Source organism: Eretmochelys imbricata, chromosome 1 (assembly GCF_965152235.1).
Source record: "Eretmochelys imbricata isolate rEreImb1 chromosome 1, rEreImb1.hap1, whole genome shotgun sequence".
In the NCBI taxonomy this organism is placed as follows: Eukaryota; Metazoa; Chordata; order Testudines; family Cheloniidae; genus Eretmochelys; species Eretmochelys imbricata.
The window spans coordinates 146,209,792-146,353,970 of record NC_135572.1 but is presented as its reverse complement, the minus strand read 5'-3'; positions in this window follow the sequence as shown (position 1 = coordinate 146,353,970).

Genomic DNA, 144,179 nt, shown 5'->3' with positions numbered 1-144,179 from the left:
ACAACAAAATTTACCCTGTTTTCCTGCTTCTCACTCCTTTACCTAGGAAGTAGACCCACAGGCTATTTAACCATTCACTTCAGAAGTACATCATGGGCTAAACTACATCACCAGTTGGGAAAGTTCTTGATGAGAATAGCCACAGAGGAAAAATAGCTGCTAAATAAAGGTGACAACTCTATTATTGCTTCTTGAATAGTGATGGAGAAAGTAGGTTGGGAGAAACAATCACTGAATGTGGAATTGCAAAAGACCTATTAGGGTCATATTATCCATCTTCTGATCTTGCAGGTTTGTTGCCTACAACATGCTCTTAAGTGTATTGTCCTAGTAAGCTGATAAGCGGTGGCTCTGAAGTTCTGCTTGCTTTTGCTAATTTGTTCTTCTCTGTTCCCAGGAAGAAAACAGTTAGAATTTAATGTCTCTTACAGTCTCTATTTATTTGGCAGTTGATCTCAGGGACTACATGTTGGTTAATTTGTTCTTTCCAAATGCTCTCTCTAGCTGCAAGCAGTAGAGTTCCCACTCTATTTCATCTTAATAGCCCCATTGTTTCCTACACCCTTTATACTGCTGAAGTTGACTGGAGCACAGCTCACTCATTCCCAGCAGTTGTCCCAATGTTTAGTGCTTTAGATTTGGTTTCCTGTAGTTTTTCACTATTGCTTCACAGTTTATATCACTTGATCTAAGTCAGGATGATCAAAACTTGCTGGGACTGTTCTACTCTCCACAGTTATCAGCAGACTGCTGGGCAACAGACCAAGGTACAGGTCAACTTGGTGTATGCTCTGGGTCTACTTCACTCTTGTTTTCATGGCTATACTGAGTAAGAACATGACCTTGCTGTCAAGCTGCTGCTGCTTACACACTTTTGAGATGTAATGTCATGGAACCAACTGCTCTCTTCCCATTAATTTTTGTCATATTTAATTGGATCCATTTGTGTTAGGCGTGGACTGGATCCAGCAGCTTCCTAATTTATTACCAGTCTAAGGTCTCTCACATATATATGCAAATAGAAACTTAAAATTAAGTAGACCAAAAATTAGAAACTAGGGATTTCAATAAAAATTGAAACTAAGAAACCAATAGCCCTTATTCATGTGACTAGTTCTTATTTATGTTAGGAGTCCAATTGACAATATTTATTACAGTTATACCCCTCCAATGTCAGAACTGAAATGCTACCATGTGGCTAAACTGACTGATTACACAATGAAAGCAAGAAACAGTACATAGTAAATATACACAGGGCCCACTTCCAACTCCCATTGAAGTCAATGGAAAAATTCAATTCTGCATTTTCAACAAGAGCTGAATTGGAGAACATAAATTGCAAGATATCCATAGGCTCACACTTGTTTACATTCATCAGATAGATTCAAATAGTGGATCAAGTTTCAAACTCAGGATCTGTTCATATACAACTTGTGAATATATATAAGTGAAAATCATTAAATAAGCTGTTTGTCATAAGTAGTCACACCCCGCTCGATTATTCAACAAACATATTAAGCCTATGGGAGACTGCAATTACATGGACTGCAGGACCAGGAGTATAGACATGATACCCAGCTCCATTTTTCCCTCATGAAATGTAGAAAGCATCCTTGCTTGATTTTCACAGTGTCAAAGCAAGATTAATGCCCGAATGAAGAGCAGAAACTGAATCCATGCAAGATAGAGGCAACATTGGATAGAGACAGAAATATCTGAAGAACCAGCCAATACAACACAAAAGCATTTGCCCTCTTTTAGTCAGTGGTATGGAGTCTCAGGTTCCTTCTGGACTCTTCTCTGATCCTGAATACCTAATGGTTTCAGTAGCCAGAAATGCCTGCTTCTGCAGCTTTGTCTAACATACCCTTATTGATTGCTTGTCCTGATTAAACTCTGCCCTTCTCCCCACTTGGAGTATAAATTACACTGTTTACGCCACCTGATGTTGATTTACTGACATGTCAATATCACCACAGTTTATGTCATTTCTACATTTGGCCGCATACTTCAGCATTCCCATGTCACAAATATGAAAAAGGCCTGGACAGTTATATAGATAACAGGATTGTGCTGATTTACAACAGTAAGGCTTAAAAAAAACCCCACACATACACACACCTCCAGAGTTTTGGAAGAGATTGTAAATATAACTATGCAGAGAAGGGTAATTCCAATTTGTAGAGGATTTCAGGATTTTGAAATTTGGTTGCATTCCAGTTTGGAACAAAATCTGAAAGTTTTGTAATTCTCCTTGAAGGGAAAACTCTGAGGTCTGGAGCCCCAGAATGACTGCCTGGCTGCAGCCCTGGATCCGCAGATCCTGGCTGGCAGGGAGATGGGAACCTGAAAGATCTGGGATCCTCAGAGCATGGGATCCAGTGCTTTCAAGTGCTTGGCTCCCCATCAGCCCACCAGACAGGCTGCCAAGGAGCCGGGTGGGTAAGTGGGAAGGCAATCAGCCAGGTTCCCAATGGAAACTTATGGAACTCTGCCTGATTTCCATCAGCCCTTTGTCAAAATCAAACCATCTCCACAAAATATTTTGATTTTGATGAATTGGCATTCCCCAAGGGAAAAACCTTCTGTCAGAGAATTTCCAACCAGGGCTAGATCTAAACATTTATGATTCAGAGCATATGCTAACCTAACAAAAGGTCTAGGAAGAAATTTTCTTGAGGGTAGGTTATTCCAGAAGTATCTACTGCACGGTTGCTGGCACCTTTCTTTGAAGCATCTGGTACTGATCACTGTCAGAGACTAGATGGACCTCTGTATTAAAATCCTGGCCTTACTGAAGTCAGTGACAAAACTCCCACTGATTTCAATGAACCATTGTTTCACCCTGGTCTGATTTAGTTGGCAATTCCTTTTGTGTTGTGTTCCTGTGATGTAATTCCGCAGTTTAATTTACCATACTTTCCAGAGTCAAACAAAAAAAGGGAACAATAATATGGCAAAGTAGTATACAGAATACTACTCAAATCTGCTAGGCAATTTCCGGGAAGTTCTGTGAAATTAATGATTTACCACTAGCAGATTTCATATAATAAACAAGCTGCTGGAAGATTCTCAAAGTGTTTTGTTTTGTTTCTTTACAGTACAACCAAGCACAAAATGTTAAAGTAACTTTCTCCCAAGCATGTTGAGTCTTTTAATACTTGATTTAATCGTTTGGTCCTTAGTGCATCATACCTTGTCTAATAAACTTATTTGAACTTGTATGTCAGTTTCCTGCTATGCATATTGTAATCTAAGCAAAATTTGACTCTCGTATATAAAAAGGGGGCTAGGGGGAAGTGAAATTTTCAACTTTGTGCCTTATCACAGAAGAAAAAAATCTCCCACCATTCTAAACAAATTAACTGAGTTCAAGCTGGAGCCAAGAGTTGATTAGTTTGAAAAAAAATGTGAACTTTGACTTGCAAACTTTTTACCTGCATAAAAAAACTGAAAATGGGATGTTTTCCCCCCAATATTACAGATACTATCTATGATAAATTTCTGTGGTTGTATCTATCTTAAGATACAGGATAATATTTCTCTGTAATTTTTATATAGTGGATCATATTCTGATCTCAGTTACATCAGTGTAAATCTATGGACCTCACTGGAGTTCCTCTAGATTTACATGAGCATAACAGAGAGAAGAATTTGGCCCAATATCTTCTAAGAGCAATGTGGATATCTAAAGTTAGACATATAGGTCCATACCTAAGCAGAAAAAGTAGTAGCTTGATATTCAAAGGTGCTTTTTACCCACAGCTCCTGTGAAATCAGAAAGAGTGCTCTGGGCCACTGAAAACAGAACTACTTATTTTAGATGCCTAAATATGGATTTAGTTGTCTAACTTCAAACAATCAACTTGGAATATTTTTGCCACAGTGTCCAATTATCTAAAGCTCCTGCAGTGGACTATAATGAAATTTCAACCAAGTCAAATGAAAACAACATTTCAATGAAAATATCATCTGATTGTCCAGGACCTCTTTCTCTCTGTCTGCTGCATGTTGCCCTTTGTCATAAATATAAAAGGAAGGGTAACCATCTTTCTGTATACAGAACTATAAAATCCCTCCTGGCCAGAGGCAAAACCCTTTCACCTGTAAAGGGTTAAGAAGCTAAGATAACCTCGCTGGCACCTGAATAATATGACCAATGAGGAGACAAGATATTTTCAAAGCTGGAGGCAGGGGGGAAACAAAGGGTCTGTTTGTCTGGGTGATGCTTTTGCCGGGAACAGATCAGGAATGCTCTTCATAACTCCTTAAATTAGTAAGTAATCTAGCTAGAAAATGCATTAGATTTCCCTTTGTTTAATGGCTTGTATAATAGGCTGTGCTGGAGGGAATGTGTATTCCGGATTTTGTGTCTTTTTGTAACTTAAGGTTTTGCCTAGAGGGATTCTCTATGTTTTGAATCTGATGACCCTGTAAGGTATTTACCATCCTGATTTTACAGAGGTGATTCTTTTACTTTTTCTTTAATTAAAATTCTTCTTTTAAGAACCTGATTGCTTTTTCAGTGTTCTTAAGATCCAAGGTTTGGGTCTGTGTTCACCTATGCAAATTGGTGCGGATTTTTATCAAGCTTTCTCCAGGAAAGGGGGTGTAGGGCTTGGGGGGGATATTCTGGGGGGAAGACGTCTCCAGGTGGGCTCTTTCCCTGTTCTTTGTTTAACACACTTGGTGGTGGCAGCATAGGGTTCAAGGACAAGGCAAAGTTTGTACCTTGAGGAAGTTTTTAACCTAAGCTGGTAAGAAGAAGGTCCTTTCATGCAGGACCCTACATCTGTACCCTAGAGTTCAGAGTGGGGAAGGAACCTTGACACCCTTTATTTACAATTCTCTCCTGTCTTGACCCAGCTGACCTATAGGTAAATAGAACACTTCCCAGACACTCATATTTTGTAGAAGTGTTTCAAGACATGAATATGCACCCAAAAGCTGGCTATGACTCTAATGCTGTGGTTGTTTGCTGATTTAAACTGAGTCTCCTCCTCCCTCATTTCCCCTTTTGAAAAGAATTGCACAATCTCCAAACTGAAATCCTTCCCCCCCATGCCCCATTTTCTTTAGCAATTTCTGAACCTTCTGATAAGAATATATCAGCAGTCATACTATGCTTCCTTGTCAATTACTGAAGTTGAGACTGCACCCCAGGTGTAGGCCTTGGGTGGCAACTGCTGGCTGAATGCCTAATGCTCCATTCCATTATTCTGACGAGGTGAAGTAAAAAGCTTGTACAGGTTAATTTTGCCATATGTTTCTTAAGGGATTGTGAAAGAGGATCAACAGCTTAAAAATAGCCAATAAAACAGTTCTATATTTTTGAGGGTAACATAAGGAAGGTCATGCTTTGCATTTTCTGAAATTCTGTTTAAAATATGCCTGAATCCAATCCAAACAAATCCAGACTTATTGATCCCAGAAGTAAGCTTGTATTAATAATTAGAAAGACTACTGTATAAGACATGCATTACATTAAAAAAAAATCCCCTGATTTTTACTGTGGGGAGACTCTTTAGGAACACAAGAGAGTTAAATTTCATTTAGCAAAACCAAACCCAGAGGAGATTAAGCTTTCTTTGGTTTCAGCTATAAATGTGTGTGGCACTACAATTGAAAATACTAATAATACCACAAGTTATCTAACAGAATTATGCTAATGTTTAATATTAAAGGTTTAGATTTTAGATGTACTATTACTAGTCCTCCCACTACTCTATTCTAATCGTCCTAAAACCGGGCAGACAAGCTCTCAGCCTCGCACTCGCTTTTCTTGCTAAAAATTGGCTTTAAATTATCATTGTATACTGTTTCTGCATTGAAACGAAAGTTCTCATTTGCATGTGTTACTGGATTGAAGCCTGAATGTTCAGTGCTTTACAGGCTCACAAAAAAAGGAAGGATGATCTAGTGTTTGGGGTGCTAGCCTGGGTTGCAAGAGACCTGGGTTCTCCACTCTGCCACAGATTTCCTATATGACTTTAGGCAAGACACTTAGGGTATAGCTACACTGAAATCAAAAGTGTGACTGCAGCATGTGTAGTCATAGCCAAACTAGCTTTGACCTAGCTAGCTTGAATAACAGTAGCTGTTAATATGCAGCCGCATGGGCTAACCACTCAAATACACACCCAGGGTTGCAGCTGGGGTTGTATAACCCACGGTGCCACGGCTACACTACTATAGTTATTGAGCTAGCCGCATCATAGCTATCTTGGGTATGTCTAAACAGGCTGCAGTCACACCTCTGATTGCAGTGTAGACATTATCTTAGACCTTGTCTACCCTACAGGGGAAATTTGATCTAAGCAACACAATTTGAGTTATGTGAATAGCTTAACTCAAATTGAAGTAGCTTAGATCTACTTACCATGGGGTCCACACTACACAATGTTGAAGGGAGACATTCTCCTGTTGACTCCCCCTACTCTTCTTGATCTGGTGGAGTACAGGAGTCAATGGGAGAGCAATCTGTGATCAATTTAGCTGGTCTCCACTGGATCTGCTAAATCAACCACCGATACATTGATCACTGCTCATCAATACCCCGATAGACAAGCCCACAGTCTCCCTGTGCTTCAATTACCCAACTCTAAACTGGAAATAATACTACTTCCCTACTCTCAGGGGTGAATGGCTCCATGTCTAGTTGGCAGCCAATATCTAGCGGAGTGGCCCAAGATATTTGTTCAATATCTTCATTAATGATCTGGAGGATGGTGTGGATTGCACCCTCAGCAAGTTTGCGGATGACACTAAACTGGGAGGAGTGGTAGATACTCTGGAGGGTAGGGATAGGATACAGAGGGACCTAGACAAATTGGAGGATTGGGCCAAAAGAAATCTGATGAGTTTCAACAAGGACAAGTGCAGAGTCCTGCACTTAGGATGGAAGAATCCAATGCACCGCTATAGACTAGGGACCGAATGGCTAGGCAGCAGTTCTGCAGAGAAGGACCTAGGGGTGACAGTGGACGAGAAGCTGGATATGAGTCAACAGTGTGCCCTTGTTGCCAAGAAGGCCAATGGCATTTTGGGATGTATAAGTAGGGGCATTGCCAGCAGATGGAGGGACGTGATTGTTCCCCTCTATTCGACATTCGTGAGGCCTCACCTGGAGTACTGTGTCCAGTTTTGGGCCCCACACTAAAAGAAGGATGTGGAAAAATTGGAGAGAGTCCAGCGAAGGGCAACAAAAATGATTAGGGGTCTGGAACGCATGACTTATGAGGAGAGGCTGAGGGAACTGGGATTGTTTAGTCTACGGAAGAGAAGAATGAGGGGGGATTTGATAGCTGCTTTCAACTCCCTGAAAGGTGGATCCAAAGAGGATGGATCTAGACTATTCTCAGTGATAGCAGATGACAGGACAAGGAGTAATGGTCTCAAGTTGCAGTGGGGGAGATTTAGGTTGGATATTAGGAAAAACTTTCTCACTAGGAGGGTGGTGAAACACTGGAATGCGTTACCTAGGGAGGTGGTGGAATCCCCTTCCTTAGAAGTTTTTAGGCTTGACAAAGGCTTGACAAAGCTGTGGCTGGGATGATTTAATTGGGGATTGGTCCTGCTCTGGGCAGGGGGTTGGACTAGATGACCTCCAGAGGTCCCTTCCAACTCTGATATTCTATGATTCTACCATGGTAAAGGAGGCTTGTAGTGGGGCGGTCAGCCTGCTCTGGCTCGGAAAGGGTTAAAGCCAGCCCTTTGAGAGGGCTGGGGCTGAGAGAAAAGGCTAGGCTGATTGGAAAGGCAGCCACAGCTGGGGCCATGCCCCAATCAGGTCACAGATGGCCCTATGAAAGGGCTGTGAGCTAGGAGCTCAAAAACAGTCTCTCTCTAGTTGTAGAGAGAGAAGGACCTGGCTGCCTGGGAGCTGAGCGGGTACTTAGAGTGGAGCAGGGCTGGGGGAAGGCCAGAGGAGTTGGAGAGCTCCCGCCTGGAAAAGCCCCAGGCTGCAGGCCTTGCTAAAGGCCAGGAAAGGTACTGGGGCTACAGAGGTGCAGCCTGGGAAGAGGCAGAGGCAGCTGGTCCAACCCCCCTTGCCGATGATGAGTATTTTACAGACTGCAGTCTGCCCCAGTGAGTGGGGGCTAGATGGTAACTGGCAGTGGCCACTGAGGCAAGGTGGATTTAAAGGATTGGGTGTTCCCCTGGGAGGTGAGACCCAGAGTGTGGGAGTACTGCTGGGGCAGAACCCCAGGGTAAAGGGCACTGGGGTCCAGGAGGGACACAGGGCCAGCGGTAGGTGAGACACTGGCCTGCAGAGGGTGCTCCAGGCTGGAAGAGCTAATTCCCAGGACAATGAACAGAAGGCTCCCCACCGGTGAGTCATCACCTCACTACAAGGCCAGATAAGCACCTAAAATAGACAAGCAGTATTCAGCCTTAAGAGCTTGATCCAAAAGCCCTTTAAAGTCAATGAAAAGACTCTCAATGATTGTAATGGGGTTTGGATCAAACCCAATATTCATAAAGGGATAAAAGTGTCTATGTAAATAATGGCTTTGGATTGATTTATCAAAGAGTAGGAATTGAGTTTAGTACCTCCCCCTCACCACAGTTCTGATAGTGTTTTCTTCCAGTTTTGAATACATTTTATGTTGTTGCTCTTTATCTAGAAAAAGGAGATTGCTTTTTAAGAGTAAAGTTTGTATTCATGTATATTACTTCTTGCTCAGATTTAAAGAGGCTAAACCATATGGTACCAAGTCCTGAGGTCCTGACAGTTTTTGTTCTATTCTTATCTGGGCAAACTTCCCACTAAATAGGATTCTGCCAGAGTAGAAACTGAATAAAAATGGAGACAAATATTTTAGATGGAACTATTGATTTCAATTGGGGATTTCTAATTAAACATTGATGGTACAATATACCCTTTATAGGGCCTCAGGATTTGGCACATGAATAGTAGCTATTTTGACAGCAATAATTTCAAAAGAGAAGGTGATCATATATGTATACACACACCCCTTCATGTCCGTTAGGAAGGCAAAGATGAAGTTTTTAGCACCAGCAAAATATGATTTACACTATGACAATTAGAAGGTCAGATCCTCACCTCAGTCATTCTGCAGTTAAACTGGTGGAAATGAGATCAAAATCTGACCCTAACTCAACTACGAGACTCCTAAAGAAGTATTTTACATTTTAAAAAATCAGCATTTAAATAAACTTTTGATCAAAGCTGCACTCCTGAAAATAACACAAGCAGCCTAACCTATGAAAACATTGAAACTCGTGCTTATGTTTTAATATTGTTAATATTCTTACTTCCATTTCTTTTTAGCATATTTAAATACAGACATTAGCCATCAGATACCCAGAAACCTGTAGCAGTTTTCCTATTCATACCATACCAGAAAGGTTTAGCTTCTCCAGCTTTCCATCTGGTAAATGAGTGCCTTTTAAACTGACCCAGCAGCTGTACTCTCAAGAAGAGAGAGAAACTGTCAATACACACTAGTTACTGTGAATTAGTAGGCATCGACTCCATTTAGTAAATAATTCTTTCTTTTAAAAAAGGAATTTTTGTATTTTTAAGAGTTTCCATTGTTTGTATTACACTTCTGGACGCTTATAAAAATGCTGGTCCAGATGCCCGGCATTACATTTCTGAGCAATTATTTTTAGCTTTCTGCAAAGTTTAATTGCTTTTACTGTGTTTGGACCGAAAATAATATTCTCTGCATATTAGGTCCAACCTTGGAAACTACCCAGTGCACAAGTACATGCTAGATCTGTCCTTGAGTGTGGCCACAAAGATAAAAGGATTGGGGTGAAGATGTTCGAGCCTGTTGGGTGCTCACAATAGGGCTGTGATGTCCTCCCTTCAGGGAAAGTCCAAGTAATGTACTGCACTAAAGCTCTTACTACGTAAACTGCAACAGCAGGGGAATATGGAATGGATTCTATCCACTCTAATCTAGTCTAATCTGTGATCCATTCTCCCCCACAAAACCTACAGGGAAGCTATGCTACAGGCTATCTGCTCAGGAGCCTTTGAGGGATGATATGAAACAGCACTTAGAAGTCACTAGAAATGGGACATATTATTTACACATGTATGCCTTCGACTTGGCAAATGCTCTCATCTACACTTTCCCATGGTCAGATTATCCCTTTTCCTTCAGTAGGAGAAATAATCTATACAGGAGACGGAGTGTGCATGGAGCTGCTGCTGGCTGCTGCTTGCCGGAATGTGGGTGCATATTAATGCTGCTATTGTTGTTCACTGCGTGCATGAACCCATTTAGAAATGACAAAGGTCTGGTCTTACATAGAGTACATAATCACATTGCTGATGCTCATAATAGAGCACTGTTATTCTCCATAAATCATAGGATAGGTTTATAAATCATGTATGTTTAGGAGTCAGTTAACTGACTTACAAATTGCATATCTGAATTATGGGCTGTTACTGATTTATAAATTGTTTGATGGTTTCCCTAAATCACATTACTCATTTGTGTGAGTTAGTGGACATGATTAGTAATGCCACTACATAAACTGTATGTCTATTAGAAATGATGTAAGTAACTTTGCACTCATGTAATAGATAATATAATATTGTTATAAGTCTTGTTATGAAATAATGTTTCATTTTCTCAAAACTATGGCACTATTGTGTTTTAACCCTAGGTTTTATAGTACACAGTCTGATTTATAGTCCAGTTTGTCAAGTCCAGTTCTTCTCTATTGTATATCCTGATCTGGAATGAGTCTGCATGTTTTGCACACTCCATGACATTCTAATAGTGTGAGAAAGAGACAATGTGTAAACAACCATTAACCAAGATGAATTAAGAAACCTGAACATTCGATGAAATTGTTTCTGCCTGAAGTTAGTGTCATATCTTATCACCTCTTGCCACTTCAACTACTGCCCATATGACACCTTACACTGTACTTATGCATTAATTTTATTTCCCATTCCTTTTGTAGTCTTCCTTCCTTATATTGGCTATATGGCTATTTATCTGCAGGCATCTTTTAAAGGCAAATGGAAGCCTCTTTACATTTTTCTTGCCTATAGGGTTTCTCTATAATCACCTAAATGTTGAACAGCCTGCTATTGGAATAGAGTGTGAATGTGAACAGTCTAGATGAATTTAAGAACCACATTGTGAGCTATATTTACCCTGGGCTGCATTGTTATGATTCCATCATCTTTAAATTCTGCCCTTAGTTATATATTTGTGCCACATCAGGGGCCCACAACGGGAGATACAAAACAAAATATTCCTGCATTGACACTGGGCATCACAGCCACCTGCATCACAAGCTGCAGGAGATCAGTTTCTAACTACATGGCAGTGGCATAAGTCTGTGCTCTGTTTTCCCCCTGAGAAACAGAGGTTCTGGTGCATTTCCCTGTCCTCAGTGCGGAATGAGAGCTGTCCAGCTGTGGCTGTATTATGGTATGTTATAACCTTGCTTGTGGTCAGGGAACTCACCCAGGATGTGCCCTGACCAAACTATAGGGCAATCTGATGTGGGTCTCTGTCTTCCATTGTATATAAATAAATATGCATTGGGCTCGAGAAAGACAGAATGACTCTATAGTCCAATGGTTAGGGCACTCATCTGAGAGGTGGAAAACCCATATTCAGATCCCTGTTTCCTACCAGGCAGCAGGGGGGAACTGATCCAGTGTCTCCGAAATCCCAGGTGAGTGCCTAACCATTGTGTTAGATTATACCAGCTGCTGCTTGCTATCTCTCCCAGCCATTTTGAGGATTTAGGTATGCACTGATGCTATTCTTCCAAGAGACAGCTTAGGTGGCTGATTCCAGGAGAAGCTTCCGGGCTGTGAATCTGAAACAGTGATAAGCACCTAACTCCCTTGAGAGGCAGGACTGATCAGACACCCCCTTCCCCAACACCTGCTGTTGGCTAGCTTAGGCAGCTCCCTCCTAACATGATATCTTTTGTGGATCCCATTCTTAGTCTATTATTCACTACAAGCTAGGCATGTGATTTCCCCTGCTCATGTACACATATTCACACCAGCTCTCAGCAAATTAGTGCTATTATAAATAGCAGCATAGCCACAATAGCACTTTAGCAGTAACAGAGGCATGGCTGAGCTGTGCCAAGTACAGTGCCTTTCATGTTCTAAACATTATACATACTTTTCAGATTCCCCCGTAACAGGTTAAGTAATATTCTCCCCATTTTATAGGTGTAGAAAACTAAAGCAACAAGGGTACTAACTCACTTAAAGCCACTGAATGATTCATTCTAAAACTCATTATTCAGTGAGTCACTATGTCAAGTTTGGTTAATTCCAAGCTTGTAAGTTGCATCATACTTTAGGATACTAGCAAGTTGCTGTGATTATATTAGCCTCTACTCAGACATGCTACAGTGCACATTTTGCTATGTTTGCTCTCTGTCATGAATCTGAATGAACCTTGCTGAAGACCACCAATACCGTTGTTTCACTGAGTCAGTGAGAAATCCTGCCTACTAAAAGGACAGGGGAACTGCTGAATTGCAAGGTAGCATTCTGAATTAGATTAATGTATGATAATATTTTTGTGCACAGTCTGAGTGTGAGAGAGGAGACTTCGGCAATGCTGGAGAGAAACAAGGAACATGCAGTGAGCCCAAAAATACTGAAAACAGAATTTTTAAGTCTGACTTTTAAAAAATAATTTCTAAGAGTGTCAGACTCAGGGTATGTCTACACTATGAAATTACGTCAATTTTATAGAAGTTGATTTTTAGAAATCGATTTTATACAGTCAATTGTGTATGTCCACACTAAGTGTATTAAGTCAGCGGAGTGCATCCTCACTACCGTGGCTAGCATTGACTTATGGAGCTGTTCACTGTGGGTAGCTATCCCACAGTTCCCGCAGTCTCCGCTGCCCATTGGAATTCTGGGTTAAGCTCCCAATGCCTGATGGGGCAAAAACATTGTTGCGGGTGGTTTTGGGTACATGTCATCAGTCACCTCTCCCTCCATGAAAGCAATAGCAGACAATCGTTTTGTGCCTTTTTTCCATGTGGACGCCATACCATGGTAATCATTGAGCCTGCTCAGCTCAGCTCACTGTCACCGCTGCTGTGTCCTGCGTGCTGCTGTCATCAGACTTGCAGTAGGTCTGCTAACTGTTGTCATCCAGCACTTCTGCTGCAACTCTGCTCTCCTGCAGATGCCATACCACGGCAAGCATGGAGCCCACTCAGATCACCGTCACCGCTGCTGTTGTGAGCATTGTAAATACCTCGTGCATTATCCTGGAGTATATATGCAGAACTGGGCTAAGAGACACCAGCACAAGGAGGATTTTGATGAGAACTTGGACACAGACTTTCCTGAAAGCATGGGCTGTGGCAATTGGGACATCATGGTGGCAGTGGGGCTGGTTCATACAGTGGAACGCCAATTCTGGGCCAGGCAAACAAGCACAGATGGGTGGGACTGCATAGTGTTGCAGGTATGATTCACAGTGGCTGCAAAACTTTTGCATGCATAAGGCCACTTTCCTGGAACTCTCTGAGTTGCTTTCCCCCACTCTGAAGCGCAAGAATACCAAGATGAGAACTGCCCTGACAGTTGAGAAGTGAGAGGTGATAGCCCTGTGGAAGCTCGCAATGCCTGCAACTGCTACCTGACTGCTACCGGTCAGTCGGGAATCAATTTGGAGTTGGCAAGTCTACTGTGGGGGCTGCTGTGATCCAAGTAGCCAATGCAATCACTGACATTTTGCTATCAAGGGTAGGGACTCTGGGAAATATGCAGGTCATAGTGGATGGCTTTGCTGCAATGGGATTCCCTAACTGTGGTGGGGCAATAGACAGAATGCATATCCCCATCTTGGCACCGGACCGCCTTGCGAACCAGTGCATAAACCACAAGGATTACTTCTCAATGGTGCTGCCAGCACTGGTGGATCACAAGGGACATTTAACCGACATCAGTATGGGATGGCCGGGAAAAGTGCATGGCCTTTGCATATTTAGGAACTCCGGGCTGTTCGAGCAGCTGCAAGAAGGGACTTACTTCCCAGACAACAAAATTACTGTTGGGGATGTTGAAATGCCAATAGTTAACCTTGGGGACCCAGCCCACCCCTTTCTCCCATGGCTCATGAAGCCTTACACAGGTAGCCTGGACAGTAGTAGGGAGCAGTTCAACTATAGGCTGAGCAAGTACGCAATGGTGGTAGAATGTGCCTTTGGACGTTTTAAAAGCTTGCTGGTGCAGTTTGCTGACTAGGTCAGACCTCAGCACAACCAACATTCCCATTGTTATTGTTGCTTGCTGTGTTCTGCATAATATCTGTGAGAGTAAGGGGAAGACATTTATGGCTGGGTGGAAGGTTGAGGCAAATCACCTGGTGTCTGATTTTGAGCAGCCAGACACCAGGGCAATTAGAAGAGGACAGCTAGGCATGCTGTGCATCAGGAAGGCTTTGAAAACCAGTTGCATGACTGGCCAGGCTACGGTGTGATTATTGTGTGTGTGTTTCTCCTTGATGCAAACCCGCTCCCCTTGGTTGATTTGAATTCCCTGTAACCAAACCACCCTCTCTCCCCCCTTTGAAATAAAATAACTATTGTTTTGAAACCATGCATTCTTTCTTTATTAATTTAAAAAAAAAAGTGAGAACTGACAAGGTAGCCCGGGTGGGGTCGGGGAGGAGGGAAGGACAAGGCTACATTGCTGTTTGTAGCCACACTATAAATCGAACTGTTTGAATGACAGCCTTCTGTTGCTTGGGCCATCCTCTGGAATACAGTGGCTGGGTGCCCAGAGCCTTCTCCCCCCCCCCGCCCCCCCGGCATTCTTGGGTATCTGGGTGAGAAGGATATGGAACTTAGGGAGGTCAGGCAGTTATACAATGGATGCAGCGAGGGTCTCTACTCCTGTTGGCTTTCCTGCATCTCCACCAGATGCTTCATCATGTCTGTTTGCTCCCCCATTAGCCTCTGCTCTTCACACTCACTTAATGCTTTCCTGGCCTTGTCATAAATATAAAGGGAAGGGTAAACCCCTTTAAAATCCCTCCTGGCCAGAGGAAAAATCCTCTCACCTGTAAAGGGTTAAGAAGCTAAAGGTAACCTCGCTGGCACCTGACCAAAATGACCAATGAGGAGACAAGATACTTTCAAAAGATGGGAGGAGGGAGAGAAACAAAGGGTCTCTGTCTATATGCTGCTTTTGTCGGGGATAGACCAGGAATGGAGTCTTAGAACTTTTAGTAAGTAATCTAGCTAGGTATGTGTTAGATTATGATTTCTTTAAATGGCTGAGAAAAGAATTGTGCTGAATAGAATAACTATTTCTGTCTGTGTATCTTTTTTGTAACTTAAGGTTTTGCCTAGAGGGATTCTCTGTGTTTTGAATCTAATTACCCTGTAAGGTATCTACAATCCTGATTTTACAGAGGGGATTTCTTTACTTCTATTTACTCCTATTTCTATTAAAAATCTTCTTGTAAGAAAACTGAATGCTTTTTCATTGTTCTCAGATCCAAGGGTTTGGGTCTGTGGTCACCTAGGTAAATTGGTGAGTCTTTGTACCAAACCTTGTCCAGGAAGTGGGGTGCAAGGTTTTGGGAAGTATTTTGTGGGGAAAGACATTTCCAAACAGCTCTTCCCCAGTAACCAGTATTTGTTTGTTGGTGGTAACGGCCAATCCAAGGACAAAGGGTGGAATATTTTGTACCTTGGGGAAGTTTTGACCTAAGCTGCTAAAGATAAGCTTAGGAGGTTTTCATGCAGGTCCCCACATCTGTACCCTAGCGTTCAGAGTGGGGGAGGAACCTTGACAGGCCTCTAACACTGAATACCTTCATGCATATTCTGTGCCCTATCAGTGCGGGAGGACTGCATGAGCTCGGAAAACATGTCATTGCGAGTGTGGTTTTTTTTGCCTTCTAATCTGTGATAACCTCAGGGACGGAGATGATAGGGGTAGTGTAGAAACATTTGCACCGGGGGAGGAGGGGGAGATAAAAAGGGAGAGTAAAATTTGAGAGGATACATTTCTGAGAACAAAAGGGAGACTCTTTCACAGTGAATCAAGCAATTCACAGCAGACAGCACATGTGGTTTAGGTACAAGGTCACATTTTGCCTTTTATATTGAGCGCCTGCCGATATGGTGACACATCTCACACAGCTGGGCAACAGAATTTGGTTTCCAGGCAGCCATGGTAAGGCATAGGGTACACGGGGTTGGCTTCTTATGCATAACATGTGGGAATAGTTTCAAACTGCAGCGCCATCCTTTCCCATAGGAAGCAATGGTTTGGGTTTCACATTTAAAAGGAGGGGCTGTGGTTTTCGGGTGGATGTGCAGCACATACTTCCCCACTGCGTGGCTATTCTCTGGGATGATCCCTTTTAGCCAAGCACAAACAGCCCAGCATGAACGGGGTCCTTCTACTGTTCTCTTACAAAAATTCCCCTATTTCAACCAGGTGACCATGAATGATATTATTCTCCTGAGGCTAACACAGAAAGATATAGACCAAATGTTGCTTGAATGAGACCAAAACCCAGGGCAATTCACTGCCATGTTTTGTGCTGCAATAATTCGAGAATACTTGCTACTGACTTGCCGTGGTAAAATGTACTATCGTGGAGGACGAAATAAGGCAGCCCTACCCAGAAACCTTCCAAAAAGGCTTGCAGAGTACCTCCAGGAGAGCTTCATGGAGATATCCCTGGAGGATTCCTGCTCCATCCCCAGACATGTGAACAAACTTTTCCAGTAGCTGTACTGGCCGTGAATGCATCCCAATTCTTCAGGGCAAATCAGACATTAAATACTATTGCTTTTAAACTCTGTAGTGTAGTTACAAATGCGCACTCACCAGAGCTGCTTTCTCTGACTTCAGGGTCAGGGATCCTGCCTTCAGAGGGTATTGGGTCCAGGGTGATGAAAACGTCCTGCCTGCCGGGGAGAACGGATTCAGCGCTTGCCTGCTGTGCATTCTCTTCCTCCTCCTCCTCATCCACAAAATCCTCCTCCCAGTTGCCTGAGACTCCCCCCTTGCAGGTGTCCATGGACAGTGGTGGGGTAGTGGTAGGGTCCCCACCTAGAATGCCATGCAGCTGATCATAGACGCGGCATGTATGGGGGTCTGACCCAGAGCACCCATTTGCCTCCTTTTTCTTTTGATAGGCTTCCTTAACTTTGATAGGCTTGCTTAACTCCTTAACTTTCATGTGGCACTGCTGTGTGTCCCTGTTGTAGCCGCTCTCCATCATGCCCTGTGAGATTTTGGCAAATATATTTGCATTTCTTCTTTTTGATCAGAGATCGGCCTGCACAGATGCTTCTCCCCATTCAGCAATCAGATCCAGTGTCTCCCTTTCGGTCTATGCTGGAGCTCGTTTGCGATTCTGGGGGGACTGCATGGTCACCTGTGCTGCTGAGCTCTCCATGCTGACTAAACAGGAAATGAAATTCAAAAGTTCCCAGGGCTTTTCCTGAGTACCTGGCTAGTGCATCGGAGTTCTAAGTGCTGTCCAGAGCAGTCACATTGGAGCACTCTGGGATAGCTCCCGGAGGCCAATACTGTTGATTTGCATTTGCACTACCCCAAATTCGACCCAGCAAGGTTGATTTTTAGAGCTACTCCCCTCACTGGGGAGGAGTATAGAAGTTGATTTTAAGAGCCCTTTAAGTAGACAGAACGGGATTAGTTGTGTGGATGCATCCATTTTAAAATCAACCGAACGCAGCTAAATTTGATCTAACCCCGTAGTGTAGACGGGGGCTCAGAGAGCAAGAGTATGGATTAAGCAGTAAAACACTCGGCAGCATAATCTGAAGAGTTCAGAGCATATTGCTTACTTACTATTTTGAATTTCAGTATCAGAAGAGACCCATACTCACCCAAATGGAAAAGACCTATTAAATGTTATAGGTATTAAACCAATAAGGTTGCACAGACATTACTGTAAAATGTATGCAATTTAATAGATAACATTGATTCCTTTTCTTTAGCTTTAAAAACACCCCCCATTTATGATAAAAATTATTAGTAGTAATAAATATTTATATTATGTTAGCATTCAGGGGCCCCAATGAAGATTGGGGCCCCATTGTGCTAGGTATTTTCCAAACATAGAAAAGAGACAATCCCTGCACTCAAGTATTTACAGTCTAAAGACAGAAAGAGATAAAAGGATGGAGAGTACACTATAGAAGCCAATTAATCTGGTGAAAAATTGTCCCAGCTTTTTATATGTATTAGAACATAAGAAGGGCCATACTGGGTCAGACCAAAGGCCCATCTAGCCCAGTATCCTGTCTTCTGACAGTGACCAGTGCCAGGTGTCCCAGAGGGAATGAACAGAAGACGTAATCATCAAGTGTTCCATCCCCTGTCTCTCATTCCCAGCTGATGGTAAACAGAGGCTAGGGACACCATCCCTGCCCATCCTGGCTAATAGCCATTGATGGACCTATCCTCCATGAATTTATCTAGTTCTTTTTTGAACCCTGTTATAGCCTTGGCCTTCACAACAGCCTCTGGCAAGGAGTTCCACAGGTTGACTGTGCATTGTGTGAAGAAATACTTCCTTTTGTTCGTTTTAAACCTGCTGCCTATTAATTTCATTTGGTGCCCCCTAGCTCTTGTGTTATGAGAAGGAGTAAATAACACTTCCTTATTTACTTTCTCCACACCAGTCATGATTTTATAGACCTCAATCATATCCTGCCTTAGTCATCTCTTTTCCAAGCTGCAAAATCCCAGCCTTATTAATCTCTCCTCAGATGGAAGCCATTCCAAACCTCTAATCGTTGTTGTGCTTTTCTAAACCTTTTCCAATTCCAATATATCTTTTTTGAGATGGAGCAACCACATCTGCATGCAATATTCAAGATGTGGGCGTACCATGGATTTATATAGCGCAATATGATATTTTTGTCTTATTATCTATCCCTTTCTTAATGATTCACAACATTCTGTTTGCTTTTTTGACTGCCACAGCACATTTAGTGGATGTTTTCAGAGAACTATCCACAATGACTCCAAGATTTCTTTCTTGAGTAGTAACAGCTAATTCAGACCCCATCATTTTATAGGTATAGTTGGGATGTTTTCTAGTGTGCATTACTTTGCATTTATCAACATTATTTCATCTGCCATTTTGTTGCCCAGTCACTCAGTTTTGTGGGAGCCTTTTGTAGCTCTTCGCAGTCTGCCTGGAACTTAACTATCTTCAGTAGCTTTGTATCATCTGCAAATTTTGCCACCTCACTGTTTACCCCTTTTTCCAGATCATTTATGAATATGTTGAATATGATTGGTCCCAGTACAGACCCCTGGGGGACACCACTATTTACCTCTCTCCATTCTGAAAACTGACCATTTATTCCAACCCTTTGTTTCCTATCTTTTAACCAGTTACCAATCCATGAGCGAACCTTCCCTCTTATCCCATGACAGCTTATTGTGGATGTATTTTTGCTTATGTTGTGAGAAATACCTGGGGGTGGAGGTAGGGATCAGGAAAGGAAAGAAGGGACATAATTTTCTATTAAATTCTGTAGAATGACCCCAACTCTTATTGAAAATCATTTTCAATGGATACTGAGACACTTTTTTTCCCTAAATCTAAATGGGAGCTTTGCCTGAAAGGGAGTTCAGGATTGGGATCTCAGACATAAAGCATGCACACACTTGCACAAGTTCTTAGCGTTGTGCACGTGAATAGTCCCCCTGGCTTCAGAGAGACTACTCATTTGTAGAGCCAAGCACATGCAGTTTGCAGGATCAGGGCCAAAATCCATACATTTTTTTTTTCTTCACGCTGGTAGCAATTACAGTTTCTCTTGCTTGAGTCTGAAGAATCTGCAACCTTTAAAAACAAAAACAAACAAAAAAGCCATGAAAATGTCACTAAGTAGATTTCCCCAACTCCTATCCACTCTAGAGCATATTGTTGCAACAATCTTAACAGGGCTCCTTATCAATCACTGTTTGTTTGTTTTTCTAGACAATAAGTTAATTGCTTGTTGGTTAGCTATTCTTGCGAATAATTTAAAAAGGCAAAATACTAGGTGATTGCCAGTGCAAAAAAGCTTCCAAACAGAAAAACCGTGGCTTGGTCATTCATGCCAGCTTGGGAAGCAGTGCTGTGAGGCCCATTAGAACTAGGTCACAGCTGCGCATAACGAAATACAGTTATAAAATGGTTGCTTTTAAACCCTCAAGGTGAAGTAAATGCTAACTTGTAACCTGAAGTGCAGCGTAATGAATTGCATTGGTCTTTAAGGGCAATAGGGACTTAGCTACCCTGATTTGTCTTCATTTAAGTTCCTCATTACATTAGCATTTCCACTGATCTGAAATTCATTATTAAAAAGCATATATTATAGGCTTTATCCTTTTCCCATTGAAGCGAATGACAAAATTTCCATTGGTTATTTCAGTGAGAGAAGGATAAACCCTGTAAGTCTGGTTGGTAAGGGGAAAGTTTCTTTCATGAAAAGGAGGGCTTAGGGAATTTCTTCCAAAATAATTACCTCAATTTTCAAGAGTGACTAGTGGTTCTGAGTGCCTCAGTTTATTGGCATCCAACTTGAAACACCTCTTTTTCTGAAAGTGCCGAAAAGCTACCGTCTGAAATCACATCCCTTAAGGAGTCTCCAGTTGGGCACCCACAAATGGAGGGTTCCAAAGAGGAGCCAGCTAGAGGTAGAGCTAGAGGCTGCTGGGAGGTACAGAAGCAGCCAAAGCAGGGAATGCTGCATAGGAGAAGGGGGTAAAATGATCCCAGCCAGGGCCATCTCTCCCTCAAGCAGTCCCCTGGACCCAGAAATGTGCAGGGGAGACTTTTCCACTCTGGGGGCATTTGGACCAGGCGATGCTTCCCCCATTATTCAACCCTGGGTAAGCCTGCAGAGGGGAACTAGCCAGAGACTACAAATAGTCAGAGGAGAAGCAGCGAAAGCAGAGACCTCTGGACATTCAGAGAACTTTCTACACATTTGACTGGACTTTCTTTGTCCTGTGCTGATTGGCTGTTTGCTCCAACCCTCTACCTCACAAACCCTTCACTTCACACCTGCCCGTCTTACCCTCTTCACTGGTCTTTCCCTCTCATTCCCTTTTCTTTTCATTCTTACTTCCATTGTTTATTTATTATTGGGGATGGTACTTAACATAACATTTGCTGCCATCACATTGTTCATTTGGCTTTTATGTCATGTCCCTGTCTCTGTCTAGTCTAATTAGATTGTAAACTCTTCCAGGTACAGATCCTTTGCTATTCTGTGTTTGTACAGTGTACCTGTTTACACAATGGGATCCCCACTCTTGGTTGGCCCTGAGGCACTATTGTAAAAAAGATGATAAATTTTCAAAGGTGACATTATTAATCTCAAGTTTAGTGATTCACATAACTGATGCATACTTCTGGGAGAGCACTATACTGATCACTTATTTTGACAGATGAGACTTTTTGGATTAAAACTTCACAGATGTATGCACTTTTATCCATATGGCTGACTTTGAAGGTGATAAAACCTTTTGGCCCTGATCCTGAAAACACTTATGCACATGCATACATTTATGCCTGTCAGTAGTCCCAATGAATTCAATACGGCCACTCATGTGAGCAAAGTTATGCATGTAAGTTGTTTGTAGGTCTGGAGTCATATATTGGTGGGGATTTCTTTAAAAGGTATGCACATATAACAGTGGACAGCTTTGAAATACACAATTTGAGTTAGAGGTTGTAGGATTGCAGTTTACCATACTGTTTTATGCAGTGTGAATGCAAATGAAAGCTAAAGAAATCCAGGGCAATAAAATATCCCAGGGAACATTATCAAGACAGAGGAACACTTAATCAGAATCCAGGCCATTTAGTCAGGCAAGCATAGATATATATATATAGTCACATCAATGAAAAAAAAAAGGGAACAAAATTGTGTGTGGTATTAAATTTAATGCAGGGAAAAAAATGATGACGCTGAAGAGAGTATCTTCCATTCTCCCAAATATTTAGTGCAATTAGGCTTACGGGCTATAAACTACATATGACCTTTAAAAGCTGGGGGTGGGGAGAGAAATGAAATCAATCTAAATTTTGTTTCTGTTCAATGAATCTTTAAATAGTGGATTGTATTTCTCAGCATGGAATTTTTAAGACTGAACTTTCATTTAGTTGGCAGTTGCAATAAATACAGGTGGGTACATAATGATATGACATTGTTAAATCAAAATATATTGCTTTAATTGCTACCTCTCAGAGCATTCATCACAAAAATGAATGGAGAAATAATGGATTTAAATCAATGGCCTAGCAATCAGGTTTACTAACTAGTTACTGAGTGTACCAGGAGCCAGGCATCTAACAGAAGAAATACTACAAATAGAATAGGATAAGGATTTTCGAATGGTTATTTAAATATATAGCATTAGATTAGATTTAAAAAAAAAAAACAGGTTTTGATAGATTTATATAGTAACTTTAGCACTGCTAACTTTGGAAATCTTTACATTGAGATACTTGTAAATTAAATCACACATATGTAAAAACACCTTCATTAGTGTGTAAAATTCATGTAACTAGATAAAAGTTAATTACCATGTAATTACTAGAGCAGTGTGATAACCAATTTTTGGGTTCCTTGGCCAATCTGGAAACAATTTTTTTTAAAAAAGGTTTGTTTGGGGTCAAACAAATCATTTCATTTTCGGGGTTGGAGGGTTGTTTGTATTTTTACATTTTTAAATTTTGTTTTAAAAATCAAATAGAGGAAAATTCCAAAATGAAATGTGTTTCCAAAACTAAAAATCTTTATTTTTTTCAACTGAAACAATTTGCCACAATTGACCCAAATTAGCAAATTGTTTTGGTTGACCCCAATCTGCATTTTTTTCAGTGTAAAAAGGTTTCACACATAAAAATTTACCAAAAGCTAGTAATTATATTACTTATTATTGTTACATAGAAGCAACTAACACTACCTGGCTCCAGGCTGTGGAGCTCCTTTGAGTGGCGCGAATGATGATATTATTTACAAGAGGGCCATACCACTCCTGTGCAGCTCTGCATTTCATTCCTACAAGGTAGGGCAATTTGTGTGTTCCTGTCCCCCATACTAGGCTAACAGCACTCAAGATCAGCCACTCCACTACATACCCAGAGACTCAGGGTCAGATTATTCTACCCTTACTCACCTTGAGTAGTACTATTCCAGGAACAAAGTACTATTGAAATAAATGAGTCTCTCTTATAGTAAACACTCAGCCGTGAGCCAGCTTATTCACTGGCACAGGGAAGTTAGGGGTGTAAAGACATCCCCTCTCTCTCCGCATATGGGCTATTCATATTGTGAGTCACAAGGCCAGAAGAAGAGAAGCCTGTTGCTGCTATCCCTCCTATCATGCAGTAGAGTCTGCATTCCTCAAAGTGCTGGCCAGTGTAGCTGAGCTGACATGAAGAGGGAAATCAAGCTATGTCTGGAAAATGAGTTTATGTATCTTCTTTCCTCCACAGAGCAACTGAGAAGAAGCCTTGAATTGACTCCATTGCTTTGCTCCTGGGGCATCACAGCTATGCACTACTTCTTAATGAAGGCAGACTGGAAACTTGCAATCAAGACCAAGATGAGTAAGGCTGGTAGAATTACGCTCTGATTCACTTAAGGTTTTTATGCTCATAAGGGACTATAAACAAAGCACAGTGTTTGACCCATAGTTACAGCATTCTATTTGTACACAAATACCAAGGAGTCTCTTTATATTATATTGTTTTTTCTTGTTGTTTCTCATAATATTAAAAGGCTCACAGGTGCCAAAAATGGACCATTCACTCCCAGTATCTGTTCTCTGTACAGGCTAAAAATGCTTTTGGGTTTGGCCTTTGGGCCTGCTAATAAGAAGTCAGAAATCCTCAAAATACTTCCTCTCAATATGTTTCAAAAATTTTCAAGGAATTCCCTCCTTGATTAATTTAGAAATGCCTTTGGAGGAATCTCAGAACTTGCATAATCCCTCTGATGGCAGTGTAATTTTTGGGTGAACAGATAAAAATCAAGTTCCTCATAAGAGAGTATGTTCTCAGAGGACTTACTATGTACAAGGAATTTTCATTCCATTCATGTTATTATTTCTATTAGATGTGCAAATGTGTATCCCGGTAATTAGCAATGAAAGTGATGTACAGTAAAAAAATAAAGATTGAAATAAACCACAGCTTTAAATCAAAACTGAATTAAATTAAATTGCATACTGTTTGAGCTTGAAGGTATTCTGAAACAAAACTGATCTGAAGAATATGAAGCACATATCAGCGAAGAAAAGTTTGTTCTCTCTTGCCAGAGAGGGCAGGACAAGAGGCAATGGGTTTAAACTACAACACAGCAGATTTAGATTAAATCTCAGGAAAAACTTCCTAGCTATCAGAACAGTAGGACAATGGAACAGACTGCTTAGGAAGGTTGTGGAATCCCCTTCACTGGAGGTTTTCAAAAGGAAGCTGGATAGCCACCTGTCTTGGATGGTTTAGACACAACAAATTCTGCATCATGGCAGGAGGTTAGGATCATCTAGTCTTTCAGTGCCTTGTAATCCTATGATAACTGGGCAGAACATACACTGATTGTATATGCTTATTCATAGGAAGAATTTGGAAAAATGAGGATATAAGTGTGGGGGCTTGAAACAAAGCTCTGAATCTACATCTATCTTATAATCATAGGTTTTTCCAAAATTATTAGACTTCTAGGTACAGTATCTTACCACATTATTAAACATGATCTATACATGGTATAAAAAGGCTGTGAGTTGAACTTTTATCCCATCCTGAACCAACTAAAATGCACATGGAGGAAGAATGCAGAAGGAGCAAAGCCTCTACCTGTTCCCTGCCTACTACCTAGCTGCTATTCCTGGATACCTGAACCCAAGCTCCAGATAGCTCATGCAGTGGCTTAAGGGACAAGCAATACTTTCTGTTGCACCTGCACCCTGAGAACCATGGGACGATTATGCCCCAAATTTGGATCCAAGGTGGAGGGTTGACCTCGAGTAGCTATGTCAAGTTGAAAGCTATCTGTACCTCCTCTTCACTATGATTTTACAGTGAGATAGCTAACTCAAGTTAGCTACCTTTGTAAGAAAAACAAACACACACATATACACACACACACTTTTTGGTGTGAAGACAGATCAGAATTAGGATTCCAAACTTGACCAAATCTTTCAGCTGTTCAGATTTGGGGGTTTGATTTGTTCTCGTCTCTAGTGTTGATATTTTCGTGCAAAGATTTTTACCTCTCTCTTTCCAAGGTAATGATTTGTAAATCAACTTTTCTTCTACCTACTTACATTAAATTACTTCATCTGGAAAAAACAAAAACAAAATTAAATATTAACACCCCCCCCCAACCTCCTAAACATTCTCTCTCCTTTTAAGGATTGGTAGTTGCTTTCCTCTGACGTTGTTTTAAAATGGGAAACCACTTTAATGTGGGACTCTGCCAATTTCTGCAATTGCATTAATATCAGCTGCTCAAAACGGCTGCCTATTGGCCCAGCCAGCCAAGTGTTAGCTTGGCACTGTTTCACTGGAGAGGAATGGAACCAGGTACAGCTTCAGCAAAGTTCTATCCTAAGTCATGATAACGTAAGCCAATTATTCAGGTAGAGTTTTGTCTGATGTGATCAAAAAACAAGAAGAGAAGAAAACCTTGACATAGACCTTGGAGAATTAGTTACAAGAAGAACTATTAAACCCAGGGATCCAATTCCTGAGGGCTGGACAGACCTATTATTCCTGCCACGGGGAACTCTGTACCAGTCTGGCCAATCCTATAGATGGTTATGACAGCATGATAGGGGATAACAACAAGGACTAAGATTCAGCTGTATGATTTTTCTGTGACTCCAACACTTCTCTGTGTGGGGGCTACAGAAGCTACTGCAACCCTGGGCTCCAAGCCCATACCTAGAAAGATAGTCAGTATTTGATACATAATACTTTTCCACAGCAACAATTGTTTTAATAAAGTACACCTAGTTTTCTAGACCATGTGATGCTCAGGTTCCCAGGCTAAAGTGAAGAAACACCACCTGCTGGCTGTCGACATCTTAAATCCTCGTGTGTTAAGTAAAGTGTGTCTCTCCACTTTATAGCTGGGAAAAATTAGTCAGAGGGGGACAGGTTCTAATATCCATACCATGTTAATTAGCGCTTTCCACCACAAGTAATCCCCCAAAAAGTTAATGGGATATTTCATAGAATAAAGTACTGTTCCAAGTGAGGAAGGATACCAGAATCAGTCCCAGAGAAATCTTTAAGCACAATAATGAACAAGGGCTGTAAACTGCCTTGTCACAGGAATAGCACCAGCAGGTGTTTTGATTCAGAGGTATGTATCTCAGGCACAATTCCTCTCCTGCACCCCTCCTGATTTGGGAAGGGGTGTGTCAAGTTTCATTCCCCACTCTGAACTCTAGGGTACAGGTGTGGGGACCTACATGAAAGACCCCCAAGCTTTTTCTTACCAGTTTAGGTTAAAAACTTCCCCAAGGTACAAACTTTGCCTTGTCCTTGAACCGTATGCTGCCACCACCAAGCATTTTAAACAAAGAACAGGTAAAGAGACCACTTGGAGACGTCTTCCCCCAAAATATCCCCCCAAGCCCTACTACTCCTTTCGGAGAGAAGGCTTGATAAGAATCCTCACCAATTTGCATAGGTGAAAAGCATCACACAAACAGACTAACCCTTTGTCCCCCACCCTCCAGCTTTGAAAGTATCTTGTCCTCTCATTGGTCATTTTGGGTCAGGTACCAGCTAGGTTACCTTAGCTTCTTAACCCTTTACAGGTGAAAGGGTTTTTCTTCTGGCCAGGAGGGATTTTATAGCACCGTATACAGAAAGGTAGTTACCCTTCCCTTTATATTTATGACAGGGTGGAACCAAGTTACTTTCACAGAATGCAATTTACTTCTCTCCTCCATGCTGGCTAGCTGTTAGTCAATTCACCCACTCTCCACCTGTCTCTGCTCCCTTCTCACACCTTTCCTTGCAGTCTGGAGCATAGGGGCTGCATTCTGCCCCAGCCTCTAACCACATGTACCTCTGAATTTACTTATATAGGGATATGAACTATGACTTGAATTATGCCCCACACAGGTGAATAAGGAGTTGGGCAGAACGGTATGGGGAGAATAACTCCTGTATTCATGCTGCCTAAACCTGGTGAATACAAATATTGGCTTTTAGAGAAGGTAGGTGGGGTGTAGACAAGGAATAGAAGGATCCATGGCTTCATCCCCAGCTTGCTGGCCACACTGCATAATTATTGCATCAAGTGTTGTAGGCAGAGCGGGTCTAAACCCAGAATTTCCATGTCATTGGAAAACTCATGTTCATTTTAGGCGCTGTCTATGCTAGCACTTTTGTCAGTCAGGGGTGTGAAAAAACACTCCCCCCCGACCAACATAAGTTTGACCAACAAAAGTGCCAGTGTGGACAGTGCTATTTCAGCAGGAGATGCTCTCCCACCCTTTGTTGGGGGTGATTTAATTATTTTGACAGGAGAGCTCCCTCCTGCAGGCATAGAGCTGTTACACAGGAGACCTTACAGCTATGATGCCATAAAGTCTATAGTGTGAACGTAGCCTTAGTTAAAAATCAGAATGAAAAATATTTTCAATCTTTCCTGGAAACATGGAAATTACAAAAAAAGTTTTGTTTGGAAATTTTCATTTAGAAATTTATTAAACATTTTTTATATTATTTCATGACATCTCAGTAGTGGGAGTGCATAATATGTTATGTTTTGTCAATTTACAACATAATAGTCATATAGTCTTGTCATAAATATAAAGGCATGGAAGGTTGTTATGCTGTGGTGTGTTGCAATGCATTACTACTGCTGAGATGTCATGAAATAACCTAAACAATATAAAAGTGAACCAATAAACATCAAAGCAAATTTCATTTCTAAATTAAATGAACCTCCCCCCAATTCTGAAAAAAAAAAGTCTAAAACATTTCAGTGTTGGGAAAATTAGTTTTCCTGAGAATTTTCATTGAAATTGATACAATCGGGGTGGGTGGGGGGGAGTTGAATTGAGATGGCAGTTGGTAAAAGAAGAAAAAAACCTGTTTCAGCCACAGTTTTCCAACCAATTCATTATAAGTTGTTACTGACATATACCATCAGTAAATTAGTATCCCACTCTCCTTCTACCCCAGAGAAAAAGGGAGGAAGGAATTTTGACTCAAAGGTATCTGAAAGATACATTAGCAGCTAGTACTACTCATGGTGGTACAGCTTATTCACCAATCCTTTTATAGCCCATTCCTAAAATTAAAATCTAGGTCTTACATTTATTAGCGTTTCTATGGAGCTCATCATCATAGTATCTGTGTCAGACCTGAAGAAGAGCTGTGTATAAGCTCTAAAGCTTCTCTCTCTGACCAACAGAAGATGGTCTAACGAAAGATTACCTTACCCATCTTGTCTCTCTAATATCCTGGGACCAACACAGATAAAACACCACTGAATACACTTTCCTTCTGACATTTAGCTGTTTAGCTATTTCAAAGGGAAGAATAACACTAATTCAGCTCTAGGATATTTGCTGCCTTAGGCAAAATAAATAACCTCTCCTCAAAGGCTGTAGTCATTCACACAGTGAATAAATATTTTGCTGGCCTCGAAGACCAAGATGCTCTGGTTACAAGAAGCCTGAGGTGATGAATATCTCAGTAAGTCAAAATGTAACCCCTAGTATTCAAACATAATGCTTAGTCTAAGAAAGAGAAGACATACCACCATTCAGTCACTCATTCTCCAATATATAATCATCATCATAACCAAAATCATACTTGTATTTATCTGTCTTTATTTTGTGGAGCACAAAAATGAGATTCAAATGGCCTATAACAAAGATAGAAAACAATTAAGAGACCAGGGTATACCCAAAAGCAACAAAGCTGTGTAATTAAGATTCCCTTGATTTTCTGTGAGCCTAATTTTCAAGCAGAAAGTACGTGGACATTCTGATGCCTTAATAGGTGCACAGCCCTACCTTTCCATATAAACATAGGATTGCTATACATATCTAGCTGCCTAGTTGGGGTGTGTGTGTGTGTAAAAAGGATTTGCATATAATTTTATAGTTGTAAATGTCAGTAGGCACAAAATCATGTCTGCTTCTAGCTGAAAATGAGGTTCAAGACCCTATAAGGAAATTGTCCATTCTCAGAATCTCGTTTAACGCACACTTTTACACTACCGCTATGAAACAAATTATGTAAATAAAAATCCATTAAAGCCTTAAGATAGAATGTAAAAAATGTTATCAAACTAATGATGCAGAGTTTTTAAAGCATCTCTCTACACTGCCTTCTCCTCTTCCCCGAAATTAAAGACATTTTTATTGCTGTTAATTTATTCTAAATTCTCAGATTCCTATTGATCAATAGACTAGAGTTTGTTGGGAAAGCAACAGAAAAGACTTCTTCCTGCTTTAGTAACTGAATTTTGCGATGAATAATTCTCCAGGGGAAATCTAAGAACCAATAACAGGAGCAGTTTCTGTGAACACATACCTAGTGACTTCCCCTGCTGACAGCTATATTAAAAGTCCTCGCAGAGTCAGGAGATAGATTGGATTCCTAGTGCAATAGCAAGAAGAATTAGTTTTGACGCTTTTATGTACTAAAGCTGCTGAAATACTGCATGGGCACGTGCAAATCCTAATGTGTTAAATTGAAAAACCTAAGGATCTTGGCAGATGATGGGAAGCTTTTAGATGCTCATTACAATTTTTAACAAAAATAAACATGCAAAAAGGTTCATGTTCTATTACTGTATATTCTGACCTTCATGCATGCTTTTGACTTTTTGTTTAGTGACTAGTAAGCATAGTAAATCTGTGAGTTCATATACCAAATAGCACTTAACACTAGAGTAATAAGAAAATGCAAGTGGAAAATATTTAAACCACTGTGGGTCCAGTGGGTATTTTGAGATTTTTGCTAGCAAACATGGATTTCTCACTTCAGAATATTTTTTTTCCTGTGAATTAAGTTATGTGCTATTAAACAAGTGTTATTTTACCGATGCTAAAATCCTACTTTTACTGGTAAAATATGTTTATAACTCCTAAATGCAAGCACCAATCCCTCTGACACATCACCTACACAAACTAAACCATTCTGGACTTTACAAATCCTTTTTGTGAGTTCTCTTATACCGCAAGCCATGTTGGTTCCCATTCCCCTTCCCTCTGCGTTTTCAATTCCTGCAATATATTTTCTTAAAATGTGATGGCCAAAACTGGAATGGTGCCTTTGACCACAGATGACTAAAAACAAAGTCCTAATAAAGTCGCATTGGGCCAGGTTAGCAGCTGGTGTGAATTGGTAGTTTCATTTAAGTCAATACAGGATGCAAATTGGCCCAGCTTCACTGATTTCAATTATGTTATGTCAGCTGAGAATTTAGCCCACTGACAATACAGTATTGTCATTGTTCTTTTTATATCCCTTCTCATTCATGTTATTTGTTTTAACAAGTGACATTGCTGTTACCTTATTCATCTATCCTGATTGATTCCTGTCTTTTTCTTCAGAAGGCCCCCAAAGCTCAGAGCCCATTGTCATGGAGTGAAGAGTTTTGATTATGTTCGCCAGCATGCAGCATCTTACAGAGAATATGTTCCTATGGTTAATACACATGCATTTAGATTCACAACACATTTCATGCAGTTACCTTTTTTGACCCAAGCGGCTAGCCAAAATTTCAGGATCTTGGAGGATGAGCCAGTTAGGAGGAGAAAGTGATATCAGTATTTCTTTGATGCAATTTAGTTCTTTATAAAGAATGCTTAAAAGTCCTATTTCCTTAAACACACCAGAAATCAAACAGCAGGAGATACTTCCTTTGTTCATTGTTCCAAATCTGCCTTTCCAGCCTTCACTCAGTATCCAAAAAGCTTTTTCTCTTAGCTTCTCTCAGGGCCACATTACTAGCCTTCTGTTACTGTCTGCTTGGTATTCTCTCACTGCTTCAGCTTGTGCTCTTCCTTGGTTTCACACAAGAGAGATCCATCAATCAAAACTCTAGCCCCTATATTTGACCCCCCCCCCACGGGGCCATGGGATTCAGGTTTTCCACATGTCTGTCTTTTGGGTGCTACTTCTGTTGTTTCAGGCTTCTTTACATTTATCCTCAGTATAAGGGACTGGCCACAATTGACCCAAAACATGGTTTAAAACAACCAATAACAATACAATCCCATTTATCTGAAACCCTATTATCTGAAACTGCATTACCCAAATCCCTTCCTCATCCCCCAGCATGAGATACATGTTGCAGACCATACGTATGTCAGTCTGGGGATACACTGGATGGCGCTGGGGAAGTGAAAATGCGAGGCACAGCGAAGGTATTCACATGCATGTATGCCCTCCTAGAGTCTCCCTCATAAAGCAAAAATAAGCTGGGGTCTCCTGTACCCTTCAGCTCTCTATGACGCAGGTGCTCTATGATATGTGACCTTTTGGAAGGAGAGTACCTTTTCTTCTGTGTGGCAGAGCATTGTCAGGGGGTGAAATCACACACACACAGCATCAATACCTCAGGTCTGCATCCCCATGCACTCACCCCCAGATGTAGGTATGCCAGTGGATGCAGCCCAGCATGTGTCTGAGCACTGGCAGCCAATAAACATGTCCCTCCTTAACTAGCATGGTCAACTTCGTGCTGTTTGAGGCACTTCATAACAGTGATTTGGAGTCAAGGCACCAGCTAGTTTTGCCAGATGAAGAACTAACTGGTCAAAACCTGGGACTTGTCAAGTGACAAGGAAATGCAGCACTCATTTTCACAAAAGCCAGTTGTAGATAATGGGTTATCAGTGGAACATGAGTTTCCTGAGGTAACCCACCGAGCTCTTAAAGTCCTCATTCCTTTTTCATCAACACACTCATGTGAGTCAGGCTTCCCAGCACTGGCCACAATCAAAATTAAGTGTTGCTCCCATCTTTCAGAGGAAGTTGCAAGTGTACAACCCTCCTGAACTCCCCCATCCTTCTGCAGTGGTCAACTAGTTGTGTAGCCCCCTCTAATTTCCTGGGGAAAACACTGGTGGAAGATGACATACAAACAAGCCCTAATTTGTGATTGGTTTCTGCACTGTTGCATATCTTGACATTGTGCTTCCCTCTAACACACTCTCCCTTCCTTCTCTTGGTGTCTCCCAAACTTTCACTCTTAGTTACATCAGACATTGCATTCATTAGTAAAACTACTAAGAGACAGAGGATTACTGTACATAGCATTAATAGCTACTTTGAGGGACGTGGGTAGAGCTGGTCCAAATTTTTTTGTTAAAACTTTTTTCAACAGAACATGTCTTTTCCTCCCCTCAAAATCAAAAGATTTCAAAAAGTGTGATTTTGAAAAAAAGCCCATGGAAAACTATTGTCATATTACAATATTTTATTTTTTATTTCAGAATTTCAACTTTTCCATTTTGAGAGAGAGAAGGTAGGTGAGGAAATATCTGTAATAAAAGATATTACCTCACCTTTCTTGTCTCTCTCATATCCTGGGACCAACCCAGCTCCAAAAATAAATTCACTTTGTTGTTTCTTTCATTTATATATTATTTTTACATTATTTCAGTACTTACGTGAACTACTACTACTGACATGTCATGATATGACAGTGAAATAGTGGTAATTTTATTTACTTTATAACACAATTTATCTTCTGTTTAGATCAAAGTATCTCTGGTTTGTGTTGTAATAAAACAGTTTGACATTTAGTGCACATTATGTATTATAATTACTGATGACAGGTGTTGAAATAATGTAAAAATATAAAAATGGAGAAACCTAAAAAATAAAATTTGAAATGAAAAATTGAAATTCCAAAACAAAAATTTGAAATTACAAAATAATGAAAGTTGGAAATTTGTAATAGAATTCTTCAATGAAAGTTTAAATGAAACTGAAGTATCTCAGAATTTTCAGTTTGTGGGAACTTTTGAAAATATTTGGTTCTGTTTCACTAATTTGCCACATCTCCAGAAATAACTAACTGACAGAAATATATAAATAATTCAATGTTATGCCTTTGGAAAGGTCCAGAAGATATAGTAAAGAACAGAGTCAGGAAAACTGGATTTTATTCCTGGTTCAGCATTTGATGAGCTGTGTGACTTGTGGTAAATTATGGACCTTACACCCTTTGTGTCTCATGTTCCCCATCTGTAAAATGGGAATAATAATGCTCACTCACCTGTGTAAAGTAATTTGAGATCTGTGGATGAGAAGTTATATAAATGCTAAATATTATTACTGCCATCTAAACTAGGCAAATGTGCAAAGTTTGTTGCCAGATATATATTATATGCCATCTAACTTTGGTATTTTGCTCACAGACACAAACATGGGCAAAGAAAAATGAAAGCCTATATGAAGAATGAAATAATCCATGCATCTTGCTGGAAGTAATTTTAGGATGATAGGTAAGAGAAAATTATTTCCCCCGCTTTCAGCAAAATACGCCATACTTGACATCTATGACAGTTGCCTCATAAGCTTTGAAAGAAGTTGTGCTACTGTTAATGTTGGCTGGATGTTATGCTGTAAATCTGACACCATCACAAACTGAGTTACTAACAACATTAGACCCGTGGTAGCACATTGCTCAGTTTCCATAATAGGCAATGCTGATCTCATCTTAAGTATTCCCTTAGGAAACAGTACAAAATTCATGCAAATTTCAGGTACTGCATTTTGTTCTTGTCATAAATTTATATGCAAGAAACTATACAATACAAAAGATTAAGCAAGGCATTGCAATAATGAGTAACTATTTGTCTATTAAACATTATGTTTACATTTTCATCATTTTTATTTAAGCTGTTGAATCTATAGTTAGCTCTTAAAATAAGCAACTGTCTGAAATGTAATTTGAATCTGAACAAACAGCTGGCATTTTCCATTTTTTTTCCCCAAGGAAAGGATGCACTGCTGTCTTTCACTGACTTGGATGTACTGCCTCTGTCTGGTCTGAAGTCCACTCTCAAGATCCATTGAGAGCAATGGGAGATTTATTTAAGTAAGCACTGCAGGCTCATGTCCTTATTTTCTTGATGGATATTAGTTCTATGGGAAGCCAAAATAACGTAGCTGAAGTCGACTTACTTAGATCTACTTACCACGGTGTCTTCACTGTGGTAGGTTGACTGCTGATGCTCCCTCATTGAATCCGCCTATACTTCTCACTCTGGTGGAGTACTGGAGTCAACGGGAGAGCGCTCTTCACTAGACGCGATAAATTGACCCCCGCTGGATTGATCGCTCCGGAGGTAAGTGTAGACATGCCCAAAGACAACCTCTAGGCTATTATCTTATAAAACTTCTGTACAAAATAACATAGTCTTATAGGTTCAGCTTCTGAGGCTTATCCCACCTGTGGCAGTCACAAGTCATTTACCTGGCAGACAAAGTTCTTGCCTCCTAGGATCCAGTGTGGTTAAAAACAGCCCTGTTTCCTTCCACTACATAGCTTTTATCAAAAAGAAAATTGCCATATGACTGTTCTGACCGCAGAGCTCACAGGTGCAAAAGATGATCAGACATCTGTTGGGAAAACAACATAGCAGGACACAGATTATCCAACAAGTTCTTGGAATGTACTGGAGACAATTTATTATTTCAGAAGGTGGAGAAAGCTACTGGGGAATACCTGTTCTATATTTGATTTTGACAAATAGGGAGGAACTGGTTGAGAATTTGAAAGTGGAAGGCAACTTGGGTGAAAGTGATCATTAAATGGTAGATTTCAGAGTAGCAGCCATGTTAGTCTGTATTCACAAAAAGAAAAGGAGTACTTGTGGCACCTTAGAGACTAACAAATTTATTTGAGCATAAGCTTTCGTGAGCTACAGTTCACTTCATTGGATGCATTCAGTGCAAAATACAGTGGGGAGATTTGTATACACAGAGAACATGAAACAATGGGTGTTACCATACATGCTGTAAGGAGAGTGATCACTTAAGATGAGCTATTACCAGCAGGAGAGCGGGGAGGTGGGGGGGGGGGGGCAGGAGGATGGACATCTGATTTGTGTCCATTTATTCTTTTACGTAGAGACTGTCCAGTTTGACCAATGTACATGGCAGAGGGGCATTGCTGGCACATGATGGCATATATCACATTGGTAGATGTGCAGGTGAATGAGCCTCTGATAGTGTGGTTGATGTGATTAGGCCCTATGATGGTATCCCCTGTATAGATATGTGGACACAGTTGGCAACGGGCTTTGTTGCAAGGATAGGTTCCTGGGTTAGTGGTTATGTAGTGTGGTGTGTGGTTGCTGGTGAGTATTTGCTTCAGGCTGGGAAGCTGTCTGTAAGCAAGGACTGGCCCGTCTCCCAAGATGTGTGAGAGTGATGGGTCATCCTTCAGGATAGGTTGTAATTCCTTGATGATGCGTTGGAGAGATTTTAGTTGGGGGCTGAAGGTGATGGCTAGGGGCGTTCTGTTATTCTCTTTGTTGGGACTGTCCTGTAGTAGGTGACTTCTGGGTACTCTTCGGCTCTGTCAATCTGTTTCTTCACTTCAGCAGTGAAGTGGTAAAACTGGACAGTCTCTACGTAAAAGAATAAATGGACACAAATCAGACGTCAAGAATTATAACATTCAAAAAACAATTGGAGAACACTTCAATCTCCCTGGTCACTCCATTACAGACCTAAAAGTGGCAATTCTTCAACAAAAAAACTTCAAAAACAGACTCCAAGGAGAGACTGCTGAATTGGAATTAATTTGCAAACTGGATATAATTAACTTAGGCTTGAATAGAGACTGGTAGTGGATGGGTCATTACACAAAGTAAAACTATTTCCCCATGTTTATTCCCCCCCCACCCCACACTGTTCCTCAGTCGTCCTTGTCAACTGTGGAAATGGCCCACCTTGATTATCACTACAAAAGGTTTTCTCTCCCCTTCCCCCGCTCTCCTGCTGGTAATAGCGCATCTTAAGTGATCACTCTCCTTACAGTGTGTATGGTAACACCCATTGTTTCATGTTCTCTGAGTATATAAATCCCCACAGTATTTTCCACTGAATGCATCCAATGAAGTGAGCTGTAGCTCACGAAAGCTTATGCTCAAATAAATTTGTTAGTCATTAAATGGTAGAGTTCATGATTCTAAGGAATGGTAGGAGGGACAACAGCAAAATAAAGACAATGGAGTTCAAGAAGGCAGACTTTAGCAAACAGAGTTGGTAGGTAAGATCCCATGGGAAGCAAGTCTAAGGGGAAAAGCAGTTGAAGACAGATGGCAGTTTTTCAAAGAGACATTATTGAGGGCACAAGAACAAACTATACCACTGCGTAGGAAAGATAGGAAGTTTGGCAAGAGACCACGCTGGCTTAACTAGGAGATCTTCAATGATCTAAAACTCAAAAAAATAGTCCTACAAAAAGTGGAAACTCGATCAAAATTACAAAGAATGAATATAAACAAATAACACAAGTAAGTAGGGACAAAATTAGAAAGGCCAAGGCACAAAATGAGATCAAACTAGCTAGAGACATAAAGGGTAACAAGAAAACATTCTACAAATACATTAGAAGCAAGAAGACAACCAAAGACAGGGCAGGCCCGTTAATTAACGATGGGGGGAAAACAATTACAAAAAAATGTGGAAATTGCAGAGGTGCTTCATGACTTCTTTGTTTTGGTAGTGAATGGATGTCTAACATAGTGACTGCCAGTGAAAATGAGGTAGGATCAGAGGCTAAAATAGGGAAAGAACAAATTAAAAATTACTTAGACGAATTAGATGTCTTCAAGTCACCAGGGTCTGATGAAATCCATCCTAGAATACCAAGGAACTGACTCTTTGAAAAGTCATGGAAGATGGGAGAGATTCCAAAATACTGGAAAAGGGCAAATATAGCACCAATCTATAAAAAGGGAAATAAGGACAACCCAGGGAAGTACAGACTAGTCAGTGAAATCATCCTGCATTACTCATCTCTGGGTGGGAGTTTCCCCTTCTCCCTTGTCCTGTAAACTGGTTTCTATCGACTGTATTGAGAATTGAAGCGTTTTCTCTGGACATATTGCTTTTTAATGGGTATGAAATGACCATTCTCTCCCTAAAAGTGTAGCCATTTTTATGGACGAATCTCAACAATGATCAGGAGTTCCGTCCCAATCACGTGAGAGAGTTATGTAACACACATGTACAGATCTTAGTCTTAACATGAGAAATAAAATGTTTAGCATATGAGTATTGCAGTCATCTGGTTACCAGCATTTAGGAAAGTCCAAACACTACATATTTTACTGCAAATTTTAACAACTTAATTTTCATAACATTCCACCAGCATTAAGCCTGACAGACTTTCAGTTGATACGTAGGCTAAGATTTGGCCTAAGTCTCCAGCTTCACACAAAGTACCTTTGAAAAGCAGTCAACTCCTGGGGTGTGAGATTATGCATTAAATAGCTCTATGTAAAATAAATTTTAGAGTATAATTTGGTTATATCCTGTGTCATAGTCATGGAGGCATTGGTTTATAATTGATGAAACAGTCTAATTCCACTTTCAAAGTAGGGATTTTGGGGCATTGCACTATGTGGGAGTACAAGAGACATTTTTCCAGTATATCAGTGTTCTAGTGTTGTATTTTTTTAATTATATAGGTGTATGAGAGACTGGAGGAAACTTAAAGAGCCAGAATTCTTCAACAGTGTAACTCCATGAGCAGAGTTAGAGCAGCTATTCATTGAATATCTTGAACAAACATGTCAGCTAAGAAGACCTGTTCTGCCTCTTCTCATTAAAATAAGCTGAGGTAAAGATTATTTTATCCAAAGCAATACCAGTTCTTTGCTGCTTCCCATACAGGTTTTTAATCTGGAAATCTGTGGGACCAGAAGGGAGGGTGATATGCTGTGATATGCTCTATTCACTCTTGCCCCTAGCTTTCCATTCTTCACTTCTTCTCCCCACAGCACAGCCTCCTTCCAGGGTCCATCAGGGAGGACTGATGCTGTGAAGGAAATTTGAGCATAAGCTTTCATGAGCTGTGCTTTGGAGGGTCCTGTCCCTGAGTGGGACAGTTCAACCATATGAAAGGTAAAGGGCATTTGGCAGGTTCCAGTGAGGACTCCCTTGCCACATTCTAAGCACAATAACTGGGTTTCATGAGCTTCTTTCTGTAAAGGTTTGTGTTGCAGAATTTATTTATTAGTAGTACAGAAACAATATTTAATAAGGAAATTTAATTACTAGAATATTGCTTTGCTTTTTTGTGGAAAAAGAGACAGACTGTTCCTTGCTTTCAAATGTGTTGAAAATGCTGCTTTTAAATCTTTCTCTCTCTTGAAGCCTTTACAGCAAGTGTCTTCTCAGAGACAGTTTTACTGTTCTGTGAGAAAGGTGGCACACGTTTCCAGAATAGATACGTGCTTTATGGCAGGTTTGTAGAACTAATCACTGCACCAAACAGGATGTGCAACAGCACCAGAATGTGCTTTAAAACTTCCAGAAGCTCACACGTAAGCCATGTCTGCATTTTAGGTGCTACAGCAATACAGCACAGCACTGAAGCTGAGTCACTGTAGTGCCATACTGTAGACACTTCCTACAGCAGCAGAAAGGATTTTTCCAGCACTCTAATTAATCCACCTTTCTGAGCAGCGGTAACTTAGGTCAGTGGAAGAATTCTTCTGTCATCCTAGCCTCTTCTATTCTTCCTTATTACCATTTTAGTCTCTGTTTGTGTTAATAAACTTATTTTATTACAAAATCATCTCAGCTCTGTGTGCTAAAGGGTAAAATCCTCAGCCAAAACGTCAGGCTGATGTGTGTATTCTGTGAGTTTGGAGGCAGAGAACTTGATAGCTTCTGTGAGGGCCTGGTCTGAGGGACACTCCAGGGAGACAGTTTTGGAGAGACTCAGGACTGGAAGGACGGTTGATGTCACCCTGCAAGAAGTAATCAGTCTGGTGGAAGCCAGAGTGAAGCTACTGTGTGTTGCAAAAAGCTGGTGTCAGGGCTCTGGGATTTGTCTCCCCTTAAAACACTACAGTGGCACAGCTGGGCTGCTGCAACTGCGGTGCTGTAGCGTTTCACTTTTTCATTTGCTTTAAATAGTGCTTGTTTAGCTGTGTGTGTGATTTTTTTGCAAAATTCACATCACAAAATATTTAAAAATGGAAGATATTTATTGTTAGACAACCCATTAGCCCTTAGTGTCACACATTTAGATTTGGGATTATAGACTCAATATTAATCTATAATAAATAGAGCTGGAGAAGAAATGCGTGTCTCATCCCAGGTGTGCCCCCTAAGGCTATTCTGGGGGGCTTTCCCCCAATTCATAGTCCTAATCATGGGAGCAGAAACTTGATCCTGAGTCTCCCACATACTGGCTAAGTATCCTAACCGCTGGTCGATAGAGTCAGTCTCTCTTGTTCTCTGGCCCAATACTTAAATTATTTATACAAAGAGGAGTGGCTCCAACAATAGGAATTAAAAGAGACCCATCCTCAACCTGAGAAACCTTTCCTGATTAAAGTTTTGTTAACCCTGGTACAAGCCTGTGAGTTATTTGGTTTCTCCAAATCAACATTTTCTGACAAAATACATTGTTGTCAAAAAATTGCCAACCAGCTCTAATGAAAAGTACAATTTTGGCTTCAACCAGTTTTGTCAAGAGGAAGAGGATGGGAGGATTATAACAGAAGCCAAAAGAATTTGTCAAAGAGCGAAATAGCAATGAGAGTTTTCAATTATAGCAGTAGAAATGAGGGCACACAAACAGAAGGCAATAAAACAGCAAGAAATATGTTGATTTGGTACAAGGATGCTTCCATTATGCATATGAGTGATGTAGAAGGGGTAATTTGTCTTAATTGTAAAGTAGCACAATTGATAATAGTTATTTTAAATACAGTAGGCCAGCTGAGCAATAATGACTACAAAAGTAGAATAAAAGAGGGGTAAGTTAGATTGTGTGATCTCAGCAAAGCAATTTCTGGCAGCATGTGTGACACAGGTTAACAATGAAAGCAATGGAGAGAAATGACAGGGAAAAGAGAAAGTGTTCAAAGAAACAAAGTCTGTCTCAATCCAGCAAGTGAAAGCATCCATATGGTAAAAGCGAAGATGTAAAAGTTGATTGAAACAGCTGCACGATGATTAATTGTATAAAAGTAAAGAAATATTAGGGGGAAAAAAATCACAAACAGCAACAATTCAGAGTCTCTTATTAAGGCCCCCAATTCTGATGGGTGCTGATCACCAAGTGCAAGCACCTCAGTGTTTTCTTCTTTCACTGTAGGACCAGGCGCAAACAGAAGCAGTGGTGAAAGGGAAATCCTGAGTGATCTCCCCGCCGCACACATACACCATTGCTACTTTGGTTGACCTGTTCCGTGGTCTCAGTCCCAGAGTATCTGCTTGTCACACTGGTTAGAGCCATTTGGGAATTTTTCCCATTGAAAAATGTTGATTCGTCAGAACAAAAACATTTTATGGGAAAGGGTCAGTTTCAGTTCATTTCTCAACTTGAAAAAAAAGTTATGAAATCGTCAATGTCCCATTTTGACACTTTTTAAACAAAAACAAACTCCACTTTCCTGGTTCAAAATTACATTTTACCCCCAAAAATGTGGATTAATGATCATTTCAAAAAGTTTTAAAAGTTGAAATAAAAAAAAAAAAAAGGTTTAGACTGATAAAAGCCCAAATTCTTTTTGATTTGTCAGCTATTGAAGATTTTCTAGACTGATTTTTCATCTTAACTCAAAGGATTTTTTTTCCCAAAATCTCAAATACTTCCTACGTGGGAAAACTGTTTCCCACCAGCTCTAATACTGGGCTCCAGGCCAGCACATTACTTAAGCTGTGGCCTTCTCCCTCAATATTGCTCTAACACTTGGTGTAATAAGCAGTGCCTCAGGAAACAAGGCTTGTCCAGTGAGGGTTTTTGTGATGATAGCATGTGGCAAGTGCCATTCTTCCTGAAGTTCTGCCATGAGAGACACAGGAGGACCACACACTTACTAGAATCCTGCATATGGATGCAAGCCTTTGACAAGTATTAAAATATTACTTTCTTTGAAAATAATAGGCCACATGCTCAGCTGTTGTAAATTGGTATCTCTCCTCTAACTTCAGTGGAGCTATTCTCATTTGCACCAGCTGAGGATCTGGCTCATATCAATTCAGTAACACAAGAATACTTTAACAATCATATTCCCCAATATGTTAATGCTTAGGACTAAATACTAGCTTGTAGCAAGTGGGTGAAACTCCCTCAAGGTCAATGGAGTTTCACCCATTTACTCATAGTTTAATTTGTCCACTTAAGTTTGCATTCCATGGTATAGAAATGAAAGTTTTGAACTAAAGGTGATAAATTGTTTGTTTTAATTAAGATTAAATTATGACATTTTCTTACAAAACAATTAATAAAGCAAACAAAAGAAATCATGATAATGACAGTGATTCTAATTATTTGTTTCATATTGTGGCACAATCAGTGAAAAGCATATACATAAAGACAGCATTCAGTAAAATGTTCATTAATGTATGAGTATCTGTCTCTGCATGTTGATATCCCAGTACTTAGGCCTGTCTCTAGCTCGGTTAGTGAGAATAACTCCAGCAAATCTCATTTGCATCTAAGTCTATTTTTTTCTCATATGTATCTAGGGAAATATTCTTAAAACAAACTTCAGTATCTTTTTAATGAGTTACTGAAAAGGGAATCTGCATTTTTGCTTCAACTTTCAGCATATCTTCAGAGCTCACTTGTTCATTTAGCTTTATAGAACCTAGCAGCACAACTTTTGAAACTCTTAAAAGTTAAGAATAATTGCCAGATGCTCCTGATGGCTAATTATCACCACCTTAAACATTCCAGTCCTCATCTCACCTTTCTCCCGCTGTGAAAAATTTCCCAAGACAGTTTCATTGAGTAGAACGTGGGCTGCTGCTTGAATAAGCTAAGTGGAGAGTATGTTACAGTGATGATTTCAATATACTCTTGACTTAGAAGGATTATCTTAATTCTGGTTTGCTTATAAAGATGCTGTCAAGGTTCTTTCCCCACTCTGAACTCTAGGGTACAGATGTGGGGACCTGCATGAAAGATTCCCTAAGCTTTTTCTTACCAGTTTAGGTTAAAAACTTCCTCAAGGTACAAAGTTTGCCTTGGCCTTGAACCCTATGCTGCCACCACCAAGCGTGTTAAACAAAGAACAGGGAAAGAGCCCACTTAGAGATGTCTTCCCCCAAAATATCTCCCCAAGCCCTACACCCCGTCTCCTGGGGAAGGCTTGATAAGAATCCTCACTAATTTGCATAGGTGAACACAGACCCAAACCCTTCGATCTTAAGAACAATGAAAAATCAATCAGGTTCTTCAAAGAAGAATTTTAATTAAAGAAAAAGTAAAAGAATCACCTCTGTAAAATCAGGATGGTAAATACCTTACAGGGTAATCAGATTCAAAACATAGAAAATCCCTCTAGGCAGAACCTTAAGTTACAAAAAGACACAAAAACAGGAATGTACATTCCATCCAGCACAGCTTATTTTACCAGCCATTAAACAAAAGGAAATCAATGCATTTCTAGCTAGATTATTTACTAAACAGGAGTTGTAAGTCTGCATTCCTGATCTGTTCCCGGCAAAAGCACCACATAGACAGACAAAATCCTTTGTCCCCCCTCCAAATTTGAAAGAATCTTATCCCCTCATTGGCCCTTTTGGGTCAGGTGCCAGCGAGGTTATCTTAGCTTCTTAACCCTTTACAGGTGAAAGGGGTTTTCCTCTTGCCAGGCGGGATTTTATAGCACTGTATACAGAAAGGTGGTTACCCTTCCCTTTATATTTATGACAAATGTCCAAAATATTTACCTCAGTCACTTAAAAACAAATAAATCACAAACAAAAAGGTAATGTGCTAAAATTAAGGGATGTATATGGATTCTTTTCTCATGTTCTTGGGTAACTGTGCATCATTTTGATAGCTCAAAAATGTTCAACTCTACAAAATAATGTACTGCGTGTGTCCTACAACTTCCAATATTGTTTTAGGCTGCTAGCAATAACAGCTCTTAAACAATAGCTCTTGCCATTGAAAGACCAAACAAACATTCTCAAGTGATGAGGGACAGGAGTAACTAAAAATCACAGTTCCAGCAGTTAATAAAAGAGCTGGGGAACATGATGATGATTAAAATGGCTGTGCAAGAAACCAAAGGTAGTGTTTAAATTTATTTGTTCTCTGAACTCTTTTGGCAGAGTGAGTGGGTGGGCCTTGTAATGGAAAGGAAAGGTGAGTTAAATACCACAGAGAAGAAGCATAAACAGTGAAGCGCATCAGTGATTCTGCAGCAGAACAAACACATTTACCTAGCAGCATAGAATATTACATATAGTTCACATTTGGCTAAATAACAAAAAGTGTTCAATATCACAACCACTGATTGAAATCAATCAATCTCTGGTTGCCATATTAACAGCTTTTCCATATAACTATGGCAGTCTGAAATGTAACTGCAAACACTACAAGAAAGCATGGAGACTCACGGATAGGTTCAGATTGCTGCAATTTAAAGGAAATTCCAAACCGCTGTTATTAGTATGCAGTTACTAAAAGTAAACATTCTGAGAACAATGACAATCACAGTACTAATGTCCTGCAATGGTTACTCAGGAAAGGCCACCAATTAATCCCAGAGGAAGGATCCAAACTACTGACCTTACTTTAAAATTGCAAGGAGCATAGCAGGAGGGGATGATGACACACTTAGGAAAAGAGTGACTACTCAGCTGGTGCAGCAATTGTTGTTCATTAATGACCTCTCCCTCCTTAACATTCTAAGCAGTTGTGAGTGACTAATGCTCTTTTTAAGCTACAGGCCAATGTCAGCAAAGCAATTCATGCTGAACAAAAGGAAAAGGTTGTTGTTAGTCCTTTGAAACTTCACTCCAGGGCCGAAAGAGCAGCTGAAAAAGGCACTGTGCTAAGACCCTACCTGGGGGTTGATTTCACTCTACTTTCAGGATTTAGGGATCTACATGTAGATCCAGCATAGGGGAACTTGTTTTCTTAGTCATATGAAATTTGCTGCTGGTTACAGTACTTTATGTGTTTGGTACAGATATCTGTTCCTGAGAAGATGTTCTCCAAGCCTGCTTTTCTTCTGCTGCATACTCAGGACTAGACCTGCAAAGGGGACTAAGAGTCAGTTTTGCAATGCCTAACTTGAAGCACCTTAGCATCTAATGGAATTCACAGCCCCAAGTTAGGTGCATAGGCTCGCTGTACAGTGCATGAGGAGAGTTAGGTGCCAAAGAATGAGATTGTCAAAAGCCAGCATGCTGAATAGAGAGCTGCCTAAACTGACAAAGAGAAGAGGGGTGTGGCCAAGTCTCACTCCACTTGAGATTTGCAGCTATGAACCCTCTCCTGGAGCTAGGTACTTAAGCAGATCAGCCCTTTTCCCCATATGCACAAATGAGGAGAGAGGAGACACCTTTATAAGCCCTGGTCTACACTAGGACTTTAGGTCGAATTTAGCAGCATTAAATCGATGTAAACCTGCACCCGTCCACACGATAAAGCCCTTTATTTCGACTTAAAGGGCTCTTAAAATCGATTTCCTTACTCCACCCCTGACAAGTGGATTAGCTCTTAAATCGGCCTTGCCGGCTCGAATTTGGGGTACTGTAGACACAATTCGACGGTATTGGCCTCCGGGAGCTATCCCAGAGTGCTCCATTGTGACCGCTCTGGACAGCACTCTCAACTCAGATGCACTGGCCAGGTAGACAGGAAAAGAACCGCGAACTTTTGAATCTCATTTCCTGTTTGGCCAGCATGGCAAGCTGCAGGTGACCATGATGGAGTCCCAGAATCGCAAAAGAGCTCCAGCATGGACCGAACGGGAGGTACGGGATCTGATCGCTGTTTGGGGAGAGGAATCCGTGCTATCAGAACTCCGTTCCAGTTTTCAAAATGCCAAAACCTTTGTCAAAATCTCCCAGGGCATGAAGGACAGAGGCCATAACAGGGACCCGAAACAGTGCCGCGTGAAACTGAAGGAGCTGAGGCAAGCCTACCAGAAAACCAGAGAGGTGAACGGCCGCTCCAGGTCAGAGCCCCAAACATGCCGCTTCTATGATGAGCTGCACGCCATTTTAGGGGGTTCAGCCACCACTACCCCAGCCGTGTTGTTTGACTCCTTCAATGGAGATGGAGGCAATAAGAAAGCAGGTTTTGGGGATGAAGAAGATGATGATGATGAGGTTGTAGATAGCTCACAGCAAGCAAGCAGAGAAACCGGTTTTCCCGACAGCCAGGAACTGTTTCTCACCCTGGACCTGGAGCCAGTACCCCCCAAACCCACCCAAGGCTGCCTCCTGGACCCAGCAGGCGGAGAAGGGACCTCCGGTGAGTGTACCTTTTAAAATACTATACATGGTTTAAAAGCAAGCATGTGAAAGGATTACTTTGCCCTGGCATTCGCGGCTCTCCTGGATGTACTCCCAAAGCCTTTACAAAAGGTTTCTGGGGAGGGCAGCCTTATTGCATCCTTCATGGTAGGACACTTTACCACTCCAGGCCAGTAACACGTACTCGGGAATCATTGTACAACAAAGCATCGCCGTGTACGTTTGCTGGCGTTCAAACAACATCCGTTATCTCTCTGTGTTATCCTCAGGAGAGTGAGATATAATTCATGGTCACCTGGTTGAAATAGAGTGCTTTTCTTCAGGGGACACTCAGAGGAGCCCATTCCTGCTGGGCTGTTTGCCTGTGGCTAAACAGAAATGTTCCCTGCTGTTAGCCATTAGGAGGGGGAAGGTTTGAGGGGGTAGCCATGCGGTGCGGGGAGGCAAAATGCGACCTTGTAACGAAAGCACATGTGCTATGTATGTAATGTTAACAGCAAGAAAGAGTGTAGCCACTGTTTTATAAAATGTGACTTTTTAAATACTGCTGTCCCTTTTTTTTTCTCCACCAGCTGCATGTGTTTCAATGATCACAGGATCTTCTCCTTCCCAGAAGCTAGTGAAGCTTAGAAAGAAAAAAAAACGCACTCGAGATGAAATGTTCTCTGAGCTCATGCTGTCCTCCCACACTGACAGAGCACAGACGAATGCGTGGAGGCAAAAAATAATGTCAGAGTGCAGGAAAGCACAAAATGACCGGGAGGAGAGGTGGCGGGCTGAAGAGAGTAAGTGGCGGGCTGAAGAGAGGGCTGAAGCTCAAATGTGGCAGCAGCGTGATGAGAGGAGGCAGGATTCAATGCTGAGGCTGCTGGAGGACCAAACCAGTATGCTCCAGTGCATGGTTGAACTGCAGAAAAGGCAGCTGGAGCACAGACTGCCACTACAGCCCCTGTGTAACCAACCGCCCTCCTCCCCAAGTTCCATAGCCTCCACACCCAGACGCCCAAGAACGCAGTGGGCGGGCCACCGGCCAACCAGCCACTCCGCCACAGAGGATTGCCCCAAAAAAAAAGAAGGCTGGCATTCAATAAATTTTAAAGTTGTAAACTGTTAAAGTGCTGTGTGGTATTTTCCTTCCCTCCTCCACCACCCCTCCTGGGCTAAATTGGTAGTCATCCCCCTATTTGTGTGATGAATGAATAAAGAATGCATGAATGTGAAGCAACAATGACTTTACTGCCTCTGCAAGCGGTGATTGAAGGGAGGAGAGGAGGGTGTTTAGCTTACAGGGAAGTAGAGTGAACCAAGGGGCGGGGGGGTTCATCAAGGAGAAACAAACAGAACTTTCACACCATAGCCTGGCCAGTCATGAAACTGGTTTTCAAAGCTTCTCTGATGTGTACCCCGCCCTCCTGTGCTCTTCTAACCGCCCTGGTGTCTGGCTGCGCGTAACCAGCAGCCAGGCGATTTGCCTCAACCTCCCACCCCACCATAAATGTCTCCCCCTTACTCTCACAGATATTGTGGAGCACACAGCAAGCAGTAATAACAGTGGAAATATTGGTTTTGCTGAGGTCTAAGCGAGTCAGTAAACTGCGCCAGGGCGCCTTTAAACGTCCAAATGCACATTCTACCACCATTCTGCACGTGCTCAGCCTGTAGTTGAACAGCTCCTGACTACTGTCCACGCTGCCTGTGTATGGCTTCATGAGCCATGGCATTAAGGGGTAGGCTGGGTCCCCAAGGATACATATAGGCATTTCAACATCCCCAACAGTTATTTTCTGGTCTGGGAATAAAGTCCCTTCCTGCAGCTTTTGAAACAGACCGGAGTTCCTGAAGATGCGAGTGTCATGTACCTTTCCCAGCCATCCCACGCTGATGTTGGTGAAACGTCCCTTGTGATCCACCAGAGCTTGCAGCACTATCGAAAAGTACCCCTTGCGGTTTATGTAATCGGCGGCTTGGTGCTCCGGTGCCAAGATAGGGATATGGGTTCCGTCTATGGCCCCACCACAGTTAGGGAATCCCATTGCAGCAAAGCCATCCACTATGACCTGCACATTTCCCGGTGTCACTACCCTTGATATCAGCAGATCTTTGATTGCGTGGGCTACTTGCATCACAGCAGCCCCCACAGTAGATTTGCCCACTCCAAATTGATTCCCAACTGACCGGTAGCTGTCTGGCGTTGCAAGCTTCCACAAGGCTATCGCCACTCGCTTCTCAACTGTGAGGGCTGCTCTCATCTTGGTATTCATGCGCTTCAGGGCAGGGGAAAGCAAGTCACAAAGTTCCATGAAAGTGCCCTTACGCATGCGAAAGTTTCGCAGCCACTGGGAATCGTCCCAGACCTGCAACACTATGCGGTCCCACCAGTCTGTGCTTGTTTCCCGAGCCCAGAATCGGCGTTCCACAGCATGAACCTGCCCCATTAGCACCATGATGCATGCACTGGCAGGGCCCATGCTTTCAGAAAAATCTGTGTCCATGTCCTGATCACTCACGTGACCGCGCTGACGTCGCCTCCTCGCCCGGTATTGCTTTGCCAGGTTCTGGTGCTGCATATACTGCTGGATAATGTGTGTGGTGTTTAATGTGCTCCTAATTGCCAAAGTGAGCCGAGCGGCCTCCATGCTTGGCTTGGTATGGCGTCCGCACAGCAAAAAGGCATGGAACGATTGTCTGCCGTTGCTCTGACGGAGGGAGGGGCGACTGACGACATGGCTTACAGGGTTGGCTTCAAGGAGCTAAAATCAACAAAGGGGGTGTCTTTACATCAAGGAGTATTTCAGGCAGGACTTCACGGAGGGTTCCAATAAGAAATGGTGCACCTAAGGTATTGTTCTTATTGGAACAAGGAGGTTAGTCTGGCCTCTGATTGATGCATGGCTAGATTTACCTCGCTGCATCTTCTCTGTGAGTGACTGCAGTGTGACCTAGAGGAATGAGTCCCCTAGACGGGGGAAGAGGGAGAAGCAAATGAGTACAAAACAAATCTGGTCTATTTCTTGTTTTGATCCACTCCATCTATCTTTTACATCTTTGGCTGGCAGCAGACGGTGCAGAAGGACTGCATGCCATCCACATCTCATGGCTGCTTGGCAGAAAATGGTACAGTATAACTGCTAGCAATCCGTATCGCCTGCCTGCTCACCATAAGACGGTTCAATAGGACTGACTGCAGGACTAGAGAGAATGACCTGGTCAAGTCACTCCAAATTTAGTCCCTGAGCCCATGTCTGCCCAGGCGCTCCCAGCCGACGTGGCCAGGAGCACCTCGGACACGACGAGAATGGCTACCAGTCGTACTGCACTGTCTGCTGCCAGAAGGCAATGGGTTGCTGCTACTGTGTAGCAATGCCGTACCACGTCTGCCAGTACCCAGGAGACATACGGTGTCGGTTACCTGAGCGGGCTCCATGCTTGCCATGGTATGGCGTCTGCACAGGTAACTCAGGAAAAAAGGTGCGAAATGATTGTCTGCCCTTGCTTTCACGGAGGGAGGGAGGGAACGGGGGCCTGATGATATGTACCCAGAACCACCCGCGACAATGTTTTAGCCCCATCAGGCATTGGGATCTCAACCCAGAATTCCATTGGGCAGCGGAGAGTGCGGGAACTGTGGGATAGCTATCCACAGTGCAATGCTCCAGAAGTCGACTCTAGCCTCGGTACTGTGGAAGCACTCCGCCGAGTTAATGCACTTAATGCACTTAGAGCATTTTCTCTGGGGACACACACACTCGAATATATAAAACCGATTTCTAAAAAAACGACTTCTATAAATTCAACCTTATTCCGTAGTGTAGACATACCCTAACTTGTAGCTTAATAGTTACAGCACTGGCCCAGAATGTGGGAGGTGTGGGGTGAAATCCTCACTCTGCCTGAGAGAAGCTAGTATTTAAACCCAGGTGACTGCTGTAACCACTGGACTACAGGGTATGCTTGGATGGGTCTCTCACACTCCCTCATGTTGAAACTGTTCCACTTTGTATAACGACTTAAATATTCACTGGGCCAGAGAGGAACTGAGGAAGACTCTATAGCCAGGTTGTTAGCACACCCTGGGACTATCAGGTTCAAGTCCCTGCTCCAATTAGTATCTATATCCTAAATGAGTGCTCTAACCACTGGGCTGCGGGGGAACCACTGTAGCCTGATCTAGGGTGTGTTAGTACTATTGATTTAATTTATTAATTTAATTTTAATTATTTTTAATCAATTATATTAATAATAATAATTAAGCATTAACATTAATTAGTGTGGGTTTAGGCTCGCCAATCTGTTTGATCAGAAGATAAAAATTCTTGTCCCGAATCAGGCTCCACAGAATTTACAAAAAGGACCCTCGGGGGGTGCGTGACAGGAAGCTTACACTGAGACAGATATAGTCATAAAGACTTTATTAAAATCAATGAAATAGTAAGTAAATGGTAAAATAATTAGAGTTACAAAGTTACAATTACATTACTGCTATTCAAAAGATCCATATGATAATATAGTATTATATGCAACAAAGCTTTGGTTAATGTACTCACACCATTCCTTGATAACCTGGTGGTAAGAGACACAGGACCAGCCTTGTGGTTCAGGTTTCTCAATTCTTGAGTGAGGGTTGGAGAGCTTAGAAAAAGCTAATGCTACTTAAACTTAAAATCAAAACCTAATAAACAATACTAAGAATATAACTTAGGGAAACCAAGCTTAACCTAGTTCCCTTGAAACTTAAAGTTTAAGATGAACAAGTATAGCCTACTAATAGTAGCAGCCATCGTAGAGAGATAGAATAGATAGAGTCGAAATAGAATAAATAAGAATAGAAATGGAGTCTGGAGTACTCTATCGAGGTAGGTCACCTCTTTTATAGGGCAAAGTGACGGAAATCCTTCCTCCTATGCCCAAATTTCATTCCTCACCCACAAAATGTTAGGGTATGCTTACCCCATAGGCTAATATGTATGTGTATTGATGACAGGTATGTACACACATAAGTCTTGTGTGGTGTACTTGTTAAGTCTGTGGATACAACATTGAAAAAAAAAAAACCTATGTCATTCTCCATTGTCTATTGTTCTAGATAAAAGGTCATAGACTTAGGTGTGGGTACTTATCTATTTAGGTGACAAGATATAGGTCAACTTTACTTTTCTGGGTAAAAAGGTCTTAATATAGAAATGCTAACTTTGCCTTAGCTTAACATACAGGATATGGCCTGTAGGTCTCTTGCTTTACAGCCAAACTTATTTTTAATATAAATCTATAAACCTATACATCAAATACTAAAACTATAAGAAAAGATATATATATATATATATATATATATGCGCGCGAGTAAGCAAGTTAGTCCTATAGGCTACACCACCTGGCCATTTTTCATGAGGACTATTCCAGTAGGCATGCTCTAAAGCAACTGCACAGATCAGCCCTGTAGGCAACACAGGCAGGGGAGCACCTGGTTTGTGAATCCTGCTGGAGCACAGGTGTGAACTAGGGTCCAGGCATCAAGTTTTAAGTGAGCTTGTACATGACCAGCAGTAGTAATTTAGGCACCTTCTGGGTTAGGCAGCAGCTAAACAGGGGGGTTTAGTATCTAAATTTTGGCACCTGAAATGTCAGTTAGGCACCTACATGAATCCCTTCATGGATCTAGTTTCTGCATTCTCCCTCATTATCCTAATGTATCCTTACACACACCTGTTTTACCATTCCAGGCACTGATCTATTCTCCTTTTTGCCTCCATAAACTCACCCTGCATACCACCAATCATTCCTCAGACACTGCAGAAATTCACTCCCATTTCTTGTGCTAACAATCCTAGATGGCAAGTATAGCTATAGAGTGGTACTTACAAACACCGCAGGAGCACTAGCCTCAGCTCTTGCAAGGGAGCATCTATCACTATACATTTACCATCTATTACCAAGAGGACAGTCAGAGGGCTAGAAAGACAGTAAAGTCAGTTGAAAAATCTATTGCTTTTGCAATTACATTAGATACAGCTTTAATATAAAATTCCTTTGTGATAAATCACCATGCTTAACAAGTGTTCAAAATACATAGTGAATGAAAGCATTTTAAAATCCTACCAAGAATTATGATAATCAGACAGAAAATCCAGTGCAGTTAGCACAAATATTTATAGTAAAAGTGGGCATTTTGAAGACATCAGGAATAATAGACTAGTCTGATAACTCACCATCAAATGAGCCATTATAAGGCAAACACAAATGATATCTGAGGAGGAGGGATAGCTCAGTGCTTTGAGCATTGGCCTGCTTAAACCCAGGGTTGTTAGTCCAATCCTCAAGGGGGCCATTTAGGGATCTGGGGCAAAAATTGGGAATTGGTCCTGCTCTGAGCAGGGGGTTGGACTAGATGACCTCCTGAGGTCCCTTCCAACCCTGATATTATATGATTCTATGAATGGCATCCTGGATTTTTTTTAAGACTTCTGATTTTGCCACTCTCCTGCTGACATTTGAAAAGCCTTAAGCTGCTCAGTGGTGACTGGAAGAATTCTTTCTTAAGACAGGTGTTTATTCTTCAATTGTTGTTTATTTCAGAGTCATATGATTAAAAAGTTCATCTGCAAGCCCGGGGCTTTATTTCAGCCTCGCTTATATCCCCTGGGAAACCATTTAGAAATGAATAGATCTAGAGTAGGCTTTCACCATTAAAAATTCAGAAAAACCTGCAAGATGAAATAATCTACTTTGCACACTATGGTATTTCAGGAATCATTGTTGTAGCTGTATTGTTTGTAAATATGAAAAACAGACTGAATTCCTGCAGCTCAGTCAACACCTTTCAACATCTACAGATTTAATCATTTTGGTCCAACCAGGAAAGGGCTCTATTTTCAGATATATGCTCGCAGCATAATGAAATCCCATGCTCCAACTCTCTCTAGAGTTCTCTTGGTCCGCAGGACTTCTACCTTGGCTCCTGTCAGACCTTGCAACACCTGCAATAATATTGGCTGAGGCTCTGTTGAACCTTACAAATCTGAGGAAGCATTGCCTCAGGCCTTGCATGACTTTCCAATGGTAGAGGTTTACTTCCTTTCTGTACTGCAACCTTAACTAGAAACAATCATTAATCCTGTTTCCAGGAAAAGGTGTACTTCATTAGATTCAAATGACTGTTCCCCACTCACTGTTGCTACATGCAGTGATTTCTAATAGCTTAAATTGCAAAGCAAAGAGGCAGGTGCATTAACCAGTGAAGGCGATCATGAATTAGTAGAAAAATAGTTATATGGCCTAGGAAAGTGCAATGTGATACCTCTTCTGTGCAGAAATAGAAAACTGTATAACTCAGAAAAATGCATAGATTAGACCAATGATGCTGTTTATTTAGTTCTTACTATGTATTAAACTCTGACCAGATACAGGATTGATTTTTTAAAGTGATGTGTACCTCAGAGTCCATTAATTTCTACATGCTTTCACAGATGATAAAGTGATGGAGAACACTTAAATCAGCACCCAGGTGAACTAAAAGTGTGAAGGAAATATGCTTTTCAGTGGGTTTCTCCTCCAGATGCGTATACATATTTCAGTTTGTGTTATCTTGCAGAAAAAAATATGGTTGATCCTTATCATACAGAATACAAGGCAATACATCTGTTGGTAACTATATTGGCATTAATGGCAGAAAGGCATTAAATTCCCAATCCAATGCCCATTGTGGTCCTAGTCCTAAACCTGTTAGGAATACTGTGTACTCACTGGAATTAGAGCATGATTTCTACCCCTCTTTGTTTTTTGGTTTCCAGTGAGATTCCAAAATGAACATCATGGAAAATGCTTGAACATTTGTGATCAGCATACATGTGTCTAATCTGCCTGATGTGATTTCCAGCTTCCTGAAATCTCTGGTTATCACAATGGTTACCTTTATTACTACATAAGCATTATCTCCCAAGTCCAAAAACCTACTGGCAACAACAAGTCACACAAACAAAGTCACAAAATATCTGGGGGCACTGAGCCTTTTTCTAAGTTTGGTGACTACCCCTACCCAGCTATTGAACTATTGTATATTTATTGTCACCTTTCTGCTGCAAATATGGCTTCCTCTGGGTAGCATTAATTTATACCAACAGCTTACACTTGTACAGTTTTCCTGACTTCAGTATATGCAGACATTTCTCAGACTGTACCCATTTTTGCAAACATACCCCTTCCTCCTTTCAGTCACTTTTCAGTAGTTTCTACTCCCTGACACTATAAAGCTACTTAACATGGACTTTGCATTGCTTCAGACTTTCCTCTATATACACTTTTAGGTGCCATACAGACATAGTGGGTCTTATTCCTACTGCTCTGTGTGGGTATTTACATCTGTGGAAAGTTAATGCAAAATTAGAATGCTTTACTTACACTACTGCTTTATATCCACTTCCCAACAATTCACAAGACTACACAAAGGGCACGGCAGGGAAAAATTAGGCCCTATGAGCAGTTATCTTGCTAATATATCTCCACCAGTTATCTTGCTAATATATCTCCTTCCTGCTCCTTGCAGTGTGGTGGAGAATCAAGCCCATTGACTAGAAAGACCAGCCAATGAGCAGTTTTGGAGCAGGTGTTCTAGTATCAGTTTATAATTGGCAATTAGAACTAATTGAAAACCAGCAACACACAAAACAAAGCGATTTTTTTCCAGAACTAAAAAATAAATAAATAACCATTTCTACTGGCAATCTTGATTAGGGTGTGCTCCCCTCCCTGAGAATCTGGATAAACCTACTAAACACCAAGTGACATTTCATCCCTTGGTGCTAATGCTAGACAACTCTTCAAAAGCTGAATTGGTTGTCAGTCTTGTCATTGCCCTTTCTCCCCACATGTACAGTTAGATAAATGGCTTATTCTGCACAAAAAAAGTAATAAATACAGGACAGGATAGTTGAGGTACTGAGTATTTTGGTACATGTCTGATTGGTAAAAGCCTATGAGGCAACATGGCAATTTAGAGAGAAAACTGAGGTTAATTAGATGAAGATTAAGGATATGTGCTCAATGTCTGGAGAAAAGTATGCTGACATAAAAAAGTAAAGAGTATGGAAAGAAAAGAGACACCACTGATTTTTGAGAAAAGCTGCTGAAAGAATAAAAATAGAGATGTCACGTAAGAAAGGTAGAAATGAAGGAGAGTTGACCCATGCATTGCTTATGGTAATGCAAAGAAACCATGTAACTTGTGACAAAAAGGTATGTATAATGTTCCTATAATACTGTTGTGCCAAAAGTTACATCATTAAAGATAACAACATCAGCAGTGCAGTCATTGTGTCTGCTCCCTTGAACACAGAGAATTATATCTATAGAGTAATTTGTATCTTTGTACTCACTGGAGCATATGGTACTGTAACTCTTAAGCTATTTAAATATGCTGCTACTGAGTGTCAGCTGACAGATTCATTGTTGGTGATTTTAAAGAACCACCACTGCACTGCAGCAAATGTTTAAAATTTAGATGTTTGTAAAAAATCTATAATCTCTACTACACTGATATTTCTGCATATTTCCCCCATTCTTCCTGCCACCATATCCCAAAATATTTTTTGTAAAAAATATTTTTCTATATACAAACCGATGATTCCTCCTGGCTGATTCATTTAGTGATGTCAGACGTCGCTATTTGGAGTATCACAGTTATTTCCATAGTGATGAACTATGGTGCCACAAACATAATGAATCAGGCATAAAGGGGAGAATGACTAAAAAGATTTGATATGGATGCATCATAGGGGATAACTGATTATCGCTGTAGCAGATGGTCAGTTCTAAGGAGTGGATGGAAAAGTTTCACTTACTACATCAAAGGTGGGATTAAAAAAAGTAAAAATCAGTGCTCATCTAACTCTGCCCCAGCTGCAATCAATTTACATTGATTTCAGAAGGAGCACATATAAGCCATTGCTGAACAATATTGAAAATCCCACCCAAAGTCATCACTGTGATATCTTTGCATGGGCTTCTAGAAATATTTCTACCATTACTATAGTATGAGAGCACCACCCAGTCCTTAGTGCATTTATGCTCACAACACCCCTGTGTAGTACTATTATCTGCATTTTATTAATGCAGAATTGAGGCAAAGATGCATGATGGCCCAGATCCTCAAAGGTATTTAGGTGCCTCATTCCCAGTGGGAGTTAGGTACTTAAAGGTCTTTTGAATCTGGTTCAAGTCCCTATGCTAATGATTAGTTAATTATTTATACAAAATGAAACAGCTCCAATAGGAGAGACTAAGGCCACCCTACCCCAGAATACCCAATAATCCCATGATTATGGCACTGAGATGGGGTCCTAGGTTCAATTCCCTGTTAAAATTAGGCTGAGAAGGAATTTTAATCTCAGTTTCCCTCCATTCTAGATGAGTGCCCTAATCTCTCTCACACACACAAAATTCCTCACCTGCTCATTCTCAGCTATCCTTTGTGTGGTATAGGCATCCTCTGAGTTTTCCTGCCAGATTGGATTGTGCTAGTGAGATACATGGAGAGTGCCTGGTTCCAGAATCCTGCTACAAATTTCCCCGTATTGTGAGAATTGGAAAAGTAGAGAAAGACACATGACATATGCCAATTATACAGTTTGATGCATTTCTGGAAGGTGCTAAGAGGTCATCCTCCCCTTGAAGTGAGTGTAGCATAAGAGTCTTACTGGAATGGAACCAGATAGAATAGAATACAAGAGAACTCTCTGAATGTGTCACAAACTTACCACCACCCCTGATACAGAGGATTTTTCAGCTGCTCTCTGTGTGCTGAAAACACTGTTCAGCACTGGGCACTGTCCAGCATCTATGGTGCTGATCTATCACCTATCAGCTATGGAGCTGGTCTATCACCACTAGCTGAAGCAGGGAAAGATCAAGATTTGGGTTTATGTAAATTAGTGAAATTGCAGTGGTGACAGTGAAACACAATGCTAAATTGTATATAAATATGTAATTTGTTTGGCTTTAAATAGTTACTAAAGATAGTTTTAAATGGTCATAGTGAGGGAAAACAAAATGGCGGATGCAAGGAATCAGAGCTGTGAAAACCAAACTGGTGGCTTTAGGATGATCTAGCCAATGGCAAGCAGGCAAACTAGGATGAAACAAAGATCACTTCAACACCTGAAGGGAGTGGTCAGTCAGGTAGAACACCAGTCTTCAGACAGGTCCATCTCTACAGGCACAGGTCTTCAAATAGGTTCACATTCTAGAGGACTTGAAATTGATTGGTGGATGCAAATCATATGATGTGAAACAGCCAACCAGAATAGGTCAAGATCTACATATAAGATGGAGAGCTGACAGGCTTTAGTCCGTCCATCAGCATGAGTAGATGGTGCCTGTGTGTGTGAAAGAAGCGGCAGAAGAAAGAAAATCAAGACTGAGGAAAATCATCTAAAAGAGCTGAAAAATCAAAAAAATCAGAAGAAGGCAGAGTATTGAGGGTGGAGAGGCAACATCAGGACAGAGCAGAAGGACCATAACAGAGGAAGTGAAGACATCAGAGAAAGTAAGGATGATGATTTTCCAACTGAAGCATTATGTGTTTGACTAAGTTAATAAAGCTGGATGTCTGTGTATTGTGCATTCATTGTTTATTATTGTGACCGGGTGGGGAGACCCATCCAGTGTGGGGTGAGTTCACCCCATCCTCAAGATGCCCTCTGTCTCCAGGCCATGAGACCTAAGGGCAAGAGTCCATAGAGAGGCCCTGATCCACAGGGCTTTAAGGCCCAATTGCCAGTGTCTATGGAATCGCCTTGTGCCACAGGGCAGTAGGGTCATGGAACTCACATCTGGGGGGTAGTCCTTCTCTACTGGGCAGTAAGGCCTAGCAGCCAGAGTCCATAGGGGTACCCTGGGGTTTGCAAGGCAGTAAGGCCCGATGGCCAAACTCAATAGAGATACCCTGGGTCTACAGGGCATTAAGGTCTAGTAGCCAGAGTCATTAATGATACTCTGGGTTTTCTGGCAGCCAGATCTAGTGGCCAGAGTCAATGGAGATACCCCTCCAGGCATGGCTGTATGGCCTAGCAGCTGGAGCCAATAGTGTCACCTTCCAGGAGGGACTCTATGGCCTGGTGGCCAGAGTTAATAGAGTAGCCCTCTGGGCAGGGCTGTATGGCATAGCGGCCAGAGTCACTAAAGTTGCCCTCCAGTCAGGACTGGATGGTCAAGCGGCCACTTGGCAGGGGAGATGTGGGCTGCCACCCATTGGTGAGCGTGGTAGCCAGATAGGGGGATCCAGGCCCTCCCTGCTCCACTGGGTCCCAGCCCAGGGCCCTTGCAGTGGCAAGTGTTTTCACCACCTGGTTTGCGGGGATCCATCTGCAATACACTAACCGGCTGTGGGACAATGATTTGTCCCCCTTGGGCTACTTCCGACTTTGTCACTCCAGTCAGTGATCTGTGACTCTTCAGGGTCTCCGGGTTCTTTGTCTGCTGCAACTCCCTGAAGCTACGACCTCCCTGGGGTGTCCAGAGGTAGCTGGGCATCTGTTTGGGTCTCGGCACTTCTGGCTTCCAGGGCTCCAGTGGTTCCTGGGCAGGAGCCAGGAAGGAGCATTCTTCCTCTCCAGTGGTCAGCCCAGACTGAGCCAGGCTGCTCCCTCTTATATTGTTGCTACACCTGGAGTATACCTGGTAGGGACATGCGGGCATGTTTTCCTCTGCCCACAGTGAGGAATTAACCCTTCCTCATCCAGTGCGGGGTGAATTCACCCCATCACAATTATGTTTTAAGGTTTTAAAAAGCCTTGCTGTCAGCATTCTGCATCTGACTGCATGTGGCATGTAACCACTTAAAACTGTTTAATTGTATAATATCATATGCACTACTAGATTTTGTTTGTATTCTAATATATCCCTGTTATGTTAAAAGGTTTATGGGTTGTTGGTTTTTTTTGGTATTGTATTAAGGAATATTTTGTGTTAAATAAAAGTTATTTTGTTTTGAAGAAATTACTGCCTGAGTGTTAATCTTTGAGCGGAAGGCTGTATCTGTGTCCTCCCAAGGGTTAACAGAACTAGTCTGTTCTAGGGAGTCCTCTGATGGTCAGAAACAAACTCCCTGGTAAAACCTGGGCAATTCCTCTCGGGTGGGCCACCTCCTGTTATGTCCTGAAATGACCAAACTGATAAATGGGGTGTTAGGATAGGAAGGCCATTGTGGGTTGCCTTAGGTCTGAATTTTGGGGTAACACCCCAGAAGGGTGGTTTCAGAGCAACACCTGGTAATGGTGTAATGTCCCAGGTCTTGAACGCAGGCCTAGGAGTCCCCAGCCAGCTCCCTGCAGCCAGCTACTGCATCCTATCCTGTACCCAGAACCTACTGAAACCTGCTGGGCCAAGGAGCTAGTAGGACTATAGCCTCTGCCAAGGCACCACCCATGTGAGTCCTGTTTGGAGGATCACTCAGCTCCACTGATTGGTCCAACCACGCTTTTTAAGCCAGAAGAAGGCACAGGAAGTTTGTGTGAGCAGCAAGGTGATTTCCTGTTGTGGCTACATTGGATCCTGCTTGTTCTTGCACCCAACTCTTTTCCTGTTCCATTCCTGCCTCTCCCCCCCGCCTTTGCTCCTGTTCCCACTGTGCTCCTGCTCTGTGCTTGATCCTTGTTTCTCCTACAGTTCATGCCCTTATACATCATCTCCAATCAGCAATTACCAGTCCCGGCTCTGGCCTTGAACATCTGACCCTGACTATGGCTTGACACTGGCATTTGGTATCTGACCTCAGCTTTGAATCCTGGTTCTGACTCGGGCTTGACCCCCTAGCTCTGGAAATTGGCAGCTGACTCTGGTCCTGACCATTGGCTTCTTTCCCCAACCTGGGGGCCTGCTCTGCTCAGTAGACCTGATGTCTTTGCTCTGACAACTAGGCCAGACTGCCTACATCCCAGAAGCTGGAAGAAGTGGGCTTAATTTTTTTATCAAAGTGAAAATTCAACAAAAAAGAGGGGGAAGGAAACATCTCATCACACTTCCATTTTCTGACTGATGTGGTGTAATTGTTTGCATGAACTCCCCCCAACCCCCACTTCCCAAGCCCTTTCATAAGCCGGCACACTAACTAGAAATGGTTGTGGATTTCCCATGGAATGTTTTTCTAACAGAAAAATGGAGTTTCCACAGAATCAAAACTTTCTATGGAAAAAATTTAAATTTGCCAAAATATTTTAATTTTACCTTGGGGGAAAATCAAATTAAAATATTTTGGTTTAGGTCAGTTCAACACAAATCAGAACATTTCATTGTAATGAATTGACCTAAAATGTTTTGTTCTGAATCAATTAAACAACAACCCTGAACTATACTTCCCGAACACATTGCTTTATGGCCCCATTGTCTCCTGTGGGCTGAATTCCCTAGAGGACTGCATCTCCACAATGCAGGGCAGCAGACGCAGCTGACTGAGCTGCATGGATTACAATGATCAGTCAGCTGAGCAGATTGCACTGTAGGAAATATTGTCCTCCAGAGAGCCGGCCCCATAGGAGACAATGGAGGCCCAAAGAACAACTCCCATAAGGCAAGATAAATACAGTTTAATGTTGGTCTTACTTGAAAGGGAGCCTTTCAGGTCAATTCAACAAACAAAATTAAATATTTCAATTTCACGAATGTCCAAGTGTTTCATTTTGATCAAAAATGTCAATACGAAATTTTCAGCATTTCCAAATTGAATATTTTTTTGAATGTTTGTTGAATGAAAAATGTTAACTTATCTAATTTTGCGTAAAAACGAATGTAATATCCTGAAGGATGGAAATTCCAAATTGTATTTTCCTCTAATATTAATGCATATATTTATAGGGGGGATTCAGGTATTATGAAGATCCACAGCTCCTGAGCCCAGGCCCACCAGCTGCTGCTGCAACACCACTTGACAACTCTACTAGTGACTAGAGAATAGGGATCCCAAAGGCCTTAGACTCCACTCAAAGTACTGCCCACAAGGACCTGAATGGGTGAGCTGTATAGTGCCTGATTGGGCTAGGTACGCTATTTAAGTCAGAAAGAGACACAATGATGTTTGTGCAATATGATGGATTTTGGCTTGTTGCTGTTACATACCTCGCCATCTGACTTCTGGCCTTGTCCCCCATTCCTGTATTTGACCTGGATCTGTTCACAGATCCTGGCTTCAGCCTTGTTCTGGTCCCTGAACTCTGCCACTCTCATTTCTGGCTGCTTCAGCTCCATAGAATTCATCTCTGATCATTAAAATACAGGATTAGGCTTTTAGAGCATAAACGAGGCCCTGCATTGTGTATAGAAACACTAACTTCTTAAAATTTAGTCTAAATCAAAATAAATTAGAAATAATTCTAGATATTATGCTTGCCCTAAGTCTGCTTGTCACTTTCTGTGGATCCATAATCACTTTCTTATTTTAAAAATATTCTGCTTCTCTGTTGCTGTGCAAAAATACATATAAACAACAGGTTTGAAACAGGCTGTACAGGATAAAGTGAAATTGACTATTCACAAAGTGCTGTCAAATGTACTAGGCAGACAACCTGAACAAAAAGTATATATATACTCTCTCTCTCTCTCTCTCTCTCCATATATCTATAGAGAGAGAGAGAGAGAGAAAGAGTATATATACCCTAATCTCATTTTCAGTTATAGTAATCTTAGGTTTTACTTATAACAATAGTAGGTTAAACTTTTTTGGAGAGAAATGCAAATTGTAAGATCACTGTGTCTCTTTAAATAGACAAGTGAGTAGGTGGACAAGATATTGTGTAGGGAGAGAAGCAGAATGAAGTAATCATTTTCAATCAGCTCAAGCTCAGTGAAATTCTGTATTCACTTTCACCAGTGAAAATCTATTTGATTACAGGGATATAAATGAGGGCAAAATAAAACCAGATGAGTTGAAAGTAGTTTTATGATGGAATTTTCAAAGGGCTCAAGGTTTGCATGTTTAACTTTGTTCCCAGAAAAAATCAGTGGGAACAGAGCTGGGCCAGCTTTTGGCACTTCTGAAAGTTGCAACCTGAGACTGAATGTATTTCAGTACTGCTTTATCCTTTTGATATTGGAGAGCACTCACAGTGGAAAACTTCTAAAAACTAAAAAAGTCAAAATCCACTGGTTTCCTACATAAAGACAGCTACTTGAACATATTACCATAAAATCCAAGATTACACTAAAGGTAAACTATTAAAACAATATTTTCTACCCACTCAGTTGGGCTCAAATCTATGCAGAATCACCTGCTAAGCTAGTTACATATTTTGATAACTGGAGAGAGTGGAAATATAATTTCACTCCTATGATTTTCACTCTTACTGCTCTTTACCAAGTCCTATAGATTATTATTCCACAAAGACAGTAGAGACTGCAGTATAGAGCACTGTATTCATCCCAGCAGCCTTACTAATCCTTGAAGCTCTTCTTATTCCACTAACATTAGGTGTAACAACTTCTTCGTCTGTCACCTTGATTGTATGTAATTCCTTTTCTAACATCTTTGAAATAAGATGTTGTCATAGTCCAGTGAGCTCCTCCTCCTTTACTATAAAAGTACATCTTGCCTTATGCCAGTCCATAGGATGACCCTGGTACTCCTCCTGATCCTGAGGGATAACTGACACTTTAGTAGCAACATCTATGACTTTCTCCTCTTCTCTCAGAAGAAGAAAAACAATGACATGGTTCATCCATAGATGAACCATCCTCTTCTCCAGGAACGAACCCTTAACATCCTCATTGATGCTTGCCCAAGGCCATTCACCACATCCTCCCTATCCAGAAAGGCCCTCCTTGGTCCCTGACATTCTGCTTTTCATGGTCAAATTGTGCAAACTAGACTGATAATTCTGTGGATTGTTCACTGTGGTCTGCCACTGATAGAAATATCATATGGGGAAAACAAAATTAGTTTAGCAGTGCTTATACTGGGTCTGTATCCTTCCTTTTTCCAAAGGGTTGTTTTTGGAAGGCATAGACCCCTTTTTTACTTTCTTTTCTGTTGATTACCCAGTTTAAAACCTGATCCACTCTGGGATCAGACTGCCATTGACTTCAATGAGAACCGGCCCGGCCCTTATTACATATGCATATAGTAATAGGACATTGCTTCATGTTACCGACATAGCAGGAACACAGAGGTATTCCACAGTCTCCTAAAACACAAGTTATTTCAGTGATCTGACTACACCTTTTTACAAGTAGGGCCAAGTGAGCATGTGTGTGTGTGACAACAAATCAGTGCTGTATATAATTACTTCAGGGATAAAATAAAACTAGTACTGTATATTAAAAAAATAGATTGGATGAATATAACTGTTTGAGGTAGGACAGTTATTATAGAAAGTGTCCCCCAAAACTCTGGCCAGAGCTCTAACACTCAGGCAGTTGACAGAGACAAAAAGCACTGGTCTGCTACACATGATTAATAGCAGGCTGATTGATTAGTGATAAATAAACATAAAATGGAAACCAATATATTCAATCCATATGCTTGAGATATATATATATATATATATATATATATATATGTAGGTGTGTGCTCTACTGCCATACATAAGGTGGGAGACCAGCAGTAGCTCCTGAAGTTCCCTGACCAAATCCTGCCACAGAGACAATTAAATAATTCAGTCAAGTAATCTTCCCACAACATTTGCAACTAGGTCAATTAGTATATACACCCATGCACTTACTTGCTGTGAATGGGACAAGAGAAAATAGAATGCAGTATCTGTTAGGCTTATAACTTTCTGACAAGCTTTTTTTTTTTTTTTTTTAATCTGGGCCTTTGTATGTAGCTATAAATACAAAAACTTTCTTTCCTTATGCAAAAGACAACCAGGAAAAGATATAAAGTGTCCTAGGAATGCCTGGGGAATCTTATCTTTTGTTATGCATCTCCTCAAAATGTTCCCTTATACTCTCCCTTATACTCTCCCATTTATACCCAGGATTTCCTGAGGAAATCAAGGTCAGCTTGTCCAATCAGTGAACAGAAACCATGTGATGCAATTTTAGGTGACCAATCATATTGTCTGACATTGACCCCAAGCAGAAGGCCAGCACAAGAGCTATTCACAACTTTAATACAACTTAAGCACTGATAATAGTCGTTAAGCAGGATCTAAGTGATGCAACTGCCTGGCATAGTCCCCCCTGCATAGAGATGAATTTTTCCATTGTATGAATAGTTTATAACCAATACTTACACCAAACAGTTCGTGAGCAATTCTTGGCTGTAAAATATTTGTACAAAAAAATGAACAAAGATGAATAACAAAAAAATTCATAAAGATCATGACCTGTTCATGGATAATTCACAAATAGCAAAAGGTCTAAGTGCACTGAATACATTATTCATTGTAAATTGTTCACCCAAATCTACACGCAGGCCTTTTTACATATTGTACTATCAGCATCTTTAATTCCAGTGTTATTTGAGCTGTGTACTTTCCTTTCAACTCTATTAATCATACAATGTTTTTTTTAAGTTCATCTTTAAACCAATGGCAACTTAAATTATACAGCATTAAACTGTACTACATATTACCCACATCACAACACTGCTTCTCTGGGGCTCTGGTGAAGTAGTTGAAATAATATAAAAATGTTGACTTTAATGAGTATTACATTCTATACTAGTGGATAGTCAAGTGCAGTGAATTTCCATCAGGAGTGTTATAACATCACTACAAGGATTCTTTTTAAATGACCAATGCAAATCATAAACAGAAATAAAGAATGCATCCAAAATGGCATTTCTATAAGACTCCATAAAGTTCCAATGACCAATCTGAATTATATCTATCAATATTAACATTATATTCAAGTCTGAAACATCCTTTAATCATACAATTCTTCAGTGTACCAGTTCTGGAAGAGGGAAGGGTTTTCAATGAAGGATTATAAATAAATTAAATAGAGAAAAATACTTGATGGCTTTTCCTAGTCTTACACTCCTAGCAGTCAATAGTTTAAACAGTTTAAATAGTTAAATATTCAGCAATACTACATAAAGCAAATTAGTCTTCTGTTTATTAATCCAAAATTTTAATCCATCCTTCCATGTCGAGAAAAGTTTAAAGAGAGTGGCATATTTAATCAGTTGTTCAATAGCTGGATAAGTTCAAAGAAGATAAAGCTTGTAGAGGCTTTTCTGAGAACTCAGAAACAAAATGGAGATATTTCTAAAATGAATGCATTATTGTAGATCAGATGAAGGAATTGCTCTCACTTAAATACCATTTTTCTGATCTTTTGCAGAGACAAATTTGAAAGGATTCCCCACCAGAAAATAAAAAGGCTTTGGATGTTCATGGGATAGCTGGGTTTTGGCATTCAGTATATGGCTGGGTAACTGTGTTAGCTACGTAATAGTCTAGTGATAAGTTTCCAAAATTATTAGGATCAAATTTCATGTTAGGCAATATGGCCCCTTTTGTGCAATCAAATCTATAACTTACTTTAAGGTCTGTGCTGTAATCACAGACCATCACAGCGCAACTTGATTGGCTTATATACAGCAGCCAAGCACCTGGAGAGAAGGGGGAGAACTATGTACTCTATTCACAATAGCATCATGTAGCATTCCCTATACAGAAAGAACTTCAATGTAAAAAGTGCAAAGAATAACAATAAGTGCAAGGAGACATTTTAGAAATAACAATTTTATCCTATCTTGTTATTTGATATTTAGAATGTGAAACTATCAGGTGTAAGTAGAACTGCACATAACAGAAATATGTACAGCCCTTCCATTGATCTCTAGAAGCTGTTCTGTCCTCACAATACAGTGACAGGAAACTATATTTATTTCTAGCTTATGTTAAGAAGAATAAGCTCTCACAAATATACAACATTACATTTGTATAGGAAGACATTGACAGCTTTTACTGTCATTGTCAATCAGAAACCTGCTCCCTTCCTTACTTTAACTTGCCTAGCAATATTGACACTACAAATCTGAATAATCTGTTTTTTTTAACAAGTTATAATCATTTCATGTATTTTATACAAAAACAAAACAAAACAAAACAAAATCTTGTGGTCCACCACATGCAATTGCATGGTGCATTTGGCCTATTGAGTGGTTTTATATAACCCATATCTTTGTTTTTTCCACCTGCTGCCATTGTAAAGAGCAGTAACAGTTTTGGAAATGTGGGTTGAATAGAATTATGTACTGAGACAGTAATTGCAACATTGGACCAGAACCTTGGCCCCTATTTACACTGTTTGAGTGGTGCTAGGGGGCTATTGAAGCTCAGGATTCTCCTGGCATGGGGAAATCTCAAATGGCAAAATTCTCTACTTACCTTTTACATACAGGTCCTGAGTACACTTTGGCCAGACCTAAGAATCAGGCCCATTGTGTCCGCTCAAAACTGCAACCTGGTAATTATTCAAAGGCATGCAAGAAAGTGTAACAAAGTGTGAGTGTGGGGAAAAAGGTGCTTTGTTCCACCTCTCAGTATGCAAATTATGCAAATTTATGCTGTCATAAATATAAAGGGAAGGGTAAACCCCTTTGAAATGCCTCCTGGACAGGGGAAAGCTCCTCTCACCTGTAAAGGGTTAAGAAGCTAAGGGTAACCTCGCTGGCACCTGACCAAAATGACCAATGAGGAGACAAGATACTTTCAAAAGCTGGGAGGAGGGAGAGAAACAAAGGGTCTGTGTGTCGGTCTATATTCTGTCTTGGCCGGGGATAGACCAGGAATGGAGTCTTAGAACTTTTAGTAAGTAATCTAGCTAGGTATGTGTTAGATTATGATTTCTTTACATGGCTGAGAAAAGAATTGTGCTGAATAGAATAACTATTTCTGTCTGTGTATCTTTTTTGTAACTTAAGGTTTTGCCTAGAGGGGTTCTCTATGTTTTTGAATCTAATTACCCTGTAAGGTATCTACCATCCTGATTTTACAGGGGGGATTTCTTTATTTCTATTTACTTCTATTTTTATTAAACGTCTTCTTGTAAGAAAACTGAATGCTTTTTCATTGTTCTCAGATCCAAGGGTTTGGGTCTGTGGTCACCTATGCAAATTGGTGAGGCTTTTTATCCAACATTTCCCAGGAAAGGGGGGGTGCAAGTGTTGGGAGGATTTTTCATTGTTCTTAAGATCCAAGGGTCTGGGTCTGTAGTCACCTGGCAAATTGGTGAGGCTTTTTACCAAACCTTGTCCAGGAAGTGGGGTGCAAGGTTTTGGGAAGTATTTTGGGGGGAAAGACGCGTCCAAACAGCTCTTCCCCAGTAACCAGTATTAGTTTGGTGGTGGTAGCGGCCAATCCAAGGACGACGGGTGGAATATTTTGTACCTTGGGGAAGTTTTGACCTAAGCTGGTAAAGATAAGCTTAGGAGGTTTTTCATGCAGGTCCCTGTACCCTAGAGTTCAGAGTGGGGGAGGAACCTTGACATATGCTCACACTGATTTACCAATGTGCATCTTGCTGTGGTTACTGCTTATCACACTAATTATAATTGTCTCTCTGCTGCCTTATGTTCCCTTAATTAGTTATTGTATCCGTCTATTGTCTCTAATTTTATGCTTAGACTGTAAAGGTCAGATTTGCAAAGGTAATCTGAAAATCCCACTAGGTGCCTATTTGACTCTTTAGGCACCTAAATATATTTGAAAATCTGTCCCTACATTCTTGGGGGAAGAGATTGCCTTTTTGTCATGTATGTATACAGCCCCTAGCACGACAGAGTCTTGAACCCTGGCTGGGGCTTGTAGGTGCTACCGCAACACAAATAATCCACAGAGAATATAATTAATAATAAACAACATCATTTTTTTTATGTTACCTCTGACTATGTGCCTAGATTTCCATTCTGATTTTAGAATTGTATAACATGGTGTTCAATAAGGACTTGTAACTGTGTGTCACTACCTAGTTCCTGATGATCAAGGGGTTAAACCTTAGTTTTACCCTCACCTTGCCCAGACAGTCAGGCATGGATATGAGAGTGGCTGGCTACCTTTGGGATTGGTAAGCTCCATTTTGGGGAACTTGGGTGAACCTTAAGTTGTGTGTATGTGTGTGTGGGGGGGTCATATTTGCTCTCTGATTATTACATTATATTTTCCTGTAGAAGCCATGTGCCCTGGAAGAAGAAACTTTGTTCATTACAACTCTTTTCTCCTTTAAAATCATTCCACCACTTTGTAACTCCTCACTAATTAAATTTGAATGAAATCATTAAAAATCTAGTTAAAAGAGATGGGAAAAGTGAACCAGGAAAAAGAGACTTATGAAAGGGGGAAGAGAGAATAAAGGAAGAGTGAAAGAAAATGTCATGAAAGTAGGAATGTATTAGAAGCACAGAAGAGGGCAAGAAAAAAAACACAGTTTTGTACAACTCAATTGAGCCTATTGCTCAGGATTCTGGCAAGTTTCCAAAATGCCTGTGCTGGAAAGGTTGTGCATCAGTGAAATATGAGGTTCGCTAACTAGGCAAAGCAAGAGTTTATCAGCTATTCTGTTTAAAGAACTAATACCCCACAATAGTTGCCTGAAATAAGTGTTGAATATTTTCATTCATTAAATACAGCAAAAAAAAAAATGGAACACTTAAAAAGAAACAGCCGGTGTCCTGTGAAAATTAGGCATTTGAACATTTACATTTTTAGGATCCAGTCCTTTCATTCCAGAACAAGACATTTGTCCTTGATCTCTACAGATTTAGCAGACATTTGGAAGTCCCTGTTGTATCATTTTTTATTTTTTTTTTTTGGAGTCTGCTCGTCTGTTTGATTACTCTTATAGCCAGGTGTGAGGCAGTGAAGCATGGAAAGCTGCCTTCTACTTCACCTTCTGGGCCTTTTGTTTTGTGCCTGAAAGGTTTTAAATGAGATTTGTATTCCTCTTAGTCACATGGTTTATTTTCCAAACCATTCTGTGCATTTAAAAGGGTAACGAGTAAGCTGCCAAAAGGATCATGTTAAATGAAATTCCGCGCTGAAGGCGCGCTGGTGATGCCAGCTGGCTACTGAGGTCTACTGCTGTGCAAGCCATTTACAAGGCTTCTCGGCATCTCACAATTGCTAATTCCTGAAAATGTTTGTTGCCCTAGGGTTTTTTTTCATCTACACATTCCACATCCTTTAGTTATACACATGTAGAAAAACAGACAGATTCAGTGGGAAGTAGGTTTAGAAATATATTTACCAAAAAATGAACCGGCTGGCTTGCTAAAAATAATGCTTTGTTCATCCTTACTTTTTTATCCATATATTGTAACAAAAGAAAAATTGTTGATGGTTGTTTGGGATTTTTGTCCTTTTTTTCCCTTCTTTATTCTAGGATGTATTTTTCTCTTTTCTTTCATTGTTTTAGGCCCTGAATTCTCTCTGAATTCTTTTGCACCATTTCCCAGAATGACATTTCTGTATGGGGATGGCCTGTGGAAGTGTTCTGGTGTTTTTTAACTGTGGCTCTTCTTACAGTGTAGCTCTGGCCCCTGGCACTTCTCATAATTACATGTAGTGTCAAAAGAAGGTCCCGTGGTTAGGACACTATCCTAGAACTTGGAGACTTGGGTTCAAGTGACTGTTCTGCCACAGATTCCCTGTAGGACCTTAAGGAATTCACTCAGGACCAGATTTCCAAAGACATTTAGATGTACATATGTGCCTAGTAGCATTTTCAAGGGTGCCTATTCAGGTGAGGTGTCTAACTCCCCTTGTTAGCTAAAGTGCTTTTGAAAATCTCATAAAGCACTTAATTGTATCTATAGGTACCTCAATACCTTTGAAAACATGGCCCTTAGGCTCTCTGTGCCTCAGCTCTCCATTAGCACTCCCCTACATGACAAGGGTGTTATGAAATTAATCACATTAAAGATTGTGAGGCACTCAGATACTAGAATAATAGGGACAGATGCCCAGTTTGAGACACTGTATGCACAATACAGCTCATGTGATATTTGCCAAAGTAGGGTGGATAGGTGGGGGGGGGGGAACCAGAAATATTTGCCTATTGATAAATATGTAATTCTCTGTAGGTGAAAGGAATATATTTTTGGCATTCATAGAGTTTAGTCTTGCCCTCTGATGTACAGTGCAAATCACATAAGCATAGTACATTTTACTCCTCCTATTGTAAAAGCTTAAGAGTGGGATTTTCAAAAGTGCCTAAACGATTTAAGGCCAAAGACTCACAAAAAGTTAATGGGATTTGTGTTTCTATGCCACTTAGGCACCCTTGAAAATCCCACCTCAAAACGTTTCTCCTTCTCTCTTTACTGAAGGGGCCAGTGTTCTCTGGTGCGAGGAGATAAACAAGGAAAATTATTCACCAGGAGCCACATTTTTTTTAAAGATATGTGCCCACATTTGTCAAGGCAGATTGATTAACCGAGCAAGTGAGTAATTGCCTATGAATCTTTCACATGTAGACTTCAGCTTCTATGTTTTAAAAATTCAGCCCCAAAGCCATTAACACTCAAAGTAGCACAAAAATGGTGAAACAAATGTTTCAATGCTCTGTTTTAAATCCAAAGATAAATGTGTAGGGACAGACGGTACCTGGATCTTGTGCAGAAGCATTTGTCTGGGCCACATACTCAATATCATAGGCGCCGACTCCGTGGCTGCTCCAGGGCTGGAGGCACATGGAAAAAAAAATAGTGAGTGTACAGCTCCCACCAGTGGGGCCCTCCTCCTGCCCGCCACGATCAGCTGTTTAGCGGCATGCAGGAGGTGCTGGGAGGAGGGGGTGGAACAGGGTGGGAAGAAACGGGGAGGGACAGGAGTAGGGAGAGGTGGGGTGGGGCAGGGCGACGTGTCAGAGGGGACTTTCCCAGATGCCGTGGAGTGGAAGCGGTGAGACCAGCCCCGTCCAGCCACTGGGATGCTGCTCTGCAGCATGGCAGGCTGGTGGCTGCCTGAGAGACCATGGCTAGGGAGGTGGCTTCTGCTCCCTTCCCTGGCTTGGGTGCTAGAGGGCGAGCAAGCTGGAGCCCCTCCCGGCACATTTCCGGCTTGCTCAGCTGGAGTCCCCAGCAGCTGAGCCCGGGCAGGGAGCAGAAGCCACCTCACAAGCCAGGCTTTCTCAGGCAGCTGCTGGGCTGCAGAGCAATGACCAGGAGGGGCCGATGTTAGAAGCGGCTCCCTCCCACTCCCTGCCTGGGCTCCCTCCCACCAGGGAGAATGGCAAAACGTGCAGGGGGGCAGGCACAGCGGGAGGACAGAGCTCCCCCCCCCTGCAGGTAACATGCAGCAGGAGACTGCAGTGGCCTGGGCTGGATGCGGGGGGAGGTGGGGGGTGGGTTGGCCGGGTGGAGACACACGACGTCTCCTTTAGATTGTGTCCCTCCTCCACAGTATGGGGAGGCACCAGTTGTCTCAGCACCCTCAGAGGCTGACATTCAGGGAAAAACATGAGGCACCACCCCCTACATTCCCTTTGAGCTCTAGAAGGCATGATGGCTTCTTCAGCCACAATGCATCTGGCAGCTCGCTGTGAAGTGGTACAACCAACACTGTCACAAACACGTTTCTGTATAAATTACTCAGTCTGCCACATACTCTAGGGGTGAAAATCATTGATGCACAGAGTGCCGGCAGAAAGCTAATGCACCACAGATGTTCTAGGTGAATTTCTCCTTATGTGAAAAAGTGTCCAAGTGAAATGAATGATATTTTGGCTCTAATCCTAAAGTTAGTTCTACTGTCCTCTGTGATTTGGATAGACTTGAATGGTAATTGATCTTCTAAGATAAATTGGGATAAATTGGGATGCAGAAGGAAAACTGGCTTTGTTTGAATGTCTATATTATATTTAATAAATATGAGTTGTTATAAACTATACTGGAAAATCTTTCAAAAACAACCAGCACTTAATAGTTAACAGATATCCTTTGTAACTTCATTTTGTTTTAGAAAGTTTGTAAATGATTTTTTATAGTGTTACATCCTATATTAAATCATATTGGCCTTAAAATCTTTAAAGCACAAAACAGATTCTGAGTGAAATTTCAAAGAAATTGTTCCCGGGTTCAATATACCTGACAAGTCAACCTACTGAAAAGCTGTAACCTATTGAAGTCTGGATTCCAATTCTGAGTCGCTTTTGATAGTTCTGTCCAAACAAAATGCTAGTAGTGTAGGATGGCCCTTCCAACCGTGGTGAAAGTCATTAAACTTAAATAGCAGGTTAATTTCTGGAGTGGGGGAGTGGGAAGGGGGGAAGGGGAGAGGGAGTTTTATCTTACCCAAAATCCTCCTCAGCATTTTCAATCAAGGTTGGTGGAGATCCCATTTTCATGAATGTAAAAACTCTACCTTTTTATTTCCAATGTGCAGCATGAAAGGGTGGTTCCTACAAATAACCTCTCCGCCCCCACCCCCCCAAAAAAAAAAAGTTCACTGTCTTTGCTCATAGGATAATCTCCCCATGGCTTTTTTTCTCCTGTGTGTTCCTTTCCTGTTGACTGTGTGTATAAATGGGCTATTATAACTACCCGCGGCTGTAATTGTTTGGTCGCTTGACTGGCAGTACCCAGTACCGGGAACAGTCATGCCCCTTTATTCTTGTCAGTAATAATGTTTTGTGCCATTTCTAAATTGAAACAGAAAACTCTTTCAAAGAAATGTGTAATTATACCAATCATTTTTGCATTGAATTTCTTATTTTTACCTAGTCTCTACTTACTCAGCATTTTCCCAAATGCCACCAGATTATTGTTCAACTTGTCTCACAAGAAACTTTTTGCCTTTTTCTTTGCTCTAAAACGGTATTTAATTGTATAAGATAGTATTTCAATATAAAAGATAACAGTTTATACATGGTCTTGAGTGAGCTAAATAGTACTTAATCAGTGTGTCAATTGTTGCACTTATTTCAGTGCTGTTGTGTACCATGAGGCATAAAAAAAAGTGAAAAACTCTGGCACAGGTAGAGGCAAAACAATTTTTGAAAGGTTAAGAAAAACTAAAACCTTCATGTCTTAAAGAGCTTTAAACAAAACTACCAGTTGAAGATTAAAAATCTTTTTTTTCTAGGCCATGAGAGTCCTAATCTCTGAATCCAACTATTCATTTCCATTTTGAAAGCTGGCATAAAATCTACACTTTAAAAATGAATCTTTAGATAAACACACATACTTTTTTCCCCCTATAATGACATTTCTCATGTCTGGGAGACTTTCATAGTGCACCATAGTTGATTGAATAATAAGCAAATGACATTCCCAATCAGGACTTGTTGACAGTCATAAGTAAGACTCAGTAAACAGCAAGCTTCTCCCCTACCTTTTGTTACAATGCTATTTCTAATTTCATTGATAAGCAATATTTTTGTCTTTTAGCACAAACATAAAGATGAAAGGAGCAAGATTATTATAACATTTTAATACCCAGATCATGTAAATTCCAAGTGAAAACCTTTCAGTTTATTATCTTCCATTTTAGATAAGGATTTATTTATAAATAGTTTCTTAAGAGGAACATAACATGGCACTGAAATATTAATTAGGGAGATGGTTACTGCATGCCTAACCTTTCTTTTCCAGGTGACTGGCTCATATCTGGCCCCACTTAGAAAGACATATTAAATACTGAAGGCTGTTTGGGAGCTTTCTGAACATGAAATGCCAGCTCTACTTGCCTGGGTAGTGGGGATTGAGTTGGCTAGGAGGAGATGTTGCTTTTCCTCCTGGCCACTCACTCCACTTATTTCTGTGGGTGCAGCTCTGGTGTGTGAGGCGCGTGGGAGGCAAAGAGAGGCCAGGGTCCTTGTACCGGAGCAGGGCCATAGGCAAGTTGTCCTTGGGGATCCATCTCCACAAGCCTCTGACTGGCAACTGGGGATGTTGAGAATCCCTATTAGGAGGTATTTCTTCATTCCTCTGCTTTGACGGCCACTAACACCAGAACGTCACACTCCCCCCAGTGTCCATGGTTTTGTGGCTTCCGCTGAACACTCTTTGATATCTTGCTGAGAGTTGAAGGGCACAGGCTTGAGACTCTACAGTAGAACATATTGAAGGAAGGTCCCTTTTATTTTTTTCTATAACACTCATATGAGGAAGGGGCAGGCAGGGGAATTAGTCTGCTGTGGCTATTTCCTTATTGTTATGTTACTCACTGTCTGTACAATACAGACTCACCAGCATGTGATTAATTGAGGCCTCCTACATAATGAAGGTCTAGTACTAGATTACTTCTGAGGAGTATCTGGGAGGGTGATTTAGCTATTTTAATTATATTTGGTTTATTGAGTTAATAAAATTGTGGCCTTAGTTTAACCACACATTGTCCTATGTCTCATTCCTGTGTGTAAGAAGGTCAACAGGATGGAAATAACTGGTACTTTTTGACAGCTTAATGGAGGTATAATAATGAAATGGATATAGAAGTTTAACCACCTCGTTAACCTTTGAGGTAAGCAGGGTTTAGCACTTGTGGTAGGACAGTGTGGGGAAATTTGAACTGTCCCTTCTGTGGAGATACAGTAGAGAAGGAATCATTCTCTGGGCCTGTCAGTCCAGCACATTTCATAAACATTAAAGGCCTGATCCACAGTGCATTGGTCTTTCTAGTGAGGGCTTTGGATCAGGGCCTAAATTCATTTAATATTTATTATTTGCACTAGTACTGCTAATAGTTGCTTCATATTTCCAATAAATTCTTGCACATTTTATGGCAATTTTGACTACAAATTTACAAAATTCAGTCTTACTTTTCATAGAAATAATACTTTAAAACCTGTGAAGGAGTGAAGCTACACCGTGTGGCTCTTTAATGAGCCACTATACATATGAGATTCTACTTATTTTTCAAATCCTCGTTTAAAAAGTCTATCTGGTACTGGTCACTAGTGGAGGAAAGAATACTGAGCTAGATGCACCATTGGTATGGCTGTTGTTATGTTTATGCAAAAAAGTATTACTCATGAATTTCTGTCCAAATTCAAACTTGAATAATATTCTTCCGTCTACTTAGATTGCCCCTAAGTTTTAACTGCATATGGTGTCCTTTGCTTCCTGTCCTGAACCTTGTGCTATGTTCTGTCCCTTAGATAGCTATTTCTGTGGAAGATTAGATAAACAGGTTTTTTTTATGAAAATGTAATATATAAATGGAAGTTATTACTAGCATGAACTATTTGTGGTGATAAAATATCTTCATAGCCAAATGTTTCCTGATAGCACCTTGCCATGTCCAAACATTAATGATGAATTTTCATTGATGAAATACCAGGAATCCAAATAACACATCTGAGAAACAAATATATAGCATATAAATATTGTAAGCAAATTCATCAGCTTCTACTTGCAAGGGAAAATATAATAGTTATATCCTAGTTGTATAATATTATGGAAATCTGATAGTAAAATCAACATCTATCACTCAATAAGAAATGGATGAACACTGAAATTAAATCACCAGGCTACCTAAACAGTAATTGATGTCACATGAACACATTCTTTTTCTTATGACCACATTGCTTATTCCTCATTAGACCAGCAGATACAGACTTCAGATCCCTGAATGTAGTACCAGAAGTATATTTTTATGCATTCTTTAACATTTTAGACCTCTTTTCTTGCTAGAAGGGTGTCTTTATGTTTCTTCTTAAACATTAATGAAAGCAGATTGTGTAGCTAGATTGTGAACTTCAGTTAACCTTAGTTAATTAATCAGACTCATTTTAAATACATCCTAAGATTTGCATGCCATGGAGTTATTCTGTCTAAAACTGGACGGTGGGACTGATATTGGAGGTTAATGATCACTGTCTAATTCAATGCAGTATGCAGTTGTTTTTAGTTTATCTCTTTAAATATCTGCTCAAAAATAAAGTGACCATTTTACATAGTATACTTCCATTATAGGATTATATGAACATACAGTTGTTCCCCATCTTGATGAACACTAAAGATGTAAATGACACATCCTCTTAATTAACTTGAGTGCTCATGCATCAGAAGCTAAACTAAAAAGGGGTAGCAAAATCCAGGGATAACTCCTAGTAACCATTTAAAAAGCCACATCACTTCTCAGTGCCTAATCTTGTTAAACTATAATAGCAAATGTATGGCTTTTTTACTAAAAGTTATGTGTCGGTGGAATCTTCATTGTGAGGGAAGGTATGAAATGTAAGGTATGGTGTAATATTTCCTTCAACATCCCACAGGATTTGACTTGATGTTTTAAAATCCTTTCAAACTTCTACACTTTAATTTTTGTGACACAGAAGAGTTTTTGTTGTTGTTGTTGTTGGTTTTTTTTTGTAAAAAAAAGTTCTGTACTCCTCTTCTCTTTCTTTTTATTCTTTATGATCTATTTACTTTTTTCCTCTTTAATAACACAGACAACTATTGGACTTTATAGGTGGAGTTGATGACACCCTCTATATTTAAGGTTGCCTGACACTTCTCAGTGTAAGATCCTGTTTTCAGTTGTTGAGAACTTTACCAAACTTTAACCATTAAGGACAATTTTCCATGCTGGGTATGTGCCTCAACCTGGTTTTCATTTATTTAGTTTTTTTAAGTTTGAGCAAAAATGCTTCAGCCATTTCTGAGTATGCAACTAGGGGAAAATATGTTGTTTTGTCCATATTACAAATAATTCTTATAAATGTTTAGGCAAAAAGCTCGAGCACCTCCATTCTTTAGCACAGGAACTTGACGTTTCACAGAAGAGTTGCCTCTGTGCCAGGAATGTGTCTTTTCCTTTCCCTGTGAAACAATATCTAAGTTTGGCCAAATCATATGCCTTTGAAAAGCTTGTATTTGGCATGCTCCACCCTGGGGATGCAGGTTTTTGTGGTAGACCTAAACGTTCCTACCCTCCTCGTACTCCAGGGCAGTCAAAATGGTTCCACTTGATGGAGTTTTTATGTTTTGTTTCAGTTTGCTGTTTTAAAAACCAAGGATATTCATTTTTTTGCAATTGCAAATGAAACCATTTAGGCCTAGATCCACCAAGGGACTTCAGCATTGCAACACTCAGCATTGGAACACCTAACTTTCAGGAAGCTAGAAAATCACTGGAACAAAAATGCAATTCACAAAGCCTGACTTGGATGATTAGGCTCACTATACAATGAGTATAGGGGGTGGTGGTAGGTGTCTAAAATTGGGATCCATAAAAGCCAGCACACTAGGTGGGGACTAACTTAATCTAGCAATGGGAGATGCTGATGTGAAGGGTACACTCTAAGCACCTCCCCCCTCATAGAGTTAGGCACCTAAGTCAAGGCTGCAGGGAGGCACCTATTTCTGCTTGCAATCAACAACTGGAAACCCCTCTCCTGGAGTCCAGAGGCTTAAGCACCTAAGTCATTTCTTGTGACAGTATCTTAAGCATCTGCTTCACTTGGCACAAAATAGCCAGTGGTAGTGCTCACCTTATAACTTTCAGCCCAATGGTTAGAACACTCAATATGTGGAATTTCCAGGTTCAATTCCCCTCTCTCCCTTAAGGAGAAAAAAAGGATGTGAGGTCTCCTACTTCTCAGGAGAGTGGGATATGATGTAGGGATTTCTCAATCTCTTCTGTGGAACCTTATCCACTGTGGATAAATTAATAGCCATTGGAAAAGGGAACTGCATCCTGGGTGTCCCAAACAACAGACTGCAGAGTCATTTTCTCTCTGGTTCAATGACTATTTAATTATTCATACACAATAGAACTGCTTCAACAGGGGAGATTGAGAGAGCCCCACATCAGAGTATCCCATAGCTCACTGGTTAGAGCCCACTCCTGAAAGGTGGAGACTGCTTTCAAAATCTTTCTCTCCCTCAGAGAGAAGGGAGAATTGAACCTGGGTTGCCCACATCCTGGATGAATGCTCTTACTACTGGGCTAAAGGTTATAAGGTGGGCACTACTTCTACCACCTTCTCCAGCAGCTCAATTTTGAATGGGACCTGATCCAGCAGGCATGCTGAAAGACAGCCTACTGGATTGGGCCCCACAAGTGAGATAGGTGCTTGTCCAATTACTTCTCCACCCCTTTTGTGCATCACAGTGGGATTTAGGCAGGAGATAGAGATCCTGATGCCTAGAGTGCAGCAGCAATGTGCATACTCAAAGGCAGAAACGTAGGTGCCTAGCGAAGTTTTACCCTAAGAGTTTATGTGCTGAGTGCATTTAGGTTCCTACAGGGTCAGGCAGTAGCCAAGTGTGTGTGTGTGGGGGGGAGGGGTGGGTTAGGGATCACAGTGGAGCCTAAAACTGGGTGTTAGGAACCCATGTCCCTTTGTGAGTATGGGCCTTAGACCTCTGTCTACCTAAGTGATAGTAATTACATTATAGATAAGATCTATATTACACACCTATAGACACTTGCCAATATGAGTAAATGGCTCAAGAAGTTCTCTGTTAAGAAATATTGAAATATATATATATTGTATAAAGAATCAGGGCCATTTTTAAAGCAGTTCTCAGAAGAGTTGATGAGATTTTCACTTTTCTAAGAGATTTAGGAACACAAGGTTGACTCAGAGTCAATGGGAGTTGTGCTCCTAATTCCCTTAGGGCAAGATTTTAAAAACCTTCCATGTCCTCCAGTAACCACGTTACTTTGCTCAATCACACATGAATTCTTCCTTTTTTGTATCTTATGGATTAAAATAATTAATCAGAAAAGCAGTCATCAAAAGTATGTGGGGTTAGTAAATCATGGAACCTAGGGGGAAAAAAAAGGAAAATACAGAACTGAATGTACCACATAAAAGAGAAGGGCCACTCACCATATCTGAGCCTTGGTTAATAAGAAATACCTGACTATAAATATTCTGGTAAAATAGCTTAAGGACATTCTTAGGAGATGAAATAATACTTTTTCAAGAGCACAGTGAAGATAAATATGTGCCATTTTTTCTAAGCTATTAATCTGAAATACAAATACAGTTTGATTGGTAATACAGTAATTACAGTCAGTAAGGGGACATGACCGTTGAGAACATGGAATAATCATTAATAGCCAAGAAGATAGGTGGAAGGGCTGATATGTAAGTATGCAATAATTTGTAATAGAGAAAATTGCATGATGTGGGCATTGAAGCAAGTGCCACTATTTCCCAAAGGTTTCAAGGGATACCGTCTATAACTACAGGTCTATCAGTAACAACATGAAAGAGAGCAGCAAAGATACTCTTTGTGTACTGGAAACTGAAATGGATCAATAGTACATAAACTCACTTCACTCTGATCTTTCTCTCTGTCATATTGTGTTCAAAGATTTTATATGCTGTTAACAGCTGTGACTTTTCATGCATTCTCTCAGGCCCTACTCCTGCAAACATTTCTTCATGTGCTTAATCTTACTACTGTGAGTAGTCACATTGCTTTCAATTGTGTATGTTTACAGAATGGAGGCCTAACAGTGGGATACATCAGACTAAAGTTTTGTGGGGGGACAGGGCATTCGAGGAATAATTTATTTATTTAATTTTAAATTAAGTGAAGGAAGTGCTCCTGGAAGATACAAGTTAGATAATCCTAGCTACTGACGTAATCTATTTACCTATAAAACATACATTTCCTCACACTGCCAAGTCAATCTTCCTTAGCCATTTTGCAGAGGAAACAGACTTTTGCTCGTTACTGTCCCTCTATGATCTCTTAGGGTATGTCTATACAGCAATTAAACACTCGTGGCTGACCCATCTCAGCTGACTGTGTCTCATGGGGCTCAGGCTATGGGGCTTTAAAATTGCTGTCTAGACATTCGGGCTGTAGCCTGAGTTGTGGGACCCTCTCACTCGCTGAGTTCCAGAGCTCAGGCTCCAGTTTGAGCCCAAACATCTAGGCTAGCCTGCAGGTATTCAACCCCACAAAGCTGAGTCAGCTGACATAGGCCAGCTGTGGGTGTTCTATTTCTTGGCAAATGGTAAGTGACAGGAAATCAGTCATGGACATTCAGCGAAGGCAAAAGTTGTACTGGTTGGGTGACTAGAGCTCCTAGGCACCATGGTAATACAAATAGTACATAGTATTTCTGGGGTGTTATTTGTATTGCAGCCTTCTTCTTAGCATATGTGCAATTTGCCATCACCGAATTTGGTCTGCTGGTTGGACCATTAGCTTCCCCAGCCTGGGCTGGGTACTGATAGGGAATGTGACGTGAACGTTGATCCATATTGCAGTAGTACATGGGAGCCTTGTCACTGGCCAAGACTCTTTTGTGCTAGGTGCTACATAAACACTGAACAAAATAGATGGCCCTGCCCCCAAATGCTGAAGTTCAAGTATTTCTCCTATGCAGTATTAATGAGTTGAACTGTCCCTGCTTGCTACATGCTGGCGTGAGTTTATGCAAAGGCTGGGGAATACCATGTAGAACATGTCTTGTGGGTAAATAGTTAACTTGTTCTCCTGTGTTCAAAATAAGTTATTTTGCAATTATGGTGTTCCAAATACATGCTTAAGGAAACATTTCAGGAACTACAATTTAGAGATGGCTTGTGCCATGTAATAATCTGTCCTGCCACAAATAATTGCATAAAAATGAAAACAAGCTAGCAATCTTTGCCAGAAAATCCCACCCTGTTAGCAGGTGTTGATCCTGCTGGGAAATATTAATTGATGTCAAGCATGATTTGCTGACTTGCTGTTGCAAGTGACTTGTTACCTAGATTTACCTAGACTTGCAGGTGGAATATCTAAGAGAAAAAAAGACCTAGGAGAGGGTTGAACACTATTCCCAGAGAAATCCTAAAAGCAACCTGCCATAAATTTAAACGGAAGGGTAACCACCTTTCTGTATACAGTGCTATAAAATCCCTCCTGGCCAGAGGCAAAAACCTTTCACCTGTAAAGAGTTAAGAAGCTAAGATAACCTTGCTGTCACCTGACCCAAAATGACCAATGAGGGGACAAGATACTTTCAAATCTGGAGCAGGGGGAACAAAGGGTTTGTCTGTCTGTGTGGTGTTTTTGCCGGGAACAGATCAGGAATGCAGCCTTACAACTCCTGTTGAGTTAGTAAGTAATCTAGCTAGAAATGCATTAGATTTCCTTTTGTTTAATGGCTGGTAAAATAAGCTGTGCTGGATGGAATGTATATTCCTGTTTTTGTGTCTTTTTGTAACTTAAGGTTTTGTCTAGAGGGATTCTCTATGTTTTGAATCTGATTACCCTGTAAGGTATTTACCATCCTGATTTTACAGAGGTGATTCTTTTACCTTTTCTTTAATTAAAATTAGTCTTTTAAGAACCTGATTGATTTTTCATTGTTCTTAAGATCGAAGGGTTTGGGTCTGTGTTCACCTGTACAAATTGGTGAGGATTCTTATCAAGCTTCCCCCAGGAAAGGGGGTGTAGGGCTTGGGGGATTATTTTGGGGAAGACTTCTCCAAGTGGTCTCTTTCCCTGTTCTTTGTTTAAAATGCTTGGTGGTGGCAGCATACAGTTTAAGGACAAGGCAAAGTTTGTACCTTGAGGAAGTTTTTAACTTAAGCTGGTAAGAATAAGCTTAGGGGTTCTTTCATGTAGGTCCCCACATCTGTACCCTAGAGTTCAGAGTGGGGAAGGAACCTTGACACAACCAATTCCAGGGAACCGTCGTGGGCTAGATTGTGTTTCATTTTGATTCTTTTGTGACTAAAACAAAATCTCTGGAAGAGGTAAATTTTTGATCTACTGCATGTTTGCCTGATTAGATCTAAAAGAAATTATTGGAACCATTTCTGTTTTTTAGAAAATACATTTTCATCTTAACCTTCAGCACCTGCCCTACAAAATAGCTTATATTTATTGATTGTCCCTAAATTAAATGGATATCAGGTCATTTGTCTTAAGCATCTTGAATATTTTGCATTGTCATTGGGAAGCAGGGTCTCCTGCCTAGTGGTTAGCATGCAAGGCAGCAGTCACCTCCAATGGGTTCCACTTTGGGGTGGCACCTCTGCCTAATGGGTTCCATTATGGGGCAGGTTTGAGGAACCTGATCCCTCACATTCTACCGTGTTCCAACCCAGAGCCCTGGTAGGCTGGTTCAACTGCTCATTTGGTGGCATCTTCTGTCAGCCTCCCTGAGTCACTTTCTACCACAATCTGCATCCCAGCCCAACACTGTATGTCTCTGGGGACTGCTGCCTTCCAGGCTTCCAGCTCTGGTCCCAATTACTGCAGGCTGCAGCTCCCCTAGTTCCTTGGCTTGGTGCGGGCTCAGCTCACATCCATGCCTGGAGCCCTCCGAGCACATCCTTCTCCCTGGCCTACCAGACCCTGACTGAACTGTTTGGCTGCTTTTTAAACCCCAACTCCAACCTGAACATGCTCACCTCAGGCAGAAGGGCAGGGCCTCCCTAGCCCAGAGTTGCTTCTTAATCTGTTACGCATGCATAACTATAAAAGGGAATCATGGTGAAGGTGGTTGGGAGAGATCATTAGGAAGAGACAGAGGCATGTTTAAAGAGAAAATGGGGAGCGTGGAGAAAATGGCCTATAAAAATGGGAGAGAGAAAGATTCAGACACTCAAAAGAGAAATCAAAAACAGTGAGCAGAGGGCAGCCAGAAAAAGAGATCCAGAAGCGTGTCCTTCACAGGGAATTGCAGCCTGGGGTCAAAATGATATATCCACTGTTTAAGCTTAGAAAGGCCCACCATTTTATGAAGGCCACTTGTGACTTCTGTAAAAGGAACTTTCTAAATTCCAGACCTGTAACTCAAGTTATTTTAGAATGACTGGGGATAGAAGCCACATTTTCAAATGCTGTTCTGGGATAAGAAGTACCTCAGTGGTTCCTTGAATGACAATATAAATTGAAAATGTTGAATGCCAGGCACTGAAGCATCAAATTCAGCAAATGCCAGCCTCTAGAGTCAAATCCTGCTTGCCTTACTCATGAAAATTCCTAATGACTCCAGTGGGAGTGATCACATGTGTAAAATGAGCAGGATTTGGTCTTCAGTGGAACAATGGTGAAAAATCAGTCAGTGAGAAGGTAAATGCATGACTTGTAGATGGGATTTCACTATATACACTCTTCTAGTTAATTTTCTTTACAGTCTGAAGACTTTCAAACTCCTGCATTTTGGAAATGTTAAGTTTCTAGCCCTATACCGTGTACTGCTGCTGTGAAGAAATGGAGATGATGCCAAGAGCTTCGGGCTAAATTGATCTGGATGATAGCTCATCAGGAAGCTTCTGTTCCAAAATTCTCTACAGGGCTAGCAAGACAACTCACACAACCAAATACAATAAATCAATAAGCTTTTAGAGCTGGTTTTAAATGGAAACTATTAACATTTCGAGAAAACATAGGGACATAAGGGATTAAAAAAAAATCAAAGAATTAACCAAACAAACCATCAAAACAATCTCAAAGCAAATCAAAACAATCCTGGCAAAATATCAAATTCTCGTAAAATATCAATATGACGAATAAAATTTAAAAGTTCTGAAAACTGTGAAGAATCAGAATGCATAAAATATGGACACAAATTTATTTTAAATCCCCATTAATCTTAGCATTGTATGAGCACATTTTATGAATATTTGTAGAAATGCTCATATTTGCTTAATAAATACAAAGAAAAAATTAGCAGAGTTGTGATGGTTACCACTCCTCAAATATAACAGACTAACACCAGGGGTTAGCTTTTTCTTTTACCTTTACAATTGAGGCATATGAAAGTTATTATTTTTAATATTTTGTTTTCCAGATGGCAATATTGCTTGAGCTCCATCCATACAAAGAAATCAAAGGCTGCATTTTATTTGCTCATTCATTTGAATCCATTCAGATGGATTTCTCTTTCCCAATTTATAGTATTAATGTGCATCAGAAAAAAAGTTTAAGGATGATCCTGTTCACTGAATAATAAAAGAACTAAATATAACTGTAGCAGAAAGTAACCTTACTCTAGCATTGGCAAAATACACTTTTCAGGATTGTTTGCCGTTACAGCAGGCTTTTTTATTTTAGCAGTATTCTAGTGTCGTTGTCCAATGGATAGAATAACAGACCAGCATTCTCAACATTACCAGCAGGTTCAGTGGATACTTTTTATGAACAAGTTGCCATTTGGCTGCAGGCCTATGTTCACACTCTGACCTAAATATGGTGAGAGCAGGAGCTGGTTTAGCCAACTGGTTTATGACCAAGTGTAACCAGGACTGGCCAGTATAATGCATACTACCTCCCATGAGCATTTTCACTGAGTCAGAGTAATAAACACTACTCTTGGCATTAAGTGTTTGAAGGATGGAACTGTAAACCAAACATATACAGAACAATGTAGACACATGATATAGATTAATAATGGTGCATTTTATTTAAATAGTTATTTGGTACAAGGGTTTATCCAATGAAATTAGAACCTCTACAAGATATTGCTGAGATGCAGGTTTCACTTTTTTCCCCTGCCTGCCTTAGATCAGAGTTATATTAGATGATTTTAATTGGCTCAGATAAAGCAAAATATAATTTCATGAAGAAGACTACTCTAATGTGAAAATATATTTTCCTCCTGGCAACTCAAAGAGCTGTTTAACTTATTTTTGTTTTGTAGACAAATTGCTCTTTGATTTTCCACCTTCCAAAACATATTAAGAATTTTAGTGTTTTTTAAAACTATTTCATTACTTTTCATAAGAAAAGAGCCACATGTGATAAATCATTATGATTAATACTGTTATTTGAGAAATTGAAGTCAAGAGAGAGACTATGACACAAGAAACTTCTACCAAAATGTGTTTCTCCAGTGACAATCTTATTCTTTTCTACAACAGAGGTAGTGAAAGTTATACCCTGCAGAACATTTATGGAATCTAAATTGTTTTATAAACCCAGAGTACCTTCACTCATCCACAGAACCCAGCATCATTGGTGCAACAAATTATCTTATTTCATAGAGAAGCTCACCCAGAACCGGGATGGCCTCATGTAACTCCAAGAACAAAGCACATTACTAGAAATACAACCCTCCGCCCTCCAAGAACTTGGATCATCCACACTAGTAGAAGTAATGGAAGCACTGAAGGAAATGAGTGCTTCCACCTGTGGCTTGTTACCCTTCCTGCCTACAAAAAGAATAGCAGGGCATGCATGAAAACAGAATTTCTGCCCTGCAGAAAAGTCTTAAATTTTGAAATTTGTTTTCATTCCAAATTTGAATGAAAAGTTGAAACTTCTTGTGGAATGGAAGTTCCAAGACATTTTATTTTGGGAACATCAAATCATAGTTTTTCTATTATCAAAATATTAAATATTAAGCATAACACTTAATATAATATATAAATATAGCATTAAAATATAAATTAAAAAATGCACTTGAAATTAAATTCAAAAGTCAAAAATTAAACAGTTTCACCTTATCTAAAATTTTTACATTCCCAAACTGGAAAGAGAGCCAAAATGAATTGTTTAGACTTTTTTTCCACCTAAAATTTTATGGACATCGGTATATCCCCACAAAATGTTTGTTTCAGTGAAACTATGGTTTTCAACAGAAAAGCATTCAATTGACCTTTTTTTTTTAAACCAGCTCTGGATCACTCATTCTAAATTATGCAATAGTCTGACCCATGCTAAAGAAACTCTCGATCAGTGCTACTGCCCTTACAAAACAAATTATTGCCTAACTTTCCTTTTCTAAGGAAATTAGCTGAGCAAAATACAGTCCCCGTGGCCACCCATCAACTGCCAGTATCCTGTTTCTCTCACTCTTCACAGCAGTACATGATAAATAGTCAGTGCTTCTTGCTCTGTTGGATGGCTTCTTCCCGTTCACTTACAAAGGACATACATCCAAACTCATCTCACCAAATGTTTCTGTCCTCCTTCCACGAGGCTACAACTGTGAACTGCAACATCCAAAAATGGTATGAAATCCTTCTGTCCAGATGGAAGCTTTCAATCTGATGAGCAAATGGACTCACAATATATTTCTCAATGGACTTGACAAGGCAATGCACCCACTTGGAGCATTTAGATGAAAACTATTCGCCAAACATTTCCTCTCAGATGCTTCTAACGAAACATCAAAACAAATATGTATGCTGTCTTTTTGCAATGATAGAGACGAAATTGTTAAGCATGAAGTTAATCCTTTCAGCAATTCTCAAAAGCCTCCAAACATTGAAAACCAAAAGGTGAAGAAAGCAGAACAGTGAGTCTAAGAACCTAGCCGTCATTAAGTTAACAACTGTCAACATCAAATTGCTCTAAGTGAAAAATCAAGGAAAATCTCACTAATGGGTCCCTGCTGGTCAACTACTGTACCATCCAGCGATATATAGTAGCAGCATTCCACAATAAAAGGATTTTAAAAGGTCTTCAGACAGATATTTGATGGGAACCTTTGATGCCACCATATGAGCCCTTATGAAAGAATGCCAAATACACATCAATCCACAACAGTAAAGAAAGAAAATACAGCAAATTAGTATTGGCCAGAACTTTGTAACCCCATCTGGCTTCTTAAATGGAGGAAATAATTTCAGTCTCTTAATCCAAGTTCAATAAAGAACAAGAGAGCTGAAGTGTGTTATAAATGGAATGGTACTTAGAGCTGCTAAAATGCCAAAGGCATTCTAATATTGTGGAAAGACATACATACATATACTTTATATACTTCGGCCCACATCTATGGGATTTATGAACAGTAAGATGCTGCCAGTGAAAAGAAGACATGGCATCAGCCAATTTTGTTCATCCTTATGCATGCTTTCATCCAAAAGAGACATTACAAAACACACAATGTGGTGAAAATGCTCTCCTAGTCTTCTGACAGCCAAAGACTGCCTGCCAGTTTGCTCTATCAAAAGACTGCTTTATTTCACAAATATTAACTACCATCACAGGTTCAAAGGGAGGGGGGTTGGAGTTTGAAGTTACGGGAAATCTAGAATGGCAAGCGATCCAGAAAAGCAACATCAAAACTCTCCGTATCTCAGAAATCAATGCCTCCAATTCATCTGAAAAACACCCACAACTCTACCCACCCCTAATTGCCACCTAAGGTAAGAGTTTATGATGATTTCCAGTAATCTCTGCTTGCATCCTGGTTTGTTTTGGAGGAATCAAAGTATTTAATTTTGTGTGTATCATTGAAATAGAGATCAACAGAGTTATAAAGACCCTAGGAGAAGGGCCAACTGTACTGTTTAGACTTAAACGATAATAGACAGGGAAGGGGAGGGACAGAAATTGGGCATGCTAATTTCCATTCAGTGTATCTCAGAAGTAAAGTAAAGATATGAAATAATTAATCTAGGACTCCCTCAAGTACAATGCAGCAGCTCATAGCTATATCTGTGCTCATTATTACCCCAACCATTCAATTACCCGAAGGCAGGAGTTTTTTCTGATTCTAGTACCTTAGAACATGTGCCGCCAATACAGCAAGAAGAAATCAAATGGATTCTCCAAGGATTTTGGAAATCCAAAAGGAAGATTGAATAATTAAATCTAGACTCTAGCAAGAACCATATTGTGGAGTGGCAAACCTTGAAAAGCTTCTGTGATTCTATGGGTCTGTCTACACTTAAACAGCTATGTCTCTTCTGCAGTGTAGACACTACCTATGCTAACAAGAACTGCTCTCCCATGTGCACAGGTAATCCACCTCCCAAAGAGATGGTAGCAGGGTCGACAGAAGACTTCTTCCATCAACCTAGCACTATCTACACTAGGGGTTAGGTTGGCATAACGATGTCTCTCAGGGGTGTGAATTTTTCACCCACCCCAGAGATCTAGCTATGCTGACATAAATTCCCACTGTAGACCAGCCCTTTATCAGCTTTAAAAGCTCTTACTGCAAGTAATGGTAATGCACTTTATAAAACTGAAACAAACAAAGAAAGGAAATGGTCAGGAAAATCATGCAGGTAGAAAATATATTATGCAAACTTTTCTACAAATTCAGCTGAGCAATGAGCAGAATTTAGGGTTTGTCTACACTGCATTGCATTGCAGGTGTGTCAATTGTGAAGTGCATCAAAATGTTGTACTCCAGCTGCTCTATGAAGACATTGTTGGCTTGAACTAAAAGGTATCTCATTTGTGTTAACATAGTGCACTTCAGACAGGATTATATTACCATGAACCAGATACCTTATAGTTCGTATAAGCAGTGTCCCCCATTACAGTTAGAGTATCACATTTTGGTGCACTCTGCAATTCACATCCCCATAGTCCAAACAGCAGTGCAGTGTTGACATAGCCTTATTCTCACATGCAGCCAATAGTCATGCCTGTGCTTTAAGCACATGAGCAGTCCCCTGGATTTCAATCTCCCACTTTTAGGGATTAAGCATTAGGCCTCAGACACATTATCTAAATATTTTCATCTATAAAAGGACTTTAAAAAATAAAAGCTGTTTTCTTTTATTTTCTTTCTTCATTTTTATTCTAAATTCTCATCTCTCTAACTTCTGCAGCCCTCTACCTGGGTTTATGTGACACTTTCACATCACATATCAACCATATAATAGTTTGGGTTTGAATACAGTAAGAAAAGCACAGCTGGAAATAGGAGATATTCAACTGAGATGTGTTAGTAACACTCAGGTTTACCCACTGAACTCCTCGATTGCATGCAAGCACTGCAAATACAATACATGGACAACATCTAGAACAGACATACACAGATTTTTTTTTTTTAAGAGATATTTGTTTTTAAATGGCTACTTCTACTCAGCACTGCTCTGGAGATACGACGTCTGTCTTTGGATACATTTTTCTTTCACTCCTTTTTCCAGTTTACCACCTTGTAGGAGAATCCACTATAGAACTGTGCAATTAAACACCTATAAGTTATAAGGATTCTGCACTTGCACACTTTGGAACTCTGATTTTCTCCATAGGGAGCCAGCATTATCCTCAAGAAGACAGAGAGGGATCTGTCTGCCCAAGGCTCTGTTGCTCACTGCTTTCATACACTGTAACCATGAAAATCCAAACAATTCAGTTCATGACTCCAGTTTCATTTTTAAGCATTACAGTTGATCACTTGTTTTTCTTGTCCTGAAGCCCTGAATCCTTTCATGGCTATTCCTCTCTCTCTCTCTGCTTTGTTGCATGGTTTCGGCAGATGGGTACTTTCCTTGACTAGAAAGCCTGTGCATAACAGCTCTTGGCACTTCTACTATAATGCCATTAGATTTCATGGGAAATTGCTTCAAGCTGCTGTACTCTGTTGTACTTGGCTGTCGTACTTCTTAGGGCCAAATACTCTCCTGCTGTAGAAAAGCCACAGGAAGGGAAAAGGCATTCAAGAACTGGCCAGATTATCCCACCGGGGGAGGTGGAGAGTATGCAGCCATGCAGAGGAGCCCACTGCTGCCTCCTCATTCAAGATCTGTGCTCCCACTGTGAATGTGCATTGGCAGGGGAGCTAATGTTGCTTCTAGGAGCAGCATTAACTTTTCTGTTTCTACTCAGATTTCTACTTTTGGAGCATACTATATAGAAATAAATGGTTCCAAAGGGTTATTCCTTTCAGCCAGCTTGACATGACTCTCCTAAAACCAAGGAGCCCCAATTTCATATTGCACACATGCAGAGACTTCTGCAAGGTTTGGGGATGAGAGATAACTTCTGCTCTTCCCTCCTTCTGATGTTTTTGGGCCCCTCCTCCTTTTATTTTTGCACATCTTTCCTTTTCTCTGTATTGCACAACAGAAGAGAGCATTTGACTCAGTCTGCATTGTGGAGTGAATCTACACATGTATTTGTGACAGATTCGGAGCTACCATATAATAAATTATTGATACTACTTGTTGGCCTGGTTATTGAGATGTTTTCTGTATGACTAAATGGTTTTCTCAGTAGGGAATGGTCTAGAATACTGGCAGAAAGGAGGAAATGCCTCAGATAACCACTTCAATGTAATTAAGGATTGGTTCTGAGAACTTTGGCTCAGCCTCCTACTGAGGCTACATGACTAGTTTGATGAGAATAGTCAGATCCTGCAAACAAAGAAGAACAAAGAACTGTGGCAGGGTATAGAGAGGTACTTTCCCTCAGGAGAGTCATTTTGGGGGAGGGGGAACCAAACTGAGGCACAAAAACCTGCCAGGAGTGTTTGAAGAAGATAACTTCCTGAAGGCTGCTGTCAAAGGATGGTTGGGCTTTAGGCAGGACAGACAGGAATGTAGACTGCCTGGTGTTTTAAAATCCTCTTTTTCTCTAATGCTTTGTTCTTGCTATATCAATAAACATACATTATGATTACTTTCTTTTTCAGTTCCAGAAATACAATAGATGACAGCACAACTACCACCAGATCATCTGTAAAGGTAGATAGTATAGAATTCTATGAGATTTGAATGTCCAATATCTCCTGTCTATACCTCACTCAACAAAAATCAAGTGGGAGGCCAGTAAAAATGATGGGCTAGTTTGCTTTTGTTATATTCACTGCTACTGTAGCCTGTGGCCTAGCTTGCCTCTATTATTATTTACTTCTTTGCATTATATTCAGCAATAATGCAAGAAACATACAGACCTGTAACCTGTAAGACATTAGCTTCAGCAAGTTAGCATAAGGCTTGAGGACTAGGAACTTTGCACAGATAAACAGCCCAACGGATAACCCCAAATATTTGGGGAGCTGAAAATAGAGTTTAAAGAGAAGGTCTGACCACAGGTTTATAATTCAACCACAGAAGTGTTCTGGCAATGAACTGACATACATAACATGAGATATATCTAAGGCTAGCCTGCTTGCTTGCCTATATATCTTTTCTTATAAGTTTCTTATTTTCTTATGGATTTGATTGGTTTATAGGTTATATTGGAGTATATATTGACTGTAATGCAAGGGACCTGCAGGTCACCTCCTGTACGGTTGAGCTAAAGCAAAGTTAGAATACATATATTTGGGACCTTTCATCTAGATGGATGGTGATGAGCTAAAGCATAAGGTCCATATATGGCTGTGACCTTTAACATAGAGGATGTGTTAAAGCAGGTTGGCATAGGGGCTTTCCTAAGGGTATGTCTACACTACGGGAATAAGATCAAATTTATAGAAGTCGTTTTTTTAGAAATCGGTTTTATATATTCGAGTGTGTGTGTCCCCACAGAAAATTCTCTAAGTGCATTAAGTGCATTAACTCGGCGGAGTGCTTCCACAGTACCGAGGCAAGCGTCGACTTCCGGAGCGTTGCACTGTGGATAGCTATCCCACAGTTCCCGCAGTCTCCGCTGCCCATTGGAATTCTGGGTTGAGATCCCAATGCCTGATGGGGCTAAAACATTGTTGCGGGTGGTTCTGGGTACATATCGTCAGGCCCCCGTTCCCTCCCTCCCTCCGTGAAAGCAAGGGCAGACAATCGTTTCGCGCCTTTTTTCCTGAGTTACCTGTGCAGACGCCATACCACGGCAAGCATGGAGCCCGCTCAGGTAACCGTCACCCTATGTCTCCTGGGTGCTGGCAGACGCGGTACGGCTTTGCTACACAGTAGCAGCAACCCCTTGCCTTGTGGCAGCAGACGGTACAGTACGACTGGTAGCCGTCATCGTCATGTCCGAGGTGCTCCTGGCCACGTCGGCTGGGAGCGCCTGGACAGACATGGGCGCAGGGACTTAATTTAGAGTGACTTGACCAGGTCATTCTCTTTAGTCCTGCAGTCAGTCCTATTGAACCGTCTTATGGTGAGCAGGCAGGCGATACGGATTGCTAGCAGTCGTACTGTACCATCTTCTGCCGAGCAGCCATGAGATGTGGATGGCATGCAGTCCTTCTGCACCGTCTGCTGCCAGCCAAAGATGTAAAAGATAGATGGAGTGGATCAAAACAAGACATAGACCAGATTTGTTCTGTATTCATTTGCTTCCCCGCCTCCCCCGTCTAGGGGACTCATTCTTCTAGGTCACACTGCAGTCACTCACAGAGAAGGTGCAGCGAGGTAAATCTAGCCATGTATCAATCAGAGGCCAGGCTAACCTTCTTGTTCCAATAAGAACGATAACTTAGGTGCACCATTTCTTATTGGAACCCTCCGTGAAGTCCTGCCTTAAATACTCCTTGATGTAAAGATACCCCCTTCGTTGATTTTAGCTCCCTGAAGCCAACCCTGTAAGCCGTGTCGTCAGTCGCCCCTCCCTCCATCAGAGCAACGGCAGACAATCGTTCCGCGCCTTTTTTCTGTGCGGACGCCATACCAAGGCAAGCATGGAGGCCGCTCGGCTCACTTTGGCAATTAGGAGCACATTAAACACCACACACATTATCCAGCAGTATATGCAGCACCAGAACCTGGCAAAGCGATACCGGGCGAGGAGGCGACGTCAGCCCGGTCACGTGAGTGATCAGGACATGGACACAGATTTCTCTGAAAGCATGGGCGCTGCCAATGCATGCATCATGGTGCTAATGGGGCAGGTTCATGCTGTGGAACGCCGATTCTGGGCTCGGGAAACAAGCACAGACTGGTGGGACCGCATAGTGTTGCAGGTCTGGGACGATTCCCAGTGGCTGTGAAACTTTCGCATGCGTAAGGGCACTTTCATGGAACTTTGTGACTTGCTTTCCCCTGCCCTGAGGCGCATGAATACCAAGATGAGAGCAGCTCTCACAGCTGAGAAGCGAGTGGCGATAGCCCTGTGGAAGCTTGCAATGCCAGACAGCTACCGGTCAGTTGGGAATCAATTTGGAGTGGGCAAATCTACTGTGGGGGCTGCTGTGATACAAGTAGCCCACGCAATCAAAGATCTGCTGATATCAAGGGTAGTGACCCTGGGAAATGTGCAGGTCATAGTGGATGGCTTTGCTGCAATGGGATTCCCTAACTGTGGTGGGGCCATAGACGGAACCCATATCCCTATCTTGGCACCGGAGCACCAAGCTGCCGAGTACATAAACCGCAAGGGGTACTTTTCGATAGTGCTGCAAGCTCTGGTGGATCAAAAGGGACGTTTCACCAACATCAACGTGGGATGGCCGGGAAAGGTGCATGATGCTCGCATCTTCAGGAACTCTGGTCTGTTTCAAAAGCTGCAGGAAGGGACTTTATTCCCAGACCAGAAAATAACTGTTGGGGATGTTGAAATGCCTATATGTATCCTTGGGGACCCAGCCTACCCCTTAATGCCATGGCTCATGAAGCCATACACAGGCAGCCTGGACAGTAGTCAGGAGCTGTTCAACTACAGGCTGAGCACGTGCAGAATGGTGGTAGAATGTGCATTTGGACGTTTAAAGGCGCCCTGGCGCAGTTTACTGACTTGCTTAGACCTCAGCGAAACCAATATTCCCACTGTTATTACTGCTTGCTGTGTGCTCCACAATATCTGTGAGAGTAAGGGGAAGACGTTTATGGCGGGGTGGGAGGTTGAGGCAAATCGCCTGGCTGCTGGTTACGCGCAGCCAGACACCAGGGCGGTTAGAAGAGCACAGGAGGGCGCGGTACGCATCAGAGAAGCTTTGAAAACCAGTTTCATGACTGGCCAGGCTATGGTGTGAAAGTTCTCTTTGTTTCTCCTTGATGAAACCCCCCGCCCCTTGGTTCACTCTACTTCCCTGTAAGCTAACCACCCTCCCCTCCTCCCTTCAATCATTGCTTGCAGAGGCAATAAATTCATTGTTGCTTCACATTCATGCATTCTTTATTCATTCATCACACAAATAGGGGGATGACTACCAATTTAGCCCAGGAGGGGTGGTGGAGGAGGGAAGGAAAATACCACACAGCACTTTAACAGTTTACAACTTTAAAATTTATTGAATGCCAGCCTTCTTTTCTTTGGGCAATGCTCTGTGGCGGAGTGGCTGGTTGGCCAGTGGCCTCCCCACCGCGTTCTTGGGCATCTGGGTGTGGAGGCTATGGAACTTGGGGAGGAGGGCGGTTGGTTACACAGGGGCTGTAGTGGCAGTCTGTGCTCCAGCTGCCTTTGCTGCAGTTCAACCATGCACTGGAGCATACTGGTTTGGTCCTCCAGCAGCCTCAGCATTGAATCCTGCCTCCTCTCATCACGCTGCTGCCACATATGAGCTTCAGCCCTCTCTTCAGCCCGCCACTTACTCTCTTCAGCCCGCCACCTCTCCTCCCGGTCATTTTGTGCTTTCCTGCACTCTGACATTATTTTTTGCCTCCACGCATTCGTCTGTGCTCTGTCAGTGTGGGAGGACAGCATGAGTTCGGAGAACATTTCATCGTGAGTGCGTTTTTTTTTCTTTCTAAGCTTCACTAGCCTCTGGGAAGGAGAAGATCCTGTGATCATTGAAACACATGCAGCTGGTGGAGAAAAAAAAAGGGACAGCGGTATTTTAAAAGACACATTTTATAAAACAGTGGCTACACTCTTTCAGTGTAATCCTTGCTGTTAACATTACATACATAGCACATGTGCTTTCGTTACAAGGTCGCATTTTGCCTCCCCCCACCACGTGACTACCCCCTCAACCTTCCCCCCTCCCTGTGGCTAACAGCGGGGAACATTTTTGTTTAGCCACAGGCAAACAGCCCAGCAGGAATGGGCTCCTCTGAGTGTCCCCTGAAGAAAAGCACTCTATTTCAACCAGGTGACCATGAATTATATCTCACTCTCCTGAGGATAACACAGAGAGATAAATAACGGATGTTGTTTGAACGCCAGCAAACATACACTGCAATGCTTTGTTCTACAATGATTCTCGAGTACGTGTTACTGGCCTGGAGTGGTAAAGTGTCCTACCATGAAGGACACAGTAAGGCTGCCCTCCCCAGAAACCTTTTGCAAAGGCTTTAGGAGTACATCTAGGAGAACCGCGAATGCCAGGGCAAAGTAATCCTTTCACATGCTTGCTTTTAAACCATGTATAGTATTTTAAAAGGTACACTCACCGGAGGTCCCTTCTCCGCCTGCTGGGTCCAGGAGGCAGCCTTGGGTGGGTTTGGGGGGTACTGGCTCCAGGTCCAGGGTGAGAAACAGTTCCTGGCTGTCGGGAAAACCGGTTTCTCCGCTTGCTTGCTGTGAGCTATCTACAACCTCATCATCATCATCATCTTCTTCGTCCCCAAAACCTGCTTTCTTATTGCCTCCATCTCCATTGAAGGAGTCAAACAACACGGCTGGGGTAGTGGTGGTTGAACCCCCTAAAATGGCATGCAGCTCATCATAGAAGCGGCATGTTTGGGGCTCTGACCCGGAGCGGCCGTTCGCCTCTCTGGTTTTCTGGTAGGCTTGCCTCAGCTCCTTCAGTTTCACGCGGCACTGCTTCGGGTCCCTGTTATGGCCTCTGTCCTTCATGCCCTGGGAGATTTTGAAAAAGGTTTTGGCATTTCGAAAACTGGAACGGAGTTCTGATAGCACGGATTCCTCTCCCCAAACAGCGATCAGATCCCGTACCTCCCGTTCGGTCCATGCTGGAGCTCTTTTGCGATTCTGGGACTCCATCATGGTCACCTCTGCTGATGAGCTCTGCATGGTCACCTGCAGCTTGCCATGCTGGCCAAACAGGAAATGAGATTCAAAAGTTCGCGGTTCTTTTCCTGTCTACCTGGCCAGTGCATCTGAGTTGAGAGTGCTGTCCAGAGCGGTCACAATGGAGCACTCTGGATAGCTCCCGGAGGCCAATACCATCGAATTGTGTCCACAGTACCCCAAATTCGAGCCGGCAATGTCGATTTAAGCGCTAATCCACTTGTCAGGGGTGGAGTAAGGAAATCGATTTTAAGAGCCCTTTAAGTCAAAATAAAGGGCTTCATTGTGTGGACGGGTGCAGGTTTACATCGATTTAACGCTGCTAAATTCGACCTAAAGTGCTAGTGTAGACCAGGGCTAAGTTCATACCCTTTTGAACTTAATAGGTACACCACAACTTGGAAAGAACCGGTTAGGACAGAAATAACAAATGTGATACCTAATCACAAAAGAGTCATGGTAATGAATGGATGTATGTGATAATAAGTTGAGATCACTGATATACTAACCTATAGAAAAAAGACACTCCAATATTGGTAAGGTGAGGAAATACAAAAACGAAAAAGGGGAAAAATCCCTACTGAATATGCATCAAACATAGCGGCATCAGCATAACCTATTATAAAAGCAGCATCCCAGCCTAGGGGTGCTAAGAGAGAGAGATATGTTGCCCTTGGGAGGTGACAGAATAATGGCCACTGGTGATGGTGATGATGATGAAGAAGACGACGCTGGCTAACATTTCAGGTTGTTCTACAAGGGATAATGTGAGTCTATGGATGTGCAGATGTACATTCTGTAGTATCTCTATCTACCTTACTGAGTTGGGGTGTTTGTGACAGTATTAATAAACTATATTTGTAAATATAAAAGAGTTCCTATAGTATGAGTGTTGCAACTGTGCACATTGGGATTGTCAACTACATAATAATTTGAATAATACTGGGCCTGATTTTGGGACAAGAACCTGGCAACCCTCAAAGTGATATCTGGGGATTCTTAAGTAATCAATACAATTAATACACAATCTAAAGATTGGGCAATAGTCTGTGCCCCCTATATCCATTAATTAATCTCCTTCACACTGCATCAAAGGGGAACTTGGCCCCTTCTTCATCCTGCAGTGGCCTCTCTTCCCACTCCGAGTTCCACACTAGATAAGGGACTAGAGGAGGTAATAGGTTGGTAGTACAGCTGGAGGAGATTCACATCTCTCTTCTGCCCTCCATCCAAAGGGGCTGTATTTTCTTTTCCATGCAGGACAGTGGGGTGGGAGGAGGTATTGTTTCATATTCTCTGTGTATATATAAAGTCTGCTGCAGTTTCCACGGTATGCATCTGATGAAGTGAGCTGTAGCTCACGAAAGCTCATGCTCAAATAAATTGGTTAGTCTCTAAGGTGCCACAAGGACTCCTTTTCTTTTTGCGAATACAGACTAACACGGCTATTACTCTGAAACCTTCCGGGCACTGTTTCTTCCATTGGAGGAGATAATCAGGGCCAAAGTTATTTGTCCAGCAGAGCGTATGAGGACTCCAAAAGACATGACTGAAAGCTCTGACATGTTGAGGAGAAAGGTGGGACAGGATACATAAATCGATTGCTAGGTTTGGATCAGCTGGTAATATTTCTCATTGTGCTAGGGAACATTCTGCATGCACTGAAAGCCTGATGTAATGGTTCCTACATTATAAGAAGAAATAGAAATGGGGCAGGTGTTTCAACATTTGTAGAGAAGGGGAATTTAATTTCCTAACTTGTTAATGAAAAGTGTCCCATTACATTCTTTTATATATTGTACATTGTAGCTCATGCTATTATATTGGGTCCATTGAACACATGCCTATTTTATGTATTTAGCTATTAAACTCTGTTCCAAACATTTTTTCTCCTTAAAAAGTATTAATACAAAATTAACATTATTAATTTACTGTATCTTGGGGACTATTGTTGCAAATTCAGACACGCATTTCCCTAATTTAAAATAAAAGTGAGAGAGATAAAATGATTGGATTTCATTATATATTTTTTCTTTATTCTTTCCATCGGAAAATTCTCATTATGTTTCCAGCAAAGGGAACGCAAATGAGCCATGAAGTCCCCTGTAGTTTCCTGCAATGTTGAAAACAGCGCTGAGCATTAAGACAGCTATTAATATTACAAGCTTTAATTCAACAAGTTGCTGATTTTGATATATAATATGATAAAGAGAATCTGTGAAAGAAATGCCCAGAAAGATTCAAAATAAAAGACCTAAGGAAGACTCACTTCTATTTCACTCCAGTTTGTTTCTATGCCCCCTTGTTTTGCATTGGTCTGTAAGTATATGTGATCTCAAATAGATTCTTTTATTTTAAAACTATGTATTTCCATTTATCTGAGAAAATTAAAGACACATTAATTTTTCAAAATTACATGCTTACCTGTCCTAATAACTGATACCAGGTGTGACCACTAGGACGCATGTCTAAAAGTTCATGATCTTCTGTTTTAAATATTTCTTATATCCTTGTCACATGAATTTTGAGCTGAATGTGCAGAAAATAGAAACTAAGAATTAAATAATAATATATATTTTTGAACGTCTTAAAGGAAGAATTCAAAATGATAAAGCTAGAAACTTATGAAGGGAGATAGTTGTCTTCCATGCCTTAAAACAGTATTATAGATTACACAGCAATTTGGGAATAAAGATAGTAAGACATAACTACAAAATCTCAAAGATATGTTGATCAGAATAAGTCCACAGAGGAGACAGCTGATTAGTTCGTTACAAGGTTGTGGGACCCTTCTCATCTTTCATCTTCTGATTTAGGATCTGAGTGAAGTGGGGCTATCTAGAGAAAGCAGAAGGATTAGATATGTGTGGAGAGAGAGATAGGAGGGGAAGGTGTGATTTTATCAATTTATCTAATGTGACAAAGCGGCGCGGGCAGAGAAACGTACTGGCCGCCGCTTCCAGCAGCTCCCATTAGCCTGGAGCAGCGAACCGTGGCCACTGGGAGCCGCGATCAGCCAAACCTGCGGATATACCAGGTAAACAAACCGGCCCAGCCCACCAGGGGCTTTTCCTGCACAAGTGGCTGAACAAGTTTGGGAACCATTGGTTTAGAGCAACCCTGAGATTTCTCTAAGGTACCCGGGGGCAAAAACTGTCTCCCTGACTGCTCCTTAGATCATTGGAAACGGCAAAGATGTCTAAGTCACCCTCGTTCCTCCATGACTCAGATGCTACAGTGATCTGGCTCATTATTCCCATTTATCTCCAATACACTATTGGAGTATAGCTCAGAGAATTATCCTTAAAGAACCTGGAAAACATATTAAGGGGGATGCAGAACTAAGATTTCTATATCCACAGATGTTACATACTCAGTTAATTACTACGTTTGATTGCATAACTATGTGAATCAAAACTTATTTTAAAGACTGTAAAAAGGCTTCTATATCTTTTGAAAATAATTTGGACTGGATCCACAAAGAAAACTTAGGTTTGGTCTACACTTAAAATTTAGATTGACCTAACATCATCACTCAGGGGTGTGAAAATTGCACACCCTGAGCGCCATAGTTAATCCAACCTAACCCCAGGTGTAGATGTGGCTAGGTCAATGGAGGAATTCTTTTGTTGACATAGCTACCATTGGTTGGGGGATGGGGGAAGATTACCTATACTGGTGAAAAAGCCCTTTCTTCAACACAAGAAATGTCTGCACTAGAGTGCTACAATGGCATAGCTGCAGCACTGCAGTTTCTGTAGTATCTGTAGTGTAGACATGTTCTTAAAACTAGCGTTGCAATACCTAGTTTTTGGCATCTTGCTTCCAAATGGAATAGCCAAGTTCAGTGCCCAGACTCCCTGTACAGTACACGGGGAGAGTTAGGTACCTAAGAATGGGATTAATAAAAACCTGCATGCTGAGCAGGGAGCTGACTAAGATAGCCAATAGAAAATTTCGAGAAAAGGGATGTGGACTAAACCTTGCTCCTGCAAAGGGAGTTAGGCACCTAATAGGAGGCACAGCTCTCTGCTTGGGATGCACAAACCTGAACCCTTTCCCGGAGTTCAGTACCTAACACAGGGGAGCCCTTTCTTAAAACAAAACAAAATAGCAATTGGGCCAGAGAGAGTGAGAATGACTCTGTAACCCAGTGCACCAATCTGGACACCTAGATTCCAGGCCCTGCTCCAACGATTATATCATACAAAGTGAATCAGCTTAAACAAGAGAGGTTGATCCACCCCAGAATATTCAATATTCCAGTGATTAGGTGATTCAACGAGGAGATGTGAAACCTGGGATCAAGTCCCTACTCAATATAAGGTTATATGGAGCTCTGAACCTAGGTCTCCCACATCCTGGGTGAGTGTTGTAATCATTGGGCTGTTGGTAGGTTTGCAGAATTTTTTAAAATTATGTATAATTTTCATGGATAATGTTGATGTTTATTTTTAATTTTAGTTATTTTTATTGATTTAAATTGTCATGCATATGGGAAATTGGCAGGGGTGGGGATAAGACAATGGGGATATCAGACAATATTATAAAATGACAGTAGACATTCAGGTCAAAAAAGTTAACATTTTGTTCCCATTAAAACACAAATGGTCAACATTGCATGTCAAAATTTCAAAAGTAAATATCCTTAAATCAAACTCAAAAGTTCTCAAGCAGCATTTTTCTTACTTTTCCTATCTGTAAATTTTGAGTGGAAATATTTTTTCATTGGTTTGTGTGTACGGTGAAATTGATGTTTACCAATAAAAATCTAATCCTTCTGAGTTATTAAGTAGAATTCCTAATACATTGGTACCTTTTCCCAGTTCTGTGTTTGTTTGGAGCCCTAACTAGTTCTTCATGTTCTGAGAATGCCTACCAGATCAGGCACTGCAACCAAGATTAGCAGGGGAACACCTAGTTTAAGTATCCTGCCAGGGCTTGGGCATGAGCTAGATGCCAGGCATCAGGACTGAGGCACATGCCCACTGCCAGAAATGTAGGCACCTAGGGGGATTTATCAGAAGAAATGTAGATGGCTAAGGAATTTAAGCACTTACAGCATTAAACAGTAGCTGAACAGGGGTTTTGAGGATCTATATTTTGGGTTTAGGCACATAAAACGGCAGTTAGGTACCTAAATCTTTTTTTGGATATAGCCTTTTAGCTTTCTTCTGTCAATGTCCCTGGTTCCCAAAGCCCTAATCTGCCCCATAAAATAACCTTTTGTAAAATAAATTAAGATTAATTTATTGAGGGTTGTTTTGGAGATTTTCAGTATTTTAGGATTAGTTTATTTACTATTTCAGAGGCAGAGCTACTGTAATACTGTGATACGTTGTAGCATTTTAAATATATATGTATACTGTTGCACATATTTCCAAGTAAGCAATAAAATATGTTCTTTTCCTTCCCTCCTCCCCCCCCCCCCATATGACACTGGGGTCTTGACTGGTGTATAGTTAAAGGTCAATTGGTCTCGCTCATTAAGAACTCCATTTTTCAGGGCCCATTTTGACTCATACTCAAATAAATTGCTAAACATGATCTAGTGATTCTACAGTATGTACTCAGTTAAAAAAACACTGACTTTAAAAGATCAGTTCTCAGCTAGTGTAAATCAGTGTATTGATTTCAGTGGAGCTACATCCATTTCTACCAGCTGAGAACCTGTCCCTTCACTTTCTGGTGAAAAGATGTGAATTTCATATGCTTTCGCAGCACTGTGTAGCTCAAAACTCCATATTTTAAAATGTTATGTTTTATATGTATTGTTACATTTTTAGTCATGAGATTTAGTACTTACAAAACAAGATGTTTTGTACAGAATAATAAAAAATAAGGAAACTTTACCATCATCATTATTTTCTAGTGCTTTTTGTAATAATCATAGCAAGTACAACAGCCCCTACATTTACAATATCCTTATATTTCAGTTTCTCTTTTTTGTGGTGATATTTTACATTCTTTTATGTGCTTTTAGCTTTTATGCTTCTATATGTGAATCCATTTTTGTTGCCTATCCTTTGTTCTAGATTTATGAACTCTTAATATCTGTAAACGAGAAGTAGAAAGGAATCCACACACATGGTAGAACAAGAATAAGGTTTAACAAATTATGGAGACCTTTATTTGAAACACATTCTGCTGTTTACATTCTTAAAGATTATGATATTCCTGTGCAAATGACCTAATATTTTTTCTTATGAATGCATTACTTTGCATTTATGATAACTATTATATGCCTGCAGCATGCTTGAATGCATGGGTGGTGGGTATAATAGGCCCGGGAAGGCTTTGCCGCTGGACAACTGGACCACGGTGCCCCCCCCTTCCCCGAGCCCCCCACCACCTCTTCAACACCACCTCCATCCCCACCCTCGGGACAAGGGAGTGAGGAGTGATGTGGAAAGCCAGTGGCAGGCGGACTGAGGAGGCTTGGCCAGGCACTGCTGGGGCCAGCAGCTTGGCAGGGGAGTGGGGACTTCAAGGCCTGGAGGAGCTGGCACCTAGGGAGGCTGCAGGTGGCTTGGCCTGACTCGACTCTGGCAGGCGGGGCATCAGGGGCAGGGGGTCTGGCATCTTGGCCCCACGCTGGGGCCAGGCCAGCACTTGGAGGGGGGCAGCTCGGTCTGGTGTTGGGGGGAGCGGGGGGAACAGTGGGTCAGGGGGGCCGGCGATGGGGGCTCGGCCCAATGTGTCTGCTGTGGGTGGGCCAGGGCTCCTCTGTTCGGGGGGGGCCCTCAGGAATTTTCCTTCTGGAGGGGGTTGGGGCTCCAGCATGCTGGGGGCGGGGCCTTGGGTGGAAGGGGCAGGGCCGGCAGGCTAGCATCTCCAAAGTGGTGCGGGGATTCATCCGCCTCCCATGCTCGATTGACATACTTTCTAAATTGAGTCAAATTAGTCTTAACATTTTTATAACAATTTTTTTTTCTTGGAAATTGTCAATCATTTTTTAGCCTTAGTGTAACAACCGTGTGTCACTTAAACTGGAAAAAAAAGTATTTTTAAAGTGATACAGCTGTCCAAGCACAGCAGCTACATAGTTATTCTTTTAAATTACGATATGAAACATACAATCAATCCATAGTTTCATGGTAATTCTACTTGTGTGTGCTTTAGCTGACATCCTGAATTATATTCCAACTCTCTATTATTCTAACAGTGACCTATACTACTGCATCATTTTCCCTTCTGTTATGTCTATGCCTCTATATAAGACATGGAAAATTGTAGACCAAAAATCTTGTATTTTAGGTCTCACTTTAGTGGCCCAGACTACAGTAATACCCAGTTACCTTATTTACATTCACATTGTTATCCTATGTTTGGCTTTTCTATGTTTTTTTCTTCTATTCACTAGGTCTTTTAAGATCCCTCGCTGGTTTAAAAGGCTGGCATATCTATTTAAAAATGCAAGGCTATCTTTGTTCCCCGACTCGTAGTTTCTTCCCCCTCTCCTCTCACCCCCATTTCTCTAACAACTTGCTTGCTATTTACAGCATGATCTAAAACTTGAGCAAGGTTCACAGCCCAAATCTCTCATAGGGATAATTATCTTTATTTAAGTTTCACTTGCTTTAGTACATAAAGGGTTTCCATCAGCAAGACTAAAGCTTGTATAATAGCCTTGCATTAATTTTAAGACGTAAGCAATTAATACAAGCTTGTTGTATTGTCTGTTCTATTTACTTTGTGAATAAATTATGCCACATGGTTCTCTTCTGAATTTAACAAATATTACCGAGCATCTCAAACTGCTTTTTCCCTGTGCACATGTTCATTCCTGTAAGGGACGGGAACTTGCTCATCATCACATAAGTCTCTTTTCTGAGGATCACTGCAAGGTTCCAAAATGCACGAGTCCATCAAAATGTATTAAAAGGGGATATAGACTGAGTTATCATTTGTAAATTGAGATATTCTACTCTGTGCCATCTTTGATGTCTGTCCATAGCAGAACTCTTTCTACATGCCTGACTGGTTAGCAGACATTTTTTCTTTAGATGAAGTATGGTTGTCTAAACCTCAATCCAGATGAGACTAAGAAAATGCTTGTAAGTTAAAGAGAGTGTCTTATTTCCCCACCCAGTTATCCATTCAGGTAAACTCTCCTGAAACAGGTGCCCAAGAGCTTAATGATAAGTCTGTATTATTCTCTTCATATAGAAATCTACACTGCAAAAAATTGCTGGAGGGGCTATCTCCTTGAAGCCTCTGAACTCTCTAGTTATTGAGGCCTGTTATTTCCGGCCAGGGGGCAGCTCTGTGCACAAACTTTGGGGAACATGTACAAATAGCAACATGTCTCGCTACATCACAGCTCATAGAAACAAGAGCCCCAGAGAAGCCACATTATGTCCTGGTGCAGCACCATCTCCTTTGGCTGGTGAGACTTTCTCCTGTTTGTTCTTTCCTTCTCTAGGCCGTCTGCAAGGTTCACCTTCCAGGCCCTTTGCTCACTGTCGGATGCAGCACTGGCTTGCAGGATCTCACTGAATATGTCATCCCAAATTCTCTTCTCCTCCTTTTTATCTGTCTTAGGTATTCCACAGGTGGGCCTTGTTAGTTCAAAAACCTTGCCTATTGAACTGCTTGAACTGGGAGCTGGCATCTTATCCACACTGCCAAAGCTGTTCTTCTGAGCCCCTCTGTCAATGACTGAAAGGCCTTTTCTAGTTGGTTCTCTATATTTTTCACCATTTTGGCTCACATTTTTCACATACTCTTCCTTTTTTAGACTATTTCTCTTCTTTGGTCCAATCTTGGTTGGAATGTCTTGGTTTTCTGGCCATTGGGGCTGGTTGGGTTTAATATTCATTCATTATGTAGAGTATTTCTTTCAGAGACCGACACTTTCTAAGCTTTTATAACATGCTGTCCTTTTAATAAGAAAACCAGAATGGAAATGGGGTGGCAGAAAAGGTTTGAACTTTGTACTCTATGGTCCAAGATTAGATCCTGCCTGCTAGATCAGATCAACCCACCCAGAGCAAGGGGTGCTACAGAGACAAACTTCCCCAAGAAGGCTCTGCAAGGAGAAGGTGCCCATTAGAGCAAGGCAAAGTTTTTTAGATAAATCTTCTACCTTATTGAGAGAGATGATATGAATCCACATCTCCTACTTCCCATGTAAATGCCTTAATCACCAGGCTATAGAGTCATTTTCTAGTGGGCTAGTGTAATGAATATTGAAGTATTATACACAGGGGAGAGTCTCTACAAGAGAAATTGAGAGCAATCCACTTCAACATAGCTTATAGCTTCGCAGTCAGGGAACTGACATAGGAGTTTAGGAGACCTGAGATCAAGTCCAGGCTCCAGAGTGGGGATTCAAACCTCAGTCTCTCACATTGCAGCCAAGTGGCCCAATCACTGGGCTAATGGGTCACACCAACAGCCCTCCATCCTGAAGTGGACTTTTCCAATTTGTTTACAAATTGTGAGTATTTAAGAACTGAATATTTTCCCTGATTTTTTTGGTTTGCTTCCAAGCCAAAAAAAAAAAAATCATAAAATATTCACAGCGCTAGTGCCCACGACTACAGTTCTCCCTGTATATAAGTTCTAGGAATGGTGCAGAAAGGCCATGATCCCTCCTGATCCTCTCCGCCCCTTTTGAGGCACCTATAAGAACAGACAGAGCAGTACTTGAGATCTTCTGAGCACAGGGGCAGCACCTAATGCCTCCAAAAATGGGAAGGAAGGCTTGCTGTCCTCCTCCAATGCACACCTGCCTGGAGGGTCAGGCAAAACCCATTTCCAGATTATTACAGTTGGCAAGCTATAGACTTCAAAAAATAACTCTGGGCTTCATGGTGGGCAATGTTAATGTACTCACTGGAAGAGTGATGCATTTAATTTTGTAATCTCTGTCTGCCTAGAATCTTTAACTAAGTCTTGCTTATATTTCTAAGCAAATCACGACTAAGTAATAGCAAAAGGCTCCAGGTCACAAATAGTGTACTATTAATTATCAGAATCTTGTTTAATGAAGACATACATTTATACTGTTCCATCAATGATTTCTGAATTGTCTTTGGCAGCAATGGCATATAAATGAAGAAGGCAAAGAACCAGCTATGCGTATAGCTCATAAATCAGTGTCGCTGATTGCAGAGTATCATACTACATGAGCAATGTATCTGTGCTTCACTGAAGGTCTTTGTATTGCAAAAGGTTACCATGCATAGCTTCACTGTGGTAATTCTGTTTCTGAACTAGCATATTATTTTCCATATCGATTTTCAGACTACAATACATTAATGTGGTCTCAAACAATACCTCATGGATTATTATTCTTATTAGTACTGCGGTAGGGTCTTGGAACCACATTTATAGATCAGGACCCTGTTGTGCTAAGTACTGTACAGAAATGGAACAAAAAGTTGGTTCGTGCCCAAAGAATGTACAATCTAAGTAAAGCAATTAATAGGAATAATGAGGATTAAGAAGAATAGAAATCATGTGCCATAATGATGAGTGAATAGTCTTTCATATAAATGCGGATAGCATATAGCACATACACACAACATATAAGGTACTCAAATCTTGGACCTATCATATACCTGTTCAACATGGGCTATAGGTAACTGCCTTTAACATGACATCCCCATTTTTTCTTGAAGTTCATAGCAGAAGAACAGAAATAATTTGCTGTTTCAATTAAGCTGTCAGTGCTATAAAGGCCAGATTCAGAGAGGGCGTTAGATGCCTAAATTGGCAGTGAGGCACCTAAGTCCAAAATGTAGGTGCCAGGGTCATTCATAAAATCTGTACTCAGCTGCTGACTAATGCTGGTGGTGTCTAAATCCCGCAATGGCTACATTTCCACTGTTAAAATCCCCAAATTATTTACATTTCAGTAGCTGAGCATGCAGATTGATTCCTCAAGCCTGACCTCACTCAGCACCTGCCTCATGCCTGAGCCCCAGTGGGGTTCACAAACGAGGCACTGCCCCATCTATCTTGCTTGTAGGGCCCAGACTGGTAGGCGTTTTCAGAGATATGTCTAATACTACACAAAATGATTGAGAAGAAGGAGGCAGTAGCAGTGGCAATCTCCCTTATTACCTTTAACCCAGTGGTTAGGTCATTCAGTGAGGATGTGAGAGAGCCTGGTTCATTTCCCCCTGTGCCTGAGGTAGAGAAGGGATTTGAACATAGGTTTACAACATCTCAGATGAGTGCCCCCACCCCTGGACTTTAGAGTCACTCTCTCTCAGTTCAATTGTATATTTAATTTTTTAAGTATTTTACACAGTAGAACAGGTTCAACAAGAGAGATTAAATGATACTTACATCAGGACACCTCAGACCCCAGTGGTTAGGGCACTTTCTGAAGAGGTGGGAGATCCATGTTCAAGTCCCTTCCCCACATCATGCAGAGGGGGAAGCTGAACTGGGGTCTCTCATGACTGCAGTCTGTGCCCGCACTACTGTGCTAAAGAATATAAGGGGGGCTGTCTCCTTTGCTGCACCACCCTTTTTGTAAGAAATATCTTGGGCGCCTATCTCCAGGAGAAGGTACCTGGCTGTGAATCCCAAGTGGAGATAGGCACCTCCTTCCAGCCCAGATTTAGGCGCCTAGCTACCTGAGAGTACAGCTCAGTGGACCCATCCCTTTCATGGGCATTTGCTATTTACTAGCTTACACAGCCCACCACTCAGCATAGTGGCTTTGTAGACCCTATTCTTAGGGACTTCTCTCACCCTATGCTCACAGATGCAAAACTCAAGGATTGTGGAATCCACTGGGTGATGAGGCAACTAAAAGTTAGATGCTGCAACACTGAGCACTGCAAGGCCTATGTCCCTTTGTAAATCTAGCTTTCCCTGCCTATCAGTGAGGAACATCCTGTCTTCATGACTCCCATTATACCTGTGGAAAGTGGGTGCAAATTGCTATCAGAGTTCTGCATTCATGCTGGTGATTGTATTTTACAACAAACTTACACTCACTTTGCACAGGTATAAGTGACTAAAGTCTTGTCTACTCTTAAAACACTACAGTGGCACTGCTGCGCTGCTGTAGCACTTCAGTGTAGACAGTACCTAGGCCAAGGGAAGAGGTTCTCCCCTCGGTGTAGGTAATCCACCTCCCCAAGAGGTAGCAGCTAGGTTGATGGAAGAATTCTTGGTTTGGAAGAAGCACTGTCTACACGGGTCAGCATAACTACATCACTCAGAGTATGTGAAAAATCCACACCCCAAGGGGTGTAGTTAAGCCTCATTTTCTCGTGTAAACCAGTCCTAAATAGGGGGCAAGCCATGGAAGACCATACAGAACTGAACTATGTAGGGCACAAGAAAGATAAGAATTCATGAATATTTTTCCAGGCTTAACACATGAATTCAAACTGGGCTCTTTGAAGTGAGAGGAGTGTAGTTTGTTTTTTTAATACATGTGACATTTTGGGGATCACTCAGATCAGTAAGGGGTTCTTTCTCTGCCTGCCCTGCAACCTTGGTGCATTAATGCTACAGTGCTGTGACGTACAGCCCCGACACATGTTGCCACATTACAAGCATAAAGGTCTCACCAGGCTTCCACCACTCTAGTTATTCATTGCAGGGTGACCTCAGCAGCCCTTCCAGTCCCAAGTTTCACCACATCTGTGTACTCTGAGTTCTTAACTACCAGACACTCAGATTTTCCCATCTGGTTCACCATCCCTGAAAGAATGACACTTGCCCCCAGTTATTAGTCCACTTTGAGACATACTTCACACAGTTTCAACAGAGACCTGTTTGGGGTAAAAATAAACAAAAGTTTATTTTATAGAAAAATCATAGATTCAAAGATGAAACAGTGAAGAAAAGCAAACAATACAAGTTACACAGATAAATATAAAAATGAAACTTCAGGCTTCACATATCTATATTAGCCAAATTCTCTTTTCTAATACATGTTACCTTTTCTCTGTGAAGAGTTTCACAGTGTTCCCTCTGTCATAGAAGAGTTCTGTGTGTCTCAAAAGCTACTCTGTCTTACCAAAAGAAGTTGGTCCAATAAAAGATATGACCTCACCCAGCTTCTCTCTCTAATAGAGAAGATCCAGCATTTCACAGACAGCACCCCACCCAGATGTCGGCCCACAGATTCTGGATGTTCTTCCCTTCAAACCCCTTCTCTTAACTGGTTGCAGGGATATCCCTTCCCCTTCCCCTCCCTCCCCCCCTCCCCCCCGCACACACATTTTCTCAGACTCTGATGAATTATGGAAGGGAAAATTCCTTCCTCTTAGTTTTGCAAGATTGAGGTTCTCATTTCAGTTTCAAGTTGTCTCAGTGTTTTCCCCACTAACTCTAATAGTCCACCACTGTCTTTTCCTTACTGGACAAAGCATGGGTACGTTGTTAGTTTTGTGTAAATGACTGGCTTGCAAGGAGCCTGTCCCTGGTATGAGGTGGATCTGAAATTGTAGTACTATTGGTCATTAGCATACTATTCTTTGTACATAACCATTATCTATATATGTATCTCTTAATCACCATCAGGTCAGAACATTACAAGCTTTCATAGAAGAGCTCACTTGACATTTTTGTACTCAAAACATTGTTACAAGCCGCTGATTCAATGGCTTAGTCTTTGGGGTTCAGACTTGTTCTCCCTTTGGGATGTCTGGACGCTGTCACAAAAGACCAACCATTAGAGGTGTCTAAATGAGAGGGGTGAATCACCCATTCCAGTTGTAACTCTAGGGTATGTGTGGGGCCCAAGCTTTTAAAAGCATGCAGGCTCACCGCAGTTAGTCAAACAAAGGCAGCTGGGATAATAAAGATATGTCTACCCGTGACAGGGTGGGGGGATTCCTGCCCAGTGAGGGGTTAGTTCACCCCATCCCTCAAGCTGTCTTTTACTTCACGGCAGTGAGACCTAACGACTTAAGTCAATAAGGCATTACCCTGACTAGCAGGGCACAGGGCTGACACCTAGGAGGCCAGTGGCAGCTGGGGTAGAGAGACCTGCCCCTTCCAGCCCCACCAGATCCCCAGCCCAGGGCCCTGGCAGCAGCAAGGTCACTCACCACTGAGTCAGCAGGGATCCAACCACAATACGCTGACTATACCTGGGACTATGGCTAGTCTCCCCCTACTGTGACACTTCCTACTACGACTCCTGCATCTATAATCTGAGCAATTGAAGGGTTTCCAGGTTCCTCTGCCTAGGCTGTTTCTGGTGGCTCCAAAGTCTGTGGATTGTCTGTAGGTACCAGGACATACACTGGGGTCTTGGCCCCTCTGGATTCTGTGGTCAACGGCTGTCATGGCCCCAAGGCTGGAGCCTTCAACAGACATCCTTCCTCTCCAGCAGTCAGCACAGAATGACCTGCTCACTCTTCTACTGGTACTGCACTATGGGTATGCCCAGTACAGACATGGGGGTAGGGCTTCCTCAGCCAAAAAGGAGGAGTTAACCCTTTCCCATCTAGTGCAGGGTGCATTCAGCCCATCCCACTACCCTGCAAAAAAACAAACAAACAAAAAACCCACACCCAAACAGTGGGTCTCAGTGCCCAGATCGACTGACTTGAGCTCATGAGGCTAGCACCACTGAGCTAAGAATAGCAGTGTAGACATTCCTTCTTTGCCTGCAGCCCAGGTTCTGAGACCCTCCCCACCACACCAGGTTTGAGAACCAGGGCTTCAGTCCAAGTAGGAACATCTACACTGCTATTTTTAGCCTCTTAGTGCAAACTCTATAAGCTCAAGTCAAATGACCCAAGCTCTGAGACTCACTCCTGCTTGGTGTTTTTCCTAAGGGAGTTAGCCAGCTGAGTTCACCAGCAGAAGAAGGCAAAGAAGTAGGTTTTTTGCTGTTATTTTTTTTTAAAGCTTGCTGATTCTCCACAAGGAAAAACTCACAAGGAGGAAAACAATGCATCATCAAAAACTGCAAGCTGTGTGCGTGTGGGGAGAATGGCCAGTCAGGCATCCTAACGCTGGAGGCTTCTACCCAAGATCAGGTCTTTGCTTGCTGGGAATGAAGCCTGCATGTCTCCGCCAAAGAAAGCAAGGCAAGATAAGCCAATTTGTATGGGAGGTGTTTGTTGGTGGACTCCCTCGGGAACGAAGATTGCTGCAGGAGGAGGTGGCTCATCTGCATAGGATCCAAGAGCAAGAGGACATCATCCACAAGATGCACATAGAAATGTGCTGGATGGAGGATACTTGCCAACTAGAAAAGAGTACAGAGGCACAAGAGGCTGAAGGAGAATCAGCTTCTCTGTAGGAAGGAGACCGGTTGCTGGCCACCTTGGGCACAAGGCAGCACTTCATCCAGATTCCCCATCCATTGATGCCAAGAACAGGCATGCAGTACTGGCAACAGAAGAAGAGGAGCAGTCTTTAGTTTCTGGGAAAGAGGAGTCACTTGCTGGGGAAGAGGAATCACCTTCCTCCAAGATTAGGAGGCTCATGGCCACCTCACTGTAGAGAAGACAAGGACTTTCATTGGATGAGGATGGAGGCATCCATCTACTTACCTGACAAACTTGGAAGTGTACTGCCTGCCTGGCGACTGAGATGTTACAGGAAGGTTGCTGCAGCTCATCTGTCCCTCTGACCCCACAGTGCTCATTCATGTGGGCCCTAATGATACTCACAGAGACTTGGTGGGATAATTCTCCCTGACTAGCTTAGCAGTGACTACAGGGTTTTGGGAGCAAGAGTGAAGGAGTTGGGGGCACAGGTGGTGTTTTCATCCATCCTGCTAGTTGAGGGTAAGCACCTAGGCACGGACAGATGCTCCTAGAGATGAATCTGTGGGTGGACAGATTGTGTCAACAGGAGGGCTTTGACTTCCTTGACCAGGGGATGCTGTTCCATGAAGACATTCTTCTGTGAAGAGATGGAATCCATTTGACAAAGAAGGGCGAGAGAATCCTCAGTGGTTTGTCAAATTAGTGAGGAGGGCCTTAAATTGGTTTAAAAGGGGACAGGTAACAAAACCTCGTGGATAAAGATTTTACAAAAGTGATACGACAGAGGGCTAGAAGTTGAAGGGCAGGGGGGAGAAATAGAAAGCTACAATATGGTATAGAAGCACGAAGACGGAAAACAGTGTGGGGAATCTGGTCAACATGTTAGAGGTCTATAAGCAAATGCAAGGAACACAGGGAACAAAGAGGAAACAATGGACATCTTAGTACACAAACAAAATTATGACTTAATTGGCATCACAGAGACTTGGTGAGATAATTTTCATGACTGGAATATAGGGGTATAACTTGCTCAGGAAGGACAGGCAGGGGCAGGGTGACCGGATGTCCCAGTTTTAAAGGGACAGTCCCAAAATTTGGGGCTCCATCTTATATGGGTGCCTATTACCGCCCACCTTCTGTCCCAATTTTTCACCCTTGCTATCTGGTCACCCTAGGCAGGGGGAAAGACAGAGGTGTTGCATTGTACATAAAGAACATATACATTTGTTCTGAGGTCCTGAAGGGAGTGAGGCAGACCATCTGAAAGTCTCTGGGTGAAGATAAAAGTGGTAGGAGAGACAAAAAACCTGTAGTAACATCATGGTAGAGGTCTACTAAAGACAACCAAATCAGGAGGATGAAGTGGATGAGGTATTTTTAGAAAAAGTAACAAATATCCAAAACAGAAGACGTGGTAGTAATGGAGGACTTTAATTATTCAAACATCTGTTGGAAAAGTAATACAGAGAAACATAAAAAGTTCAGTAAGTTCTTAGAATGTGTTGGAGACAACTTCTGGTTTCAAAATGGGAAGGAAATCACCAAGAGGCAACTATGGCTATCAAAGAATTGGTTGTAAATTTTAAGGTGGAAAGCAACTTCGGTGAAAGGAATAATGAAGTGAGAAATTTCATGATTCTAAGGAAAGGAAGGAGAGCAGCTGAATAAGGACAATAGACTTAAAAAAACATCAGGCTTTAACAAATTTAGGAAACTGGTAGAGTCCCCTGGGGAGCAAGGGAGGGAAATGGAGGAGAAAACCACCTAACGGAAAAACTAGTTGAGAACTGGCAGTTTTTCCAAAGAGATAATATTGAAGGCATAAATGCAAACTATCCTGACACACAGGAAACATAGGAAGAAAAGTAAGAAACCAGCATGGCTCCATCAGGAGTTCTTTAATGACATTTAAAAAAAAGTCAGACACAAAAGGGGACAGACAAATTACTGCATATGAATACAAAAAAATAGCACAAGCATTCAGGAACAAAATCACAAAGGCTAAGGCACAAAATGAATTTCACCTAGCAAGGGCATGAGACAATAAGAAGAAGTTCTATAAATGCATTAGAAGGAAGGGAAAAACAAAGGAAAGTGTAATCCTGCTACTTAACAGCAAGGAGAGCTAACAACAGACAACATTAAGAAGGTAAAGGTATTTAATGCATATTTTGCTTTTGTCTTCACTGAAAGGTTAATTGTGACTAGATGTTTAACACAATTAATATGAAGAACAAGGGGGAAAGGGAAAAAGATTCCAGAATATGGAAAGAACAGGTTAAAGAATATTTAGGTAAATTAGATGTATTAAATTTGGCAGGGACTGATGGAATTCCCCCTCAGGTGCTTAAGGAATGAAACGAAGCAATCTCAGCAGAATCATTAGTGATGATTTTTAAGAATGCATGCAGGATGGGTGAGGTCCCAGAGGAATGAAGAAGGGCAAACATAATATCTTTAACAAGGAGTACTGGGGGAATGATAGACCTAACTTCAATTCTTGGAAATATCCTGGAATAACTTAATCAATAAGGTGATAAATAGTAGCCAACAGGAGTTTGTAAAGAACAAAATTTACTATGCAAAATTGGTTGAAAAATGACACTCAAAGAGTCATTATCAATGGTTCTCTGTAAAACTGAGAGGTCCTATCTAGTGGGGTCCCACAGAGGTCTGTCCTGGATCTTGTATTATTAAATATTTTTGTTAAGGACTGGAGAATATGTTTATAAAATCTGCAGAGGACACCATGATGGGAAGGGTTGTAAGCACTTTTAAGAACAGAATAAGACTTCAAAATGACATTGATAAATTGGAGAATTGGTCTGAAATCAAAAAGTTGAAATTCAGTAAAGGAGAGGAAAAAAATCAAATGCACAGCTACAAAATGGGGAATAATTGGTTAGGTGGTAGTATGGCAGAAAAGGATCTGGGTGTAGAGTGGACCACAAATTGAATGTAAGGAACAGTGTGATGCAGTGCAAAAAAGCAATTTCATTCTGTGATGTATTAATAGGAATTATGTATGTAGATGACTTTCATGGACAAGTAGGTTCCACTCTATTTGGTACTGGTGAGTCCTCAGCTGGAGTACAGTGTCCATTTCTGGGCACCAAGCTTCAGGAAAGATGTGGAAAAATTGGAGAGAGTCCAGAGGACAAGCAACAAAAATGTTAACAGGTTTAGAAAACCTGACCTATGAGGAAAGACTAAGAAAATTGGGTATGTTGAGTCTTGAGAAATGAGAACTGAAGGGGGGGGGGGGGACCTGACAGCCTTTAAATATGTTGAGGGTTGTTGCAGACAGAATGGTGATCAATTGTTCTTCATGTCCACTGAAGATAGGACAAGTAGTAATTGGCTTAGACTGCATGAAGGGAGATTTAGGTTAGATATAAGGAAAAACTCACTAACTGTAAATGTTACCATGGGAGATTGTGGAATCCCTGTCACTAGGTTTTTTTTAAGAACAGCTTAGACCTATCTGTCAGGGATTGTCTAGGTTTACTTATTCCTGCCTAAGCATGTGGAATGCACTACTAGATGAGCTCTCTCGGTCCCTTCCAGCTCTACATTTCTATGATTCAATGACATTTGTACCCTCTACCACAAAACAGCAAAACCACATTGGATTCACTGCACACATTGCCCCAGGACTGTGGTGTGATAAATAAAGTTTCCTCCTGAAATGAATATATACTGAAGGTTTTATCTTCAATTCAGCTTTAATCAAGGGAACCCTATCATTTCTATTTCCAGAAAATTAAATAACTTACTTTGTGACACTGGGGACTTTGTGGTGAAACTTAGTATCTGTGCCTTAGCCTATTTGTAAAATTTGAGAAAGGGCTTTGAGGGAACCAGAATTTCCATCCAAATGGAAAATGTTGGTTTTGGGGAGGGGGGAGTTCCAAGTTGATACAAATGTCAGAAGTACATTTTTTCCTGTGGAACAGACATTTTCTTAAATACTTCCATTTCAGAAGAACAAACATATTTTTTCAAAAAAATTTGGGGCCAGCAATCTGCTTCCCTGATCTGCCTAGCTCCTCAGCTGCCCAACCGGCTTGCCCAGGGAGTTGGCTGTGGAGCCACCTTGCTGACCCAGACATTTTCAAAAAAATTCCATGAGTCAGGCCAGCTGGGGATCCCAGGGATCTCAGAGAACCAAGTGCCAACCATGCAGACATACTGATCACCTGGCCAACCTGGCTGGCTTCTGTCAGAAGTTTAGACAGAATGGACACATTCCTGAGGAACTTCTAGCTCCATTGTTTAGACTTGCTTTCTAGTCCTGCTGTATATCCTTAATAAAAATTGGAGAACTTTAAAGGGCCTGATTCTCTCCTCTCTTAATCAGTGTTTAACCAGTGTAATACCACCTGGATTGAATGGATTCACACAGGCATAAAATGGACGTTTCCGAGGGCAGCATCAGGCTCTTTAAATTTATTTTTGAGTGTCTCAAAATTCCCCTCTCCAGAAGTAATTATTTCACTTTCATTTTAACAGGAGGGCCCAAGTGCAACCACTTAACTGTTTTTTTTAAATACAGACAGCAACATGGTTTAGATTGAGAGGAGCTATAATTGAATATCTGTCTTTTTTCCTTCTCTTATTTTGACATGATATTTTATAATGATCTTATACTGTAATACTGTAAAGGATTAAGGATAACTTAATCAGATCTATAGAGTACTCCTTATGTTTGCAAGCAGTCCAACTGAAATTAATGGAAGCTGTGGATTTTCAGCATTTCTAAGAATTAGCTCACTATATTTCAATGGCTCAGTATACGTTTAGATATGCAAGTTTGAGGATATTGGTCTATATCTAGAGATTTGATGTACAGCCCAACTCGAGTTTGCCCACTAATGCCCACTGCTGGCTTTAAAGATCAGATGATTTGGCAAATCAGATTCTGAAGGGTTCTATGCCAACAGACATGGCCTCTTAAAAGCCAGCTGGTTTATAAAGTTGACCAGCATTTTCTTTGGTAAGGAGTCTCTTCACTTTGCTCCAGGGTTTGGAATCAGAAATGTATGTCGCCTTTTTAAGTTATGGGGTCCGTCTGCCTTCCGAATCCATAACCCTTTTTTTCAGAAAGTTTTGGGCTTGGAGTTGGTTTGTGAGACTGTTGCTATGAATACAGCGGTAACTCCAGAAACTGAAATCGGTGAAGAGGAGAAAGAAGTGTCCTTTACTCTCACCTTAATTTCTATTACTATCTCTTGAATATTGAAACGGAACAGATTAATTAATGTGGGTTCCTTTTTAAGTTTAGTTTGTGAGGACTGGATTTACTTTTAGAGAAAGGGAAATTGTTTACCTGTAATTGGGTCTGTCTCCTGGTAGCATCAGCTACTAATACAACCACTCATCAACTTCTCCAAAGAAACTGAAATTCTGACTTTATTCCTAATCCCTTCATTCTTAAATAAATCTAATTAGGTGATCTACTGGTTATCCTCCTAGACAAATGCTAATTGCTTGAAAAAATAGACTAAGCAAGCTATTGTTACTATCTTCTATACCTAATCTAGTGCATAGTGAGTCCGTGCTTTTGTGATCAAAGATAATAAGGATAAAGTGAACCCTTACAATTATTGAGTGAGATTTGTATTGCTGGGATTGGAGACTTCCTGTCACTCAGAGGCAGCTGTTGAACCTATTCAATTGGTGGCCACATAATTGCACTTGATGCAGCCCAGCTATTGAAACTGACTTGTTTGCAGCACTGCCATTTAGCATGATGTGGTGGTATGTACAAACTCCACTCTGAAAAGGTTAAAGAGCAACTCTGGGTCCAACCACACCACGCATGCAAAGCCTGTACAGGCTGGAGGAGGAGTGTAAAAAGGGGAGTAGAGCACCTCAGAAGGAAGGAGCTTTGCTACAGTGACTAAACCAAGCCTAGAAAGAAAGGACTCGCTGAAGGCTAGAGACTTTATCTTGGTGTTTAATTCTTTACTTTATCTGCTGGGAAGAGAGGGAACTGGTGGGTATTGATCCAGGAAGGCAGCTATATAGCACTGTAGGGGTACACTGCTTGATTGCCTGGCATTGGGCCCTGGACTAGTGCCCAGTGGAGAGGGTAGACCTAGGCTCCCCTGTCAACTCCTGAAGATGGACAATGATGGAAGTCTGTCCCTTGGTGGAGAACCTAGTTGGGGGAAGACACTGAGTCCCTTGCTTAATCCCAAAGACTTCCCTGTTATTGCACTCTTTTAGTATACCCTGAAAGGGATGGACTTGAAAGTAATGTGGCTGCTGGGCAGATTCACTGAAAATACAGACCACTGCAGTGTGGAGCAATATAAGAAATGGGAATGCCTAGGAGGAAGACAATCTGCCACACAATTTACAGTTGTCCCATCATCACCTTTTCAGGGATCATACCCAGCAATGAAAAATTAGGGGTGAAATCACAGCCTCATTGAAATTGGTGGGAGTTTTAGAATTGATTTCAATGAGGCCAGGATTTTACCCTAGATGAAGAGTGAAAACTGGCCAGCTTTTCAGCTTTAAAATATGGCTTTTTGGCTGTACAAATCTTTAGGAAAAGATCCCAAAGTGAAGAGGGTTTTGAGAATTGAGAATCTCCAGCAACAGGCACAATTCTTCACCACTAGCTTTCAACAGCCATAACAGACATGGCTACTAAGTACAAATTGTTGAATAAGGTGCTCCCAATAGTTCAAGTAATCTAGAGAGCAATGCTGACAAAATGAAATAGTAGACTTTGCTTTTGGTCCATTCAGGATACTGCCCTGACGCCTAACGTTATTGCTCTACTCAAATGCTCAGGATTTCCCACACACACAATATAAAAAGAAGTTTTCTAACAATGGAAGGGACACAAATTAGTCACCAAGTATGGATAGCTTGATTTCACTTCCCCCAAAAGTACATGTGCAATTTTTCCTATGCAAATCAAAAATCTGAAGGTGTTTAGAGGTATGTGCAGGGGTCAGTGGATAGGTGTGTTTGGTAGGTGTGAGGAATACACACAATGAAACTATCTTAATCAAGTGCATTCCAATGTATGGGCTGGCTCATTTGTGGGAACCTTCCCTCTATTACTGCTGAGTTGGAAGATACAGTATTACCCAGCTCAACATCCAGCCAGTAGATAACACCATAATCCCCATAATACAGGAAAAGGAAGTGAAGATTGTGGAGTTGGATGGAGGATAAGCTATATGAAGGACCAGGTTTCAGGGAGAGCAGAAGCAGCTGGCCAGAGGCAGCAGTCTGCAAAGAGAAGGCTGGATAGGTTTGGAACTTGAAAGCTGGTTTGGGAGCCAGAAGCAATCATAGCAGGGGGACATAGTGCAGCTGCCTTATGCTTCACCATCTGGCACCCTCTCACAACTATGTGGGGTGTTGCACCAAGTCTGGCTCAGTTTTCCTCTAGCCCATTCGTAATAATTTACTTTTGACTCTGGTGGTTTCCTGGTATGACTCCAGCCAGGTTGTTAAGTCTCTCTCCCCTTCAAGGGCAACAATGAGTCTGGTGAGCCAGAAGTCCAGCAGCATAGTGAAGGGTCAACAGTTCCAGACCCCCTACAGAGCACCAACTCTTTTGTGCTAAATTATCCCCTCTGTTGGGGATGGTAGGGGAGCCCAGGCTCTCAGTCCTCTGGGTTTCAGTCCAGGGACTCTGTGTGAAGCAGCTGAACTGGCTTCTCCCAGTCTTTTACTGCTTTCCTACCTAACCTGTAGCCTTTTTCCCACACTCAAACCCTGATTCTCTCACTCTGAAAGTCAAACTAGCTGGGTAATATCTTGACTTCCTGACGCTAAAAGAATCCTTCTGGTAGCCACTCCTGTCCTCTGAACTCCAGCCTTTTTATCCTCCCAGCTGTTACAAATCCAGCAATCGGCCTTAGGTGAGGCTAGTCTCCTTGTTAACCCCATAGGGCATGTCTACACTACATATTTAGCATATATAATGTAAGTCTAGGGTTAGTAGAACTAAAGTAAGGAGATCCTGGGTTTGTAAACCTAGGTCTTGAGAATCTACACTGATTTGTAATACCAGTTTAGGGATTGTTAAATCCTGTATACTAACCTGGGGCTCCAGAATCTACACTGTATTATGTGGGCCCAAGTTCAACAATCTATATTCCAGACTTGTACCCTCTCAAAATGTGGTTACTCTAGCCCTTTGTTCATGGTGCATTGTGGGAAAACTTGACTGTCCACCAAACGTCATTGTCCAGAGGACAAAGAAAGCCAGCCCAAGGAATTGTAGAATACTTCTGGCAGACCCTTAGTGAACAAGTCCAGTGGGGCAGTGTCTACACTGCAAACCAATAGGACTTGAAGCCTAGGTCCTAGCATTAGTCAGAATTGTATCCTCCATCCCCCTTCCTGGGCTTCAGAGCCCAAGCTCCAGCCTGAGCCAGAACTTCAAAGTGCTGTCTACACAGCTGTTTTTGGAACTCTAACACGAGCCCCACTAACCCAAGTTTTTCAACTCTTTCATTATGGCTCATGACCGGTCCGTGACTTTTACTAAAAATATCTGTGACAAAAATTTAGCCTTACTCATGGTACATATAGGACTCTAGCAAAACTGTGAAAAGGAACTGATGTACTAAAAACCTCACAGCTAGTGCTGGGTAATTTTGCCCCACCTTTCTTTCAAAATATGCCGATTTGGGTAGACTGAAACATTTTGTGAACTCATGTTGATTTTGGCCAATTGTTTCTGATGAAACAAAAAGTATATATATTTTTAGAGATGTTGAGCAGCTGGAGACAGAGAATGATTCTAGAGCCTGGTGATTATGGCGTGCATCAGGGAGAAGGGAGAACTGGCTTTAAATCCCTGCTCCAAAGCAGGGATTTGAATCTGGATCTCCCATACTCCAGATGTGTGTCCTCACCACTGGGCTACTGAGTTTGAATTTAGCTCTTTTTTTCCCTTTGTTTTTATCTTAGAAAAAAAGTCTCTAACCTTAAATCTAAGTAAAAGCTTTAGTCTGAACCTACATTGAAACTAATGTACAGTTAAATAATCTTCCATTCACTTTGATGCTCAGGCTTTTTTACCTGAACCCACTAAACCTCTATTCAAGGACTGCTCATCCTTAATTAGACACAGTTTCAATTCCTCTTTTGAATACATTGCATGCTGATTTGGATATATTTTTTAATGTCCAGTGGAAAAGTTGCTTGATTAGTAGACTCCTATATTGTAGACAATTAGTTTAATATTAATCAGAAGATAAATAGGTGAAAGTGCATAACTTAATTATTGACATCCACTTCCTATTTGCATATGCTACCATTTATTTTCACATTATTGCTTATTAGTGCACGTATTCCTTTGTCTTTTCTTCCTTTGCTTTTGGAAACCATTCTTGTGAACCTGATGTGACCTCCTTTAAAAGGAAAATGTAACCAAAAAAAGGAGTGTGCATTTAAATAAGGAGTTCTCCCTCTTCCTCCAAACAGTATTGTCTAAAATTGCATTAGCTTAACTCTGTGAGGTTATGGGTTTAATAGCATTTCTCATTTATGACTGAATAGAAATAGAAATTGCAAGTCCACAGGAGAGACATTATCTCTTTTCTCACAAATGGAAAGGGCATTTGCAGCCTCATAATGACAACTAATGTTTCTTTTCTTTTGGTTATTGTTTGCAAACTTCTGCAAAAGAAAATACTTGCTAAGTGACATGAAGATTTATCATAAATTATATGTCATCTTAGTTTTATTAGCAAATGGATTGTTAATTATGTTCAACATTGTGCATGATGAGGCTACAACTTCTACCACAAAAACTCTTGCCACTGTTAATTTTTGTCTTAGATCATAGGATCACTAAAAATGTTGGGACAAAGCCTGAAGTCTTTAGTCATTCCTCACTTAGGCAATGGGCTAAGGGTGATATTTTCCCAACTGAAATCAGTGGCAAAACTCCCATTGATTTCAATGGGGGCCAAGATTAGTTGCTTCTATTAATTTCAATGGCAGTAGTAGGGGTGCAACATCTTTCAGGTTATGACCTTTTGCCTCAGTGAGGTCAGAGTGAAATCTTAGAAATGAATATAGCTCATTGTGTCAAGTAACAGAACATACAAAATGTAAGCGCTTGAATTAATTGTGTTTACGTTTCTGTCTGTTTCCCCAAATGTTCTTCTGTTGAAAAATCATAACAATTTAGCTCTAGGTCATCTGGAGCTTGTTTACACCATATCTGGGAGCAACCCTCTGAGCTTGAGTCCACAGACTTGTGATAGCCTACAAAAGCTCTATGTGTTCTACAAATAGCTGTGAAGATCGTGTTGTGACATTGTGATTCCAGCTGGAGCCCAGGCTCTCCAGGCCACCACACAGGCTTCAGAACCAGAGCTTCAATGTCTATGTGGCTATTTTTAGAGCACCAGCAGGAGCCCCTCCAGGACAAGTGTGTGGTCCTGGACTGGCAGGCTCACTACCAGAGGCAGTGTAGAAAAGCCCTCGAGGACTCCCATCTATCCATACATGTAATGACTAGGCCTGGATATCATTGTCATCTTCTGCAGATGTAAAACCTCAGAGGAATTTAGGCTTTGCAATTTTAGAGGGCAAATTAAAAATAACCTGCATTCAGGACCTGACCCTTCACTTTGAAAATGGTTGTGACGATGAGAAATCAGACTCATAAAAATAATGTTTCTCTGTACTGAAGATAGGGCAGCCAGATATTCCTATGATTAGGTGGCTGTGGGTGAGACATGGTCTGGCTATGCATGCGGACAAGCTTTGACTCCTATTATAAAAAAAAGGACTAGGTAGATGCATATTTCATAGGAACCAATAGTTGGAATCAGAACTTGTTAAACATACAAGAGTGTTTATATTTTTGTTTTTGATTCAGGGCCTTCTCTAATGATTCCAGGAAAAAATAAGTATCAACTGAATTTAAGGTATACATTTTGGCTGATTTGGAACTCCTTTCTTAGGCTGGAGGTGTACAGAGATAGCCCCTGATTATCTGCATTGCTTTGCATGAACAAAATAGTAAAAGTCAGTGAATTCTCCTTTCTCTCTGTGCGGCTCTCATAGTAAATATCAGACACAGGGTGAAGGTTCCATACCATATTTAACTAATAACTAGACCCATATTTATGGGTAGCAACAAGTACAAGGCATCTATTCTGTCTGTAAAACACAGAACACTTAGTTCTTTTCTAACTTGAATATAAATGTTATCTGTACTCCATTTGTATTCTGGAAGACCCAAATGGTAATAAATAATCCAAAAGGTTATTTTTAAGGAGAGAATGTACAAGAAAATATTTTTCTGTAAATATCACCTCCCAAACAAGCCAAAGATCATGTAATTCCGGTAATAAAGTCTTCAAATCACTTTCTGTTTAGTGTCATCAGAAGGATATTTTTTCCAAATGAAAGTAATAGGAGTACAAATACTTCTTGGCTTGTGCTATACATTGCAGTTAAGTGAAAGGTATGCAAAAACACCACAAGTTCACCAATATATATGAAACAAGTTTTGTAACATATTCACAGTGTGCATATAAAATGAGTTTCACAAGGTATGTGCAAAGAGTCAAATTCTACTCAACTTGCTCTTACAAAGCTCTCATTGAAGTCAGCTGGAGTTCTCTGTATCTGCAACAGGAACAGAAATCTGTATTGCCAACTTGAAGAATTCAAAAATTATGATTCAGGCCTCCAAAAGACCCAAAAGACAGGCTTAAAAATATAAGATTATTTTAAAGTAATACATTTGAAGTTTTGTTTGGTTTGGGGTGTTTTCTTGGGGGAGACAGGGGTTCCCTTTTTGTTTTAGTCTTTACTATGCATGCAAGTCACATTATTTATTAACTGAACACTGAGATTCACAAACTTTGAGAACCTGGGACTTTAAGAAAACACCCACTATCATGATATTTGTGATTAAATTGTGAGAATGGACAAAATTAAAAATCTGGCACCTTTTACTAATTCTGGGAAGACTATCGTTTTCTGGCTCGTAAAAGAAGCTAACACTGTCAATTTTCAAAATATATATAATGAAGGGATTTATTTTTGAATGCTTGTTATTAATTAAGAAATACTGTTTCACTACTCTGCAGTAGACTCAGGGGCTTCTTAACAGACTGAGATTTTTAAGAGTGATCTCTACTTTGGGATGCCCTGGTTGACATCTTTAAGGGGTCTCACAAGAGGGGGGCTCAGCACTTTCTCAACATTATGATTATCATGGTTTGTTTTTCACCTTTGACAAGCAAATAAGTGGTTCAGTTATTAGTTAGAAATGGGGAAAAATAATGTTTCATATCTCCACACAGAACAGAACTCTCTGAAAATTTCCTCCTCCTTGGGTCTCACCTGCGAACTTTTTAGCTATGTACTTTGTCAAACATGTAAGAATATAATACTTAGCTCTTTTATTATTTGAATAATAAATAAACTGGTTTATTTTTCAGTATTTTCAAATAGAAATCCCTTTAAGGAACTAGAAATTATGCCTTAAGGGTCACCTTTTCAAGAATGACTTTTATAGATATATTCATAAATATTGTGTACTATTAATATTCTATACTTTATTAATTCAGTTAGAACTCAGGCTTCCATTACTCACACTTCTGACAGCCTCAGATAAATTATCAGAATGTTGCAGTACAAATCTTTATCTACTGGTTTGTTGCAGATAGAGCCATTGCTCATTTTATTGGCTCAGATAATCTTTATTTATTGTGAAAATGGGATATAATTATTTCAAAACAGTTTATTTAGCCTAACTGCTTGTTCACCATACTGACTAGAATCAGGAGCCTCGCTGAGTTATAGAAGATTACTGAGCAAGGCAAGCAGAGTGTGGCCCTTGGTGCAAAAACTACTGAAGGCTTGATTAAGAGATTGAGGTCCTACATGTCATGCATGTTATCTAGTTAGAGTTAGATGCATAGGTCCCCGTGATGAGTGCAGTATATATACATGTAACAAATGAACAGTTTACAATAGAATCCTTAAATAAAACCAGTGTGAAACACAGTAAATGAGATGTTTATATACATTACTTTGAATTCTGGACTTTTTAAAATTGTGGATCTTTCAAAACAAATCATATTCTATCTCTGTCCTCTGTCTCTCGCAGGGAGAGGAGACCCTCATCTGAGTTTAAAACACTTCTCTATGTTTTCTCAAACCTGCTTCTTGCTATGTCTCTCTTCCACTCCTGTGTAGTCTTTCTTACTCCTCCATGTTCATTCCTTTCAAGCTGTGCTGGGGTGGTGCCCCACCCCCAGGCCAGATTGGGCTACAGCAGACCAGAGCAGCTGTGCAAGGTGGCATCCAGTCAGGGAGGGCCTGTTAGAGAGCCAATCAGGGCTGAGCAAGAGGCAGCCAATCAGGGCCAGGCTAGGCCCTATATAAAGGCTGCCCGGGGAGAGGTAGTCAGTCTCTCCCAGGCCTTCAGAGGGTAGAGGTCTGCCTCCTGTGGGACCGGGACCAGGGAAAAAGGGCCTAGCTGGTGCAAATGGGCTGAAGGGGAAATGGCCCAGGGAGAGAGATGGACAAAGGGAGAGAAGGAGGGCAGGCAGGAAGGCTGCAGCCAGAGGGTCCCTGGGCTGGGACCCAGAGTAGAAGGTGGGCCTGGGTCCCCTCTTGCACTTATGCCTGGCTGTTAGAAACGGCAATAGTGGACTGCACCCAACCCCTGACAGAAGGGGTTAGACTTTAGGGTGTGGTTGGCCATGATGGTTGGGGCAAAGTGGAACCCCCCCTTGGAAGGGGGTGAGCGTGGACTATGGGGGCACTGCTGGAGGGCACTGTCCTGAAGAGGACTCTGCCAAGCAAGGAGGAATGCGGTCCAGATGCCAGCAGGGTGAGGGACGGATAGGACACCACCAGCAGATGGTGCTCCACACTGGACAGAGCTAATTTCCAGATGTGGGAGGCACCATAGTGGTGAGTTCCAAGCCCATCACACAGGCTATAAGTTCATCTGTTTTGCTCCTTGATGTACTGTACAATTAACATAGCCAACTTCAATATACTAGAAGCACTGCCATCTGTAGAGACAACAGTAAACAGCAGTGGTGGGATTATATTACATTAGTTCCTCCAAGTTGATGGCCCATCAATAATTATAGTAATGAGCCATTGTTGCACATCCATTGTAGAGTGAAATGAGTCTGTCACAGAATAGTGCCTATAGCTAAATATTTCCCACTCCAAGTGGTATTTTACAAAATGTCCAACCTCTTCATCAATGTTTTTGTTCAGTCTCTTCTGTGTCTGTTTTTCACCATCTCTTCGTGTAGTACAAATGAGCTATCTGAGATGGGGAAATTGCATTATCAGACTCAAACACACAACAAAAGTATGCTATCATGAACAGGTAAATCATTTGAAAAAGGTATCCTTACTTTCTGAGAAATCTAATACATCCAGCCTGTTATGTTTTATGTCTATGCATCTTTAATATTGTCTAAGAGATTTAAAGCAGTTCAACCTCTGTGCAAATAATCCTTTTGGCCCAATTATCTTATAAGCACTAAACAGTAAGTGAATTTTAAATATAAAACTCTGCTTTGTATGCACCTGCATTTTAGCAATAAAATCTGTGAACCTGTAGTCCTAGTGGGACTTGGGTAGGAACAACTTTGAGCACTTCTTCAACCATCTACCTAGCTGGTGCTAATGATGAGCTGGATCTTTTCAAGAGCAGGATTTGGAAGCAGTACAAGGAATCCAGCTGAGGTTAGGCTCATAACCTTCCCCTATTGGATTACTCACAAGTTTTCCACCAAAGCTGTCTGAAACCTGGTTGGAGGCAGCCAGTCACAAAACAAAAATGGTCGTGAAGAGATGGCTTCTAAAATGCAACAGATTTCAAAATATTATAGCCTAAGAAGTCTAAATACACAGGACAATTAAACTTCAAGTAAGAATTCTCCATAAAGAACTACCTGAATAATAATAAAATAGCAGGAACACTGGTCACTTCAGTATATCTACTGGCTATATGTTCTTTAACTAAAAGTTCAAGTTCAGTTCTAAGCAGATCAGATTTTCCAAGGAAGGAGTAATATACATCTATATCTAAACAATGAAACCTGTTAACAATGGCAATAAAAGGGCTGTACTTCTGGTTGTCAGAGGATGAATAATACAGTGATTGATAAAGCAATACTTTTATTGGGCTTAAGTCATTAATAGCCAATAGGAAAGATGATCAACCTTAGTAGGTTACAATTATATATTTCACTGTATTACATGCCATCTCAGCAAGTTTCCTTTAACAACTGTTTAATCCCAACCTCTGCAGCACGGATTACCATTAATAATTATTTCTACATACCATAAAGGTGAAGAGGTACTTAGAAATTATTTTAGTGAAGGGAGAAATCCTTGTTCCCATTGAAGTCAGTGGGGGTTTTTGACAATTGACTTTGGTGGGATCAGGATTGCGCCCAAGGTCTCTGCCTCCTTACCCTGGGCTTCAATCCAACCCCCACTGAACTCAATGGAAAGACCCTCTCCTGACAGGTATTAAGGTCAGAAGGGACCATTATGATCATCTAGTCTGACCTCCTGTACAATGCAGGTCACGGATTCTCACCCACCCACTCCTGCAATAAACCTCTCACCTATGTCTGAGCTAGTGAAGTCCTCAAATCATGGTTTAAAGACTTCAAGGAGCAGAGAATCCTCCAGCAAGTGACCCATGCTACAGAGGAAGGCGAAAAAACCCCAGGGCCTCTTCCAATCTGCCCTGGTGGAAAATTCCTTCCCGACCCCAAATATGGCAATCAGCTGAATTCTGAGCATGTGGGCAAGATTCACCATCCAGACACCCAGGAAAGAATTTTCTGTAGTAACTCAGATCCCACCCCATTTAACATCCCATCACAGGCCATTGGGCCTATTTATCGTGAATAGTTAAAGATCAATTAATAGCCAAAACCATGTTATCCCATCATACCATCTCCTCCATAAACTTATGGAGTTTAATCTTGAAGCCAGATAGGTCTTTTGCTCCCACTGCTTCCCTTTGAAGGTTGTTCCAGAACTTCATTCCTCTGATGGTTAGAAACCTTCATCTAATTTTCAACTCTAAACTTCCTGCCAGTTTATATCCATTTGTTCTTGTGTCCACATCGGTATTGAGCTTAAATAATTCCTCTCCCTCTCCGGTATTTATCCCTCTGATATATTTATAGAGAGTAATCATATCTCCCCTCAGCCTTCATTTGGATACGCTAAACAAGCCAAGCTCCTTGAGTCTCCTTTCATAAGACAGGTTTTCCATTCCTCAGATCATCCTAGTAGCCCCTCTCTGTACCTGTTCCAGTTTGAATTCATCCTTCTTAAACATGGAAGACCAAAACTACACACAGTATTCCAGATAAGGTCTGACCAGTGCCTTGTATAATGGTACTAACACCTCCTTATCTCTATTGCAAATAGCTCATCTGATGCATCCCAAGACCACAAATGAACAAGTTAAAATAGATTTAAATTAAACAGTTTAAATTAGCTTTTTTCATAGCCATATTACATTGGCGTCTCATAGTCATCCTGTGGTCAACCAATACTCCAAGGTCCTTCTCCTCCTCCGTTATTTCTAATTGATGTGTCCCCAGTTTATAACTAAAATTCTTGTTGTTAATCCCTAAATGCATGACCTTACACTTCTCACTATTAAATTCCTTCCTATTACTAATACTCAGGTTTACATGGTCATCCAGATCCTCCTGTATGATATCCTAGTCCTACTCTAAATTGGCAATACCTCCCAGCTTTGTGTCATCCCCAAACTTTATTAGCGCACTCCCACTTTTTGTGCCAAGGTCAGTAATAAAAAGATTTGTCCCAAAACCAATCCCTAAGGAACTCCACTGGTAACCTCCCTCCAGCCTGACAGTTCCCCTTTCAGTAGGACCCGCTGTAGTCTCCCCTTTAACCAATTCCTTATCCACCTTTCAATTTTCATATTGAGCCCTGTCTTTTCCAATTTAACTAATTCCCCATGTGGCACCATATAAAACGCCTTACTGAAATTGAGGTAAATTAGATCCACTGTGTTTCCTTTGTCTAAAAAATCTGTTACTTCCTTGAAGAAGGAGATCAGGTTGGTTTGGCATGATCTACCTTTTGTAAAATGATGTTGTATTTTGTCCCATTTACCATTGACCTCAGTGTCCTTAACTACTTTCTCCTTCAAAATTTTTTCCAAGACATTACATACTACAGGCCTGTAGTTACCCGGATCACTTTTTTTCCCTTTCTTCAAAATAGGAACTATGTTAGCAATTCTCCAGTCATACAGTACAACCCCTGAGTTTACAGATTCATTAAAAATTCTTGCTAATGGGTTTGCAATTTCATGATCCAATTCCTTTAATATTCTTGGATGAAGGTTATCTGGGCCCCCAATTTAGTCCCATTAAGCTGTTCGAGTTTCGCTTCTACCTCAGATATGGTCATATCTACCTCCATATCCTCATTCCCATTCGTCATGCTACCATTATCCCTAAGATCCTCTTTAGTCTTATTAAAGACTGAGGCAAAGTATTTGTTTAGATATTGGGCCATGCCTAGATTATCCTTGACCTCTGCTCCATCCTCAGTTTTAAGCGGTCCCACTTCTTCTTTCTTTGTTTTCTTCTTCTTTATATGGCTATAGAACCTTTTACTATTGGTTTTAATTCCCTTTGCAAGGTCCAACTCTACCTGACTTTTGGCCTTTCTCATTTTATCCCTACATGTTCTGACCTCAGTAAGGCAGCTGTCCTTGCTAATCCCTCCCATTTTCCACTCCTTGTAGGCTTTGTGCTTTTTTCTTAATCACCTCTCTGAGATGCTTGCTCATCCTGCTTGGTACACAACTCCTGCTGTAGCTCACGAAAGCTTATGCTCAAATAAATGTGTTAGTCTCTAAAGTGCCACAAGTACTCCTTTTCTTTTGTGAATACAGACTAACATGGCTTCTTCTCTGAACTCCTGCCTATGAATTTCCCCCCCACCCCTTTCTTGGGATGCAGGCTTCCAATCGCTTCTACAGCTTTACTTGAAGTAATCCCAGGCCTCCACTGCCTTTAGATCCATACGTTCTTCAGTCCAATCCACTTCCCTAACTAATTTTCGAAAGTCAGCCCTCTTGTAATCAAAAACCCTAGTCGCAGATGTATTTTTGTTTATCCTTCAATTTAGTTTGAACTGAATTAGTTCATGATTGCTTGAACCAAGGTTGTCCCCTACAACCATTTCTCCTGAGGTCCTCACTACTCACTAAAACCAAATATAAAATGGCATCCTCTCTTGTTGGTTCAGCAACTACTTGGTGAAGGAATCCATCAGCTATCACATCTAGGAAAATCTGAGCCCTATTATTATTACTAGCACTCGCCCTCCAGTCTATATCTGGGAAGTTAAAGTCTCCCATGATTATGCAGTTTCCATTAGTATTTAATTCATTAAAAACATTGAAGAGGGCTCTATCCATATCCAAATTAGATCCCGGTGGTCTACTGCACACCCCAAGCACTATCCCAGGGGAGGCTCTAGTAGTTTTCTTCCCCAATGTGATTTTTGCCCCGAGGGACTCTGTCTTATCCATTCCATCGCTTCTTATTTCTTTACATTCTACCTCATCATTGATATATAATGCTACTCCACCAGCTTTACCTTTATTTCGGTCTTTCCTAAACAGCACATACCCTTCAATACCTGTACTCCAGTCATGACTACTATTCCATCATGTTTCTGATATCCCTATAATATCTGGTTTCACTTCCTGCACCAGTAGCTCTGGTTCCTCCATTTTGTTACCTAGGCTCCTCGCATTGGTGTACAAACATCTTAATTTTTGCTGTTTGGCCTCACTCACATTCTTTATCCAATTAGGCACAGCCATTTTACAGCCAGTATGACCTATTAGACTGGTATCCACACTGCCCTTCCTCCTTATATACATTCTCCTACCCACGGTTGTATCCTTTCTTTCTTTGTCTTCTTCCCTCTCAGTGCTAAAATCCAGCATGGAGATTACCTGGACATCTCCCAACCATCTCCCCCAAATTCCTAGTTAAAGCTCTCTTGATCAGTTGTGCCAGCCTCCATCCTAGAAGTCTATTTCCTTCCCTACTCAGATGAAGTCCATCCCAAGAGAACTGTCCTCTGTCCATGAATGCTTCCCGGGGCCATACATCCCAAAGCCCTCCTTATAGCACCACTGCCTAAGCCATCTGTTGATAGTCATAATCTTGTCACACCCTTGTTGCCCTTCTCTAGGAACAGGCAGAATCCCACTGAAGATCACCTGAGCCTCAATTTTCCTTAAGCATCTTCCCCAGCCTGGCATAGTCTCCCTTGATACATTCCAGTGACAATCTACTGGTATCATTTGTTCCCACATGAAGGATGATGAGGGGATTCTTTCCCGCTCCCTTTAGGATCCTTTTCAACCTCAGATCTACATCCCGTATCTTAGCACCTGGAAGACAGCACACCCTTCTATTCTCTGGATCAGCTCTGGTAACAGGCCTCTCCATTCTTCTCAGTAAGGAATCCCCGATCACATAGACTTGCCTTTTCCTGGTGACACAGTGATTCTCCGGTCATCCCCTGTCCCCTCAGGCTGCAAGTTCTTTCTATTCCTATTCTCCATTGTAATCCTCTTCAACCCACCCTGTATCCTCCTGGGGCTCATATTTGGTATAGTCTCCATTGACTCTTCCTCTTTTCCTATAGGACTAGCTGCTCTTCTCTTTTTCCTTACCCTTCCACCTTCAGTGACCACCTGCTGAGCCCCTTCTTCATTTTCCAACTCTGCAAATCTGTTCTTGAGCTCTATTTCTCCTTCACTAGCCCGTCTTTTCCTCTGCCTGGTTCTTAGTCACATGCTTCCACTGTCCATTTTCTTCACCCAGCAGTCTCCCCTCAGAGTTCTTCAGTCCTGCTTCCATCTGCAAGTCTGAGCTTTTCCCTTCAGCTGCCTCATGTCTTTGCTCCATAATCCATTCAAATCCCCTTCTAAACTCAACCAGACTTTCCACCTGCATCTCCAATCCTCTGATCTTTTCCTCCATCAGCTCTATCAGATGGCATTTCATGCAGACAAAACTCTTTCCAAGTACTCCCTCCAGGATCATGTACATACCGCAGCTTCCACATCCAGTCATCTTCATTGTGTCTTCCACTACATGGGTCACTCCCACTGCTGCCTCTGTATCTGTCATCACCTTCCCACCTAAATCCTGTTAATCTGGGAAACACAAACCACACCCAAACACCAGCACCCACAGCAAAACCAAACCCCAAACAAGCACCACAAGACAAACTCCCCTTTCAAACTGCCACTCAAACTCCCCTGTTTACAGCTCTGTTTGCTGGCTCCTGTGTCTCTGCAGCTGTCTGTGCCACCGCCTGATTGGCTGGCTACCTTTATAGGACCCCTATTCAGGGGGAGTTGGTTCAGCCCTCCAAGATACTTGCAGTCTAAATTAGTAATTCCAAGCAAAGTAACAGAAGCAAGTGGAAAAGTCATATTATTTGGTTTATGTTGGGCATGCCATAGTTCTTTAAAAAGAAACATACAGAGACAGGTTTCAATAAAAACAGCTAGGGTAGACAATCCATTTTCTTTTCATATTCAAGAAGGCATGTAGAAAATTCAGAATGTTAGGTCTTTTAATTTTTGCTTACTTTAGTGCACTTATACTCCCACAGTCCATGTGTCTTCTGTAATGCATGGTGGATGTGTAATCAGCCTGGTGCTTTAAATCACAGACATCACTCCTGGGGGAATTCTGTGCCACTGCCCACATGCAGAATTTGTCCTGCACAGATTTCTTTGCTTCCCCATAGAAAAATGACTCTCATGGGGAAGCAAAGAGAAGCTACTAGAGCAATCAAATGACCCTCCCCAGAAGTATGTTTTGGGTGCCTAGGGCAGCCAGCGGCAGAGAGGTAAATCACTGTATATCTGGGGGCAGGACTGGAGAAGACCTGGTTGTGACTTCTATCCTGAGCTGGGCTCAGCTGCTAGTCTCAGTTGGGCTGAAGAGGATGGGACTTCCTTTTCCCCTGCACAGCATCCGGGGCTGTGTCAGACCCACCCCCAGATTTCTCCCTGAGCTGTAGGAAGCTGTGCAAACTCCCCCCACCACCTGTGCTTCCTGCACTTGTCATTCCTCAGCTTCAGGGGGAGGGATCACCGCACAGGGAGCTGCTCCCCCATCCACCCAACCCCCATGCATCCAGATCCCCTCATATCCAGACACTCTTGCTGAGCCTCACCCCCCTGCACCCAGAACACCCCCTCCCCCGATGAGCCCAATTCCCCCTGGACCACCCAGACAAGCCACACGTATCTAGATCCCCACCCCACTGAGCCTCACTCCCCAACATCTGAAACCTCCCACTGCGTCCCTCACACCCAGACCCCCTGCCGAGCTCGATCACCTTGACCCCCCCCCCGGGGCAGAGTCCCATTACCATTGCATCCAGATCCCCCACTGAGCCTCCCGCACCCAGGAGGCTCCACACAGAACCCTCTCAACCCACACCTGGATCTCCTGTCACTAAGCCCCTCCACACTTGGATCACACATTGCTGAGCCTGCCTACTCAAAACCTGGTGTCTCTGGCACAGAGGGGCAGGGCCCTGGGTTGTTTCTGGGGCAGGCCCAGTCCTTGCATTGTGTCAGGGTTGGGTGCAGCCTCACAACTGAGTCTGTGTCCTGGGAAGTGGGGGGAGCTGTACAATGATCTCCCACCACTGTGAAGCCAGTGGCTTGTGCACCCCAATGCCATGCTGGAGTCTCCACATTTATTTGACAAACACAATTTGCAGAATTTTAAAATATTGTGCACAGAATTTTTAATTTTTTGGTGCCAAATGCCCTCAGGAGTAAGATATCAGAAATACATTGTCATGTCCCATACCATGCAGGAGCACAGGATAGACTTTGGTAATACCTCAAAAAGACTAAAACATTCAAATTTGTAGTAACCTCCCACTCCCCTTTAATTCTCAGGACAAAAGGGGGAGGGGGGCTGAAGTTTCTGAGGATGTGCATCAAGTGGTGAATTTCACCCAATATGCATGGACATTGACATCAACAGGGATTAAGTTCAGAATGATAAGCTTTCTCTCTTTACAATGTTCGGGGGAAATGTGTGTGAACTGCAGGTGGGGGATGTTGAAGAGATTTATTTAAATCATCTTCCAGAATCCCAATGTAGTGTGAGTCTCAAAATCATTTGATAATTTGGCACCAATGGCATTCCATGTGGAAGCAGCAGTCCTCCTGTGAATTGCAATTAGCAGGATCAGGACCTTGCAGGGAGTATGTTCTTGTGTGTGTGTGTGTGTGTGTGTGTGTGTGTGTGTGTGTGTGTGTGTGTGTGTGTGCACAGTTCCAACGAGGCCCTACCCATGCTGGGACTTTTGGTTTCTTTCTCAATACAAAATACATAGTACTAATACTATTAGTATTAATAAATACTATGCACACCAATGAGATCTGGAATATTGAAAACATATACATCAGCAAGCACATTTGATATTAACACTAATCACTGGCAATTTGTTCTGGTAAATTCAGAGGGGCAAGTGAGATCATTGTCAGCTTTCACCTTTTTCATTCTCTCGCTGAATTGAGAAAAATGTGTTTGGCGGGGCTGAGGGAAGGAGAGGGCTTGGGGCAGGGGTGGAAAGTGGAAATGTTTTTTATATGCCTTCATTTTGGTCTTCTCTTTTTAGCTTCTGCATACCATCCCAGTGAAACCAGAGACTGATAAAAAAAACTGCAGGCAGTTACTTAATACGTAAACACTACCACTGACCATTTATAAAATGGTGGAATCCTGTACCAGCACTAGATGTGGTAATTAATTTGGTAATATCGGGTACCAAATGCAAGATTCACACTTTTTCATGTTAAATGTAACAGCTGGATTTGTAGCCCACTGCTTCTCTAGATCCCAAGCTTGCATAGATATTGTAACTATATTATGTGACAAAAGAAATGTGAGTATGTGATGCATGACTGTGTATTATCACTGGCTTAGATCAGGAAATAACTTCAGTAGGACTACAGAATGTGCTCAGACACTGTTCTTAATAGGAATACTTTTCTGAATCAGCACCATACATATTTTATGCAACAAGCCATGCAGAAAATGAAGTGTTTCAATGTTAATATGATTCATAGTGCAGGTATAAAATAAGTTATGTTCTCTGTATTCACACACTGAGTTCCCAGTGACTTCTGAGTTGCATATGTGTAACCAATGGTAGAATCTGGATTCATCAGTAGTGCTTGTGATTTTAGTTTTGTGTTTAACTATTCAGAGGCTCCAGTTCAGCAAGGAACTTAAGTGCATACCAAAGCAAGTGACTGACCCTATGGATTTCAATGGGACTATGCATGTTCTTAAAACTAGGCATACACTTAAGTATCTTGCTGAATTAGGGCCAAAATGTGCATGGCAAAAAAACCTACAGAGGGAAGGCAGGACCCAAATGTTTCTTTTAGGCTATGTCTACACTAGCACTTTTGTTATAACTTATGTTGCTCAGGGGGGTGGAAAAAACACCCCTCTGAGCAGCATAAGTTACATTGACAGAAGCCCTGGTGTGGACAGTGCTATATCGGTGGGAGACTCTACCATCAACATAGCTACTGCTGCTCATTGGAGGTGATTTAATTATGTCAATGGGAGAGCTCTCTCCCGTCAACACAGAGTGGCTATGTGAGTGATCTTACAGCGCCACTTCTGCACCAGTACAGCTGTGCCACTGTAAGCTTGCTAGTGTAGACATGGTCTTCGTTTCCTGATACCCATGAATTGACTTTAATGATACCCAAGTTGACTTTAAATGGAATTGCATTTGTGCAAAGCAAGATCACTGGACTACAAACCAAATTGACAGCTGAGCTGTTTTGAGCATACACCTCTTCAACTCTTTTGTGCACAAATGAAGAGAAATAACCACTTCACAATAATGTAGGTGGAGATGCTCTTTAAAAAATAAAGTACTTCTAGCAAACATATGTAGGACTCAGAATAATGGCTGAAGGTGAGGAATGGAAAAAATGGAAAGCCTCTGCAAGTATATAATTTGTTAGTGTTTGCTTTTTGCAAAAAAAAAAAAGAAAAATCACAGATAGTAATTAGGAAAAGTAGTGGGCTTTTTTAGTAGAATTTCCTAAGCCCCAAATGCAATCTGAATTGAAAGTAATATTCTGTATGGTTTTTTGGTTTTGTGTTTTTGTTAAATGCCAGGCAGGATTTTAATCAGCACTCTTCATTCATAAATTCAGCTTCAGTCCATATTGCTGCTGACATGTAATACACTCACGTCAAACTCACTCTGCCTTCTTGCTTAAAAGGCAGAAACTTGGTATAGCAGACAAAAATTGGGAGCATGAATCTGTTCATTATGTAGTAAGTAGCACACTATATTTTGAGAATGCTATAAATGCATTGGGCAGCCATTTTTATCCATTCAGGGCCATCAAGTTTTCACTGTATTTTCACTACAAATAAAAGAAAAGACTGGAGAAAATTACTATTTACCAGCATGTAATCTTTAAAGTGATGCCTTCCAGAACCTTCTTTCAATAGTCTTGTTTGTAGTTCTCTTATGCTGTGATTAGTGTGCTGGCCACATGGATTGTACAAACATGTATCCCTTTCAAAGTATATGAAGTCAAACATAGTAGAAGACAAAAATTAACTATCATGGCTGCTTTCCACCAAGAGGATAAAAAATAGGATTTCAACTTTTATGGGCATATTGGCTCTACAGAAATTGTTTTTAAAACTTTTTTTTAAATATTCATCAGCTATGGCATGGTAATAGTTCATTGCTTTGCAAAGCTGACACTTAGGGAGGGGAAAATGACTCTTGATATTTTTCATTCTTAATTGGGGAAGGAGGAGGCTAATGATGGATGTGTTAATTCAGACAAAAGGTCACATTACTACTACTCTTACTTAAATGTTCTACAGTTACTTCTGAAACAAAGTATTCTTTGTTGGAGTACTCACATCTACTCTTTAAAGGGTGAGATAAAAGACAAGCTGGATTTATCAAACTGGGGGAGAGGGAAAAATAGTGACAGAATGACTGCATTTTTGACATACATGACATATGAAGGTCATCTCTTAGGGCAACGGAGAGTTTAGGGCCTGTGCATGTTTTTTACATGTGTAACCCTTCTCCGTCCCTCCCAGCAAATGACTGTTGATTATACTTATTCCCCATGTTTTATGATAAATCTACACTCTTCTTATACCTGACCTCGCAGATATATTGGGGTGTATATACTTGTGATGGGGTGTATGAAACCCACGCTGGGCCTGAAGGGGTTAAAGGACAATCCTGGGACCAGGTAGCCCTGCCCCTACCAAACTACAGAGCATGCTCTGGCTGTAGGAGCTGGTTAAAAGGAGCTCAGAAGCCCAGACTAAGAAGGTAAACCTGCTTAAAGGAGGATAAGTGCTTACTGTGAAAGCTAGAGCCTGAGGCAAGACCACAGTGCTGGTTAGGCTCAGAGGGAAGGCTTTCTCCAGTCCCCTTTGAGAACTGAGTGGCCCTGTGGGACTCTGCTCATTTTGAGCTCTTTTAAATTTCTAATTGTTTGGACACTAAAGAGCCATGCCCCGAACTGAAGAAGAGTATAGGATGGAAGTGTCCCAGGGTGGCGGATGAGGAACCTCTTCCTGGAGGACTCTGCTGGTGATGCTTCCCAAGAGGGTCCTAGGCTAGAACCCAGTGGAGAGGGAGGACCCAGGCCTCCTACCATGCATGGCTGAAAGCAAGGCCCTGATGTACACCAAGACTGTGATTCCTCTAGATTGGGGGTATCACCTTTGCCTGGGAGGCACAAGACAGGAAACTGGCCCCATGGGGACTCTAACATAATACTGTGTAATACAATATAACTACTACTGCCATATTCTTTGAAAATGCATATGGTTTCCCAGTTATGTTGTCCATTTTCTCATTTCTCCCCTCACTCCCTCAGCAAAAATCTGATTTAGGATATAATCTCTAGACTGTAAGGCAGATATTCAAGCTTTCTAGAACTCTCCAACAAAAAAATCACTAAATTAGTCTTAAGGGGGAAATTAGGAACAGTGGAAAGCTGATAAATAGCAAGTTATATTTACAAACCATCAAAAGCATGAAAATATAGTTCAGGTTACCCAAACAACCTTAAATTTGCTTTCATCCCTTATCCTGTAAAGTTGATGAGTAAGACACATTTTGATAGTACACTTATATTTGCAACCACTGGTATAATAGATAAAATATATCAGTATCAATATGCTTCTCCCTTCACTTGGTACATAAACAAATGCTAGAAAATACTGGCTTTTAGAAATCCCTATTGAAATTAACAAGGTTCAGGACAATCTCCCCTGATACATGAAACCTCATGTATTAATGTTGTCATAATGTGACATTATGGAAAGCCTAATACATGAAACTAGAGGAAATGGCCTTAATCTTGTTAATTTCTATGGGGATTTCTAAAAGACCGTCTTTTCTAGCATTTGTTAATGAAATAAGTGAATGGAAAAGTTTATTGATACTGATATCTAACGCAAGTTGCAGCTTGATTAAAATGTTAGCAGGGTATAAATATTACACTATGGGAATAATCTAATATGCATTGAATTTAAGTGGAAAAACTCCCATTGACTTCAGTTGGCATTAAATTGTGTCCCATATGAGCTCTGTGATGGAAGGGACGGGCATCCCAAACAGTTTATCCAGTAAACAAATGAAAAAGATGGATACCATCTCATTTTATAATGGCACTGTCCTCTTTAAGAAGATGAGATGGGACTTGCCTATATTCATATAACTTTCGGCAGGCCAGATGTTTGTTCCCCTCTTTTATAGGGAAAATGAATTATAGGTTAATCTGTGGACATATTATCTTGGTATATCCATTACTGTACACACCAGTGTTGACTGCAGCAGGGAACTGGCTCGTGGGAAACCCAGGGAGCCTGAAAGCCCAGGGATACAGGTACTCTTCCAGCACCCAGCTGGCTTCCTGGCTGGCAGGAAACCAGGCAGGCAGTCTGCTTGCCTGTTTTCCACCTAAATTTCCAGCACAATTGACACATTCCCTCAGAATTCTTAAATTCCATCAAATCAGATTTTTCCAATGGAAACTGTTACATTGAAAATAGTTTGACCAGCTTTAGTTGCAACCATTGCAAAGTTATGTATAATGTATGATTGTAAAAATAAGGACATATCACGTAATTGTACTATTAATGTGCATGTATGTAAAATCAATATCTACTGTGTATCACAATCACACAGAAAATAATTTATAGTGTGAGCTGATATATATATTACTGCAGTAAGTTTGGTCAAGCTAGGAGTAATGAATACAGTAAAGCCTTCCCAAACAAGTAGCTATAAAATGCATAGTACCCAACACCATCATAGTTTCTTATGTCACATATGTTTGACCCATAACTCTGTTTGCATAATCATAAGAATTTTATGCCACTGTTTGTGAAAGCACTATTAAATATTTCATGTCTTGATATAGCATATTATGGGCTCTGATGCAACAAAACACTTAATCATGTGCTTAACTTTGAGCATTTGACTAGTCCCATTGAAGTAAATGAATGTGTTAATTGCTTTTTTGGCTTGGAGCCTTGGTTGCCACTATTAAGAATTCAGGGCTGCATCCTCAATTGGTGTACATTGGAATTAAGGGAGCTACACTCGTTTAGAACATTTGTGAATGTAGCCTTCAATAGTTTATTTGCCCACAGTAGTACCTGAAATACCACAGGATTTCCCTTAACTTGAACCAGGTAATAATACTTACCTTTAAGCGTATGCTTAAATCCCAATGAAGTCAACCAGGTTTAAGCATATGCTTTAATTTTTACACATACTTTACTGAACAGAGATTAACATAAACACATGCATAAAGTTAAGAGTGTGCTTAAATATTTGCTGAACCAGGGAACTTCAGACAAGAGAACTTGATTTTTTTTTTAAGAAATATTTTTGATAAAGCTTCCTTCCTGCAAATAAGTATTAAATATAGTCACATAAGTAATGAGATGCAGCAGGATTTTAAAAGAAATAAAGGTAGATTTTGCTATTTCAGATCTTCAGTTTGTTCTTGTTTCAGTATGTCACTTGAATTTGTCATTTAACTTGTGGAGATAGTATGAAAGAAAAAGTGCTAAACAACCAAACTATATTCAGAATTAAGCAAGATTCTATCAGATACTGCTGCAGTTCATGCAACCATGTAATAGTATCAAATATTATTTGGAATCCTCAGAATGTGTAAATACAGATTCAGTAAACTACCGTACCTAGAAACAGTTTGTTCGGGTTTTTGAAAATCCCACTAGATTCTTACCTAAACCCAGGATGGGATGGGGAGTATATCTACTGTCAGACCACCACTCCCACCCTTGCACTGGAGTTGAGGCTTAGCTTGGGTCATCTCAACATTTCTCCACCACCACCATTGAGCCAGCAAGAGCAATGGTGCCAGTGCAGAGGGGGAAGTCTGGTGAAGGTTTCCCCTCTGAAACAAGTGAAAAAAGCAGAAACCCAGATTGCTGAGAGTCTCAAAAGCACAGTTTGGATAACACTTATCTACTAGGGTAAAGCACTTGGCATAGTCCCTCTTGACTTCAGTAGTGTAGTGCAGACCTTCAGGTCTGATACTTCAAGAAGTTGTTTGTCTACTCATTTAACTGTGTGCAAACTGGATGATATTACCAAATCTGAACAGCAGTGCTTTATACTCATGTAAATTACAAAAAGAGAAAAGCAGTGAAGTATCAGGCCCTAAAGGTGTGCACATAAGCTAATAAGCTTAGTTCAGAATGGGAATTCACAGTAACTTATTGTATGAATTTAACATTTTGTAATTTAACATTTTTGAATTCAACTGATTAGACCCTTGAATACTATAAGGTATTAAGTTGAGCTCCAGGTAGTAGCTTTTCATTACACCTACAAACTTTTAGGGGTTTTGTTTTTTTCATTATACTGTGGAGTTTTAGAACTTGCAAAGGGTGCTCCCTATTTGACAGACTGGAGATTGAAGTTCTCTAATACCATGACATTGGCACAGTGCGATTAAGAGAAGTTCAAGCTTCCCGACATCCAGATCCTCAGCTGGTATGAATTGTCATAGCTACAATCATAGAACCATAGACTATCAGGGTTGGAAGGGACATCAGGAGGTCATCTAGTCCAACCCCCTGCTCAAAGCAGGACCAATACCCAACTAAATCATCCCAGCCAGGACTTTGTCAAGCCTGACCTTAAAAACTTCTAAGGAAGGAGATTCCATCACCTCCCTAGGTAACGCATTCCAGTGTTTCACCACCCTCCTAGTGAAAAAGTTTTTCCTAATATCCAACCTAAATCTCCCCCACTGCAACTTGAGACCATTACTCCTTGTCCTGTCATCTGCTATCACTGAGAATAGTCTAGATCCATCCTCTTTGGAACCCCCTTTCAGGTAGTTGAAAGCAGCTATCCAATCCCCCCTCATTCTTCTCTTCCGTAGACTAAACATCCCCATTTCCCTCACCCTCTCCTCATAACTCATGTGTTCCAGTCCCCTAATCATTTTTGTTGCCCTCCGCTGGACTCTTTCCAATTTTTCCATATCCTTCTTGTAGTGTAGGGCCCAAAACTGGACACAAGACTCCAGATGAGGCCTCACCAGTGTCAAATGGAGGGGAATCACATCCCTAGATCTGCTGGCAATGCCCCTACTTATACATCCCAAAATGCCATTGGCCTTCTTGGCAACAAGGGCACACTGTTGACTCATATCCAGCTTCTCATCCACTGTAACCCCTATGTCCTTTTCTGCAGAACTGCTGCCTAGCCATTCGGTCCCTAGTCTGTAGCGGTGCATTGGATTCTTCCGTCCTAAGTGCAGGACTCTGCACTTGTCCTTGTTGAACCTCATCAGATTTCTTTTGGCCCAATCCTCCAATTTGTCTAGGTCCCTCTGTATCCTATCCCTACCCTCCAGCATATCTACCTCTCCTCCCAGTTTAGTGTCCTCTGCAAACTTGCTGAGGGTGCAATCCACACCATCCTCCAGATCATTTATGAAGATATTGAACAAAACCGACCCTTGGGGCACTCCACTTGATACCAGCTGCCAACTAGACAAGGAGCCATTGATCACTACCCGTTGAGCCCGACAATCTAGCCAGCTTCTATCCACGTTATAGTCCACCTATAGTCTGGGAGCTGACCTTGTTCGTGAAGACAGAGGCAAAAAAAGCATTGAATACATTAGCTTTTTCCACATCCTCTGTCACTAGGTTGCCTCCATCATTCAGTAAGGGGCCCACACTTTCCTTGACTTTCTTCTTGTTGCTAACATACCTGAAGAAACCCTTCTTGTTACTCTTAACAGCTCTTGCTAGCTGCAACTCCAGGTGTGATTTGGCCTTCCTGATTTCACTCCTGCATCCCCAAGCAATATTTTTATACTCTTCCCTAGTCATTTGTCCAATCTTCCACTTCTTGTAAGCTTCTTTTTTGTGTTCAAGATCAGCAAGGATTTCACTGTTAAGCCAAGCTGGTCGCCTGCCATATTTACTATTCTTTCTACACATCGGGATGGTTTGTCCCTGTAACCTCAATAAAGATTCTTTAAAATACAGCCAGCTCTCCTGGACTCCTTTCCCCCTCATGTTATTCTCCCAGGGGATCCTGCCCATCAGTTCCCTGAGGGAGTCAAAGTCTGCTTTTCTGAAGTCCAGGGTCCGTATTCTGCTGCTCTCCTTTCTTCCCTGTGTCAGGAGCCTGAACTCAACCATCTCATGGTCACTGCCTCCCAGGTTCCCATCCACTTTAGCTTCCCCTACTAATTCTTCCCAGTTTGTGAGCAGCAGGTCAAGAAGAGCTCTGCCCCTAGTTGGTTCCTCCAGCACTTGCACCAGGAAATTTTCCCCTACACTTTCCTAAAACTTCTTGGATTGTCTGTGCACCGCTGTATTGCTCTCCCAGCAGATATCAGGGTGATTGAAGTCCCCCATGAGAACCAGGGCCTGTGATCTAGTAACTTCCGTGAGTTGCCGGAAGAAAGCCTCGTCCACTTCATCCCCCTGGTCCGGTGGTCTATAGCAGACTCCCAGCATGCCATCACCCTTGTTGCTCACACTTCTAAACTTAATCCAGAGACACTCAGGTTTTTCTGCAGTTTCATACTTGAGTTCTGAGCTGTCATACTGCTCCCTTACATGTGCAACTCCCCCACCTTTTCTGCCCTGCCAATAAAAGGAGTTATGACAGTTTACAGAAGCTCAGAATTTCTGAGCCCCTCTGTCTAACAAATACATCTAAGCACTTTCCTGGAGAGGCTATCACTAGGGAAGAAATGATCATTCACTTCCTATGTCTACTCAAACCCTCAGCTTCTCTGCTAGTTAATGCCTCTTCAGACAGTGTGTGTATTTGATGTGGAAACCTGTCCCTGCAGGAACTGGATTGGGACTACCCAACTCATTTCTCATACACTACTAAATGTCCATCACATGGAGTATTTTTAGTCATTACCTAACTAGGATAAATCAGTGATCTCAATATATGGTTATAAAGTGAACCTGGTCTATATAAGCTGACCCCTTTAGCTAAAATTCATCTCACATGAGTATACTTGTTCCATTTCTCTATGAAATACCTAAAGGTGTTTGCTTTTTTTAAAAAAAAAATCTTAATTGATAATGAGAGAGAACCAAATTCTGCAAAGACTTACCAATATGGATATTGCTTACATGAGTAATCACATTTAAGTTAATAAGTCTACTCAAATAAATAAGACCTTGATGCACCAGTTGATTCCATGAGGGTGAACCCTTGCATCCACACAGATCAACTGCAGGCTTGGTGCCTAAGTCTTTGCAGGATTTAGTCCTGAAGCCATGATCCTGCAATTAGGTCCAGGTGGGCAGACCTCTGGCACCCACTTGGAGCCATGCTTGAAGGACCTAACTTCCTACTGCCCATTTCTGTCATGGAGCAGAAGTGCCAGGCACTCTATTCTGAAAGTATTTTATTAAAGTAACTTGTTTCGTTAATTTATATTCTTTCTGGGGAATAAATCATTCGAATAATTTTACTCACTTAAGATATGGGAATAATTAGAGATGAATAGTTGTTAGGGGGCTTTTGAGAATTAAAGTAAGTGTGTGTGTGTGAGATGGCGGTGGTTTTTAGCCTGTAATTTTCTTCATTGCATCACCTTCCTTTGACTCTTCCTTGTTTTTTTTGTTTTCCTATTTCTTCAAAAATATTTTAATAAGTGCTAAAATGATGACTTCTTTCTTTATTCTCTAGGTACTGTGAAATTAGAGATACTTTAAATAATTTCCACAGGCATGCTTCTCATGTTGCTATAGTTCTCTATGCTTCCTCTCTTCTCCCTCTGACCCAATCTCTTTAGTTGTTCCTCTCCTTGGAACAATGATCTTGATAAAATGAAACCCAAATAATACATTCACAAAATATGAAGTTGTGAGACAGAAAACTCTCTCCCCAATGTTACTGATTTGTCTTTCCTATATCTAAATTTAGGGATCTACTATATGGTAATTTAGCAACTGTACACTTATCTCTGAACTTTGGAAAAACAGCCAATGGGCATATATTTCTATGTGTAAAAGAGGAGGAAAAGAGAAGAATAACTTTCTTTTGAAGAAGCCTTTCAATAATTCTTATAATGATCCTTCACAATGTCCAAGGTAAATCTCAGCTTAAAGATTAAGAATTTCTCCAACCTTGGACACATCTGCATGAGCAAGATTTATCCCCAGTTGTTCCATTAAAGAAACATGAGGATTGCTCAAGACTAGCATTGAGAGCAACACAATCTCCCCAAAAAGGAGGTACACAGCCTTAGCACTTGACTTTGAGGGTTATGGAGGTAACGTCTGTTCATGATGGTTTTTGAGTCTATGAAAAGTGTTTCTTCAGAGTTTTATCTGCCACTTTTTTGGGATGAAACCATTCCTTTTTGTTAACGGCCTTTAAAACTTACTCCCTCCCACTTTGTCCTGAACTGGAACCACCTCTACTTCATTGCCTTTAAAATGTTCTGAATAGTACAAGAAAAGAAATTAATAAATTAAGGGCTTGATGCAGAATCTCTGGATGAGGTTGTATGGCTTGTTATGCAGGAGCTCAGGATAATTGATAGTAGTATATACCTCGATAGCATTCATCACCATATACTTTTCTGACGAGTTTCCATGCCCCATTTTGGTAATCATAATCTGATAATCATAATGTTCCTTTCTAGCCTTCAAATCTATGAATCTATAAAATCAATGAATGATTGTTTCCTGAAAATCCTGGTAAGAGTTGAGGGGTGATGTGGTGAAGGAGCATGACACTGAGCCTAAAACAGCTTTAAAAACTATCCATTCTGCTAGAACACTATCAAGAGATTTCCAGCAGCTTTTACATTGGCAGATAATTCATTATGAAAAATGCATCTGTATTAATACAAATTCATCAATATAAAAATAAGTTAACTGAACTGACGCTGAACTGTACACTGAATATCACAGGAGAATTCAGAAAATACACTAAAGTGGGGGGGGGAAGCACTTTGCGGAGACACACAAACCAGGATTTAAATTATTAACTGTGATTAGCAAAATATTGTTTGACCTGTAAACAACCTAACAACTGCCCTTTTGTCAGAGTATTTGTGTGAAAGTGGTTTACTTAGATTTTTTTTTAAATGTGATCTAATGAAACATCTCTATTTGTTCTTGGTTAATATTAGAGTGAGATGAGCTGTCAAATTCAGAATGCTGGGAAAACATCAAAATGAGTTTGAATGATCATCCTTTTATTTCACTATTTGTTTTCATTGATGTGCATGGCAGAGCTTCAAAAACATGCAAAAGGGCATCTGCTTTTGCAAATTAAAGATGGGATCCTGCCCTCAACTGTAAAAGGGCCAAAATCTGATCCCAATGAGTCAATGCCTTTGACAGCAGAATGACCCAGGATGAGGCTTAGAAAGCACTGCTATAGATCTTAGAAAATCAGGTACAGCACACTAGGGCAGTGGTTCTCAACTGTGGTCCACCGCTTGTGCAGGGAAAGCCTCTGGTGGGCTGGGCCAGTTTGTTTACCTGCCGC